At 46.5% G+C, this 121,896-nt stretch overlaps 5 protein-coding genes and 1 long non-coding RNA gene across 13 annotated transcripts; 1 reads left to right on the top strand and 5 right to left on the bottom strand.

Moving 5' to 3' along the window:
- Positions 1-489: 489 nt before the first annotated feature.
- On the bottom strand, positions 490-8,401 carry UPK1A (uroplakin 1A). 7 transcript variants are annotated; one of them, XM_044759453.2, is made up of 8 exons: positions 8,258-8,401; positions 7,705-7,792; positions 6,163-6,363; positions 3,611-3,685; positions 3,381-3,488; positions 2,469-2,648; positions 1,118-1,201; positions 490-1,036 (listed from the first exon to the last, which is right to left on the bottom strand). In XM_044759453.2, the coding sequence occupies exons 1-8, from the start codon at positions 8,278-8,280 to the stop codon at positions 992-994; spliced, it is 804 nt and encodes a 267-aa protein (XP_044615388.2). In that variant the 5' UTR covers positions 8,281-8,401; the 3' UTR covers positions 490-991. The 7 variants fall into 7 exon arrangements, with proteins under 7 accessions (XP_044615388.2, XP_044615392.1, XP_044615391.1 ...); XM_044759457.2 differs by having other exon boundaries at positions 8,070-8,336; XM_044759456.2 differs by having other exon boundaries at positions 7,705-7,789; positions 8,070-8,336.
- An 11,078-nt stretch (positions 8,402-19,479) lies between these two features.
- Positions 19,480-27,034, bottom strand: COX6B1 (cytochrome c oxidase subunit 6B1). Its single transcript, XM_014838261.3, has 4 exons — positions 26,879-27,034; positions 25,360-25,476; positions 24,083-24,183; positions 19,480-19,665 (listed from the first exon to the last, which is right to left on the bottom strand). The coding sequence occupies exons 2-4, from the start codon at positions 25,463-25,465 to the stop codon at positions 19,612-19,614; spliced, it is 261 nt and encodes an 86-aa protein (XP_014693747.1). The 5' UTR covers positions 25,466-25,476; positions 26,879-27,034; the 3' UTR covers positions 19,480-19,611.
- Positions 27,035-29,627: 2,593 nt separating this feature from the next.
- ETV2 (ETS variant transcription factor 2) lies at positions 29,628-32,132 on the bottom strand. Its single transcript, XM_070499299.1, has 6 exons — positions 31,989-32,132; positions 31,808-31,891; positions 31,444-31,524; positions 30,712-31,188; positions 30,069-30,181; positions 29,628-29,860 (listed from the first exon to the last, which is right to left on the bottom strand). The coding sequence occupies exons 1-6, from the start codon at positions 32,056-32,058 to the stop codon at positions 29,660-29,662; spliced, it is 1,026 nt and encodes a 341-aa protein (XP_070355400.1). The 5' UTR covers positions 32,059-32,132; the 3' UTR covers positions 29,628-29,659.
- A 3,454-nt stretch (positions 32,133-35,586) lies between these two features.
- On the bottom strand, positions 35,587-44,096 carry RBM42 (RNA binding motif protein 42). 2 transcript variants are annotated; one of them, XM_014838254.3, is made up of 10 exons: positions 43,264-44,090; positions 42,895-43,030; positions 41,500-41,584; positions 41,320-41,394; positions 39,685-39,750; positions 39,433-39,608; positions 38,316-38,648; positions 37,877-37,994; positions 35,925-36,119; positions 35,587-35,832 (listed from the first exon to the last, which is right to left on the bottom strand). In XM_014838254.3, exons 1-10 carry the CDS (start codon positions 43,389-43,391, stop codon positions 35,720-35,722), a joined length of 1,425 nt encoding a protein of 474 aa, XP_014693740.1. In that variant the 5' UTR covers positions 43,392-44,090; the 3' UTR covers positions 35,587-35,719. The 2 variants fall into 2 exon arrangements, with proteins under 2 accessions (XP_014693740.1, XP_014693741.1); XM_014838255.3 differs by lacking the exon at positions 39,685-39,750 and having other exon boundaries at positions 39,433-39,587; positions 43,264-44,096.
- A 5,683-nt stretch (positions 44,097-49,779) lies between these two features.
- HAUS5 (HAUS augmin like complex subunit 5) lies at positions 49,780-59,095 on the bottom strand. The gene is made up of 19 exons (XM_014838253.3): positions 58,934-59,095; positions 58,153-58,215; positions 58,028-58,060; positions 57,870-57,894; positions 57,166-57,271; positions 56,927-57,086; positions 56,226-56,295; positions 56,052-56,134; positions 55,483-55,540; positions 55,217-55,341; positions 54,950-55,013; positions 54,709-54,839; positions 54,323-54,485; positions 54,013-54,093; positions 53,770-53,915; positions 53,399-53,510; positions 53,189-53,321; positions 51,055-51,187; positions 49,780-50,894 (listed from the first exon to the last, which is right to left on the bottom strand). The coding sequence occupies exons 1-19, from the start codon at positions 59,029-59,031 to the stop codon at positions 50,777-50,779; spliced, it is 1,902 nt and encodes a 633-aa protein (XP_014693739.2). The 5' UTR covers positions 59,032-59,095; the 3' UTR covers positions 49,780-50,776.
- Positions 59,096-59,135: 40 nt separating this feature from the next.
- Positions 59,136-66,932, top strand: LOC123281148 (uncharacterized). Its single transcript, XR_011498669.1, has 5 exons — positions 59,136-59,607; positions 60,831-60,927; positions 61,810-61,871; positions 65,283-65,391; positions 65,766-66,932. It is a non-coding gene; the product is annotated as an uncharacterized lncRNA (long non-coding RNA).
- Positions 66,933-121,896: the final 54,964 nt, after the last annotated feature.

Genomic DNA, 121,896 nt, shown 5'->3' with positions numbered 1-121,896 from the left:
AGCCCCTGGGGGGAGGATGTCTGTGGCCTGTGCGGGCCCAACAGCCTTGCACTCTGATTTTCCTTTGATGAACACTCCCCCCTCATAATACCAGCCCTGGTTGCATCCTTAGCAGGATTATTAATCCTGGTGCCCTCCCTTCCCCCAACCAAAGGATGGGCCTGGAACCTAAACCAAGACAGAGAGATTTAATCCCTGACCTTGCCTAAAGCTCTTGGGAGAGACGCTTTTTCTCGCTGCTGTGTTGCTTAGCTCTGAAGATGCAAGCCTGATGTTACCAGAGAAATCCTGCCTGAGAATGAAGCTGGTTTTCTGGAAACCTAGATTGAACCCCTGGATCCAGATATGCCTGAAGCCAGCCCTATTGACTCAGTTACATGAGCCAATAAATTCCATTTTATGTTTCAGTCAGTGCCATTTGGGTTTCTGCCACTTCCATTGGAAGAGTTCTTGTTCATTCACCTTTGCCCAAGAAGAAAACAAATAATTCATTCAACCAGTATTTATTGAACACCCATGCTTAGCCCTGTGCTGGGTGATGCTGGTAACAATAAAGAGGCCATGACAGAACTTGTCCGTCCCCTCACAGCAATCCCAGTCTACCAGAGCTTAAACAGATAATCGCAAACTCTTCACCAATGATGGCGACCCCCACGATGAAGGAGGAGTTCAGGGAGTGACAAGAGAGGCACCTGTGGATGCGGTGGTGGGATCAGGGAAGGGTCTCCTGAGGACAGGACTTTAAGTTGACACTCAGAGATGGGCCAGGAATCAGCCAAGTGAAATGAGCTTAAGGGCTAAGGGTCCTTGCACATATGTCCAGGGGTTTCAGGGCAGCTCGGTGTCCCAGCAGGGCTCAGAAACCTGGTAAAAGATCTTTGGAGTGGAAGGAGGGGAAGGGTGAGGGAAGTGGGCGGGGCAGAAGTGAGGCAGCCATCCAGGCCCCAGCTGGAGGAAGCAGGAGTAGGAAGTGGCCTTCGCTTCGTGTTCCTCATAAGGTGGTGTAGAAATACATGGCTATCAGCATCACAGGGAGCTGGAGGAGGAGGCAGTCAGGTGAGGGATGCTCCAGCCCCACATCCCCACCCCACCCAGTCCATAGGCCCCCGCTTCTCACCGTCCACATCAGGATGGCAAACCCAAACCACGAGATGCCCCATGTGTAGCTGTCAATGGCATGGCTGATGTGCTCGAAGCAGCCCTGGGCAGGGGGAAAATGGGAATTTGAAAAATGCCCAGGGAGGCTGGCTGCCGAAAGCAAGAGTCACTGGGTGCCCTCGGGAAAGTCCCTTCCTTCCTGGAGCCTTGGTTTTCCCATCTGTCAGTGGGGATGAGGGCAGTGTCCACCTCCCAGGGTAGTTTTGGGGAGCCAGGGATGCAACCCTGTGCAAGTAGGTGCCACCCTGATGGTGGCTGTGACAGTCTGAGAGTGACATTGTTTGGAGACTGCTTTCCATGCTGCCCACGAGTTCCAAGGGTTTGAAATATGCCTTCTGGATCAGTCCGGTTCTGGCCCCTCCTCATACAGAGATGAGGCCGAGTGGAGCCAGAGCCCCACACCAGAGTCACCTTCCTGGTGACCCCTGCCCCAACTCAGAAGCAGCCAAAAGCAAAGGTTCGGGGTGTGTGTCCTGGAGTCAGGTGGACTGAATTGGGGGCCAGCTCTGCCATTTGCTGGCTGCGGGGCCTAGGCATGATTCTGACCCTCTGAGCCTCGGTTTTCCCATCTGTGGAGTGGCAGCGCTGCGCTCCGAAAGCACTCGTGGGGGTTCCACGAGATGATGCCCGGAAGTCAGGGCTCAGGAAACCACTGTCCGACTGATGGAGGTGACGGTTTGCACGGCTCCCTTCTCCGTGACACCTGCTCTAAGCAATGCCGCTGAAGGACCCCCAGGCAGCCCAAAGCAGCCAGAGGGACCCCTGGGACCAGTTCTCCTCTCAGTCTAACCTCCTCTGGTCTCTCTCCACCTCTGCACTCGCATTGCAGTGTGAAAACTGTTAAAGACCTGGTTGGGCCTGACTGCCCACAATCAAACCCCTGCTCCACCCCTCACTGAGCGCCCTCTCAGTTCCACCAGCTGTCAGATGGGACAATCATAATCTGGACCTCAGAAGACCACGGCACTTAGAAGGATGCCTGGTACAAAGAAAGGGCTCCATAAATGTTGGCTGTTATCAGAGCGGTGCTGCTGTCATTCTTACTGTTGCTGTCATTCCCAGAAAAGCTGAGGAAAGCTCAGGTGCCGGGTCTGGATTACACGGAGCCTGTGTGCAGCCCGCTGACTTGCAGAGGGAGGAAGGGACAGATGGAGAGAGAGTTGAGAGAGCCAGAGAGAGGAGGGAAAAGGAGAAAGCCAGAAAGGGCAGGAGGAGATGGCAGACAGGCAGTGGGAGGGAGGAAGAGACAAAAGAACCAGAGAGGGCCAGACAGAGGGTCAGACAGGGGCAGCAGGGGGGAGGGGACACACCTTGGTGAACAGGTAGTCTATGTGGCCCAGACGGCAGCCTTCTTCACTGAGGGGGATGAAGTTGCCAGTCCGGCGACAGCACAGTGGGGGCCAGGGGAACGCCACCTCCGGGGTGGCCGCCCGGAAGGCTGATGTGAAGTTCACCCAGTCCATGGGACCAGATGTGCCACAGCACTCTTGCTGGAGAGAAAGGCAGGGGTCAGGCAGGCTCTGGCTCAGAGAGGACAGCTGCTTGCCTGAGGTCACACAGTGAATGCTAGCCACCAAAAGGCAGATTCCTGGCTTCCTCTGGCCCCTGTGGGTGCTTAATTTGTGGCCCTCGAATGATGAAAACATAGGCTGCTTCAAACAGGGGTTCCAATCCTGGCTAGATGCATGACTTGAGCCAAATTGGGACCTCATTTTCCTTGGGGCCTCAATATTCTTCTCTTGCGCTGCTGGGTCATGTTGAGTTTAATTAAGAATGTGGCTTCTGGAACCTGGTGGCCTGGGTTTGAGTCCTTCTGGTTCTGTGACCTACCAGCCACCCATCAGCTTGGTTTTCTCATCAGCTAAAAGGCCGATCTCCCTTATGAGGTGGTTGTGAGGATTAAATAGGCTTTAAAAGTGCATTGAACACTGCCAAACAAAAGTTAGTGCTCATTAAACATTGGTTATCATCATCATCATCATTATTGAGACAGTATCTGTTAAGGGTTAAGAGCAGGGGCCCTGGATCTTACTAACTGTGTGACCCTGGGCAAGTGCCTTGCCCTTTTCTGGGCCTGTTTACTCATCTGGAAAATGTCAATAACCAGAGCCCCTCCCTCATAAAAACCACAGGAGTAGATACCATCTACCAGGGGGCGTAATGGGAGCCCTATCCAGCTCTGTGATCAGAGCCCCAGGCCCTCCTCGCCCGCCCTCGCCCACCTCAGTCATGATGCGGTCCCAGAGGCGGGTCAGTTCCCGGCCCTGGTCCGTGTCTGCACTGTAGAAGGTCAGCATCTGCTTGGTGATCAGAGATGGGTTGGACACCATCTGCGGAGGGCCGGGAAGATGGTCCAGTGGGGCTGGGTAGGGAGGGACGTGCTCCGCCCCCTGCTCAAGACCATCCCCCTCCCCTCAGAAGTCAGGCCCCTCCCCTGGCCTCTGCTGCTTACGTAGTCTCGGTGGGTGTAGGCCGTGATGCAGGAGGCACACTCAAAGATGTAGACGATGAGCATGAGCACCAGGTACTGGGGAGAGAGGGAGGGAGGGAGGGATGAGGCACGGCCGATTAGGGCGAAGCCTGTGAAGTCACGTCCCTCAAGGGGTGGATCGATGGATAGAAATGCCATTGAAAAAAGCGTAGGACAATGTGAATGGTCATGTCTACGTGGTGGACACACAGGTGTTCGCTGTTCAAGTCTCACACCTTTTCTGTTTGAAATTTTTTATAATACAGTGTTAGGGGAAAATGAAATCAAGAAAGAAGATGTGAAGTATTTCCCGAAGTTAACTACTGGCTTGGGTGCAGTAAAATACATGTCTACTATAGAAAAGTAAAAAAATAAAGACATTCTGGAGAGAACAGAAACATCTGAACACAGGCTGGGCCTTAGAAGGTAGATACAAAGGGACTAGGATGGATTTTGCAGTGCGCCAGTGGCACAGTGGGTGTGCAAAAAAAGAAGAAAAAAGCTCTTTCACTGGTGTTTAACGAAAGCTATCTTGCTGCCCTCACTCCTCCCCTGAATCCTCCGCTGTCCTCACCCCTCATTCTCCCCAGAGCAATGGGGGTGGGGGTGGCTGTGCCAGCTCCACAGCCACGATGCAGAGGCTGTGGCGGAACTCGCCTGGCTGCTTTAAAACAATGTCCTTATCGCTCAGAGTAATGTGCGCTCGAGTATTTACAGGTAAATGACTTGGTGTCTGGAATGTGCTTCCAGATACCCCAGGAAAGAAGAATGTGGGCAGGCAGAGGGTGGAGGAGAGTGGACAAGATGGCCAGGCTGGGGTGGCTATTGCTGAAACCAGGTGATGGGTTCGCAGGGGTCACCAAACCCTTCACTCTACTTCAGTCTATGTTCAAAATTTCCCATAATAATTAAAAAAAAACATTCTGTCATAGTTAATGACAAACTGGGGAGACAGACACAAACACAAATACAAACTTTTCTTTTCCTCTTTTTTACAGGTTGGGTGAACTTTTAGGGCTTTGGCTAAATTGTTATGCCAGAGAATTAAGTGTAGGAAAGAAAGGAAAAAAGAAGAAAAGGAAAAGAAAAGTGCCTTTCCATGGATCCATCTCACTCACAGTAATGCCAAGGTCCTCACCAAGACCTGTAAGGCCCACCGCATAGGCCCGCCTTCCCTTTCTCCCCTCATCCTCCACGCTCACCCCACTGTTCTCCTCCCCTCACCCACCCGCATCTCCTCTTACTCAACTCCTATCCCCACTGGGCTGCCGCCACACTGGACTCCTGGCCCCTCTGGCTTCAGAGCCTTTGCTCCACTATTCCCTCCATCTGGAATGCTCTTCCTGCAGACACACCCCCGGCTCACTCCATCACCTCCCCATGCCTTCCTTTCTCTGGCTGAGAGGCCTCCCCTTCCCCCTCTCCCAGCTCCAGATCTCTTTTCCCTGTTCACTGTCTCTGCTGTCTCTGGCTTAGAGCATCCTCTGCAGGGCAACGGCTTTCATGTTTGCTCACTAGATAGCCCAGTGCCTAGCTAGGGTTTGGCACATGGTTCTTGCTCAGTAAACATTTGTTGATTGAGTCTAAAAGGCCCTCAACTGCAGAGGAAGAGCAGTGTTGGCTCTGCGTCAGTGGGGCCAGGATTGGAATCCCTGCTCTCCCCGTCACCTGGGTTGTTGGCCTCTGAACCTCAGTGTCCTCACCTGGTAAATGGGTAGACAAGTGCTAACTTCAGAGGGCTTCTGGGAGGGTTGAGGGAGCTCACTCCTAACCTGCTTAGCCTAGTGTCAGGTGCATGAGAGGTACCCGGAAGTGTGGGTTATTGTTGTTGTGATTATTATGGTTGGCAGAGATTAAGTTAACACTTAACAGGCTCAAGTGGTGACCTGCTCAGGTTTAAATCCTGGCTCTGTCACTTACTTGCTGTGTGACCCTGGATAAGTGACTTCACTTGTCCAAGCCTCAGTTTCAACTCTGTCAAATGGGCTCACGAGGATGATGGTGGTGATGACGGTGGTAGTGGTGATGACGGTGGTGGTGGTGATGACGATGGTGGTGGTGATGATGGTGGTGGTGGTGGTGGTGGTGATGAGGATGGTGGTGTTGGTATCTCATGGTGGGTGGGGAGGAATAAACGAACTAGTCCATGTGAAGCATTTAGAATGTAGTGAGCATTTATTAAATGGTAGCTGTGCTATTATTATTGTTGTCATTGTTATCAACAGAGCTTGCGAGCACAGACCCTGGAGACCAACTATCCTAGGTTCAAACCCCAGTCCTGCTACTCAAGAGCTGTCTTCCTGTGCAGAGTTTCCTTCCCTCCCTCCCCTGTGGCCCGGTTTTCTTTGTAAAATGAGGAAACAGTGAGCCTAGGTGACTGAGTTATGGGAAGATTAAACAAACTGGCTGCCGTGAGGCCGAGTGGTGTCATGCTGAACACACCTAGCGACTGTGCTGGTAACTGTTATTTTGACATCATCTGTGATGATGATCTTCGTGGCCACCCATCCCCATCCTCCCTCGTGGGGCCTCACCGTGAGCATCATAGACCGGCGGTGGCAGAGCGCAGCACCCACACCAAAGCTGGCCACCACGAAGAAGGAGAAGCCGCAGAAGATGGCGATCCAGGCACCAGCGAAGACGTCATCCTTGCCTGAGACGCCCATCAGTGGATACACGCAGTACTGGTCAGCTGTCACCCATACTGTCTCGGCAAACAGGGCCAGGCCTGACAGCTGGACAGGGCAGCCAGTTAGAAAGGCCTGTTCAGGGGCAGCAGCCCAGCTGCACGAGTCTCCGTGAGCAAGTGCCTTCCCCATTCAGAGCCTCCACTGCCCTCTGGGTAAAGTGGGCATGTAACAAGAGTGGCAAAGACATTGCCTTCCTTGAGCAGGGATGAGCTGGGCAGAGGTCAGGAGGGGAGGGAGGGCCCAGCCAGACCCTTGCCCCACTACAGGCCAGCTGCCAGTTGCTTCAAGAATACAAGGAGACAGCACATCCGCAAAGCTGGAGCGCGTGACTGGCACCGAGGAGATCCTGGGTCATGCCACCTTCCCTTAATAGTGCTGTTATTCCCGGAGCACAGCAATCTGGCCATGGCCAGGACATTACAAATGAGCCTCTGAGGGCTCGTGTGGAGTGGCCTACAGACTGCGAGCAGGAGAAAACAAGAGGCACGGAACAGGATGTGGCATGAGCTACATTTTGGGGAAAGAAAGGGAAAAAACAGGTATATATGTTCCTATTTGCATAAAGAAACGGAGAAACAAGAATCTGGCTACTACGACCAGCAGTCTCACCACAATGGGGAGCAGGAGAGAGGAAGACTTCTTGTGGATCCCTCTGACAACAGCCAACCTAACACCCACAGGGTACTTACCGTGCGCCGGCATTGGTCCCCACAACTGCTTCTGTGTGATAACCACCGCGAGCAGCTGCGGTGTCTAGCGTTGTTACAGCCAACACAACGCCAAACTCCGGTCTAAGCACATTAATCCGTAACTCATCTCATCCTCCTAGCGGTCCTATTTTATCTCCATTTTACAGATGAGAAAACTAAGGGGGTTACATCACTGGCTCCAGTTCCCACGGTAGAAAGCAGCAGAGCTGGGATCTGAACCCAGGCTGTCTGGCTCCAGAGCCATGTATAGGTATCATATATTTTTTAAAAACATTAAACATTTATTAAAGGACACTGTTATTATTCATTACCATGGGCCTTCTGAGTGCCAAGGAGGCACTTTACATCCTTAATCATGTTAATGATGATGGCCAGCATTTGTCAAGCACTTTTTCTGAGCTCAGGGGCACACATGAGTTAATCCTCACAAGAGACCCCACAATGAGAACATAAGCTATAGATGGAGAAACAGGCACAGAGAAGTAAGGTCCCTTGCTCAAGGTCACACAGCTGAGGAGAGGCAGAGCTGGGATTTGAATCCAGGCTTCTCTGGCTTGAGAGCCCATAGCACTGGCCATCTGGGGAGTCTTGGGCCCTCAGCCCCCATGCCCAGGCTCAGGACTGCCCCCTCCTCCCCACTCACCCACTCGGCTCCCAGCACTGGGGGATGTCTCACCAGAATAACGATGTTGCCCACAACCAGCAGTCCCACCACAACTGGAGACCCCTTCTGTGCCTCTTCTGCTGCAGAAGCCATAGTCCTGCTGGAGACAGGTGAGCAGGGAAGAGGCCAGGCAGAGGCCAGGAGGGGAGGGAGGCCCAGCTGGACCCACCACCCCCACTCCACCCCCAGTTCCCAGGAGCTGCTCCCACTCTCTGCTGGGTCCAGGCTGGTACTGAATGTGCCCAGCCTCCCACCACTGCTGTGGTGGGCTATTTTACAGAAGAGGAAACCAAGGCTCTGGTGGGGCCTCCCTGGCCAGAGCTCAGACCTCCCCAGCTCCCTCTGCTGCATCCAGACCCTTAGAGCCCCCTCCTCACCTTCTCTGCCAGAAGCTTCTCTGGCAGGCCCTTCCCACAGTGACTCCCTATATACGCCCAGGCCCATTCTTGGGTCAGTCTCCAAGGAAGTGGGCAGGGTGTCTGGAGGAGGGGACAAGAGACCAAGCAGGCAGACAAGCATGGGAGAACAGCTTTATGAGCCCCCCCAACCCAAGTGATTTATAGACCTGAAATTCCAGATCGTGCTCATGTCTGGCCATACGGGCAGGGTGACACACCCATGTCCTCCAGTTCCCAGGCTGCCGCGGAGGTGGAGGGGGTGGAGTTGGGAGGATGAGTGCACCACCTGATGTCCCTCTCTAAGGCATGGGCCTTCCTGGGAGCAGAGAGAGAGAGAGCCAAGTCGGACCCCAGTGTGAATCTTGAATCCCAGAACTGCCTCCTCTGCTAGAGGCTCCCCCTCTCTGAGGCTGGGAGCCCAGGGGGAGGCCAGGGCAGGGACCCCAGCAGATGAGGACAGGGCTGGACCAGGGCAGAGAGATGGGGATGAGAGGGGGCAGGTGGAAAGATGTTCAGAAGGCTGATGTACCAGCTCTGGGCTGAGGGGAGAGGACGGCAGGAGATGGGTGTTCAATGAGTGTACAACGAGGAGGGAGAGAGGCGTGCTAGAAAAAGGGAAGGGCACACCGAATGGGCTTGGTGGGATAAAAGTATCCTTCCCCCCCCCCCCCCACACACACACACGGACAAATCAGGGTCACAGTGAGGAGCCATGGGTGGAATTGCCTTCAGGGGGCAGAATCAAAGAGACCTAAGTTCAAATCCCAGTTTTGCCTCCTCTGTGCTGCGCGACTTGGCGAGCGCACTTGGCCACCTGCAGAACGGGAATCGTCAGACCACTTTCCCGGGTGTCGGTGGGAACCGAGTGCAGGGACGCCTGCAAAGCGCGTCTTCCGGGCCTGGCGAGCGCCGGCGGCCGCGCCTCCCAGCCGCCCTCGGCGAGCCCCACGTTCTCTCCGATGGCGCCCCCTGGTGGCGCGAGGATGACTCCGCAGGCGAAAATGCGGGCTTGGAACCCCCAGAACTGAACCCCGTGGGCCAGGGCGTTGACTGCGTTTTCTCTCTGAGCCCCGGCTCCCCCAGTGTGCGGGAAATGGGCAAACAAACGGGAACTAAAATTCCACTGTCAGAACACTGGCTTGGTAATAACACCCATGAGATGTTTTCCGACTGAAATGCTTACGTTGGTTTTTAGTCAATCCACTTTACATTTAAAATACTTGTTGGGGCCGCCCTGTGGCGCAGCGGTTAAGTCCACACGTTCTGCTTCTCAGCGGCCCGGGGTTCGCCAGTTCGGATCCGGGTGGGGACAGGGCACCGCTTGGCGGGCCATGCTGTGGCAGGCGTCCCACATATAAAGTAGAGGAAGATAGACATGAATGTTAGCTCAGGGCCAGGCTTTCTGAGCAAAAAGAGGAGGACTGGCAGTAGTTAGCTCAGGGCTAATCTTCCTGTGTGTGTGGGGGGGAATAGTTCTCTGTTGATTTATATTTATATTAAAGACTAACGAGAAAATTTCAGTAATAACGTACATGACCTGTCAAGTACATTTTGTAAGTTTTAGCTAAAACAACTTGCGGGGCTGGGCACGTGGCTGAGTGGTTAAGTTCCTGCGCTCTGCTTCGGCGGCCCCGGGTTTTGCTGGTTCGGACCCTGGGTGCAGACATGGCACCGCTCATCAGGCCATGCTGAGGCAGCATCCCACATAGCACAGCCAGAAGGACCTACAACTAGAATATACAACTATGTATTGGGGGGCTTTGGGGAGAAGAAGGAAAAAAAAAAAGAAGAAGACTGGCAACAGATGTTAGCTCAGGTGCCAATCTTTTAAAAAAATTAATAAATAAAACAAAATAACTTGCAAAATAATAGGGCCACGCTAATAATATGAAATATTTTTATTTTCAAATACTTGGTAACTGTCAGTGGTTGGAAGTTACATAAAATGTCTAGTAAAAGCAAAACGTTGTCATCAATGGGGCCATTAACATGTCACCAGTCATAAGAGGGATCTGTTTTGTTCTGAAACATGAAGCCAGTTTACTTTGATGTCAAATTTGAATTTTCATTATTCTTTTTTACTATTATATGACAGTCTTCAAAACAATACATTTTGAAGTGCTCATTACTTCCTTTAAAAAACCACAATGCTGAGATCTCCTAAAGATGACATACGCCTACCCTATGACCCAGCCACGTGTCCCTGAGAAGTCACCCACTTCTGCCTACCAAACGCTGTGAATGTATTCCTAATAGGCCCACGCAGAAACCACCCAAATGCCCCTCAGCAGTAGAATGGATAAGCACCTTATGGTGCGTGCACACAATGGACACTATTCAGCAACGAAAGGGAACTAGCTACTGATACGCGCAACTGCGGGGGTGACTCTTGAAAGCATTGTGCTAAATGAAAAAAGCCATACTCAAAAGACTACAATTGTATGAGTCTACAAATGAAATTCTAAAGAGGCAAAACCAATCTAGGGTGATCAAAGTCAGGCTGGTGGCTACCCTTGGGGGCACCGTGACTGGAGGGAACAGGAAGGGGGCGTCTCTTTCTTAATTTGAACACTGGTTGCACAGGAGCGTTCAGATTGTGAAGATTCATCAAGCTGTACGCTCGCAATAATGTACTTTTCTGCCTCTTCTTTTTTTATTACAATGCCTTCTAAAGAGGATAGATCCTTTCAAAGAAACATATTCAATGTGTTAAAGAGGTGTTTTCCCAAGGGGGCACATGAGATGATTTTAGGCTGTCCACAACATGAAGTGAAACGGCATGAAATGACACAAAACCCCCATGATGAGAAGCTGACGCAGTTCTCCAGCCCCTCTGATGCTGCCGTGGAAAAAGGCTCAGCTCGATGCTACTGTGTCCCAAACACCCCTCTGACCTTGCTTAGAGCAGGTCTCGAGAGGCCTCAGTGTGTGACCAGAATTTAATAACTTTTCATTGTATTTATTTTTAAGATAAGATGTTTTATTTTCCATGGTCAGTGGCGAGAGGAAAGTTTTCTTCATTTTTTTTCCCCGAAAATTGGCCCTGAGCTAACATCCGTTGTCAATCTTTTTTTGTGTGTTTCTCCTTCTCCCCAAAGCCCCCCACTACATAGTTGTATATTCTAGTTGTCGGTCCTTCTGGTTGAGCTGTGTGGGACGCCGCCTCAGCATGGCCTGATGAGTAGTGCTAGGTCCATGCCCTGGCTTTGAACCAGTGAAGCCCTGGGCCCCCAAAGCAGAGCGCGTGAACTTAACTACTCGGCCCTGAGGCTGGCCCCTTAAATTCTTTTTATTATAAAATATTTCAAGTATACCAGAAAACGTAGAGAATAACATAACAAACACCTATGTCCTCACAACCCAACTTTGTCAAATCTAAGTATTTTTCTATGGTATTCACTGCAGGTTTTTTGGGGTTTTTGTGCGTGTGTGTGAGGAAGATTTCCCTGAGCTAACATCTGTGCCAATTGTCCTCTACGTTGTATGTGGGATGCTGCCACAGTGTGGCTTGATTAGCGGTGTTTAGGTCCGAGCCTATGAACCCCAGGCCTCTGAAGCAGAGCACACGAACTTCTCTACGCCACTGAGCTGGCCCCCAGCAGGTTGTTTTTAAGCAGCCTACACTGCAGTTCGCATCTGAAGCCACCTGATCTCGCCCCAGAGACAACTTCACTATGAAACTGGGGACTCATCATCCTCGACACCCCTTCCCCTGGCTTCTTTTTCAGATCGCAGTTGTCATGGGTTGAGTTGACCCTACACCCTCAGTTTACAGCTCATTATTCCCCACAAGACAGCTCTTCTTCTAAATTTAATTTATTCCCTTATATCCCCATATCGCAGTCTCTTCCAGCGCCCCTACTAGCAAGCATTCTAATATGTCCATATATATCTTTTTTGTTGAGTGTGTTCTTGTGAAATGGGTACCGTTGTTTTCTGTGCATGCATTTTCTAACTTACCCACAATTGTGTTAAACAGCTCATCCAACTCTTACTTTCCTCGCTCAGCAATACAATTTTAAGATCCATCCACATTATTCCGGGCACACTGAATCCACGGCTTCAGATGGTTGCTTGGGTCACTCCTGGTGTGCATCCTCCAGTGTGCCGTCTCCTTCCAGTGAGGACACTCGGGCTACTTCCAACTCCCCCTCCACCACTGCCACTGTGAACACTGCTGCAAGGAGCACCCTCACGCACGGCCCCGTCGAGACTCACGTGTCTCTCTTAGGGAGCAGAATTGCTGGGCCACAGATACGTATGTGCCAGGTCGTTTTCCACAACAGGTGGCCCCTTCCACACCCCAGCCAAGTTTGTGAGTGTTCCCGTATCCTTCCATCGCCACCCACACTTGGCATTATCCAGCTTTCTAGTTTTTGACAGAGTGATTCAGTGTAAGGTGCTACCTGCCATTATTTCAACTCTCACTTCTCTTATTACTAATGATTTTGCGGATCTTCTCAAATGTTCATTAGCTTTTTGGATTTCCACTCCCACGCACGCTTTCATATTTTTAATGTATATGCATATATTCCTCAACAATGTATAGAATAGTTTTAGGTTTTTTGGTAAACTTTAATTGAATTGTATCTTATGGTACATATCCTCATGCAATTGACCTTTTTCCCCTCAGTATTACGTTTTGAGATTTATTCATCAATATGTAGCTCTAGCTCATGCAGTTTTTGCAAGAATACTTCATGGGTCAAAGTTTCCTTTCCAAATGAATTCATTTTAGCAGAGATGTTACAGAAAAATGTCATCAGTGGCAGCACAGAGGTATGCACATTTAGCAACACTCTGAAACCTGAAGTTTGGGCACTAAGTAAAGGCTGAAATCTCAGGTGCTCCTTTGGGTCAGCTGAGCAACAGAGGGCCTGAAATTCATAGGTAGGGGTGGGAGAGGTGACTATCATGCCCAAGAAAGGGAGACTTCAGGGCTGGGTGGGGCCAGCATGAAGTGCAGGATGAGGAGGAGAGAGAAAAGCAGGGAAGGGGGAAAGAGAGAAGTCAGGGGGAGACTAGACGTGGCGTGAGGTGGTAAAGCAAGGAGGAAGGTGTCACCGATTAATTGTCCCAAATAACTGAAGGGAGCACTTAACTGTTTCTCCAAATTGTTTTTTTTGTTATGTTAAGAGATGCAATCACCAACTGCCCTGAACGTGTCCAAACCCCACCCAAGAGTGATGCCTGTCCAGATGGGCGGAGAAGAGCCCAAGAGATGACCTTTGCTTCATTTTAATGCTACGATCTCTGCCACAGGAGGAGCTTAGGCCTTATTACCATAACCTGTAAAGTATGCGGAAGCATGTTTTCCAACTGAGCCTGCGCAAGCGAATGCCCACCTCTCCCTCTTGAATATTCATTTCCCATCTGAAATAAAAGGCCCCTGCGGTCCTGTGCTTGGGGAGCCACGCCTTTGGAAACAATTCCCCATGGTCTCTATTTGCTGCAAATAAATTTTACTTTGTGTGACAACTCCTTCTGGTGAAGGCTTTGATTTCATTTTTTTTTAAGTTGGCACCTGAGCTAACATCTGTTCCCAATCTTCTTTTTTTGTCTTCTTCTTCTCCCCAAAGCCCCCCAGTACATAGTTGTATATTTTAGTTGTAGGTCCTCCTGGTTGTGCTATGTGGGACGCTGCCTCAGCATGGCTTGATGAGCAGTGCCATGTCAGTGCTCAGGATCCGAACTGGTGAAACCCTGGGCTGCCGAAGCGGAGTGCACGAACTTGACCACTCAGCCACAGGGCTGGCCCTCGCTTTGATTTCAACTCACTAAGAAGTGGACCCACTTTGGTTTCATAACAAATGCACTAGGGAGCTGTAGCCAGAGGTCTTTTTATTTTCTTCTCAAACTTATTGAGCACCAAGTATACGCTCAGGCTTGAACTAAGCATTAAGGTCACGGTGCACATAACAAGTTTTCTCATGCCCAGCCCTGTGTGGGGTGATGCTGGGAACACAGCAGTGATCAAGACAGTACTGTCCCTGCCCTCACAGGCTCACAGGAGAATGGGGGAGACAGACCTTCACCAGAGAGCGACAGCCCAGCACGGTCAGAGAGGATGCTAAAGTGACCAAGGCACCAAGAGAGGAAACACAGGCCACAAAGGGGAAAAGAGAGGTGAATGTGTGAGCTCAGAGGAGGTGCTGACCCAGCCAGGGGCACAGAGGAGGGTTTCCTGAAGGAAGGGATGTTGGAGGAGGAGACTGAGGCCGGCAGGTAAAAGGCAGGGAAGAACATTCCTGACAGAGGGAATGTGGCATATACATACAAGGGAATATTATTCAGCCTTAGAAAAGAAGGACATCCTGCCACGTGCAACAACATGGACGAACCTGGAAGAGATGGTGCTAAGTGAAATAAGGCAGTCTCAGAAGGACAAATATTCACGAGTCCACTTCTGTGAGGCATCTAGAATAGTCAAACTGAGCAGAAAGTAGAACAGTGCTTGCCGGGGGCTGGGGGCTGGGGGAAATGGGGAATTGCTAATCAATGGGTATAAAGTTTCAGTTATGCAAGATGAGTAAGTTCTTAAGATCTGCCGTACAACATTGCACCTAGAGTCAACCATACTGTATTGTACACTTAAAAGTCTGTTAAGAGAGTACATCTCATGTTACGTGTTCTTACCACACACACACACACACACACACAAAGACTGCGAGAAGGAAAAGCTTCTTGGTGTGTCCACCAATGTGCCGGGAGCAACTCATATTTAGAGAGCATTTCCAACACACAGGGCACTGCTCCAAGCCCTTTCCGCACGGCATCAGGCACCGTTCTAAGTGCTGTACAGGGAGCAGCTCATTTAATTTGCACAATGACCCTGCGAGGAAGGTGTCATTAACTTCATTTTACAGAAGAGGAAAGCGAGACACGGAGAGGTCAAGTAATTTGCCCATGGTCTCATAGCTGGCAAGTGGTGGAGCCTGAATTTGAACCCAGACCGTCAGCTCCAGTCCTCCCCGCTTAACCACTATCTTCTCCTGCTTCTCTGAGTGTATACTGACTTTGCTGGAGTAGCTTCCTTTTTTTTTTTTTTTTTTAAGCCAGGAGAATATATTCACGTATTACCTATACAACTTGAAGAAATTTAAGAGTATCAGATGGGCAAGCAAGGATCTCCAAGGACTATTGCTAATGGAGAAAAGCAAGGTTCAACACTGGGACCAGCAGGCTACAACGAAGAGATGGCAGGTGGAGGGAGGGTCTGGTTGCAAATGTATAAACTATCTTTGGAAGGACACACAAGAAACCAGCGATGACAGTCACCTCCTTATGGCTAAAGGAGAAGGTGGGGAAGAGACTGATTTTTATTGCATAGTTTTCGTTCCTTTGAGAGGGTCGAGAGAGTGATATTATCAAAATGATGAAAGAGGAGTTGTTCTACTATCTTCCCCGTAAAGAACACTGATTTTGAAAATTACCCACAGATGAGAGTGCGGTCCAGAGCAGAAGTTCCAGCACACCGCTGGGGCAAAAAAAAGATCCGAAACTGGAGGCACTGAAGAGGAATCCTGAGGAGTTCTGCCCAATTAGGGGGCAGGGAGCGGCTGGGAGACGCACAGCCAGGTTCTCAGAAAGCATCAGAGGGACCTGGATCCTACTAACCGTGTCACAGACATCAAGAAGACTGCACGTGGGCCACCGGCGATGCCTGATCTGTGGATCCCCCACCTGGCCCACGGGCACCTCCAGTGCTTTGCACGCCTCACCCCCACCCCTCTACCCCAGGGCAGCTCCCTGTGCGCAACCCTGAGGGCCGCGGGGGTGCGCCTTTGCAGATGCTAGTGAACCCATGCAGAAAGTCAGGCAACTCTGCAGGATTGGGAGAAAGCACACAAACTTAAGCATTCAGCACAGCCCTAGGGAGGAGGATGGGAGGCTGTCAGCATTCGGTCTGGCTTGGCAGGATTGAGAGAAGGCATACAATCTTCAGAACTTCCCCCCAGGAGGGAACAAGCAGTGTGGAGCAGGCGCATCCATAGGGAAGGTCTGAGAAAGCCTCGGAAGCTACCAGGGCTGATGGAGGCATTTCTTGCCCAGAGCCAGTTGGTAAGACTGGAGGAGGTGAGTGAATCTTCAGATGTGAGGCAGCAATGAGGGTTGCAAGAAACATGAGAAATCTAGGAAACATGGCATCACCAGAAGAACACAGTAATTTTCTAGTAACTGAGCCCAAATAAATGGAGATCTGTGATTTGCCTGATAAAGAGCTATATTCAATCCTGTAAAATGTGGGGTCATGTCAAGATGAATACAAGGAAATGAGGGTGTGATATTATATCCAAATTCACATCATCCCATGGTTTTCCTGTATCAAGTTGCTCATATTAAATTCCTGTTTACTCCATAGGCCTCGGGAGGTTTCAGTCTTGTGCTCTGAACCCTCTCCATACAGATACACTAAAAGGAAACCCACAGCCTCATGGACCGGTAGGCGGATGGAAGTGTCAGTTTCCTCTCTTGTAAAAATAGCAGCTCGAGTTGTTGGAAGGCCTGAGGTAAGGCAGGTGAGCTGCTCAGCGCGTAGCTTCAGAGCGGTTCTACAGCCTGCAGCTATACAAGGGCAATGGATGAGAAATGGTCCTCAGCAGTCTCCCACAGGAGAGGGAGGCGATGAGAAACTGCCTCACGGCAGCTCTTGACAAGACTGCTTATCTCCCTTCCTTTCTGGAGGAATCACGGGTGTCCTGCCAAGGTTCGGGTGTGACCACACGTAAGCATTGCCTGTGTGGCTCATGTGGAGATGTGCAAGGTTATTGGGGAGCCACGGCCGAATCATTTCCCATAGTATCACCCTACAGGTCATTTGCCAATGGCAAAAAGGGAGAGCAGATCTTTCCAGAGGACATAGCTAGTGGCCGTCACCTTTCCCAGGGTTTAGACTCTGCCACCACTAACTGGGCAACCTGGCATCAGGTAGCTCCTGATGGGAAGCGGTAAGGAGATACACACAGGAAGGATTCTTGCAAAAAATACTTGATCTGCATCTAATCAAGCCTTTAAAGCTAACTTCTAGTTTAGAAGAACCAAAGAAGATGCTAGAAGAAGCTGAATGACACCACGAGGAAACAATAAGGCAAATCCAGAGTGGGGGACATTCAACAAGACAGCTGGCTTGGTCTCTTAAAACTCCCTCTTAGACCAGCCCCAGTGGCCTAGTGGTTAAGTTCAGTGTGCTCTGCTTCAGAGCCCTGGGTTTGGTTCCTGGGCATGGACCTACATTGCTCTGTTAGCAGCCATACTGTGCTGGTGGCCCACATACTAAAAAATAGAGGAAGATTGGCAGAGATGTTAGCTCAGGCCAAAATCTTCCTCAGCTAAAAAAAAAAAATTCCCTCTTATAAGGGTGGGTGGGGTGGGGTTGGGGGCTATCCTAGAATTTTTAAAAAGACTAGAGACCTAAAAACCAAATGTACAATATGAACTTTGATTAGATTCCGCTACAAAAAACAAACTAAACAACAGCATACAGCTGACTTTTTGGGTTCAATTTGGGAAATTTGAATACGAGACATTAGAGAACTAGCATTAGTTTTTCTTAGGCATGACAATGATATGAAGGAACATGTCACTTTTCAGAGATGCATGCTTAAATATTTAGCAGTGAAGTGTCAAGATGTTGGGAAACTACTTTTAAATGGTTCAGTAAAAAATAACGTGTATACACATACAAAGTGAATATGACACGAAGTTAACAATTGTTAAACCTAGGTGGTGGGTGTAAGGGTAATCATTGTACTAACTGTTCACTTTTTCCATATGCTTGAAAATTTTCATAATAAAGTGTTGAAAATGGGAATAATATACTCTTAAAAAAAATCCCTGTGCTCATGGAAATTATATTCTAGTGGTGGGGGGGGGCCAATTATCAAGGATGAGTAGTAAAATATAAGGGATATTAGTGCTAAGTGTTTGAGAAACAAAAGGACTGACTGAAGGGCCGCAAAGTGTGAGTATGGGAGTTGAAAGGGTAGGTCGAGTGTTCAGGAAGGCCAGGGGTTCTGTTTGAGGCAGACCTGGACACAGGAGTGAGAGCTGTGGCGACAGCTGGTGGAGAGGTGTTCCAGCAGAGCAAACACAAGTGCAAAGGCCTTGGAGTTGGGGCCAGCCTGCGCGGAAACCGCTTATCAGCTCACAGTTCCCATCACCCTGAGAGGCCAGTGTGGCAGGAGCTGCATGAGCGGGGAAGTGGCAGATCAGAGGAGCCAGGAGAGCCCTTTCAAATCTGTATCAAATCAAATACATATATAATACGTATTTATCAGCGCTTCCAGATGTATGGGCTATCTCTGGAGGAACACACAGGAAACTGCTAATGGTGGCAGCCTCTGGGCAGAACTGGGTGACTGGGGTCAGGGGAAGTCCTCCATTGTGACTTTTCAGTGGACTTTCCGTTTCATCTGAAATTCCATCTGAAACTTCAGCGTCTACAGTGCCTCACAGCCCCTCTGTGCACACTAGGGTCTCCTGTTTACAGCCCCTCCTCCTCACAGGCAGCCATTTCCCATTTCCGGAGATCCCTCCCTAGGGCCACCTTCCCTCAACACAAGAATCAGCTCTGCTCCTGTGCATATGCTTCAGATAAGTCTGTTGACAACCATTTGAGCAGCTGAGGAAACAAACACCAATTCAGCCACAACACGGTGCTTTAGCTGGTCAGGAGTTCCCGCTGACAAATTTGGTGACTATTTGGGACTGTTATTGTGTGGTAATTCCTTGGGGTCATCGAGGAAGAACATTTCTTAATTTGGCCTTTAATTTAAATGACTTCCAATCACCATGATCAACATCAATGAGGAGGCCAAGAACAAAGAGAGAAATTTCACATTGTGCAGAACACAGCTTATTAGATGATATTAAGAATTTACTGTTAATTTCTTAGATGTAATAATGGTAGTGTGATTATGTTTAAAATAAATCTGTATCTCTACAAGAGAAACATACACTTACTTATTTCTGGATAAAATATGATCTCCAGGATTGGCTCTAAAATTACCTAGATGGGGAGAGGAGTAGTTAGAGATGAAACTGCCTGGCCATTTGTTGATAACTGTTGAAAATAGGTGATGGGTACATAGGAGTTTTTTATTATACTATTTTCATGTGGTTCAAAAATTACAAAAAATTTAATTTTTTTGTACAAATAATAACGGGAAATATACAGATAAATTTTAGCATATATAGGGGCTTGAGGCTATTTTGCATAATCACTCATTCTATTGTCTGGTACACAGGAGGTGGTCAAAGTTTAATAAAATTAAAAAAAAAAAAAGAAAATAGAAAAAATAATCACCCCAAAGCCCCTTTTACTGGTCAAGGTACTGATGCCACCCCAGCCTCTTGCCCGATCATATACATATTTTACACATAAACAGTCTTACACTTTTCCAACGAGTATTTATTATTAAGCCATGATTCAGGATCCTAGGGTGGGGATCACCATGTCCCTGGGTCCCCCTTCACCACCCTGGGAGAAGCAAAGAGGACAGAGAAGTGGAGTGGAGCCCGTTCAGATCTTCCCAGGAAATGTGCCTTCCGCCCGGCGGTCGTCCCAGGCTGACACCTGTGGAAAGACAGCAGTGTCACTCCTTTCCGCGGGGAAACCAGGTGAGTGGATATCTTTGTCTTCCTCACCTTGTCCACCTGTTCTGCCAGTCAACAGTAACCCCGTACCTGCAATGTGCCAGGACCAGAACTTTTTCAGGAGCTGGGAACCAGCAACGACCCAGAAAGACAAGACTCACGGTCCTGAATGAGCTGACATGGGTTGACCCATTGAGGGGGTGCGGCAAAGGGGGAGGAGTAACAGGTAGAAAAACCCCCGCCTCACTGCAGGGCTGTCCGTGGGGAGATGTGTGACTGTATCGAGCTTTGAGAGTGTGGCTGTGCCCCACTTCAGGAACCCCCCAGTCAACCCCCAGTGATATTTGTCAGAAGAGAGGAAAGAAGGAACACAGGAAGCTGTGGAAAAAACGAGGCTGATCCATGCTCCAGCACGGTTGGATCTCCAAGACATATAGTCAAGTGCAAACAGGGGCCAAACAGAATACAGAGTGGGATCCTACTGCTGATCACGGAGGTATGCGTACACACAAAAAGGATGGAAAGGCCCACAGCAAACTGTTAACACTCCCCAGAAGTAACACTCTGCAACTTGTGGACCTTCCTACGGGCAGCCAGTGTTTGTGTTTTTACACACACACACACACTTACATGCTCTATATTAGAGGCAGTGGGTAAAAGCATGGATAAGGAAGACTGAATCTGAATTCCTGCCCTACCACTTCCCAGCTGTGTGACCTCGGGCAAATTACTCAACCTTTCAAGGCCTCAGTTTCCAATTCTGCAAAATGAGGATACCGATCGTAGTACCTACCTCATCCCGTCTTTCAGCTTGTTTGCCCTTATATGATATAAGGTGCTTACAAAGTAGGTGGCCCACAGTAAGTGTCATGTACGTGTCTATTTTATTTACATACACATATGCCACATCACAAATACTCTTTACTTTAAAAAATATATATACAAACTGGGCCATCCTATAGATTGTTCTGCAACTCGCTGTTTCCACAAGCCTCAAGAGCTCTTTCTGTATTCTGTCACATAGATCAAGACAAATATACCAATATTTACCTAACTTGGGCTGTCTCTGAATGTTCCAAATTATCAACAGCTCTGCAAAGGACATCCTCATACATGAACATTTTTGTAGGATGTCTAGATGTGGAATTGCCAGATTTGGAGTATGATTTTTTTCACTTTGAAAGACCCTGCCAAATTGATCTCAAAAGTGACTGGACCAATTTACGGAACCACCAACACTTAGCACTATCGACCTTTATAACTCTTGCACCAGACTGCAAGCGAAAACAAGCATCTCTCTGTTGTTTTAAGCTGCGTTTCCCTGATGACTTGAGTGGCGATGAACATCTTTTCATGTCCAGGGTTCATCTGGATTCCCTTATACCAGACTTGTGCTGTCTACAGCCCACGGTTCTCTATGTGTGACTTTCTCAGTCACAGGGTTTACCTCCCTCTCCCGCTCTCTCTTTTTAAATTAGGGAACCAGCTGGCCTGGTCCTTTGGCAAATTACTCTTTGCCCAGTAATCCCACTTCATGGAAAGGAAACTAAGGAAACCACTCCAATAGAGGGGAAAACATTTTCTGCAAGGAATTGGACATGGAAGTATCACTTAAAATACGGAAAAAAGACAGTCCAGCTAAAGGGGGAGTATTTTTAACTGTTAAAGATGACGGCTACACAATAATTGAGCAGCCTGTACCGACATGAAAGTAGGTATACAATGCATGTTAAGTAAAAAAAGCGAAGTCAAAACAGTATCTAGTGTATGATCCATATCTGTATTTTATTTTATTTGTTTCAAAGACTGGCACCTGTGCTAACCTGTTGCCAACCTTTTTCTTCCCTTCTTCTCCCCAAAACCCCCCAGTACACAGTTGTATGTTCTAGGTGTGAGTGCCTCTGGTTGTGCTATGTGGGATGCCGCCTCAGCATGACCTGAGGAGCGGTGCCACGTCCGCGACCAGGATCCGAACTGGCGAAACCCTGGGCCACCGAAGCAGAGCGATCGAACTTAACCACTTGGCCATGGCGCAGGCCCCATATCTGTATTTTAAAAGTATATAAACACACTCCTACACATACAGTAGCACACAGAGAAGGAAGGGGAAGACTTACAACAAATGACTAGGGAAAGTTAACTTCAGGGCTCAGAAGGGGACGCCTAGGGAGTTTTCACTTTCTACACTATATAAATCTCTCCTTCTGAAGAGTCTACAAAAAGCCAATGCTATTTTCCAATGGAGAAACTAAAGATTTTTTTAAACCAGAAAATAAAGGATGATTGGAAAATATGTTTTAAATGTTCATATACAAAAAGTGCTCGACTATCACCCCCACTCCTCCCAAAATACACGTTAGGATTAGAGACTAATCAAAAAAAGATACACAGGAAACATCTGGAAGATGCTACAATATTACCTGCAAGGTCAGGAGGATGAGGAACATTTTTTTGCCCCTTCCTCTATTTTTTTTAAGTTTCTGTGAAGTGACTATACGGCTTATAAAAAACAAAAAGATGGGCACGGATGTAGCTCGGGCCTGTCTTCCTCAGCAAAAAGAGGAGGATTGGCAGCAGATGTTAGCTCAGGGCTAATCTTCCACACACACATAAAAAAAAGCAGAAAAACCCCAAAAAGAAACAACAGCAATAACAAAACACTTATTTTTACTTCACCAAGTTTCTGGAATAAAGGAGCCAGGGCCGCTGTGTATAAAGGGGTCTGCACATTTATATCCAGCCCTCACGGGCCAGACACAGCCGGGACCTGAGGTGGGCAGTGACACTGGGACCCTCTCCAGCACGCGCCCAATGCAGGCCCTAAGTCTGGAGGGGGGATGTTATGGGATCAGAACATCATGCTACCCAAGATCACCCAGGGACAAGGAGAAATTTGGGAGGGCACAGGGTCGTCAAAGACACTTGAGACAGTGTGGCCAGAGAGGTGGGAGGAAAACCAAGTGAGCTGAGGAAGAGGGCCATAAAGGCAATCTGTTCTCGAGAAACAAGCCCCAAAGATGCTTAAAATACTGAAAGATTAGAACATAATCTCCATCAAAAGGGGACCAGTTAAATAAAACATCCGTAAGTCATTGAAACAAATTTGGCAGACCTATATGCACTGTCATAAAAAAGGCTCCAAGACACACCAGAAAGTCAAAGCAAGTCACAGGACAGGAGAGAGCATGAACCATCCCTACACAGAAAGGGCCACAGGCTGACGTATGCTAAGTTCACAGAGAAGGGACCAGCTGACAGCAGTCACTGCAGGGGAGGGCACTGTGCAGCGCAGGAGGCCTTCTACTTTTTATCTTACTGCACGGCTCACATTCACTTTGTTTTTTTAAGTGAACACTATTACTTTTACAACAGTATCATATTTTAATTCTAGGACACATGGTTTTTCATTTTAGCATCTCTGAAATTAGCAGGCTTGTTACACTCATTTCCAGCATTTTTTAAAAAAAGATTCAAACATCTCTCTAGGGGCTGGCCTGGTGGCTAGTGGTTAAGTTCACACATTCCGCTTTGATGGCCCAGGGTTCACCGGTTTGGATCCCGGGTGTGAACCTACACACTGCTTGTCAAGCCATGCTGTGGCAGGCATCCCACACATAAAGTAGAGGAAGATGGGCACAGATGTTAGCTCAGGGCCAGTCTTCCTCAGCAAAAAGAGGAGGATTGGTGACAGATGTTAGCTCAAAGCTAATCTTCCTCAAAAAAAAAAAAAAAGAAGAAAAGAAAAAGATTCAAACATCTCTCAATGTTTCCTGGAGTCAATGGGGTCTTTGATGTGATGGAATAGAATATCGTTAAACATCAATTCAGGTCAAGGGAAAAAGGGCTGCCTTACTGTGTCCATATGTTTTAGAGATGCATACTGAAGGAGGTAGGGATGAGGTGACCCTTTTTGGGATTTGCTTCAGAATACTTTAGCAAAGAAAAGAGAAAGAAAAGGGATGGATGAAGGAAATGTGGAAAAATCTCGAAATTATTCAGTTTGGGTAACAGGTAAACTTGGAGTCACTGAATTACTCTACTTTTATGTATATTTGAAAATGTTCATAATAAAAAAAGGACAGGATCACACAAGCTGGTGAGCTCCACAGGGACAGGAAGCTGGCATTGAGTATATCTGTAGAGTGCACGAGGGAGATGGACCTGGCGAGGAGATGGCCCTGGTCACCTGGGCTGAGAATGGTGACTGGTCAAGAATATGGGTGAAAGGAGGAAAGGGAAGGAAAGGGGGGCAATTCCAGGAAAAGGAAAAGGCCACATCCCACGGACAGTGTGATGCCCTGTCCTCCTCTGCCCTCGCAGATGAGCTCCCACCCAGTCACCCCCCTCTGCTAAGACCCCACCCCAGCGCCCCAAGGGCCCCAGGAGGAGGCACGTACCCAGGATAGGGGGCACAGGGACTTGTACACACGCCGGTACCATTCGCACACGGAGACATCACCCCCTTTAGCAGTCATTGCCTTCTCACAGCGGTGGAAGTCTGTGAAGAAAGGGGTCAGGGTCAGCCCAGACTAAGGACTGGAAACACATTTTTGATCAAAACTCAGAGAAATGCTTCTTACTTCAAAACCAGTTATATACACACACGCACACGCACACGCACAAAGTAAGTTTCACAAGGACTGCATACAAGAGTACTAAAAAGGGCTAGACACACCTCACCAAGCTGATTTTGCAACCCCTAGAGAACTACTGTTCAACTGGGAAATTCTGGCGTTGGGAATGATGGGACAAACATGACGGGCATGTGTGGGGATTATGGGGTCCAGAACCAGGGCAACGGAAGAAGGAGGTCTTCATGTCAAGATACTGACATCCTAGAGAGGAACACAGGAGGGGGATCATCTGGTTTTTAAAAGTAGGCAATTAACTAAAAGAGAAAATTACTCCAGGTATTCCACTCCTGGGCACATTCCCTAGAGAGAAAAGTACTCACATGGACATCAAATTACATTTGTAAGAACGTTTACAGTAGCAGCATTCGTAAGAGCCCCAAAGTGGAAATCACGCAAGTGTCCACAGATAAACTGTGGGAAACTGCACAGCAAGGAAAATGAGCACACTCCGTTCCCCGGCATGGACAAATGCTCAAAACCGTCGAACAAAGAAACCCAAACACAAGAGAATATGCACAGTGGTTATAAAGCTCACAAAGGGGCAAACCTAAAAGCAGTGATAAAAGCAAAATGTGACCACCCTAAGTTGGTGGGGTCACATCTCTAGTGGGGAAAGTTGGGAGTTGTGTTCAAGAAAGTGCGGGCAGTGGGCAGGGGAGCTCAGAGTGCCGGCAGCATCTAGTTTTCTATCCAGGTTAGTTACACAGGGCAATCACTTTAGAATTATTCATTTAGCTGCACATTACGTTTTATTTCCTTCTTGTATGTATGTTACATCACACACACACATACATACACAAATAAATCTTTAAAAAAAAAAATCACTGTAGAAGTCAGTTTGTGACCCTAGCCAAGATCTTGAACACAGCTGGTGATGAGGGGCATGGGCCCTGCACGGTAGGATGTCCAGAATAAAAGAGAAGAGGCCTCGGATGCATAGGTCCTCTGGGAGGAGGCAAGAGGTGAGTGACTTGAGGTGTGGGACCAGGGGAAGGTCTGAGGGCCCCCCGCCCCCGACCCGCTGCCCATGTCCTGCTTACCCAGATAGTTCTGCCAGCAGTTCCTGGTCTGGTTCTGGTTGGGGAAGCGGCTGTCAAAAGGGGCAGTCTGGTAGTTCTTGATTTTGCTCTTAATGTCTTCTGCCATGGTGCTGACTCCTAGAGGCAAAGGGAGTGGATATTAAGTGTGGAAGTCACAGCAGGGTTGGCAGTAAAATCAGGCCTTATTTGTCCCCAAATAACATTAGCTAACATTCATGGAGTGCTTATGACAGGCCAGGCACTGAGGTACACACTTTACTCCTATAGTCACTTTAAAAGGTAGGAACTCTCTCTGATTCACAGACAAGGGACAGGGTTTCTAAGTGACTTCCCAAGGTCATATAGCATACGAGTGGGGGCGCCACACTCAATCAGAGACATATCTACACTTTGGAGGTTCTTAATCTCTTTGTACCATGAACGTCTCAGGGGTCTAATGAACCCCTTCTCAGAACGTGTTTAAGTGCATTAAAAAAGTGCATAGGATCGCAAAGAAAACCAGTTACATGTAGCTGAGGATTAACTACCACAATTATGCAGTAACCATCAATGACAATGATACTTTGCGGCATCTGCAACCATAACGTGATAGAAGATGACCTGTGATTTTGGGTGCTGACAAAGTCACAGATGATGCTAATACTACTCAGGTTACTGCCTCCATTCCTAACGGAAGGAAATGCTACATTTCAATTAGAGACTAGTAAAAACACAGATGTAACTTTCCCCCCATTCAGGTACTAGCACCTCTTGAATTTCACCGATTCTGTGGACCCGGGGTTAAAAATCTCTACGATAATCTCTCTTATGAGGCGACACAGTTTTTGCCAGGGAATCTGAGAGAATCTGCCTCTATTCCAGAGAATTTGAGGAGTCGTGGGGTTACAGAGGTGAGCAGGCCAGTGTTAAATTTAAGAGATCCAAAGTAGTGATGGGGCCCCAGGGAAGAGTCTCTCGGACGGCGGGGGCCGTGGGGAGGCGGGACACAGAGCTCCAGCCGCTGGGACACAGGCGCGGTCGGGAGTGGTTCCGGGCGAGATCTCGACCCGCTATCCCGGAGTGAGGGCGGATCGCGAATGACGCTGCGGCCCCTCCAACGTCCCAGGAGGAGGAGGGCCTGAGTCCATGGAGCTGGGCAGGGCCCAGGCAGGCCGTGGGGGCCACACCTGCGGCCCGGTGATGATGAGCACCGAGCCCAAACCCTGGTCGCTGGCTAAGTAGCTTAGTACCTCTGAGTCGCAGATGCCTCACTGTCAGAAAGGGCTAATCACAGGCAGGCCCTACCTCACAGGGCTGGAAGGAGGATTAGATGAATTAATATAGGTCGCCTGGGATGCTAACTGGCATTCGGGAAGAACTAAATAATCATCGGCTACGACTACTCACAGAACAGGACCCCAGTGCCCGGGGAGGCCGGACGCCGCGGGCCGGAAACCCCACCTCGTTCTCGAGGAAGCTAGGGTCCGGCTGCTCTGTCCCCCAGGATGGGGCCCCGGGTACCCGAGCCCTCGACACTCACCTAAAGACGCCCCTGAAGCAGCTTGCTGCTCAATGTGACCCTCAGCAAAGACGCCAGCGTCGGACCGGAAGCGGAATTCGGACCGGTCGGAAGCGGGGCGAGCCGGAGTGCAGGGGAGTCTTACGTGCGGCTAGAGCGCCCACAGGGAGGCGGGCCCCGAAGCCACTTAGGCCACGCCCATCCGTGCGAACTACGGCCTCCTATTGGGCAGGATGCCTGTTCATCATCACTCCTGGCCCAATCGTGAGCTTGAGTGGCACTTTGAAGGGCTCCGACCTAGGGTTTGACTTGAGACGCAGCCGGGTTATAGATTCTCGTCGCTTACCTGTCTTTACCTGGAGACAGGAGTTCTGGGTCCTGGGGCTGGCTGGAGAGTGGGCCTGGGGAAAAGAGCCAAGCGGAAGTGTTCTGTTCATGCAGAACCTATTTATTGAACGCTTACTCTGTGCCAGGTACTTCTGTTCGGGTTGGGGATGCATCTCTGAACCAAACACAAAAATCGCTACCCTCATTATGATTATTACGGGGTCAATTCTTAGGGAACTGAAAATGAACCAGTCTTTCTCTCAGGATCATTTGTCCCGTTATGAGGAGTGCCAGACTCCACTTCCTGCTCATTACCATCTTTCCTTAAACCTCAGAAGACACAAATAAGCAAAGATTTGAGTGGCTGAGGGCTCAGAAATGAAAGTGATGAAAGTCCTTCATCACAGAGAGGAGCCTGTTAAGGGCCTGGCTGAAATTGGTCCATCTCGGAAAATGGCAACTCTATTCTTCTGGTCACAGAGTTTTCCTTGACTCCTGTCTTTCTCTCACATCCCATAGCTGATCTATCAAGAAATCCTGTTGGTTCTGCCTTAAAATATATATCCAGAATCTTCTGCCACATCTGGTTCAAGCCACCAGCACCTCCAGCCTGGACTGAGGAGCCCACTCCCTGGCCTCCTAGCTTCCTTGCTGCCCTCCACAAGCAGTCCACTCAGCCAGAGGGACCCTGTTAACACCTCAGTCAGATTGTTTGCCTTCCTTGGCCTAGAACCCTCCCCTGGTTTCTGGGCTGACTCTTTTAGTCTAAAGTCAAAGTCCTTACAAATGACCTACACAGTTTGGCCCCTTCATACCCTCATCTCTTACCCCTATTCTTACTCCCACTGCTCCAGCCACACTGGCCTCCTCACAGTTCCTTAAACACGCAGGCTGACTGCCCCCTCAGGGCCTTTGCACTTGCTGTCTGCTTGACCTGGAATGCTCTTCTTGCCACTGCCTCCCTCCCTCACCTCCTTCAGGTCTTTGCTCAGATATCATCTTCTTGGTGAGTCTTTCTCAGGCCAAATATTTAAAATTGCCATCTTGTCAGTCTCTATCTCCTTTCCCTAGTTTACTTTTCCGTAGCACTTATTTCTCATATACTATATCCTTCCTTTTATTGTATTTCCTTTTTTTTGTCTCCCTCAATAAAATAGAAGATCGTAAAGGAGGAATTTTTGTCTGTCTTATTTGCCATTGGATGTCCAGCACCTAGAACTGTGCCCAGAACATAGGAGATGCACTATAAATATTTGTTGAATGAGTGAATTTCTTCTGTGAATAAAAGGCCTTCTGAGGACTGGAAGAGGGAGCTGTGGAGGAGACCTTTCATCCCTCCTCTCTGTCTGGCCTCCACAGCTTCCCACATACTATGTTGGGTGCAGTGTTCAGGCTTAACCAGGTCAGGGGCCTCTTACACATTCCATGTTTGTTAGTATTGTAATTGTTTGTGGAACTGCCTGTTTCTATGCCTGCAGTTGACCCCCTTCAATGAGATCTTCCTGAAGCCCAAATCTTTCCCCTGCTTAACCCCTCCATGGCTCCCCTGTGCCCTTGGAACAAAGTCCAGGCTCCTTACCATGGTGCACAGATCCTTCGTGACCTAATCCATGGTCCCCTTTCCCACCACACTGATATTTTAGTTTACTGAACAGTGCTGTCAGATCCACCTCCAGGCCTTTGTTCATGCTGTTTCTTCTGCCTGGAATATTCTTTGCCTACCTGACTTCTCACATCATCTGTTTACTCCTCCAGGAAGCCTTCCCTGACTGCATCTGCCCGGGACTAGGCCAGGTCCTTTCTTTTGAGCCCCCTCAACTGCCCGGAGTTTCCCTATCCCGGCCCTGACCACTCCGGGCTGTCCTTGTCTAGTGATGGGTCTGTCTCCTCACTGGACTGTGAGCTTCCTGAGGGCAGGGTCCAGAGTTTTCTTGTCACTGCTGAATCCCCAGCATCGCCCACAGGAGGCCCACTCAGTAGCCTCTCTTTAGGGGTTCAGTGGTTCCCAGAATGGGGTAGGCTGTCCTGAGTTCTCTGTACTCCAGCTTGGAGTGGGGAAACAGAGTAAGTGGTTTTGGGGGGCAAGCACTAGGTCTAATTCTGTGATGGTCCCTATCACTGGGAGGGCACATAGGAAGCGCTTTTTGGAGCCTGCGTTCTCTCTTCAACGGGGTCACAGTAGGTAAACTCGCAAGTTAGTGATTGGGTGTGATTCCTTTACAAGCCCCAGCACAATGCAGGTACACAGTAGGCCCTACGGGGACTGAGTTTGATTCCTTTACATGTCCCATTACACAGTGAGCACACAGTAGGTCCCCTAAGGGTCTGGGTTTGTCTTGGTCACGAGGCATCGTGGGATCACACAGGCAGAGGGATGTGCGTGTGATGGTGCACACTTAGGATTCCTAACAGGTCTAGTCAGTATCAGTGGGAAGGATGCAGACAGCATGCCAGACGAGGTTTGACGGGATATTTTTATTGGGTCGCTGCTCCCTGTCCGGACCCAGGGCAGTCGAGATAAGCTAGGCCGGGCACGCGGCCCCCGAAGCGGTACGTGTACTTGCGCCCACCGCTCTTGCGCACGATGTCGCGGCGGTAGTAGTAGCGCAGGCCTCGGCTCAGCTTCTCGTAATTCATGCCCGGCTTCCTCTTGCGTTCGCCCCACAGCCGCGCCACCTAAGGCGGAGGGCAGGCTAAGTCCGAGAGGGAGGGAGGGCGGGGCTTGGCAGTGGAGGGGCGGGGCGGGGGACAGGGTTCAGGTTTGGTCTGGAGACCGGTTAGGCCCGGCCGATCCAGGTTGAGATGAGGGAGGGGCTGGGGACCCGGCCAGGTTGAACAAGAGGAGACTGGGGTCGAACTTGGCGGGTTTGGGAAGCTGCCCCACCTCTTTGGGGTCGCACAGCTGGAACTCGCGGCTGTTGCCCGTCCAGCGGATGCAGCTGCTGCGCGCCGCGTCTTGGAGCAGCTCCAGGAGGAACTGCCACAGCTGAATGGGACCTAGAGGGTGGAGGCAGATGAACACTCAGGCTTCCTGGCCCCAGACCATGTCGCTTCGATGATTCCGGGCTCCCTCACATCGAAGGTCCAAGGATCCACGTCTTCCCAACCCAGGACCCAGGAGGCCGCATCCCCTCCTCCTCGGGGACTAACGAATCCAGATCCCTCCATATAAGGGACTCAGGAGTTGGCCTCGGGGCCCCAGGCATCCGGGGGCGCATCTCGGAGATTTAGGAGTTTGGCTGCCCCATCTCGGAGACACAGGCATCCAGACCCTCATCTCTTTCCTCTCATCTAATCCAGGGGCCTAGGTCCTCGTCCCTTGCTCCCTAGAAGACTACCCGAGTCTTAGTTCTCTCCTCACTCAGGACTCAGTTGCGAGGGCCACCGCCCCCTCCTCTCTGGAGAGATTAGGCATCTAAGCCCCGCCCCTCCCCGCCGGTTCCCCGGGTCCGGCCCCTGAGGCTCCCAGGCCCCGCCTCACTAGACTGCGGCCTCCCTCCCTCGGGACCGCCACGCGGACCTCTCACCTCGGTGGTTGGTTTTGGGGTAACGAGCTGAAGTTGCGCGGTCCGACTGCTGGCTGGGTTCGGAGGGAGCGGTGAGATCTGGACTCCGGTACCCCTTCGAGGCGGTGGTGCAGTCCGCGTGCAGCCCCAAGTCCCAGGAGGCGGGGTGGTCCGAGCCCGCAGGCCCGCCCCACGCAGTGGTGTAGTCGGCGCGCGGCTCCCCGCCGGGGCCCTGGCCCCAGTAGGCGGCGCCGTCGGGGCCCGTAGGACAGTCCCAGCTGGCCGAGTCGGCGGCCTGGGCGCGCCACCACGAGCCGGCCCCGCCGGCGGAGGTAGTGCAGGTCTGGCCTGCTGCCCCTTCCAAACCGGCGAAGGGGGTGGGGCCCAGGTCGGCAGGGACGTGGCCCAGGTCCTGGGGGACGCGGCTCCAAGGGTCCGAGCCGGTGCGCGCCAGCTCCGTCCAGTCTCCCGACCACGGAAGAGCCTGAGGGGCGTGCTCTGTGAGGAGGAACGGGCTCCAAGTGAGGGGAGCCCAGGTGTCCCGCTCCCCCGCCCCCTTGGGGGTTCTAGGAGTCTCAGCTCTCAGCTCTAGCGCCTGGGGCCCCGGGCTCCCGGATCTAGGCCATGCCACCTTGAGGACACAGGGGTCCCCCGTCCTAGCCCCGTTCCCCTTCGAAGACCGGGGAGTTTAAACCTCTAGCCACGGGGAGGACCCCAGTCCTCCTGTCCCCTCGCGTCTCCGCAAGCACTCACCCGCCCCCCATGGGGCTTCCGGGTGCGGGAGTGCGGAGCCCCAGTCCAGCTGCGGGAGCCCTGCGAGAGACAAGAACGTAGCTCAGCTTAGGGAAGGGTGTGAGCGATGCTTATAGACCCCCCTCAACTGCTCACCTAGTAGTTTTTATTTGCCCGGGACTGAGAGTTATTACCCCCAGCCCCAACTCAGTCAGACCTAGGACTCAGGATCCCGGCCCCCTCCTCCTCCTCTTCCCTCGGGAGTTCAAGCCTGCAGCCCGGTCCCCCATTCAACCCCAGGAGTCCAGGCACGCCCCCTGCCTCCCTCAGACCTAGGGACCCAGCCCCTCACCTTCTTCCCCAGCGCTCACGGGTCCCAGCGCACAGCCAGCTTTCCAGCGTGTGTCGGCTGTCAGCGTGGCCCCTTGGAGCGCCGGTTCAGGGAAATAGAAGCCGAGCTCAGCTCCTTCTGCAGGGAGTAAGGAAGTGAGGGTCGGGTCAGGGTCAGCGGAGGCCCCTACCTGAGCGCCCTCCCCACTCACATTGTCTCAGCCCCAGCGGCCTACCCAGCCCTGACAGCCTGTTCTCCGGGGGCACTTCCTGTGGTGGTGCTTCATCCCAGTTCCAAGAGTCCATGGATGCTCGTGGTGAACGTTCTGGGTTGGAAGGGCAAAGGGTGAACTGGTGACACTCAGGAGCCCTGAAGTCTGGGCCCCAGCCCTTGCTTCCCTCAGACCCAGGAGTCCAGGCTCCCTCCTTCCCCAGGACCCTGGAATCTCGGCCTCCAGTGTCCTTTTCTCTCAGACCAAGAGGAAGGAACCTCAGCCCTCTCCTCCCTCAGACCCAGGAGTCCAGGTCCCTAGACACCAAGTTCCCCAGTTCATGGCTCACCTCTGGCGGGTCCCTCTGTCCCCAGCCGGGGGTCTCAGCCCCATTTCATACTATGCACCCCCTCCCCCTGGGCAGGGGGAAATTTTCCGAGACGTCAGAGCTGGGGGTCGCGGCTGGGGTCGAGTTGCAGGGGCCGGGGCGGGGCCGAGCCGCGCCCCTATCCAGGGATGGCCGCCGCCTCTCGCCTCTGGGTAGCTGGGGCTGTCCTGCTGCGGGGTGGCTTGGACTTGGGCAGGAGCTTGGGGAACAGCGGACTGGGCGAGACCGGGGGTACAGAGGGGTGTTTACGGCATGATGCGGGCGGGGCTGGGGGCTGGGTGGACAGGTTCTCCGCCTTGGGGGCTTGATCCTGCGACACAGGGGGTGGTGAAGGAGGAGGGTCTGGGGTCAGCTGGGCTGCGCCAGGCTTATCTGCAACAGGAAGGGGGATTTCCGGCCAGACCCCCGGTCGGTCGACGTCACAACCCGCAGGGGGACTCGGGGGGATATGGTGGGGGGGGGAGGCTGACCCGGGGTCCCCGACCAGGTCGCGTTCTCCTCCTTTGGCGGTTCGGGAAGCCGGAGAAGGGCTTTGAGGAGCACGTTCTGGGGCTGCTCCTGAGGAGTGTCCATTATAATAACAATAACACCAACAATATAAACAACAGTGATAATAATAGCTAACATTTACTGAGGGCTCATTGCATACCACCACCTGTGCCACGGGCCTTCATTTAATCCTCTTATGAGGTAGGTACTAGTCTTACTATGAAAGGGGAAATTGAGGCGGCTTCCTCCTGCTTCTCTTCATCTCCAGAGTCCATGCCCTTCCATGCTATAATAGTCTGGGACAAACGGGGAAATTTGAGTATGAACTGAATATGAGCTATAGAATTATTAATTTTCTTAGATGTGATAATGGTATTATATGAAAGATGCTCTATAAGGAAATGAACACTGAGATATTTAGGGGTGAAGTGTTATCATGTCTGTAACTTGCTTCAAATGATTCAGAACCGCCCCCCCATGTATACATACATCATATACATACATATATGCAATATTCGGGACATACTTATACTAAAAAATTATTTGTTGTTTATCTGAAGTTCAAATTTAAGTGGCTATCTTGTTATTTCCTACATCTGACAACCCCAAACCCAGGTAGCTTGGCTTCAGAGCCTTGTACCCATCCTGCTATATTAATAAGTAAATATTTACCCTTAAAAATAACCCCTTTAATCTGGGCATTTTCCAATATTCACCCAGCTTGATCATTAACCACTTGCGATTCTGGGGGTGGGAGGAATAGCGGTGTGGACACGGCTCTTCTGTCCATGTTACAGAAGGGAAACTGGGCCTCAAGAGGTCACACGCTTACTAGGTCACACGGCGGGTGTGTGGGGGATGATGGGATTGAACCAAGCATTGGAGCCACGGAGCCCTGGGGCATCCCTAGTCCCTCCATCCCTCTAACCCAGGGGCCCAAAGCGAGTCCTGACCTGCTGTGCCCCAGCAGGCCTGGGGCCTCCTCTCTCTGAAGCTGGCCTCTGTCTTGTCTCTCTGTCTCTCCATCTCTCTCTGCCCTGGGTTGATGTCCCTGGCTGTGGGTCTCTTTGCACCAGACCTGACTCCAGTGATGTCACATCACGCAGTCCCTCCCCATGTCTCTCCCAGCTCTTTATCTGTCTGTCTCCATCTTTCTCTGGGTTTTCTCCCCATCTTCCTTCCCATTGTACTGTCTCTGATCCATAGTTCTCATCTCTCATCTGTCTACCTCCTTCCCCTTCTCTCCCTCTCTGCTTGCTGTATTTCCTCCATCTCTGTCCATCTGTCTCTCAACCCTGCCATTGAGCTTCCTCTTGATCCTCAGGACGTTAAGGCACACATTTAAAACCCTCCAATCTGGAATCCTTCTCTCTCCCATCTCCTCCTTTGCCTCCATGGTTGCAGTGAGTAGAAGGGAGTTAGGAGTAGGGAAGGCTAGTGATGGGGGGGGTGGGGTTTGAAGGTTCTGGGGCTGGGTGGTCCAGCTCAGGTGGTAGGGGCTGGAGGGCACTTCCTGCCAGGGAGGGAGGCCCTCACCCCTCTCTCCAGACTGGAAAATGTGACGTCAGAGTGGGGGCAGTAAGGGAGGAAGATGGGAACTTAGGAAATTTGACACCTCTCCTGGGTGACCAGCTTCCCAGAGAGGCCTTGGCATTGTTTCCCCCCTCCCCCTCTTACCCCTTCCCAATCCTGGGCTCTGACGGCTGTGCCTTCTCCCCTCCCCATGCAGGAACCATGCGATCTCCCTTTGCCTGGTCCCTGCCTGGGCCTCCTTTCAGCCCTCCAGCCAGAGCGTGGGAGTCTCAGGGCTCTTTCTAAGTGCAGATCTGTGATGCCAGTCCCCTCCTTGAACTTTGTCTCAGCTTCTCAGGGCTTGCAGCTGCCTTCAGGGTAAGTCAAAGCTCTCAGTCTGGCATTCAAGTCCTGCATGGACACTTCTTCAGACAGGCAGAGACAAGCTTGGAGGTGGGAAAAAGAGAATGGGGGAGACTCCCAGATGCAGAGAGAGAATAGAGACTCAGAGAGCTACAGTCACTCAGAAAGAGAGAAGAACCAGAGGGCACTCACAGAGACCCAGACGAAGAGACAGAGCAAGAGAAGTCGGCTGGGTTTTGGCAGAGTGAAGAAAGTGGAAAACATCTGAGAGAGCCAGAGGCTGAGAACTGCAGAGACTGGAAGAGAGAGTGAAATGGTCTCCGAAGTAGCTGGTTCCTTCAGGAAGCCCTCCCTGACTCCCAGGTCAGCACAAAGCCTCCCCATCCCAAGCCTGACCACTCTAGGCTGTCACTGTCTGGCAGCAGACCTATCTTCTGCCACTCAACCCTGAGCTCTGAGGGAACAGGGCCCAGGACTAATGCAGTCGCCACTGTGTCCCCAGCACTGTCCAGGCCCTTGGTGAGAGTTTCCTGAATGGATGAAAGCCTAGAAGGCTGTGAGCCCAGAGGAGCAGGGCCCAGAAGACCCCCTACCCTGGTGCTGAGAAAAAAGCTGGAGTCAGGCGGCCACAGGGCCGAGCCCTGGCTTGGCTTCAGCCCTGCCATAAGCCTCCGCTTCCTCCTCTGTGGAATGAGCTGCACTCAGTGTGCACTTAGGAGGTTTGACAAGATGCAGTGGGCACCCAAGTAGGGACTGAAAAATACCCATGTGCATGTTTGTCTGGGGGAACTTTCAAGGCTCCCCACTATTCCCAGGTGGGGACATGCCAAACCCTACTCCCCATAGAGTGCTTCCAAGCCCGGCCAGGGATGGAAATGAACGTAAATTTATTGAAACTGGTTTTGGGGAGGATGAGTGGGTGGATAGTTAAGGGTTTTCCAAAGAGAAGTGTGGGGAGGAGCCAGCGCCCGGCCGGATGGGAGCGGGTGCCTGGCCACAGACCCTATCTCAGGCCCAGTTTCTTCTTCTCCTTCTGCTTCTTGCGCACCACATCCAGGTTCCGGTCCTTCCACATGCTCTTGCGCAGCTTGATGGGGCGTGAGCCCACATACTTCCCTGTGGGAATGCAGGGTTCAAGGTCAGGCTTGGGGTCAGGCTTAGGCCAGAGACCTGCCATACCCAACGTCCCTAGGGGAGGCCTCACCCACCATTCATCTCACGCATGGCGCGCACATAGTCGCTGGGATCCTTAAAGCTGACGAAGCCATAGCCCTTGGTCTTGCCTGTGCGCTTGTCACGGATCACCTTAGCCTTAAGGAAGGATGGGAAGCGGCTGAAGGCGCGTGCCAAGATGTCATCGTTCACCTCATTGCCCAGATCCCCACAGAAGATCCGGAAGTCATCTGGGGTTGGGAGAGAGGAGGTCAGAGGATGCAGATGCCTGGCGCAGTGTTTACTTTATTGAAATACCCTCCCTTCTCTGGAGGCATGCCCCAAGCCCTTCTCCCTCTGTATCCCCGGCAGTCTCTGCCCGGGGCCTTCTGAGGAATAACAGCCAACACCTGTATGTATTTACCCCATGCTAGGCTTTCTGCTGGGCACTCATGAGGTTTTCACACATCTGGCACTTTTACACCAAGGCACAGAGAGGCCAAGTCACCTGCCCAAAGTGTCTCAACCAGGACGTGGCAAAGCTGGGGCAAGAACTCAGGCATCTGGCTTCAGAGTCCTCACTTTTAACCAACTGCACTGCCCTCCCCTACCCCAGAGCCCTCTCACCCATTCCCATAATGAAGCCCCCAACTCTGTGCCAGCCCTGGCCTCTCCTCTGAGCCGCCAGCATCCCTTGGTCTACTGGACACCTCCCATGGACATCCCCTGGGCCTCTGACACCCACCGGCTCCCACAGTGGCACCTTGGTACCAGAGACTTCATCTTTCCTCAGCTCTGCTTCCTCTGCAAAGCCCAATCTAATTCCCCCTTGAGTCCCTGAAATGGGAACACACTGCCTGACTCTGTTCCAAGGCTGACCTCAGCTGCCATTCCCGGGCTCATCCCCTGGGCCGGGCCTGAGCTTTGACTGAACATGCTCAAGCCCAGAGGAACCCTTCCCCGACGAGGCGCATATTATTATTATCCCCTTGCTGGAGATGAGGGAAATGAGGCTTGAAGGGCTAAGTGACTTGCCCAAGGTCACAGAACTAGGGTCCACAGCCTGCTTTGGCCAAGTATGGGCCGACGGTGCCATGGCCCTGGCCTGGGGAGGGTGGGCAGTCCCTGGAGAAGAGGCAGAAGTCAAGGACTGGGATGGGAGGTTGGTCCATTTCCTTGACTACCACTGTGGTTGCCCCCTGGTTTCTGTGGTGAATAAGGATACTCTTTGAGAACAAGTCAGGCCACCCCAGGAGGAAACAGTCTGACAAACTCAAAGGGTGGGAGCTTCTACAAAACAACTGGTCTGGACACTTCAAAAAAATATTATACACAAGACAAAGCAGTGGGAGAGAGACCACCTCATTAAAAGATAATCTAGTGACACAAAACTGCATGCATCCTGGTTCAGGGGAAAAAAATAGCTATAATAGTTTGGGGACAACTAAGGAAATATGAATATAAACAGACTATGAGCTACCATAGAACCATTGTTCATTTTTTTTAGATGTGTTCACGGTATTATGAGATGAAAGAGAGTATCACTTTTCCTAGGAGATGAAGACTGAGGTATTTAGGAGTGAAGTGATAACTTCATTTATAACTTACTTCAAATGAATGAGCAAAACCCAAAAAACCATACCAATACCCAGAGGGATGAAGTGAACAGAGCAAAATGTTGGCTGCTGCATGGAGGTGGTAGATATAGGGCTGTTCACTGGGCAAGGCAGTGTGCAAGTTTTCATAAAAAGTTGGGAGAGAAAACAATGCCCTTTCACCTTCAGCAAGCCAGGCCCCTCATGCATAAAAGAGGCCAGAAGGTCCCAGGTGCCAATCACTTCTGTCAGGTCTGTTTGGTGGCCAGGGGAGGGCCTGCCCCTCAGAGCCACAGTCTAGCCCTCCATGAGGCGGGCTGACAAGAGCGCCTGCCCTAGAGAGAGGTGTGGAGATCCCTGGGTCACCTTCCCTTGGCTGAGCCATGCATGACCTTGCACTTCAGCCCCCTTACCTGCATCCCACTCCAGCAGGCTAGGGTCCTCCCAGCTGCTCCCAGCTGCTGTGCGAATGCAGCGTTTCAATTTCTCTGGCTTTCCTTTCTTCTTGTCCTCACCCAGGGGCTCTGGGACCTGCAGAGGAAAGGGGAGAGGGTGCAAAGGGCTTGGTGTTGGAGTCTTCTGGACTCACCTGCCCCCTTCGCGCTCTCCTACCTTCCTTTGCCCTACCCACCCCCCCAGCCACCTCCATAGTTAAAGGACTGGATGTGCTTCTGGGTGTGGCATATGTGTTTGCCTCCCTCTCCCTCATGTCCTCCCAGCCCCTCCAATGTCTTGCATCCGTCCTACCTCCATGGATAGAAGACCACATGTGTTTCTGTGTGTGGAAGCCCATGGGCTCCTTTCTGCCCAGCTAGCTCTTTCTGTCCCCCCACTGCTATGCTCCCTGCTTACCTCAAGAGCCATGAGGCCAGGGGGCGGCTCAGGCCGTGGGGGCCGGGGCCGTGGACGCAGGGACAGGAGCTCAGGAATACGCAGTGGGGGCAGTAGGCCTCGCACAACTTCCAGGGGAAGGGGCAGGGGCTCAGGCTCCGGCAAAGGCATGGCTAGTGCCAGTGGGAGGCTGGGCCCAATGACTGCAGGGCCAGCTGGGGCACCTCCTGCCCCCACAGCCACTGCTGCGCTAGCCTCTTCCAGCCCAGCTGCCGCCGCCACCACTGCCTCTTCCTTCTCTTTCAGGCCTAACCCCAGGCCTAGGCCCAGCTCTCGGGGTGTTGCAGGCTCTTCCTGTGGGCAAGGGAAGGGTACGGGGGTGGGGGGTCAGATCACAGGCTCAGACCTTAGTCCCATCCCCATCCTGTACAACAAAGCAAGGGCCTGGGGGCCAGAGAGCAAGCAAGAGATGCCTAGACAGAGAAAGGAGGCTCTAGATAGAGACAGACACAGGGACAGAGAAAGGCAGAGAGATAGACAGACAGACACATACACAGAGACACACACAGGGACAGAGAAAGACAGGCAGAGAGGCAGACATACATACGGAGGCAGACATACACACGGAGACAGACACAGGGACAGAGAAAGACAGGCAGACACATACATATGGAGACAGACACAGGGACAGAGAAAGACAGGAATAGAGATGGACACAGTCAGACAGACACACACACATACACAAACAGGGACAGAGAAAGACAGGCAGAGACAGAAACACAGGGACAGAGAAGACAGGCAGAGAGACAGGCAAACAGACACACACACAGACACAGGGACAGAGAAAGCCATGAAGATAGAAAAACAGAGAAGGACAATCAAAGAAAAAAGAGAGATAAGGAGATAGAAATCCACTCATAGCTTTGTCTGTCTCTATACTTTCCTCCCAGAAAGAAAGAATACCAGAAAGATTCAGCCACAGAGAGAAGTAAGGAAAGAGAGAGACAAAGTTAGAGAGTGAGAGGGCAGAGACAGGAAAAGCCGGGAGAAAGGCAGTCTTAGACACAGCCCATCAGGCCAGGATGGAGGGTCTCCCACCCATGCTACTTCTGACCATTGGCTCCCTGTCCACACTCACCAGGGGAGGCCTCAGAGCAGCCATGGAGCCCAGGGGGGGGCCTGGGGCCCGAGCCATTGGTGGCAGCATCATAGGTGGTCCAGGTGGCCCAGGCAGAGGGGGGCCCACGAGGGCCTGGTGAGGGGGCCGCAGGGCCATAGGGCGGGGACCACCTGCTGCAGAAGAAAGAGCAGAATCTGTCAGGGTGTTAGTGTGGGAGTTGGAAGGCTGGGGGGGAGTTATGTGGCAGGGATGATGACCCTGGCCCCTCACCTGCTCTCTGTAGCACGTGGGGGACGAAGGCTGGACGCAGGATAGGGGCCCTCTGAGGGGCCACAGCTGTGGGAGAGAGAGATGGGGGGGGTGTGTGTCATGGGGGACCAGGGCACTTGGGGCAAGATGTGTGTGTGTGGGTACTCTCAGCATCCAAGAAATCGTGGAGAAGAGTTGGGGGAGCCTTCTGGGAGAAGTAAGGGTCTTTTCATGTGTTCATTTAGCAAAAATTTACGAATGAGGATCTCCTCTGGGTCTGGCCCTGTCCTGGGCAAGGCTAGGGACAGACCAAAAGACTCAGCATCTCAGGGAGCTCTGGTCCAGAGCAGAGAGAGTGACACAGAGAGTCCAAAGAGAGTGACAGCTTGGAATGATCAGGGGCAGGATGGAGGAAAGCCCAGGCAGAGTGATCGGGGCTAGGAAGGGGAAGCCAGGGAGTGCTGGGAGCCCAGAGGAGCCCTCTGACCCAGCCAAGAAGATTAGAGAAGGCTTCCTGGAGAAAGAGGCTTCCTCGAGAAAAGGACCTGTGAGAATGAGACCCAAAGGATCATGAAGAATTGGTCAGGCAAAGGGTGAGTGGCAATATTACTGACAAAGAACATTTATAAACAAAATCTTTTCCCTTTTCAGTTTAGGATAGTCGTAATAGAGGAAGTGGGGAGTTGGAGAGCATCATAGGAGGATGGTAAAGAGGTCAGCAGGCATCCAAGCATAGTCTTGGTGGCTGAACCGCAGGTGTCCCCTCAAGGGCACCAGGAGCCCCAGAAGGGTTGAAAGCTGGGCAGGGTGACTAGGTCAGATTTGCATTTTGATCAAAACCATACTCAAGGGTAAGAGATGTTAAGATTTCTCAGATAACAGATAAAAAAGTGTAAGAGGATTTAAGTAACACACTTAGCAAGTTTGATCTAATAGAGATTATACCACAGCTTTGCAGAACACATATTCTTTCCATACACACAAGGAAGTTATGTCACAAAAACTGTGTATAGAAGCCACTTGAACAACAAAAAGCAAAATGACCTGTGGAGAGGATAGATTTTAGTTAGTTTGATTTTGGTTTGGTTGCCAGGTTTTGGAAGATTATAGTTGGGTGACAGTGAGCAGGGGCGAAAAGGGCCCGCAATAAGAGCATTGCTGGCACACCCCAGCAATGTCGCGGGCGCGTGGGGAGGATGTGGGATCTCTCTCTGCAAGGGGCCAGGCGAGGAGCCTGGCGCTTGTTTGATGGTTTGAGCATCCTATCAACAGAGAGCACAGAGTACTGCTTACTATGTGGCAGATACCAAGACTTCAGCCCCTCATGGAGCTTATGTTTTAGACAAAGCAAAGGATGATAACCATAATAAATAAATAAACTGCACAGCTTGTTATAAGGGATTAAGTGTTACAGAGAAACACAGCAAAGGGTAGGGATTAGGAGGAACAGGAAGGAGGTTGGCCTGCAATGACCAAGTTAAGCCTTACTAAGGCTAAACTGAAGAAGTACATGATGAGCTTTGTGCTTTAGGAAGATAAGATCAGTGTGGGGATGAAATGCAGAGAGTGAGGTACAGCAATGATTTAGGCAAGAGGCTGAAGTAGTCGAGACCAGAGTGCTTGGTTAGATGTGGGGGTCCCTGGCCCCAGACTTACCTGCTCGCCGCAGGAACATGGCTTCTCGAGCCTCTGGACTGTCCAGGTGACTCCGATCACCAGGGCCAAAGCCAACTGTTGGGAGGGGAGAGATGAGGATGGTGGGAGGAGAGTCCTGGGCATCCCTTTTTACCACCCGCCTCATCCCCTGCCTCCCTCACCCTGCCACTCCTTACTTACCTGGACCCACAAAAGGAGGGCCACCCACCATGGGAGGAACCACTGTGGCTGCAGCAGCTGCCCGGGCCTCCAGAGTCTGTTGGACCTGTTGGGGAGGAGGGTGGGTGAGGGGCCTGACTTAGTACCCCCACGCTACCCTGGCTGGCTCATCCTGGGAGGCCAAGAGTTTTCATTCTTTGCACTCTGTGGGGATGGCTAGCTGTCAACCTTTAGGTCTCAGCTAAAATGTCACTTTTCAGGGACGCTTTTGGGATCATACTAGCTAAAGCTGTCCTTTGTCCCTCTCAGTAGCAACTTCTCTCATCATCCTGCTTTATCTCCCCCAAAACACTTAGCACTACCTGAAATTATGTCCAGCCTGTCCTCTCCACTTCCCATGCCACCACCCTGGTCCTAGCCACCATTATTTCTTGCCTAGTTTATTATGGTAGCCTCTTCTTTAGTCTCCTTGGTCTGCCCTTGCCCCCTAAAGTCTGCTCTCCAAACAGAGCCAGAGTGACTCTGTTAACATCTAAGTTGGACCATATCACTCCTCTGCTCAAAATCCTTCAACAGCTTCCCATCTCAGAGCAAAAACTAAGATCCTTGTGGTGGCCCACAAGGCCCTACCAGATCTGGTCTCTATCACTTCTCTGTCCTCACCTCCTCCCACTCCCTGCCTTGCTCACTCCACTCCAGGCATGCTGTTCTCCCTGCTGTTCCTTCAACATGTCAGGGATGCACCTGTCTGTGGTCCTTGTACTGGCAGTTCTCTCTCCTGGGAATGGGCTTCCCCTAGGTAGCTGCATGGTTCCATCATGTCCTTTATATCTGCTTCAATGTCATCTCCTCAGAAAGGACTTTCCCTTTCAGAAAGGACTGATAAACCTCTGCCTTTCTTACTCTACTTTGACCTGTCTCTCCCTAGTAAAATGTAAACTCCAGAAAGATAGTGATTCTTTTTCTCTGTTTTGTTCTCTGCTATATGCCTAATGCCTGGAATAGTCCCTGGTGCACAGAAGGCGTGCAATAATTATTTGTTGACAGAATGAACAAGTTTCATTTACTTGTTTTCTTTTTAGTAGTCTCTTCCTCCACTAATCATATATAGCTAACTATTGAACACTTTAACGTGACTGAGACTGAGGAACTATTTAACTTAAATATAACTTTTAAACAGACACAGAACATTTCCATCGTTGCACAAAGTTCTACTGGACAACATGCTCTAGAATATAAGCTCCGCAGGGGCAGAAACATAGTTTATCAGTCATTATTGCGTCCTCAGTGCCTGGCACATAAAATATTTGTCATGCTAATTAATCAAGCCAACATGTCAACAGCTCTCTGTATACAAACACTTCCTGTGTTCCAGATACTGTGCTCTCTGACTTACATGCCTTAGCTCGGCCGTACCTGCTGGTATGTGTTAGTCGCGATAATTGGGCGGATCACAGGAGCTGCCGGGACCTGCATCGCTTCTACCGTGGGGACCGTGGGCACCGCAGTCGGGATTCCGGTTACTGGAGCCCCCAGAACTTCCTGCTCAAACCTGGGGGAGCAGGAAGGACACCACAGCTCAGGACCTTGCACCAATCCTGGAACGCTAGGTACATCGCGACAGCACCTTCACCCCCGCCAACTTTCACTCCCGCCCCCACAGTCCCGAAGGTCCCATTCCCCCATGATAGAGCCATATGTCGGGCCTATCGAGGCCTGGAGGCTCCAGGGCTCGGCAACTGTAGCTCTAGGACGGCTTTTATCACTCCCTGTCGCGGGCCTTACAGGGCCATCTCCGCCTCCATCTCCTTCAAGCGTTCCTCGCCGCTCTTGCCCGGGATGCCGGCGCCAGGGCCCGGGACCACAGGCCCTCCTGCACCCGGGAGTCCCGGGGCTGGCCCCGCCCCAGCCATCGCTGCTGCCGTCGCTGTCGCCGCTACTACCGCCTGGGCTCAGCAGCCTCCGCCGGTTCCGAGGTCTACTCTCGGGCTTCGTCAGGGTGGGCGCCTGCGGATGACGTATCAGCGAAAGCGACCGACATCGGAGAACGACATCCTACGCCAACGCGGGGGCGTGCCGCTTTTGGAGAGCGGGCCAATGAGAATGTGATCGCACCCGGAGGGCCCGCCCCAAGGAGGAATATAGGCCAACAGAATGCCGGAAAAACGCACCAGCGGAAGAACATGGGTTTAGGAGAGTGTAGCCAAGCGAGACGGCCACGCCTTCATGGAGGAACCTGGGCTAATGAGAGCGCTGTAAAGTCTGTTGGCCCGGTCCCTAAAGTGGAAACTAGACCTTTGAGAGCTTAGGAAAGTTCGGAGGTTGTTGCCGTGCCCCCGCGAGGCCCGTTCCGGGAGTTTTGAAACACACGGAAGTCCCCATCAGCCCAGGGCTGGGCGAGATGGAGACAAATTGGGGCCGAGGGCTCCCCCGTGGGGTAGATGGACGGCTACCTGACTGTAACTCCCAGAAAGACCGGGTACATGGTCTGGGAAGCTCAGAGGAGGCGCCTGATCCAGGCTTCCTGGAGGAGGTGATATCTGAAAACTTGCTGGATGAAAATAGGGAGAGAGATTCTGGCTAGGAGGAATAGTTCATGCAATGGCCGAGAGGCAGTCAAATACGTCAACTCAGAAGGTCACGTGTGTAGGTTTGGTCTCTGCGCCCTTTCTTGGGACACAGCTGACCTCCTTTGTTTTGTAGTTCTCAAAATGTTTTTATTTGAGTACTTTCAAAAATACAATAGCGGAGAGAATAATATAATCAACCTCCATGTACCCTTCAACAATTACTATGTTTTACTTTTTTTTTCTTTAAGATTGGCACCTTAGTTAACATCCGTCGCCAATTGTTTTTTTTCTCCTCCTTCCCAAAGCCTCCCAGTACACAGTTGTATAGTTTAGTTGTGAGTGCCTCTGGTTGTGCTTGTTCTACCCTTCTTGTTTCGTCTATACTTCTGTTTATTTTTTTGCATGAGTATATTAAAGCAAATTCAAGACATCTATCAATTCACCCATAAATGCTTCATAATGTCTCTCAGATAAGGACTTCTTAAAAAAAAAAACCATGGCATTTTCATATCCAAGAATATTAATTTCTTAGTATCATCTAACACTCAGACTGTGTTCCATTTTCCCTGCCTCAAAATGTCTATACAGTAGTACCTGTATTGTAAAGTCAGGATCCAAATAAGATCCACACGTTGCATTTGGTTGCTTAGTCTATTTTTCTGTCAAAACTTAATTTTATTGGCTGACTTGGTTTCTTGAAGTCCCAGTCTGAATCAGCACCAACGAATGCTTGTTAAATACTGGCTTTTGTTTGCTTCCGTGCTAGAGATGTGGTAAGAGAATAGGAAGCCTTCGTCACCCCGCCCCCCGCCCCATTATTTCCTAGTCTATACTTGAGTCAGATTTCCTTCATGCTTGCCTAATCTCTTTTCTGTCCAAGCATTTCATGCCAGATACCATGTTACATTTAGTTGTCATCTTTCCTTAGGCTCCTCTTGCTTGTGACAGTTTTTTACATTTCCTTGTTTTTCATGCATTTGACCGTTTTGAAGATTACTGGTGAGGTATTTTATAGAATATCCCTATTTTGGATCTGCTATTTTTCTTATCATTAGGCTGGGGTTATGGGTATTTTGGGGAGAAGACCACATAGGTAAAGTGCAATTGTCATCATATCCTGTCATATCAAGGGTACATACCATCAACATGACTTAGCACTGATGATGTTGACTTTGCCCTCCTAGCTAAGATAGCGCTTGTCAGGTTTCTCAACTATAAAGTTACCTTCTGTTTGGTTCCCTTTCCATGCTCTTTGGAAGTCATTACTCGCAGCCCACACTCCGCAGGTGGGGAGTTAAGTTCCACCTCGAGAGTGGAGTTATCTACATAAATTATTAGGTGTTCTACACGGGATTTGCCTATTCTGTCCCCTTTATTTAATTATGAAATCGTTTATATCAGTATGGATTCACGGATATTTTATACTTTGGGTTATAAGTCAGCACCATTTTAGTTATTTTGTTGCTCAAATTGTTTCAGCTTTTAAAATCTTAAGTCTTTTTTAGAGCTTCTTCAAGGCAAATGAAAACAGGATTGAAACAAAAAAACAACCCACTAACTGGGAAAAAATATTTGCAAGTCATATATCTGACAAAGGCTTAATATCCATAATATATAAAGAACTCTCACAACTCAACAACAAAAAATCAAACAACCCAATCAAAAAATGGGCTGGAGACATGAACAGACATTTCTCCAAAGAAGATATACGGATGGCCAATAGGCATATGAAAAGATGCTCATCATCGCTGATCATCAGGGAAATGCAAATCAAAACTACACTAAGATATCACCTTACACCCATTAGAATGACAAAAATATCTAAAACTAATAGTAACAAATGTTGGAGAGGTTGTGGAGAAAAAGGAACCCTCACACACCGCTGGTGGGAATGCAAACTGGTGCAGCCACTATGGAAAACAGTATGGAGATTCCTCAAAAAATTAAAAATACAACTGCCATCCCACTACTGAGTATTTATCCAAAGAGTTTGAAGTCAGCAATCCCAAAAGTCCTATGTACCCCAATGTTCATTGCAGCATTATTTACAATAGCCAAGACATGGAAGCAACCTAAGTGCCCATCAACAGACAAATGGATAAAGAAGATGTGGTACATATATACAATGGAATACTACTCAGCTGCAAAACAGAACAAAATCATTCCATTTGCAATAACATGGATGGACCTTGAGGGAATTATGTTAAGTGAAATAAGCCAGATAGAAAAGGACAATCTCTGTATGACTCCACTCATATGAGGAATTTAAAAATGTGGACTAAGAGAATAGTTTAGTGGATACCAGGGGAAAGGTGGGGTGGGGGGTGGGCACAAAGGGTGAAGTGGTGCACCTACAACACGAATGACAAACATTAATGTACAACTGAAATTTCACAAGATTGTAACCTATCACTAACTCAATAAAAAAAATCTTGTCTTTTTTAATCTATGAATTTCTCTTTCCTTGACTTTTTCTTTTTCCCTTCCTCCCTCTTTCTTTCTCCTCCCCTCCCCTTTTTTTGCCTTCTATTTGTTGAAGAAACTGGATCAATTGTCCTATAGGATGTCTCACATTTTGGATTTAGTTACATTGTTTCACTTGTTCCTCACTGGCCCCGCCCCCTTTCTCATATACTGTAGTGACTGTCAGAAGCTTGATTCAATTTAGGTTTAACTTGGTGAAAGGAGGCTTCATAGGTAGCGCTGTTGTAATGTATCCTTTTGTATCCCATGAGGAGCACATGCTGTCTAGCTGTCCTTGGGTGATGCCAAGGTCAGCAGTGTCGTCCTGTTCCATCCACTGTCAGGAGCCCAGTCAACCTTTCCATGAATTGTTTTAGCAGCCCTTGATCATTACCTGTATCCATTACTTCACTAGTGTTTGGAAAACAGTGGTTTTCGAATTTTATCATTTTCTCTGCAATTATTAGTGATTCTTTCATAAATAACTTCCCCTGCATCAGGAATTTGGTTACTTGTTCACATACAGGAAAGACAGAACATGCTTGATTTTTTTTTAATGAAAAAACAGAACAAAACAAAAAACCCACCTTTTCAAAAGTGAATTGCTTCCTAGCATCCTTCAAAGGTGACCAATGAGGTATGTGTGTATAAGTATCACTATACATGTACGTTTTCAAACATATTTGACGTGCCTCAAGTCACTGCAGTCATTCTTACTGCTGCACAAAATGTCCCATCTTTGGCCAGTGGCAAGTCTCTTCAGATTGACTCCTGGGTCCTTTTAACTCAACCTCAGCAGTCTTGGAGGACTTTGTAGCTTTCTGGCACAAGATGCCCCATACTCATTTTGCACAAATCCTGCCCCAGATCTGGAATCAGTTATTTTCCCAAGGATCCTTGGTTCTGTCTAGTCAGAAATAGTAGTTAGAGACCACAATCTGGGCATTAGGGTTGCTCATTTTTACTGGGTTGTCATTATAGCTACTTTTTCCATGGACTTAGCTAGGGAAATATATATTTTTTAGAAAGAGAAAAACCCACGAGTTCATTCTGATATTTCCAATTAAAGTGAAAGATTATAGGGTGTTTACTCTTTGATTTTTGTATCTGTATCTCTTTTCATTTGCATTAAAAATGTTAGTCTCCATTAACATTAGCAAAACCACTTATTTGCTTTAGTCTAACATATAATTTTAAAATACGTAATGTAGGGTCTCAATTTTAAACTACATATTTTTATCAAAATAAAATACCAGTATTATTACAAAGACGACGACTACTGAATGCAGTTTAAGATTTCATTGCAATTCTTTTTCTCTTGGAGGCAATGAATGGAAGAACTGTGTTTTAACACAACCTGAAACAATTCTTATATGAAACAGTTGTGCCAACAACTTGATATAGAGTTAGTTTCATTTGTTTCAGTTTGTTTTGAATTTTTAGGGATTTCTTTCTTTTCCTTATTTTTTTAGATTATGAAAAATTAGACGTTGGGGCTGGCCCTGTGGCCTGGTGTAAGTTTGGCACATTCTGCTTCAGCAGCCCAGGCTTGGTTCCCAGGCATGGACCTATACCACTCGTTGGTGGCCATGCCATGGAGGCGACCCACATACAAAATAGAGGAAGATTGGCACAGATGTTAGCTCAGGCCAAATCTTCCTCAGCAAAAAACAAAACAAAACAAAAAAGGTATTTCCACAGTCAAAAGTATGAAACAATGTACATTCAGAGATGTCCGGCTTCCACCCCTGTCCCTTCTACCTTATTCTCTGTTCTGAACTATTTGAAAGTTGCAGACATCACCCTTAATACTTCAACACATCCTTTAAGAACATCTTCTCCCCTAATCACAATACCATTATCCCATCAAAGAAATTTAACAGATAACAATAATACTCTCCAATATACAAATTTCCCCAGTTGTCCCCAAAATGTACTTTCAAATACTTTTTAAAAAATCTGAGATTCAACCAAGATCCTGCATGGCATTTGGCTGTCGTGTCCCTTTAATCTAAAACAGTCCCCACACCCTCCCTGCATTGACCTTCTGAAGAATATGGTCTAGTTGTTTTGGACAAGGTCCCACAACTTGTATTTCACCCAGTGTGTCTTTGGGACAGATTCCTAAAAGTGGGATTGTTTGGGCAACGAGTCAATGCATTTCTGGTTTGGCTGGAAATGGTCCCACAGGTGTTGTTCCATACCGCATGCCCACTAATGCATCAGAGTGCTCTCTTCCCATAGCCTTGCCAACAGAGTGAGCTGCCCAAATGCTGGGTGTTCTTTTTCCCAGTCTGAGAGGTGAGAAATGTATCCAAATGTGGTTTTAATTTGCTTTTCTCTTAGTATGACTGAGTTTGAGCATATTTCCTGAGAACTGTCCATTCATATATTTTGCCCATTTTTCTATGCACTGGAATTTTCCTTTTCCACTTTGATACTACACATGCATGTGCGCACGCACACACACAACTTTTTATGGTATAAGTTGCAAAAATTTATTCCCAATTTGTTCCTTCCTTTTACTTTGCTCATTTTTTTTTTTTTTTGCCATGCAAAAGTTTGCTTTTATGTTTTTGTCAATATTTCCCCTTATTGCATCTGGATTTTGAATCATATTTGGGAAAGTTTGTCCAACTTCTAGATTATAGAGGAATTCACCTGTTTCAGGAGGACAATAAAAGATAAAGTAAAACACATAGTATGTTAGAAGATCAGACGTGCTATGGAGGAAATTCAAGCAGGGAGGGGGGTGAGGACCTCCACGTTTGGTAGGGGGCTGGGGGCTGGGGACCAAGATGAAGAGAGGAAGAGGAGGAACACCAAGGTGGTGCAGAGCAAAGCAAATGTGTAAGGACTGGGAAAGAGTCACTGGGGCCAGAAGAGAACTGGGAGAGCGAGAGGGCTCTGGAGGCTGAGGGAGCAGCTGTGAAAAGGGAAGTGGAAAGCCAGGTTCAAGATCACAAAGATGTCAAATACCCCTCATTTGTAATCGGACTGCAATCCCAATAAAATTCCCATCCATGTTTGTATTTCTTCTGGAACCAGGGAAGTTGAGTATAAAGTTCATTTCGTTTGGGAGAAAAGATTGAGAGACAGGGAAACCTTGAAAAATAAGAACATGACGGCGACCGGCCATTTCAGGTCCTGAGACACATTACGAAGCCTTTACAATAAAACCCTGCCACGAAGGGTGCCTGAGAGGCGGACGGACAGTGGTCTGGAGAGAACTCACTGCTAGCCCAATTAACCACACAAATTCAGCATATGAAAAGGTGGCATCTCAAATCACCTCAAGTTTTACTTTATAAATTGCAGAGTAATTCATGCAGTGACACACACAGACCTAGGCACAGCTGGGTGAATTCTGACAAATCTACACACCTGTGGCACCCCTGCCACTCTCAACATACAATGCATTCCCAACCCCACAAGTTTCCTTGTCTCCTCCTTGGTTGATCCCTGCCACACAGCCCTCCCTCAGAAGCAACCACTGCTCTGAGAATTTTAATGAGTGCTACCGGGATATACATATAATATAAGACAAAGCTGAATGCATTTGGATAATTTCCAAATGGCTCAGAGATTGAAATGTAAAACAAGAAACTATAAAAACTAGAAGACAATCTCATCTCTCAAACCCCATTCCGCCTGGCTACACTGCCTCCCTCACATCAGCACATTCGAACTCAGGGCCTTTGCACGTGCTGTAGCTGTCACCTGCAAGCCTTCCTCAGATACCCACGTGCCTCCTTCTCACTACCTTTACAGAGTGTGGCCTTGGCTGTGGAGCCCTGTTTTTAAAATTGCACCACCTACAGCCTGCTTTACTTTTCTCCATAGCAGTTATCTCCCAACATACTATATACTTTGCTTACTTGTCTTGTCAGTGGTCTGTTTCCCTGTCCTAGAACGTCAACTCCCTGAAGACTGGGACTTTTGTCTGTTCTGTTTGGTGCTGTTTCCTCAGTGTTTAGAGCAGGTGCTCAGTTACTTTTTGCTGAGGGTGAAAGCGATGACGGGAGTTTCAGAGGTACCTGGGGTTGCGTCCAGAGTACTCCATCCACTTGGCTTTGGTGGGATGAAAGGACAAGGGCAAGGTAGCTGAGAGGAAGAGCAGAGCACCCTGTGAGGCAGATGGCAGGTCTGGGCAGCTGATGGGCTGACACATCCAGGTGATATCTTCTTCCGAAGGTCTTCTTGAGGGAGGGGAGGTGTTGGCGCGAACAAATGTGAAGCTCTCGATTGCTATTTGAGCTCCCTCTTCATCTGCACAGCTGCCGCAGGCTGCCTTGGGCCTGGACCCAGCGAAGCCGCCACTGGGGCAGGGACAGGCCGTGGCAGAGCTCCCCAGAGAGGGCGGCTTGGCCTGGCTGTTCCCACCTGGGGAAGGGGATGGTGTCAGATTAAGGCCTGGACCTTCAGACCCTCGCTGGCCTCCCCGCAACACCATGGCCTGCTTGCCATGCAGCCCCCCAGCCTGAGCTCTGCCTGGTCCACCCAGCTCAGTCTCCTACCTCCCCCCAGTATGTCCCCCTCTCACCAGTCCCCCACAGCCCCCTGCAGTTTGGGGATTCGCTCCAGCGCTTGTTGCATTAGGTTCTCCAGCCTCTTCAGGGCCTGCCCCAGATTCTCTTTCTGCTCCTTTTCCTGGGATGCCCGGATCTGCAGCAGCTCTGCAGGTTAGAAACCCAGGAGGCGGCACTGAGTCCTCTGGCTCCCTGGGGCCTTGCAGCCAGTGGGTCACCAAGTCTCCAGTCACCTAGTGTTGACCTCAGCATCTCTACCAAACCTCTCCCTCCTCTCAGGTCCTGTCTCAGGGGGCAGCCCACCATGGCCCAGGCCTCATCCTGGATGCCTTCTCTGTCCTCCTGACAGTCCCTCAATCTCCATGGCCCATTCCTCAGCTTCCTCTCCTGCCCCCTTCCCTACTTATCCTCCAGCCTCCATCCTAGGCTCCAGGCCTCAGCCTCCCACTCTGGTCCGTCTTCCACGTGGCAGCTAGAGTGATCTTCCTGAACCTAAACTTGATCCCTTCCCTCTCCTGCCTGGAACCCTCCCAGGCTCCCCAGTGCCCCCAAGACAGAGTCCACACTCCTCAGCCTAGAATTTACAGGTTTGTATTTTGTGGCCTCTGCTCACTCCTCCGGGGCAAAAACTCACCTGTCCCCAGGGCCCACTCTAGACACTGTCCTTCCTCCTGGAAGCCCTTCCCAGCATTCCTCAGCCCAAGGCTCCCCTCTGACTGCTGCAGCCCTTCACTCCAGCAGTGTTTCCCCTGGGGACTGTGACGGGCTGAGTCCCTCTCCACAGACCCGGACCAAGCCCAGCTCAGAGCAAGTGCAGGTCAGCAGTGCGGTCAGGTCCTTTGGGCCTTGAATCCTGACTCCATCCCTTCCTTGCCTTGTGACCTTGGGCATGACCCTTGCCCTGCAGTCAGGTGGAATGATGAGCCACAGGCCAGTGGGGCAGGGGACATACTGGGGCAGTCTGGAGTTGGGACCCACAGGGCTTGCTGACAGGTTGAAGGTTGGGGGCTATAGAGCTGGGAGGAATTAAGGATGATGCCTGGCTTTCTGGCTTCAGCACCTGTATGAGGAAGGTGAGGTCATCTCCTGAGGGAAGGAAACCAGGAGGAAGAAAAACAAAACTGCTTTTTGGAGTAGAGGGAACTAAGTTCTGGTACAGACAGGTTGAAGTCCAAGATGCCCGTGAGGTGGGACGATGCTGTGCTGTGTCTTGGGCTGTTCCCGCGGTTCTTGCACAGGGCTCCCTGCCCACACGGAGAGGAGGAAGGCAGGGAGCCCTAAATGCAAAGGCTTGAAAACTGTCTTCCTACTTGGCTCATGGCATCCTGATTCATTTCTCATCAGGTCGCCTCTTCCATCTATTTATCCTGTGATGCTCTGCTCATTGCTTCTACCATCGGGAACCCCCTGGGGCTGGACAGCTCTCGCCTCTCTTCCCATTGAGCTCTTGGGGCCAGCACCTGGCAGATACCCAGTGGGTACTTGCTGAGTGAATCCAGGCACGAACGACTCTTCTGAGTTTCAGTCTCCTCTCTGTAAACTGAGGTCTTAATAATCCCTTCCCGTGTAGTGAGGACTGGAAGAGACTGCACATGTACACACAAAATGCTGGCCATCACGCCAGAGACCCTGAGGCTCACTACGTGCCAGGCGTTGTTCAGTGCCTCGTTTGGATCACCTGACTGAGTCTCCCAGCAAGGCTGTAAGGTACTGTGATTATGCTTACTCTACTGAGGAGGAAACTGAGGCACAGGGAGATCGACAGCCAGGAAGAAACAGGGCTGAGAAGAGAATCCAGGTACTTTAACTCCACAGCCAATGGTATATCACTCAAGTATACTAGTGGATGGTGACGAACAAGTACTTGGCAATTTGATGGGCCATGTTGCCTAGTGGTTAGGAGCACAGACCCAGGTCAGCCTATCTGGATTCAAATTGTAGCTCTGCCTACCAGGCAGCTACCAAGCCCTCTGCATCTCATTCCTTCCCCTGCAAAATGGGGAGAGTGACAGCACCAGCCACGTGTGTGCTTAAGGTCCTCAACATGCAGGAGGCACCATGTAAGCAATGGGAGTTGTGATTTCTCCTGGAGGCTGCTGGTCCTGCAGAGGGGCAGGGATGCTGCATAAGAAAGCAGGGCAGGCCTACCCTGGGTGGATGGTCCCGGCGGCAGGCTGGTCTTCATGTGGAGCAGATCCCAGCACCGGAGACCCCGCTGGTCCTGGAGGAACAGAAGGTCCTGGCGAAGAGAGGCGGCCTTCGGGAGGAGCAGCTCCGGGGCCTGGAGGGAGGGGGAAGGATGGTCACCTTGGGTCGGGGTAGAGGTGTGAAGACAGGTCCTAGGGGACAGGCACTCACCTTCCCTGCGGGCAGTCCTAGTGTCTGGCTCAGCACTATGAGGCTGGAGCTCCTTGGGGACGCAGGATGCAGCTGGTGGATGGATGGCAGGACCGTGGGCAGGGGTTGCAACCTGGGGGAAAGTCCAGGTTGGGTGGGGCACTGAGAGGAAGGCTGCGTTCTAGAGGCTCTGGGGGCTGAGGTGGGCTCAGGAGGCCCAGGAACTTGGAGGTGGGTCTGGGAACTAGGATTCCAGATTAGAGCCAAGGACCTGAGGGTGAGGTCTGGCAGGCAGTCTAGGAACAGTGCAGGTCTAAGATTAATTTTTTGGAGTGGGCCCAGGGAGTGACAGTCACCCAGGGGAGGGGGCGTGGAGGTGGCCGCAGTCTCACCCTCCTGGGCTGTGCCGCAGCAGGGTGCCCAGCAGAAGGTGGGGCAGATGCTGGGCTTCCTCCTCCAGACAGCGAAGCAGCTCCTGGCTCTGTGGTGCCACTGCCTCAGATGCGGGAACCATTTTTTGCTGAACCAGAGCTAGCACCTTTGAAGAAGGAAAGGTGGGGGGCAGCCTGAGGCCACCCAGCCCCATCCCTAGGAGACCCGGCTCTACCCAGACCTCGCCCCAACTCCAATCTCACCTCCCCAGGGCTCCGGCATAGACGCGTCTTGCTGGCTGAGTTGCCCTTGATGAGCAGGCGGACCTGTTCCTGTGTCTCCTCCTGAACAACCAGGAGGCCACTGAGATGGGCGGCTTTTCCTTCCCACCTCCCAGCCTCTTGCCCCACTCATCCTTTTGCACGGGTCCTGCTTCCTCTTGGGAGTCTCACCCTGCACCAACTCCCCCCAACCCCAAACCCCCTGCCAAGCTCTAGTTCTGGATCAGAAGGCTCCCAGCCTCACTCTGGCCCTCCAGCAGGCCCCTCCACTGCTCCTAGTCCTGCCTCTCACCACCAGCCGGCGCCAGTGCAGGATCCGTTGCTGTTTGGCCTGTAGCTCCTGCAGCAGAAGCTGCCGCCGCCCAGCAGCCTCCTCTAGCTCCCGGCTCTGGGCACGCAGGGCCTTGAGCTCTGCGCACAGGCCGCAGCTCCGGAGCCCCAGCACCAATGCCTGCCTGGGGTACAAGCAGAAGAGAGTAAAGGAGGGGAAGGTGACTAAGAGTCACAGTGGAGGAGAGAGATCAGATTTGCAAGGATGTACAGGAGCCACAAACACAGGGAAACAAACAAGGAGAGCAGGGAGGCAGAGATGGGAGCCATAGGGGCAAAGGAGTCCAATATCTCAAGACCCCTGGGAGAGACATGGCCTGGAGGCTTCTGCCCAGGGAGCCCCCTCACCTCTCGCTGGATCCCAGGGTACATGTCTCCACCTCCTCCATCAGGCCCTGGAGGCGCTGGGTCAGGGTCTGATGCTCCCTCAGGAGGGGGCCCCGCTCGCCGACCAGTGCACCCACAGATCGCCAGCCCTCCTGGAGCGAGGTGCAAAGTCAGGGTGAGCATGGTCTCTGGGGGTGAGGGGATTGCGTGGGTCTTGGGGTGGGAAGCGGATGGAGTCCTCGGAAGGATGCCTGGGAGTCACCTGGATGAGATGCACCATGGACGGCAGGGCCTGGCCAGAGTCTGACTGGTCTGGTGCCTGGGACCTGGGGGGTAGGAGTGAAGCTGCTGAGCAAGGAGCACTGTCCCCTTGCCTGGGCCCTTGGGGGTAGCCAATGGCAGCCCATCTGCCAGACTGGTCACTGGGTTTCAGTCCTAGTCCCACCCGCATCAGCAGGTCACTGTGCCTGGTCCTGACCTGTCTCAGCTCACCCGCCCTGCTCTGACTGTGGGGGCATCCACTCCACACCTGGCTGTCTCTGTATCTGGGAGCCCATCCGAACTGCACAGGGACCGGATCTCTGCCTCCCGCTCTGCAGCCAGGTGCTCCAACGCTGCCAGGACGTGGCCAGGAGGGTGGCGTGTCAGCAATGTCTGGTGGGGGAGTGGTGGAGTCAGGGCAGGGTGGAGGCTGGGCTGCAAGCTGGGACCCCATGGAGATGGGGGAGGGATCAAGAGTTCGGTCCTGGCACCCTGAAGTGTGATCATGGGGCAGAGGGTGAGAGCGCCCCTCACCTCCACTGAGCTAAGCCACTGCTGGTAGGAAGTTCCAAAGTGGTCATCTCGAGGGGTTCTGTGGGGTTGGGGAAGGGACAGAGAATGTTACAAGACACAGCAATTCTCCCTCTAATGATCACCACCACGCTGTAAGGTAGGGGCTGTCACTGTCCCCATTTAAGGATGAGGAAACCAAGTCCGTCTATGCCTGCTAGACTTGAGTTCCTCACTTACATTAACTTGCTGGCCTTGGCGCTCTCACAGGTGCTGTTTACCTGGAACACCCTCTCAACCTTTTACTCTCCTCACCAGAGAGCCCATCCTCCTTGCCTCCTTAGGTGGGTAGGGTGTCTCCTCTGGGTACCCAGAGCCTCCCAGGCTTCCCCACCCCCCAACAGCCCTAACCACCTGGGTTGTCACTGTCTGTGATGGGTCTGGTCTCCCCGCTTCCCAGCCTGGGAGCCTTGTCAGGGTAAGGCCCAGGGCTGACATAGCCCAGAGGCTCAGTGTTTGACGAATTAACAGACAAGTAACTCCCCCAAAGCCCAGGTTCTCTGAAGGGTCTTTGGGGGCTGGGGAACACTCACGGGATGCTGTCTTCCGTGGCCTGAGGAGTCAGGAGGTTCTGCAGGAACTGGGTCCGGAGGGTGCAGGCTGTTCGGATATCACTCTGGGAAGAAGAGGATGGGGCATGAGGGAGACCCAAGGGTCCACTTGACCCCAGATTCTCCACCCCTCCCCTCATGGCCCAAGGCTCTTACCAGGACCACAGGCTCTAAGCCCAGGGCTGCTGATGTCAACGGTCCAAAGGTTATATTCACTTTGGCCTTCCTGGAGAGAGGAGTACAGTTGGGGCTGGGGTCCCTGGGAGGAGGGAGCTGGGAGAACAGATGTCTGTGTCCCCTCCTGCTGCCAGCAAAGCTGGTCACAGGGATCACTGAGCCTGGATCTCAGGGGCCACCTCCAAAATTAGGCCACTGTCATGTCCTGGCTGGACAACGGCATTAGCCTCTTCACTGGTCTCTCTGCTCTAACCCCCTGGAGTCTGTTCTCTACCCAATAGTCAATGATCCTGTTAAACCCTCAGACTGATCATGTCACTGTTCTGCTCAAGACCCTCGAAAACAATGTGATATGTTCTCATCACACTAAGAATACCAACACTGGGTGTTAGGAACTCTTCTAAGTGGTCTGGATCATTTAACTCACTTCATTATCATACCTGCCCCCATACCTTCCCCAACAGTGGTGTTCTCTATCATAGTTAACACCATTCTATGCACTGGAAATACAGGTGGCTGAGATGACAAAATTGCCTGGCCTCACAGACTTTAAATCCTAAGGAGTGCAGCTCAGAACTCTGGAACCCAAGAAGGGGTCAAGGCAGAGCAATGGGGTCTCTAAGGAGAATGTCTGTCTGCCCAGCCTGGTGACAGCTTGTCCCTGGGCACCTGAGGCCCACCTCTCTATGTCCTGCAAGCGCCTGAGCTGATTCTGCAGCCGCTGTGTGGGATCCTGGAGCCCACGCTGCTGTCTTCGCATGGCCCCAGCTTGGGCCCGGAGGAGGAGAGCACGACGCTGGGTATCTTGTATGCTCTGCAGGGCCTGCTCCACAGCCATGTCTGTGGGAGAAACAGAGGTGGCCATCAGCATTTCCCCTAGCCCTGTTCTGCTGCCCATCTGCCCAGCCCCATGGGTCACCCTGAGCTTCGGTCTCTCGCTCCATCAGCTCCAGGCTCTGGTCTAACTCCAGGATCTCTGCCCGCAGGCGGGCAACAGCCGTCTCCAGCTCCAACTTCCGATGGGCCTGGTGGGGTCAGATACGAGGTCAGATGCGTGGCCTGGCTGGCTGTCCTTTCTGGCGCACCAGTCACCTCACCTGCCCAGGTGGGTAGCAGAGGGTTTTCCCAAGCAGTTTTCTGTGTCTGAACCTCTAGGCCCAGAAGGGCTCTAGGGTGCTATCCTGGCCTCCTCCCTTCTCCTGGGATTGCCTCACCTACCCTCCCAACCTGTTTCCTGTCTTTGTGCTGATGCCACTCCATTTCTGTCCCGGTCCTCATCTCCCCACTGAGCCCCACACCTCGGAGTCCTGAGGTCTCCTGGAAGCCTCCCCCTAGATGTCACCTGGGCCCCTTGCACACACTGGGTCTCCCACAGGCCTCAGTATCTCTCCAAACCAGTCCCTCCTCCCATCTGCCCTCACCAGCTTGGATGCCTCATATCCATGTCCCCCCAATCCCCAGCTCATGCCTGTCTCCCCCTGGACTGTAAGCCCCGTGAGTGCAGGGATCAGGGCTTGTGACGCAGTGTCCCCAGCATCACCCAGCACAAGGCTCGGTCTAGAGCAGAAGGTCTACAAGTCCTCTTTTTGGATGAAAGAAAATCGTGTAGCACATGCTTCTCACCTCTGGACTGCCCTGGTGGCCATACCTGAGGAAATGAGGTCAGAGTTAGGGGAAGACAGGGAATTCCAAGGGGAGACAGGAGGTTTGAGGCTGTGGGTGGGGACACGGTTGGATCGGACTGCAGAAGACAGGAAGGGATAGCTTTGAGGACGAGTTACCAGAGTAGGTTTCCTCGGATCTTCTTGACACTCCTACAGTGGAAAGGTAGGATGAAGAGGAGTTACTGTGGGACTTGCCTGTGTCCCCTCCCCTGCCACAGCCTCCCTCGCACAGCCAGGCTCACCTCTGGCTGTGCACATGCCGCAAGATGTAGGTCCAGATGTCGGCCCCCTGGCCCAGGCAAAGCCTGTGGGGATGAGGTAAGGGTGTGTCTGGGACATCACATGGCAGGGGGAGGATCACCATTCCCCGAGGGGGGTGGTGGGGAAGTCTTTACTGGAGAATTCTCACTTCTGGGAGGGGGGAGGGCCCATACTTTTTGGGTAGATATTCCCTTCTGGGGAGTTCTTGGTCCCTGAGAGGGTGGGCTTCTCACTGGGCGTGAGGGTATTCTCATTCCCTGGTGGGGTGCTCCCTTTCTCCTGTGAGAGGGTTATTTCCAGTTACTTCCAGAGGTGGGGGTGAGGGTGTGCTGCCTGGAAGGGCTCTCTTCTTACCAGATGTGGCTTATCTCTCCTACAGATTCAGTCTCCAAGGGGGTGGCCTTGGCTGGGCTGGGGGGTCGGTGGTGAGGTGCTGCAGGGACACCCTTACCCTGGAGATGCTATTTCCACACGGGAAGGGGGCTCTATTAACTCACGGAGGATCCTTCCTGGTGCCAGGGACCCCACTCTGGACGGCCTCGCGGGGTAAGGGTGGGAGTGTGGGGGTCACTGCCAGGGCGTCCTCGCTCAAACCTGGGATCCTCTTCTTGGATGTACCACTCCGGGGTAGGAGCGCCCTTATGGGTCATTCTCACCGGGGCAGAGAGGGAGGGGGGATGGGCCTGTCTTCAGTGAAGATGGGGTTCTCACACCCGGAGGTCCACCTCCAGGACCGGCAGTCCTCCCTTCCAGGGTCCTCACCTGCGCAGCGTCGATTCCGGGACCCGGGCCGCCAAGGGCGCCTCCATCTCTTCGGCCACCCAGCAACCCAGTTGCCGCGCTTCCTGAGCCAACGCCATGACAGCGCCGCCACCACCGCCTCCCGCGCTCTCTTCAAGCGCGGCGCCCGCCTCTGACGTCACGAGCGCGCCGGCAGGGACGTCATCCGTTGCCTGGCAGACCCGGGCCTGCAGGGTCTCGGAGCTGTCCGGCGTGGCTCCCTCTTCCAGGATGGGTCCCATTGAGCGAAGATGAAAGGGGGTGGGAGAAATGGGGGCGGGGAGGGGCGCTTGCTTTCCTCGTCCTCCTGCTCACACCGGCTGTTCCCTCACAGGCAAAAGGTCCCTAATGACTTCCTTGATTTTCTTGATAAAACAGGACTTTTATCCTAGAAGGATGAGAATCAGGCGAGGAGATGCCAAACTTACTGCTCTATGATTTCAGAAACAGAGTGTCTCAGGTCTACGTGAGGACAGAGGGCAGATAGCATGATCCTAATATCTCCCTGGCATGCTTTCTTCCAGGTATTGGTTCGTCCTTACCATACTAAAACATTCATGAGCCGACCCTGTGATGGGGACACCGCCAGGGCAGACACAGCCCGTTTGCATGGTATGGAGCTCACGGTTCAGTGGGGGACATAGACGCATCACCAGGTAGGGATGGTTGAAAATAAGCAGGAGGGGTGGGTCAGTTTGGGACACGGGGAGTGTGAGAGGTCTGTGGGGTGCCCCAGAAATATGAGATGCTAGGGCTGGAGTTCTGGAGAGCCCACTCAGCCTCAGACAGGGCCTTGAGAAATGGTAACATTCAGAGACCTTTCATTCAACTTGCTTGCCTAGGTCACCACTCTGTCCTCAGTGTCCGGTACGGAGCCTGTCTCTAAATAGTTGTTGAATAAACAAATGGGAGGAAAGGTAGTGGGGTGAGACTAAAGCTGGGAACCCAGGGAGGAGGGTGGAGCAGGATGAGGAGTAGGAGGCAAGGGCAGTGCTGGACCACAGCAGGGCTGTGGAGCAGAGAGGAGGAGACTGAGTGGATGGGTCATAAGGTTGACTGGTTGTGCGGGGTGTGGATGGACATCTAGGGTGAGGTCCAGGGCTCTGGGCTGGGGATTAGGCTGAGCAGACCTTGAATTGGGGACATGAGAGAAGGGGCAATTTTGGAGAAGCTGCTGATAACAATGTGGGACTCTATGATATGAGGAGCCACGGGGACATCCAAAGGCCAGCTGAGTCTCTGGTCCAGGGACAAGGGAATCATGGGATCACCCCTGAGACAGCAGATTTGGGGGAGAAGCTGAGTCCAGCTTCGAATGCTTCGTAAGAGCCAAGAAGCAGAAAAGGGTGCCAGGGCTGATGTAACTCAGGTGATGCAATCCTGACTTCTCAATAGCTACCGTTTCTCTCAAACATCTCCACCCTTCTGCCCTTTGTGGGGTGTTTTGCTGTTAAAAAAAGAAATCAATTAGACAGTATGTCTGCCATGGATGTATGAGCTTTTCAAGAGGCTTTAAAAAGTATTGGCTGTTAAGAGAATGAGAACACAAATCACAGACTGGGAGAAAATATTTGCAGAACGTATCTGGTGATGAATTTGTATCCCAAACATACAAAGAACTCTTAAAACTCACCCATAAGAAAACAGATAATCCAGTTTAAAAAAGGACAAAACTTATGAACAGATGTCTCACTAAAGAAAATATAAAGATGGCAAATAAGCATATGAAAAATTTCTCAACATCATATGTCATTAAGCAATTGCAGATTTAAACAATAGGATACCTCTACACACCTATTAGAATGTCTAAAATCCCAAACAATGAAATAGCAACTGCTGGTGAGGATGTGGAGCAACAGGAACTCTCATTCATTGCTAGTGGGAATGCAAAATGGTACAGCCACTTTGGAAGACAATCTGAAAAGGCAACTACACGGCATCCTGGAAAAGGCAAAACTGTAGAGATCAGTAAAAAGGTTAGTGGTTGCCAGGGCATCATGGGGTGGGGGGTAGGGATGCAAAGGTGAAGCACAGGGCATTTTTAGGAGGGTGAAACTATTTTGTATGATATTGTAATGGTGGGTGCATCACCTTATGCATTTGTAAAAAGCCAAAGTAATGATGTTTCACTATTGGTCATCAATTGTAGCAAAGGTGCCATACTCCTGCAAGATGGGAATAATAGGGGAAAATGCATGTGGAGGGAGAAGAGGCATATGAGAACTTTCTTTACTTTTTGTGCAATTTTCTGTAAGCATAAAACTGCTCACAAAAAATAAAGTCTATTAAAAAAGTATTGACTGAGAGCTGGAATATTGTTTAATGAAATATCCATAACCTTGATGACAGTTCATCAGATGCACCTTGACTGAAGCTGTATGATTATATATCAATATAAAAGGATTCTGTGTGCTTTGGAAGAAAAGTTAAGGCCAAATAAGAGATAACTACCAGTAGTTTCCCTCCAACTCTGACAAAAGCCACCCAGGCGTTATTAGACACATCTTCTCAAGATACCTAAGAGAGGGCAAAGCTGGTCACGTGGCCATCTTCCCAGCAGCCACTAATCATCTTCAAACCACTCTCCTCCAGTCTCTGTGTGGGGGCTTTGTAATGTGTCAGCTTGACTGGGCTGAATGAACTACATCCTAGAATTACCTTCCCTGTATATATCCGATTAGGATGGGCCAAAAGAGATTTTTGGGCACGATTTGGAGGGCAGAATTGAAGCAGCTGCCATTTTGCAGGTCACGCAGGTTGTCACTGGCTGGCTGCCGGCTCATTGTGTTTGCACAGGGGAGCAGCTGGGGCAGCAGTTGTCCCACCTCTTCCTTTAACTTCTCTAACTCCTTGGCCAGGTGTGTGTCTAGCTCCATGATGAAGAATGCCAGCTTCTCCTGTGGATGCTCATACCATCAAGGTCAGAGGCAAGCTTGTTTCAACTTGTCCCAGCTTTCCCCTACTTTACATCTGTCCTTCCTAACTTCCCGCCCTGTGCACTTCGAGTACCAGCATCAAACGCTAGGACAACAATCTTAGGGACTGCTTAAAAACTCCACCAATTGCATAAGGTCAAATCTCTCTCTCTCTCTATGTATCTATCTATCTACTGTATCTTCCCTAGTGGTTCAGTCTTTCTGATTTGACCCCAGTACTGTCTGTAAGCAGAGACTCTTGCTGTGTGAGAAATCACTGTGACATCAAGCTGTTGTACAGGGAGCTGCAGTGGCTTTCCTCCTCTTCCCCCCCATGAGGGAGTGTTGTCTTCTCCACCCCCCAAAAGGCTGTTGCAAAAAGGTGAGATTGGCACATTACTCACAGGAGAAGAAACATGTCAGGTTTGTACCTGCATTGTGTTCAGTCTATTCAGTACACTTGGCAAAATGAATTTTGTCCCCAACCTGAGATGGGCAACCTGTGTTCCACTCCTGATCCCTGTTTGACAAGCTTCAAGCTTTCACATTAATGTCTGTAATTTGCTACTTACAAAGTGTTCAAGGACCAGCATCCCCAACATCCCGCAGGGGCTTGTTAGAAATGCAGAACCCCTTGCCCCCCAACCTCTGGACTTACAAAACCTGCATTTTGACGAAATCTGTCAGCAATTTGTGTGCATATTGAAGTTTAAATAGTTCAGTCTTGGGGCCAGCCCCGGTGGCTGAGTGGTTAAGTTCGTGTGCTCCACTTCGGGTGGCCCAGGGTTTCACTGGTTCAAATTCAGGGCACAGACACGGCACCGCTCATCGAACCATGCTGAGGTGTCATCCCACGTGCCCCAACTAGAGGGACCCACAACTAAAAATACACAACTATGTACTGGGCGGCTTTGGGGAGAAAATAGGAAAAATAAAATCTTAAAAAAAAAGTACAGTGTATAGGACACTACTTTTGGGGGATGGAACCTTCTTTATTGCCATTAATAACACAGAAATGGATCCTTATCCTTTGCTTCTTGGATATACAGTTTGAAAATTTTGTGATCAATGTCTAGCACATCTTAGACCATCCTGTCTTTAATTTCCTCGTAACAATTGACATTTTTATGATGCTGTGAACTGAAATGTCAACTGGGCCAACTGAGAAACACAGAAGGTGAGGCCTGGCAGGTGAAGAGCTGTTGAGATTTGGCAGAAGTCACTAAGGACTCCTACACATCCAAAACAACAACTCTGCATCATCAAGTGGACTCACACATGTTGAGTAAAAGTGAAAAATACACATCGGATTGATTCACGGCAACATGAGTTCAGTGGTTTCTTCCAGGGGTGGAGGGAGGGAAGAAGGGAACAGAGAGGAAAGGGGCAGGGGCTTAATTTGTGTCTATAATATTTTATTTTTAAAAGGAAGAGATCTGATGCAAACATAGGAAAATGTTCACATCTGTTAAATCTGGTTGGTACATGGAGGTCTGTTAGACTCTTTTTGTGTACAGTCTGTAGATTTGAAATCATTATCTAAAGAAACTGAGAAATCAGAAGTTAAAAAAAATGGGAAAGAGCATTCTTGTTCTTTGGAGGGTGGATCAGAGGAGGAGATTGTGGCCGGGGCAGGGAACCAGGGCAGGCGATGACAGGGCTGAAGCATAGCAGGGGGCTGGTGGGAGTGATGATAGAGCTGAGTGGAGGGAACTTATCTCCAGGTTAAGACCTTTCCAGAGAAGAAAGCAGTGTTCTCACTGAGGCAGCACCTGTCAAGACTCCCTCCCCCAACATCTGGGCTTTTCTTCCTGCTGTGCTCCGTAACTGAATCACCCCTCTTCCTTATCTTCAGTAGCTATCTCCTCATCCTTCAGGTCTTAACTCAGATGTATCCTTCCAGGAAAGCCTTCTCTGACTCCCCAGGTTGGTTGGATAACCTCTTCTGGATTGTCACAGATAAGCCTCTAATTGATAACAAATGTCCAAAAACCCAAGTCAAAGTAATTTTCTTCCCTAGCAAAGCAAGAAATATCTTGGCCACCTGATTAAAAAGTGTGTACTGGTTCATCTTCATTCAGGTGAGGTGTGATCCAGCGGCTCAAACACTGGAAAGCAGTTATTATGGGCAAAGGCTCTGCAGTGTGACTGATTGGAGTTGAATCCTGACTCTACCACTCACAGGCTGGATAATCTTGGGCAAGTCTCTCAATCTCTCTGGCCTCAGTTTCCTCATTTGTGAACTGGGGACAATAATAATACCTGCTTTTCAGTGCTGTTGTGGGGTTTAAATGAGATAATGTGCATGAGTTCCTTGAACAGTGCCTGGCACACAGTTGACTGCTCAGTGACCATGATGATGATGAGGATGGTGATGTCACTGAAGACCATGTTTCCTTCTCCTCCCCTTCCTAGTGCTTGCTTCTTCCTTGGCTCCTCCTTCCTCCTGGCAGCCCCAGGCTCTCCTACATGATTGCATAATGACTTTCCTTGTACTCTCCAAGGTGAGGGAGAGATATAATTTTAGAGGCTAACATGGAAGAGGTGGGCTGTTTCTCTTTCCTGTGAGCTCCAGAAACCATTTATTTAACTCTTGTTGGCTCAGGCAGGGTCCCATGTCCACTGCTGAACTAACTTCTGAGCCAGAATATGGCTCCAAAACCTTATAATGACCACTATACTGTGCCTCCTTAGACTTGTTTCTCTCCTCCTTCCCCAGCTCAGACAAGGGCAGCTCTGTCCTTCTAGTTCCTGAGGCTCCAAATAGCTCTCTTTCTCTTAGACTCATATGATGCAGCAGCAATTCCTGTTTACCTTTAAAATTCATCAAGCCTTCCCCTTTCCACTTTGCCTGCTCTGGTCTGATATTCCATCACTTCTCATCTGGAATATCACAGCAGTCTTCCTGCTGTCGCCTGTCTCCCACAGTCCGCTCCCCGCCAGAGTCATAGAGAGTTAGTTAAGACCTGAGTAAGCACATGTCGCTCATCTGTCAACGTCTGTTCCTGTCACACAGAGTAAAGTAAGCTCTCTTCCATCGGGCTTCCTGTTACCTCTCTGATTGCGTCTCTCACCATTCCCTGCCTTGCTCACTTCACTTCAGCCACACTGGCCTCATTACTACAGCTCAGAAAAAGCAGAGATGCTCCTACCTCAGGGCCTTTGCACTAGCATTTCTATCTGCCTGGGACTCTCTTCCTCCAGATTTTGCCTTATTTTCTCTCTTTAGTCATGCAAGAGTTTGCTCAAAATTAAGATCTTCACTAGGGCATTACCTACTTCCTTATTTAAAACTACAGCCCCTCATCCACCTCCAATACTTCCTATCCCCCTTACCCTGCTTTGTTTTTTCCCACAGTACTCTTAATATTTCACTTATTTATCATGTTTTTCATCTTTCACCCCCACCCCACCAGAATGTGAAATCCATGAGGGTAGCATTTTGTCCTCACAACAACAGATGCACAATAAAAATTTGCTAATTGAAAGAAGAAGTGAAGGAACAACTCGCAGCCCTGTCTGATGGTGAGTCTGCCTTCCCCACTGGACTGTGGATTTCCTGAGAGCAGGGATGGGGTCTGTCCTGGTCATTGCTGTGTCCCCAGCATTACCCAGCACAGAGCCAGGCACGGAGTGGGTTGAGAGGTCCTAGAGGTGGGCAGCTGTCTGTCTACAAAATATTCCTGTGAGCAGATCTCTGTCAGCTGAAAGGTGAAGAAGCAGTGCTGAATTTCCTCTTCAGGAGAGCTGGAGTTAGAGGTCATCTTTGGGACTTTCATAAGCACCTACAAGTGTTGTTACAGAGAGGAGGAGAGAACCCCACCCATTTTGGAGAGTAGGAGATGTGTAACATTACTTATTGCTGCATTGACCTCCTTTTTGTTCTTTGAATTATCAAGCTCATTCCAGCTTCAGGACATTTCTTCTTGCTGTTCCCACTCTGTGGGAACTCTTGGAACAGCTGTCATATTTTGGCTTCCGTGTCTCAGCTTGAAGAACATCGATGAATGGTCTTCTGTGGCACAACCAGCTAGGTGTCTGTTGACTGCCTGTCTGGGACTACATTTCCCAGGGGCCCTTGCATCCACTTGAGGCCATGAGACTAGTTCTGTTCAATGGATTGAGAGCAGAAGTGATGTATGTCACTTTAGGGCCAAAGCTTTATTTAAAAAAAATTTTCCCCTGCTTTATTGAGATATAATTGATAAATAATACTGTAATATATTTATAGTGTACAACATGGTGATCTGGTATATGTATACATTGTGAACTTATTACCACCATCAAGTTAATGAACAGATCCATCACCTCACATAGTTACCTTTGTTTGGTGAGAATGCTTAAGATCTAGTCTCAGCAAATTTTAAGTACACAATACAGTATTGTTAACCACAGTCAGATTATACATTAGATCTCCAGACCTTATTCATCTTATAACTGAAAGGTTATAGGCTTTACCAGCCTGTCCCCAATTCTGCCCTCCACCCCCCACCCCCAGTCCCTGGGAACCACCATTCCACTCTCTGTTTCTATGAGTTTGGCTTTTTAAGATTCCATATATAAGAGAGATACAGTATTTGTCTGTCTCTGACTTATTTCACTTAGCATAATGCCCCTCAAGTTCCATCCATGTTGTTACAAATGGGAAAATTTCATATTGCTCATGGCTTAATAATAATGAACAAGGAGTCCAGATATCTCTTTGAGACAGTGACTTTATTTCCTTTGGATATATATCCAGAAATGGGATTGCTGGATTATATAGTAGTTCTACTTTTAATTTTTTAAGGAGAGTCTATACTGTTTTCCATAGTAGCTGTGCCAATTTACAGTCCCACAGAGAGTATATGAGGGTTCATTTTCGGGCCAAAGATTTTAAAAAGCAAGTGGAGGTTTTCCACTCTCTCATCTTAAGCCTGGATTCAAAGGACTCTGACCCCTTAGGAGACGGTGGAATCACCAAGTGGAAGGAGCCTGGATCCCTGACTTAATATGTGGGCCACAAGAAGTGCCCACATTGGGAGGTTCTGTGAGTGTGAAATAAAATTCTCTTTTTTGAGCTACTGAAATGGTGGGGTTTACTTGTTACAGCTGCTAGCATGACCCTAACAAATACACCTTCTAGACGTCATTGTCTTTTAGTGCAATGCATCTGAAACTATTTGTGGTTATGAAATAGGACCCGTTTTTTCATATTTCCAATCTGTGATGTTCTTATCCTTTTGGTCTATACCCTGTTCAATTACACAAGGCTCCTGATCATATACTTGGATGTCATGAAAATGTCAAGCTGCTGTAAATTTTGAAGCACTTACTGGCAGTTTCTGCATTTATCTGGTTGTAAACCATTAACACTTGGTGGACTAGTACTGGCACTGCTTTAGCTTATTATTCTGTTTTATTTTCTCCATAGCATTTACCATTCCCTGTAATTATCCCATTTGTTTAGAGGTCTATTTGTTTATGGTTTTCTTCCCCACTAGAATGTAAGCTCCATCAGAAAGGGATCTTCTTATCTTGCTCTGTTGCATTCCTAGTTCCTGGTACAGTTCCTGGTACATTGTAGGCGCTCTGAACGTATTTGTTGCATGATTACTAAATGACAAGCATTGGTGGGTGGTCGGAGAGGTGGGAGAGGAGGCAGTCCATACCTGTTCCAGAAGCTCTCTACAGTCATAACCTGATGAGAATTCTAAGCAGTTTGACAGCTGCCTGACTCCCTGGATTTCTGGTAGATCACAAGTTCCCAGGTTAGGTCTGGCCTCTTACAACCCACCTCCCTAGGACTCCCTTGAGACTGGATGACTCTGAACTGTCACTGTTTGATGATGTGTCTGTCTGCCACCTTGGTTTCTAAGTTCTGAGGCAGTGGGGTGGGACCTGAAGTGGTCACTGCTATGTCCCCAGAGTCAGGCAGCATAGTCAAGGCCCTTGGTTGGTATTAATAGATTTATGGCATGAATGTGTGAATGTGGGCAGGAGGGGAGGCTGCCCTGGGGAAACAGTACCCTACCCTCTCTCCCATGGCCCCCATCCCTTGGCAGGGTCCCAGAGTTGTTCTTAAGCTCAGGTCAAATGGGCTGCCTGAGCTATACTTCCTTCCCCCATCAGCAACTCCAAGGTGCTGGCTCAGGCTGGCAACACTTGGCACTCTAGACATTGAGGAACTGTTGTCCCATTTGGCCCAAATGGATACCTAGAGCCAAGGTAAGTAACGTTGTTGTATATATTTGACGGTTCATGAGCTGAGGAGGAGGTTACCGAGAAAATAAGTCCGTCATGATGAAAATCAAGAGGATGAGCATGATGAGGCTTCCCAAAACAATCCCCAAGGCTGCAATGTAGAAGACTTGGTGGGAGGTCTCAGCTGCCAAGGCTCGTTCATTCCATTTGTTGCAGTGCCTTGTCTGATTTGAAGGGAGAGGCAGTACAGAAATAGATGGGCTTAAAAGGATTATTGTATTGGGATAAGCCATGAGACTGTAAGGACCCAGGGTGGGGCCCCGAACCCACACAGGAGGGAAACAAGGAAGAATTTGAATCAGGGTCATGACCAGGATAAGGAGGGAGGGGAGAGAGAAGGGATTGGCACGTCTAGGATTCCCACCTGGACAGAGAAGATCAAGGCTACAATGCCTATCGGAAAACACAGGATGAAGGCCAAAATCGAGAGGCACATGTAGTCTTTGGGGGGCTTGTCATGCAAGATTTCAAATGCCTGGGGGCAGGGAGTGGGTAATGGCTCAGTATGGCTTCTAGACTCTACCAGTCCCTCTGATCTCCTCCCTTTTCATGACACTTGGCTCCTATAAATACTTCATTGACTCCCTTTAAAACTCTCACCAACTCCCTCTAATTCCCACCCTGTCCCCTCTAACCTCTCCTCATCCCCTGTAATACTTCCCTGCCCCCTAGAACTCCCAGTGCCCCTCGTCTGCATGCCCTATAATCCTTCTCTGTTCCCTGTTACTGTTTCCCTGTCTCCTATAACCTCCACCGTCTTCTAAAACTGCCTCGCAGAACCCCACAGCATGTCTCTCTTGCCCCTTCCACTGTCCCCCCAAATCCCTTACTGACTCTGATGACTGTCACTTGGCCTCCCTGAATCCTCAGCTGACTCACTATCACAATTTGTTCCCATAACATCAACATCGTTCCCCAAAGCAGCCTTCTCTTTGCCCCATAAACATCTTAATAAGAAGACTCTCACTCAATACTTTAACACTCTCACTTGTCATTTGTAAAACCTTCATTGTCCCCTTATAGAACCCATACCTTATAAAACCTCTAATGTCTACAATAGCTCTCTGCTTGTCGCTTTTATAATATCCCTCACTTCATCCCTATGAGTCTGTCACGGTCCTGCTCTAACACTTCCCACTCACCTATAAACTCCTCCCTTCCCCTCAACCCCCATAACCTCTCACTGGGCTCCTCTATGATCTTCTTTGAGCATCTATAAACTCTAAATCGTCCTGTGTGCACTCATAGGCTGTTCTCTGTCCCCTTATAAAGGCCTGCCCTGTCTCCCTCTAGCACCATCTCTCTCCCTCTGCAACCAGCTTCCTGACCCTTGAACTCCTCTGTCTACTCATAACAGACTCCCTCTTCTAAACACGTGCTCTGTCTAAATACTTCTCTACTTATAACACCCTCTCCGCCCCCTTATGAAACCTCCTTGCCCCATCATTCCCCCTCTACCCCCTCTTTATCTTTTTCTCCCGCCCTGTCCCCTCATAAATTCCCTCCCTGCCCCCTCAAACACCCCCATTAGGGCATCTGGATCTGGCTACAAGGAGCCTCTCCCTCACGCAAACCCGCTGCGGATTTCCATGGAGACCAGGCAGGCCCCGCCTCCTATCCTGTCCCTCTACTTCTATTGGTTGCTTGGAGGTTGTATGTGTGATGGTGGAAAAGCCAGTACTCGCCTGGCTGCTGATTGGTGTGATGAAATGCCTGTCCTTCCTACTCTCTCAGGTTCATTGATCAAATCCGGAAGTTGTTTTTATTACAGTTTAGTTTTGAGAGTCATTTATATGCTTTGGATATAAGTCCTTTGTCAGATATATGATTTACAGTATTTCTCTGGGTATGTAGTTTATCTTTTCGTTTTCTAAAAGTCCTCATTTGCAGAGCAAAAATTTTTAATTTTGATAGAGTCTAAATTATTTTTTTTCTTTTATGGATATGCTTTTCATATCATGTCTAAGAACTCTTTGCTTAACCCAGTGTCAGGAAGATTTTCTCCTAAATGTTTGATAGATTTACATTATACATTTAGATCTGTGATCTGTACTGAGTTAATATTTGTGTAGGATGAGGTTTTAGTTGAGATTAAGCGTTTTTTTTTTTTTTGGCATATGGCTTTTCAATTACTATAACATGATTAAAAAACTATTCTCTCTTCAATAAATTGCCTTTGGACTTTTTTTGAAAATAAATTGGCCATATTTATGTGGGTCTCTTTCTGCACTCCTTATTGTGTTCTGTTGATCTATGTGTCTATCCGTTTGCCAATCCCACACTGGCTTATTAATGTAGCTTTACAGTGATTCTTAAAATTGGGTAATGTGAGTACTCCAACTTTATTCTCCTTTTTCATAGCTGTTTTGACTATGCTCTTCTAGATTTACAAATCTTGTTGGTCTTTTAATAGGAATTGCGTTAGAATTTCCTACCAATTGTGAAAGATGTTGAGCCTTCCAAGTCACGACCCTGGGAAGGCTCTTCATTTATTTAGGTCTTCTTTTATTTCTTTCATCTGCAGCTATAGTTTAAACAAGCAGCTCATACACATAATATTTCACTTAATTTTTTTATTGAGGTATAATTGACATTCAACATTATATTGGTTTCAGGTGTACAATATAATTATTTAATATTTGTATATATTGCAAAATGATCACCATGGTAAGTCTAGTTAACATCTGTCACCATACATATTTACAGCATTTTTTTTCTTGTGATGAGAACTTTTAAGATTTACTCTATTAGCAACTTCAATTATGCAATACATTGGTACTAACTATTGTAGACATGCTGTACATTACATCCGCGTGACTTATGTATAACTAGTAGTTTGTACCTTTTGATTCCTTTTGCCCATTTCGCCCACCTCCACCCCTGACCTTTGGCAACCACCAATCTCTTCTCTGTGTCCAGGAGATTTTTTTTTTTTAATTGACAAATAAGTGAGATCATGTGGTATTTGTCTTTCTCTGTCTGACTTATTTCACTTAGCATAATGCCCTCAAGGTCCCCATGTTGTCACAAATAGCTGGATTTCATATTTTTCGTGGTTTAATAATATTTTTATGTATACATACCATATCTTCTTTATTCATTTGTCCATTGGTGAACAGTTAGGTTGTTTCCATATCTTGGCTATTGTAAATAATGCTGCAATGAACAAGGAGTCCAGATATGTCTGACAGTGATTTCCTTTGAATATATATCCAGAAGTGTGATGATGGATTATATGGTAGTTCTATTTTTAGTTTTTGAGGACCTCCATAATGTTTTCCATATTGGCTGTTGAAATTTACATTCCCACCAAGAGTGTATAAGGGTTCACTTTCAAGCCAAGCATTTTAAGAAGCAAGTGGGAGTTCTCCACTCTCTCATCTTCTGTCTGGATTCAAAGGACCCTGAGCCTTTAGGAGATGGTGGAATCACCAAGTGGAAGAAGACTGGATCCCTGACTTAATATGTGGGCCAGCAGATGCCCACATTGGGAGGTTCTGTGATCATGAAATCAACTTCTACTTTTGAGCTATAGAAATGTTGGGGTTTATTTGTTACAGCTGCTAGCATGACCCTAACCACTATACCTCCCAGCTGTCATTGCCCACTAGCTCAGTGCATCTGAAACTATTTGTTGTTGTGGAGTAGGACCCGTTTGCTCATATTTCCAATCTGTGATAGACTGATCCTTTTGGTCTATACCCTGTTCAACTACACGAGGCTCCTGATCATATACTTGGATGTCATGAAAATGTCAAGTTGCTGTAAGTTTTGAAGCACTTAATGGCAGTTTCTGCTCTTATCTGGTTGTAAACTATAAACAGTTGGTGGACCAATACTGGCACTGCTTTAGCTTATTTCTCTGTTTTATTTTCCCCATAGCATTTACCATTCCCTGTAATTATCTTGTGTGTTTAGAGGTCTATTTGTTTCTGGTTTTCTTCCCCGCCAGAATGTAAGCTCCATCAGAAAGGGACCTTCTTCTTTTTTTTTTTTTTAAGATTTTATTTTTTTCCTTTTTTATCCCCAAAGCCCCCCAGTACATAGTTGTATATTCTTAGTTGTGGGTCCTTCCAGTTGTGACATGCAGGACACCGCCTCAGCGTGGCCTGGCAAGCGGTGCCATGTCCTCGCCCAGGATTTGAACTGAGGAAACACTGGACCATCTGCAGCAGAGCACGCAAACTTAACCACTCGGCCATGGGGCCAGCCCCAGAAAGGGATCTTATTATCTTGCTCTGTTGCATTCCTAGTTCCTGGTACAGTGTCTGGTACGTTGTAGGCACTCAGAACATAATTGTTGAATGATTACTAAATGACAAGCATTGGTGGGTGGTCGGAGAGGTGGGAGAGGAGGCAGTCCATACCTGTTCCAGAAGCTCTCTACAGTCATAACCTGATGCGAATTCTAAGCAGTTCACCGACAGCTGCCTGACTCCCTGGATTTCTGGGAGATCACAAGTTCCCAGATTAGGTCTGGCCTCTTACAACCCACCTCCCTAGGTTCCCCCTTCGAGACTGGACCACTGTGGACTGTCACCGTCTGGTGATGTGTCTGTCTGCCACCTAGGTTTCTAAGTTCTGAGGGGTGGGATTGGTCCTGAAGTGGTCACTGCTATATCCCCAGAGCAAGGCAGCATGGTCAAGGCCCTTGATCAGCATAAATAGATTTATGGCGTGAATGCATGAATGTGGGCAGGAGGGGAGGGTACCCTGGGGAAACAGTGCCATACCCTACTTCCCATGGTCCCATCCCTTGGCAGGGTCCCAGAGTTGGTCTTGAGCACAGGTCAAATGGGCTGCCTGAGTTACACTTCCTCCTCCCTTCAACAACCTCAATGTGCTGTCTCAGGTTGGCAACACTTGGCACTCCGGACATTGAGGAACCACTGTCCCATCAGGCCCAAATGGAGACTTTGAGCCATGTGAGTAATGCTGTTGTATATATTTGGTGGTTTGTTCACGAATTGGAGAGCAGGTTACCAAGATAACTTGTCCGTTACGAGTACCAACCTGACGACCGTACTGATGCATGCCATAATAATTGATGCAATTGATAATCTGAAGGTCCTCCAGGAGGCCACCAATGCCAAGGCTCGTTTATTCTTATCATTGTAGCGCTTTGTCTGAGTTTGTAGGGAGAGACAGGACAGCAATAGATGGGTTTGAAAGGGTTGTTGGATGGGCTCAAGCTTTGGGACTGTAAGGACCCAGGGTGGGGACCTGAACTCACAGGAGGAAGAACGTGGATGAAGTTGGCTCAGAGTAAGGGCCATGAGGGAGAGGGCGGGGAGGGGAGGATTGACATGATGCAGATTCTCACCTGGTTAGAATAGTACAAAGCTGCAGTGCCTAAGGGACAACACAGGAGGTAGGCCATGAGTGACAGCAGGAAGTGGTCCCTAGGGGGCCTCTCAGAGTCCTGAGGCTCACCACAGTCCTGACACATTTTTCAAGTCCCTGGGGGCAGGGAGTGGGTTATGGCTCAGTATGGCTTCTGGACTCTACCATCCCCTCTGACCTCCTTTCACCTTCTTGTCTCCAATAAATTCTTCACAGACCCCTTTAAAACTCTCACTGACTCCCTCTAACTCCCACCATGTCCCCTCTAACCTCTCCCCATCCCCTTTTGATACCTCTCTGTCCCTGAGAACTCCCAGTACCCCACATCCTCATGCCCTGTAATCCCTCTCTGTTTCCTGTTACCATTTCTCCATCTCCTATAACCTCCACCATCTTCTAAAACTGCCTTGCAGAACCCCATAGCATGTCTCTCTTGCCCCTTCCACTGTCTCCCAAAATCCCTTACTGACTTTGATGACTGTCACTAGGCCTCCCTGAAACCTCTGGTGACCCACTATCACAATTTGTTCACATAACACCCACATCATCCTCCAAAGCAGCCTTCTCTTTGCATCTATAAACACCCTACTAAGAAGACCCTCACTCAACACTTTAACACTCTCGCTTGTCATCTGTAAAACCTTCACTGTCTCAATATAAAACTCTCACCCTATGAAACCTCTAATGTCTCCAATAGCTCTCTGCTTGTTGCTTTTATAATATCCTTCACTTGGTCCCTATGACTTTGCGATGGTCGTGCTCTGACCCTTACTATTCACCCATAAGCTCCTCCCTTCCCGTTCCCCATAACCTCTCACTTGGCTCCTCTAAGACCTTCTTAGAGCACCTAGAACTCTAAGTCCTCTCCCTGTGCACTCATATGTCCCATTACAAGGCCTGTCACCCTCCAGCACCATCTCTGTCCCTCTGTAACCAGCTTCCTGACCCTTTGGACTCCTTCTCTGTCTGCTCATAGCAGCCTCCCTCTTCTCCGAAACACCTCCTCCCTCTACATACTTCTCTACACATAGCACCCCCTTATGACACTCCCTGGACCCCTCATTCCCCATCTACGCACTCTAACTCTCCTCCTCCCACCATGTTCCCCCATGAATTCCCTCCCTATCCCCCTTAAGACATCTGCATCCAGCACTACCAACGCTGCATTGAGCCTGCTCCTCACTTCCACCTGCCAGGGATTACCATGGAGACCAGGCAGGCCCCGCCTCCTATTTTGTCTTGCTACTACTATTGGCTGGCTGGAGGTTGTGTGTGATGGGTGGGGAAGCCAATACCTGGCTGCCTTTTGGTCTAAGGAGTTTTCCTCTTCTCTCAGGTGATTGATCAGTTCTGGGAGTGCCTTGGGGAAAAGCACCACTAGGGGAGAGAGTGATGAGGGCTTAGGAGTCCTGAGTTGCTTCAGGCACCTTAAGTGACCATTGAAATACTTGGAGTCAGGTTCTTCAGCAGTGGAGGGTGATCTTCGTGAGAATTAATATCTTTTCCTGTGCTTGTTTGCCTGCTGTCTACCTCCGGCAAAGTCTCAGTTCACATCTTTTGCCTATTTAAAACATTTGGGTTGTTTTTATTACAGTTAAGTTTGAGAGTTGTTTGTATATCTTAGATACAAGTCCTTTGTCAGACATGTGATTTGCAAATATTTTCTCTGGGTCTGTATCCATCTTTTGATTTTCTAAGAGTGTCATTTTTGCAGATAAAAAGTTTTTAATTTTGAAGGAGTCTAAGTTTTCTTTTATGGACATGCTTTGTTCTCATTTCTAAGAACTCTTTGCATAACCCAGGGTCAGGAAGACTTTCTCCTATGTTTTCTTGTAAAAATTTGATAGATTTACATTTTACCTTTAGATCTATGATCCATTTAAGTTAATATTTGTATAAGATGTGAGGTTTTTTAGTCGAGATCAATTACTTTTTGCATGTGGCGGTCCAATTAATCTGACACCATTACAAACACCTGACTCTTTCTTTGATCTCTTTCTGCACTCCTTATTGCATTCTGCTGATGTCTGTCTATCCGTTTGCCAATACCACACTCTCTTGCTAATGTGGTGTAACCATGGTCCCTCTAGGACCATTTCAACTGACCCCATCTTATCAACAGAGTAATTAAGAGTGGTTTTTCAGGAACTGAGAAACGACCCCTAGTTCAGTTCCAGCAGGTTGAGACCACCAACTCCTCATCTGGGCCTGCACAAACGCCCGATAAGTGAGCTTTTGACGTCAAGAGGCTGAAAACTCCACCCTCAGATCATACTAATAGCACCGTTTTGTGACCATGTGTCCTATGAAGAGCCATGAAGCTGGACTGCACTTGCACAGATCATCAATTACTTCACTTCCGCTTACCTGTAGTCATCTGTCTCCACACTTCAGACTGTCCTGCCCTTCATCCCATAAACTTTGCCCCAAGCCCTCACTGGGGAGATGAATCTGAGAACTGATGCCCCCTGTCTCCTTGCAGATCGATGTTGTAATAAAGTTGTATTCTCTTTTCAAAAGTTGATGCTGTAATAATTGGCTTTTAAGCACATCAGGTAAGGGATCCCAGTTTGGTGTGGTTACATTAGCTTTACAGTGATTCTGAAAATTGGGTAATGTGACTACTCCAACTTTATTCTTCCTTTTCAGAATAGTTATGACTATGCTTTTCTAGATCTATAAGTCTGGTCGGTCTCTTAATAGGAATAGCTTTTGAATTTCATATCATTTTTGGAGAGATGCTGATACTTCCAGTTCACAACCTGGGAAGTCTGTCCATTTATTTAGGTCTTCTTTTATTTCTTTCATCAGCAGCTGTCGTTTGTTTTTTTGAGGAGGATTAACCCTGAGCTAACATCTGCTGCCAATCCTCCTCTTTTTGCTGGAGAAGACTGGCCCTGAGCTAACATTTGTGGCCATCTTCCTCTACTTTACATGTGGGAAGCCTAACACAGCATGGCTTGCCAAACGGTGCCATGTCCGCACCTGGGATCCAAACTGGTGGAACCCCAGGCCACCAAAGTGGAACGTGCGCACTTAACCGCTGCGCCACCAGGCCGGCCCCTGCAGCTGTAGTTTATTCACAGAGCTCGTACACATAATATTTGAGATTTCCATCCAATGATTTTTTTGGGATCTATTGAAAGTGGTATTATTTTAAGAAAATATTAGTTTCTGATCGTGTGTTGCTAGCATATGGAATTACAATAGATTGGTGTGTCACATTGCAACCTGTGATCTTTCTAAACCCATTTTGTCAATTCTAGGAGTGTTTTTGCAGATTCCCTGGGATTTTCTACAAAGACAATCATGCCATCTGCCAATAAGGGTGACTTTCTTTCCTCCTTTGTAATCCATATACCCCTTCTCTCTCTCTCTGACTCCTTGTGCTGATCAGGACTTCCAGGCTGATGCGGAATAGGAGTGGTGAGAATGGACATCCTTGCCTTGTTGCAGATTTCAGGGAGGAAGACTTTCCTCCTTCACCATTACATATGATGTTAACCATGGGTTTTCTGTAGATGCCCTTTATCAGGATGAGGAAGGTCCCTGTTAGTTCTGGTTTGCTGAGTTTTTATTGTGAATGGATGTTGAATTTTCTGAAATGCCTTTTCTGCATGAACTGATCATGTGGTTTTCCTTCTTTGTACGGTTAATAGTGTGGATTACATTGACTAATTTTTTAATATTGAACCAGCTTTCCATCCTTGGGAGAAACCCCAGTTGGTGATGGTGTGTGCTACTTATATACTTCTGTTTCTGGTTTTCTAATATTTCTTTGAGACGTTTTCTGTCTGTATTCATGAGAGATATTGGTCTGTAGTCTTTGTACACTGCCTTTATCTGCTGTTAGTATCGAGGTAATACTGGCCTGATAAGTTGAGTTGGGCAATTGTCCCTCTCTTCTGTTTTCTGGAAGAGATTGTGTGGAAATGATATTACATGTTTGCTGTAATTTACTGGTGAAACTGTCTGGGTCTGGAGATTTCTGTTTCACAAGTGTCTTTTTAAAAAAATGATTGAGGTCGTAATGGTTTATAACATTATGTAATTTCAGCTGTATGTCAGTATTGATCAGTTTCTGTATAGACTGCGTCGTGCTCACCAGCCATAGTCTAATTTTTATCCGTCACCATATATATGTGTCCCTTTACCCCTTTCACTGACCCTCCCACCCTTTTCCCCTCTGGTAACCACTAATCTGTTCTCTTTATCCATGTGTTTATCTTCCACATATGAATGAAATCATCAAAGATGTTTGTCTCTCTTTGTCTGGCTTGTTTTGCTTAACATGATACCCTGAAGGTCCATCAATGTTGTTGCAAATGGGACAATTTTGTTTTCTTATGGTTAGATAGTGTTCCATTGTATATATATACCACATCCTTTTTATCCATTCATCCGTTGATGGGCACTTGGGTTGCTTCCATGTCTTGGTGTTTGTGAATGCTGCTGCAGTGAACATGGAGGCGTCTAAATCTCTTTGAATTGTTGATTTCAAGTTCTTTGCATAAATACCAGTAGGGTGATAGCTGGATTGTATGGTATTTCTATTTTTAATTTTTGAGAAATCTCCATGCTGTTTTCCATAGTGGCTGTACCAGTTTGCCTTCCCACCAGCAGTGTATCAGGGTTCCCTTTTCTGCACATCCTCTCCAACATTTGTTATTTTTTTGTATTGATAATTATGGCCTTTCTGACAGTTGCAAGGTGATATCTCATTGTAATTTTGATTTGCATTTCCCTAATAACTAGTGAAGTTGAACATCTTTTCATGTGCCTGTTGGCCACCTGTATATCTTCTTTGGAAAAATGTTTTTTCATATCCTCTGCTCATTTTTTGATTGGGTTGTTTGTTCTTTTGTTGTTGAGTTGTATGTGTGTTATACATTTTGGAGATTAACCCCTTGTTGGATATATGATTTCCAAATGTTTTCTCCAGGTTGGTGAGTTATGTTGTCATTTTGTTCATGGTTCCCTTTGCCTTGCAGAAGCTCTTTAGTCTGCTGTAGTTCCTTTTGTTTATTTTTTCTTTCTTCCCCATTCCTGAGTAGACATGGTAGTCAAAAAGGTGCTGCTGAGACTGATGTCAAAGAGTGTACTGCCTATATTTTCTTTTAGGAGTTTTATGGTTTCAGGTCTTACCTTCAAGTCTTTAATCCATTTTGAGTTAATTTTTGTGTATGGTGTAAGATAATGGTCTACTTTCATTCTTTTGCATATGGTTGTCCAGTTTTCCCAACACCATTCCTTTTTGTTTTTTTACTTTTTATTAAGATTATGATAATTTACAACCTTGTGAAATTTCAGTTGTACATTATTGTCAGTCATGTTGCAGGTGCACCACCCACCCTTTGTGCCCACCCCTCAACCCCCTTTCCTCTGGTAACCACTAATCTGTTCTCTTTGTCTACATGTTTAATTTCCACCTATGAGCGGAATTGTACACAGTTCGTCTTTCTCTATCTGGCTTATCTCACTTAACATAATACCCTCAAGGTCCATCCACGTTGTTGCGAATGGGACGATTTTATCCTATTTTATGGCTGAGTAGTATTCCATTGTATATATATACACCATATCTTCTTTATCCAATCATCAGTTGATGGGCACTTAGATTGCTTCCACATCTTGGCTATTGTAAATAATGCTGCAATGAACATAGGGGTTAATGGGACTTTTGAAATTGCTGATTTCAAGTTCTTTGGATAGATACCCAGTAGTGGGATGTCTGGGTCATATGGTATTTCTATTTTTAATTTTTTTGAGAAATCTCCATACTGTTTTCCATGGTGGCTGCACCAGTTGCATTCCCACCAACAGCATATGAGGGTTCCTTTTTCTCCACAACCTCTCCAACATTTGTCACTTTTTGTTTTGGTTATTTTTGCCATTCTAACAGGTGTAAGGTGATATCTTAGTGTAGTTTTGATTTGCATTTCCCTGATTATTAGTGATGATGAGCATCTTTTCATGTATTTATTGGCCATCCGTATATCTTCTTTGGAGAAATGTCTGTTCATGTCCTCTGCCCATTTTTTGATCGGGTTGTTTGATTTTTTGTTGTTTAGCTGTGTGAGTTCTTTATATATTATGGAGATTAACCCTTTGTTGGATATATAACTTGTAAATATTTTTTCCCAATTAGTGGGTTGTTTTTTTTTTTGTTTCAATCCTGTTTTCCCTTGCCTTGAAGAAGCTCTTTAGTCTGATGAAGTCCCATTTGTTTATTCTTTCTATTGTTTCCCTTGTCTGAGAAGACATGGTGTCTGAACAGATCCTTTTGATACTGATGTCAAAGAGTGTACTGCCTATATTTTCTTCTAGAAGCCTTATGGTTTCAAGTCTAATCTTTAGGTCTTTGATCCATTTTGAGTTTATTTTTGTGAATGGTGAAAAAGAATGGTAAATTTTCATTCTTTTACATCCAACACCATTTCTTGAAGAGACTTTCCTTTCTCCTTTTTATGTTCTTGGCTCTTTCCTCAAAGATTAGCTGTCCATAGATGTGTGGTTTTATTTCGGGGCTTTCAATTCTATTCTATTGATCTGTGTGTTTGTTTTGTGCTGGTACCATGCTGTGTTGATTACTGTAGGTTTGTAGTATATATATATTTTATTTTTTTTTGAGAAAGATTAGCCCTGAGCTAACATCTGCTGCCAATCCTCCTCTTTTTGCTGACGAAGACTGATCCTGAGCTAATATCCATGCCCATCTTCCTCTACTTTATGTGGGACGCCTGCCACAGCATGACTTGACAAGCGGTGAGTATGTCCGCACCCGGGATCAGAACCGACGAACCCCAGGCAGCTGAAGCGGAACATGCAAACTTAACTGCTGCGCCACTGGGCCAGCCCCTGTAGTATATTTTGAGGTCGGGGATTGTGATGCCTCCAGCTTTGTTCTTTTTTCTCAGCATTGCTTTAGCTATTTTGGGTTTTGTTGTTCCATATAAATTTTAGGATACTTTGTTGTATTTCCACGAATAATGTCTTTGGGATTCTGATTGAGATAGCATGGAATCTGTAGATTGCATTTAACTATGTTTATTCTTCCAATTCATGAACATGGAACATCTTGCCATTTCTTTTTGTCTTCTTCAATTTCTTTCAATAATGTCTTATAGTTTTCAGTGTATAGGTTTTTCCTTGGTTAAATTTATTCCTGGGTATTTTATTCTTTTTGTTGCTATTGTAAATAAGATTCTATTCTTTTTTTGTTTGCTCATTTGTTTTTTTGAGCAAGATTAGCCCTGAGCTAACTACTGCCAATCTTCCTCTTTTTGCTGAGGAAGACTGGCCCTGAGATAACATCCGTGCCCATCTTCCTCTACTTTATGTGTGGGATGCCTACCACAGTATGGCTTTTGCCAAGCAGTGCCATGTCCGCACCTGGGATCTGAACCAGCGGACCCCAGGCCGCTGAGAAGCAGAATGTATGAACTTAATGGCTGCGCCACTGGGCCGGCCCCAAGATTGTATTCTTGAGTTCTGTTTCTGCTAGTTCATTTTTAGTGTATAGAAATTCAACTGATTTTTGGAAGTTGGTTTTGTAGAGTGCAACTTTACTTTAGTTTTGGATTATTTCTAATAGTTTATGGTGTATTCTTAGGGTTTTCTATATATAGGATCACATCGTCTGCAAACAGTGAAAGTTTCCCTTCCTCCTTTCCATTTTGGGTACATTTTATTTCTTTTTCTAGCCTAATTTCCCTGACCAAAACCTCCAGTACTATGTTGGATAGGACTGGTGAGAGTGGGCACTCTTGTCTTGTTCCTATTCTCAGAGGGATGGCTTTCAGTTTTTCACCATTGAGTCTGATGTTGGCTGTGGGTTTGTCATATATAATAACATAATAAAGGTTGTTGTGTTGAGGTACTTTCCTTCTGTACCCATTTCATTGAGAGATTATTATTATTATTATTATTTTGCAGAGGAAGATTCCCCCTGAGCTAATATCTGTTACCAATCTTCCTCTACTTTTTATTGGGTTGCGGCCACAGCACGGCCCCTGATGAGTGGTATAGGTCTGTGCCTGGGATCCCAGTCCTAGCCACCGAAGTGGAGCATGCTGAAGTTAACCACTAGGCCACAGGACCAGCCCCTTATTGAGAGTTTTTTTTTTTTTAATCATAAATGGATGTTGGATCTTGTCAAATGCTTTCTCTGCATCTATTGAGATGACCATGTGGTGTTTGTTCCTCATTTTGTTAATGTGGTGTATCACATTGAGTGATTTGCAGATGTTGAACCATCCCTGCATTCCTGATATAAATCCCACTTGATCATGGTGTATGATCCTTTTAATGTATTGCTATATTTGGTTTGCCAATATTTTGTTGAGGATTTTTGAATTTATGTTCATCAGTGATATTGGCCTGTAATTTTCCTTCATTGTGTTGTCCTCGTCTGGTTTTGGTATCAGGGTGATGTTGGCCTCATAGAATGAGTTGGGAAGCATTTTGTCTTCTTCAAGTTTTTGGAATAGTTTGAGAAGGATAGGTATTAAATCTTCTTTGAATATTCAGTAGAATTCTGCAGAGAAGCCATCTGGTCCTGAAGTTTTGTTGTTTGGGAGGTTTTTGATTACTGTTTCTATCTCTTTACTTGTGATTGGTCTATTCAGATTCCCTGTTCATTCTTGATTCAGTTTTTGGAGGTTGTATGAGTCTAGGAATTCGCCCATTTCTTCTAGGTATTCTAATTTGTTGGCATATAGTTTTTCATAGTATTCTCTTCTAATACTTTGTATTTATTTGGTATCCATTGTAATTTCTCCACTTTCACTTTTAATTTTATTTATTTGTGCCTTCTCTCTTTTTTTTCTTAGTGAATCTGGCTAAGGGTTTGTCAATTTTGTTTATCTTCTCAAAGAACCAACTCTTAGTTTCATTGCTCCTTTCTACTGTTTTTTTTGTTCTCTATTTCCTTTGTGTCTACTCTAATTTTTATTATTCACTTCCTTCTCCCGGGTTTGGACTTTGTTTGTTTTTCTTTTTGTAGTTCTGTTCGGTGCAGTGTAAGATTACTTATTTGAGATTTTTCTTATTTGTTGAGGTAGGCCTGTATTGCTATGAATTTTCCCCTGAAACTGCTTTTGCTGCAACCCATAAGAGTTATTATGATGTATTTTCAGGTATGAGGGCCTTCTTGAGCATTTCTTGTAGAAGGAGTCTTGTGATGATGAACTCCCTTAGCTTTTGTTTATCTCAGAAAGTTTTTATTCTTCCATCAAATCTGAAGGATATTTTTGATGGATAGAGTATTCTTGGCTGAAAGTTTTTGTCTTTCATAATTTTGGATATATCATTCTACTCTCTCCTAGCCTGTAAGCTTTCTGCTGAGAAAACCACTTAAAGCCTAATAGATATTCCTTTGTAAGTTATTTTCTTCTGCCTTTCTGTCCTTAATATATATATATATATATATATATATTTGTCATTTACTGTTGTCAGCTTTATTACAATATACCTTGGAGAAGGTCTTTTCACATTGATATAGTTAGGAGATCTACTGACTTCTTTCACTTGTATTTCCAGCTCCTTCCTTAGGTTTGGGAAGTTCTCAGCTATTTCTTTGAACAAGCTTTCTGCTCCATTCTCCTTTTTTTCTCCCTCTTGAATACCTATAATCCTCATGTTGCATTTCCTAATTGAGTCAGATATTTCTCAGAGAATTTCTTCATTTCTTTTTAGTCTTCATTCTCTCTCCTCCTCAGCCTGAACCCTTTGTTTATTTCTGTTCTCCAGACTGCTGATTCACTCCTCCATAATATCAGCTCTGTTATTCAGGGAGTCCAGATTTTTCTTTATCCCATCCATTGTGTTTTTCATCTCCAGCCTTTCTGATTGGTTTTTCTTTATAGTTTCAATCTCTTTTGTGAAGAAGTTCCTGATTTCATTGAACTGTCTATCTGTACTTTCTTGTAACTCATTGAGTATTTTTATATAGCTATTTTGAATTCTCTGTCATTTATATTATAAATTTCTGTACCTTCAGGATTGATTTTTGAGTGCTTGTCATTTTCCTTCTTGTTTGGAGATTTAATATGCTTTTTCATAGTGTTTTAAGGTGTGGATTTGTCCCTCTGCATAGTGATAGGGTCTGCTCACTCCTTCCACCTGCTGCCACTGGATGGGGGTCAAGAAGTGTGTATTCTGAGCCTGCCATGATCCATGGCTTGCTTGCTCACAGCTGCTACTTTTCTATTAGTGTGTGTGCTCTGGCCAACTGGCTGTGCTGTGGTGCCAGGCAGGAGTAGGGGTGCTCTCTTTTGCCTGTGCAATCTCAGGTGTGTTCTTGCTCTGCCTTTGCTATCTGCTCTCCTTGGGTGCTTGCATGATAAAGACACCCCCACAATTGCTTAGTCACTTCTGTCAGGCTTTCCTATGGGCTATGAGGGAGCTTGGAGAGTGAAAGTGTTCCTGTGGAGCACTGCCCCTCCCCCCTCTCCTCTCAGAGCCATGTGCAGTCCCATGTCCTGGGTTGCTGCTGTTGGGGAAGGAGAGGAGACCCCCTTACCTCCTTCCACTTCCTCTGGTGGGTCCAGCACCTCCACATTCAGATGTATGGCTGCGTGGGCCTCTCAGACGTCTTTTGTGTTGTATGAATGTCTGCTGTTGGTATATGAATGTCCTTTTTGTTGTAACTTAGGGGGAGACTCTAAGGAGAGAGCTCACTCTACCATCATGCTGACATCTCTCCATATGATGTACTTTCATTTTCACTTGTCTCCTGGTATTTCTCGTTTTCTCCTTTGATTACTTCATTGATTCAATGGTGGTTCAGTAGCATGTGGTTTAATCTCCACATATTTGTGACTTTCCCATCTTTTTTTCTTGTAGTTGACTTCCAGTTTCATAGCATTGTGGTTTCAAAAGGTGCTTGATATGATTTGAATCTTCAATTTGTTGAGGCTTGCCTTCTTTCCCAACATGTGGTCTATCATTGAGAATGTTCCATGTACACTTGAGAAGAATGTCTTCTGCTCTTTTTGGATGGAATGTTTTCTATATATCTATTAACTCCATCTGCTGAAGTGTTTCATTTAAATCATCTATTTCCTTGTTGACTTTCTGTCTGGATGATATACCCATCGATGAAAGTGGGTGTTGAGGTCCCCTACCATTATTGTGTTGCCATTAATTTCTCCCTTTAGGTCTGTTAATAGTTCCTTTATATACTCTGGTCCTCCTGTGTTACATGTGTATATATTCTTCAGAAAGTTTTTAGTTACAAAATCAATTTCTTTAATAGACATAACAGAGAATCTCTTCTCCTTGATGACTTTTGGGGGTTTGTTATTGAAAAGCAGGTCAGTTTTCACCAAAGTTGTTGAATTTATGTGTGAAGAGTTGTTTGTAGTAGCTCCTTATTTTCCCTCTGATGTCTCAGGAGTCTGTAGTGATGGTCTCGCCTTCATTTCTGATATTGGTCATTTGTGTCTTTTTTCTTCTTTTGTCCATCTTCTGAGAGCTTTATCAATTATATTGTTCTTTTCAAAGAACCAGCTTTCAGTTTCATTGATATTCTCTTTTGTTTTTCCTTTTTAAATTTCATTGATTTGCAGTCATCTCTTCTTCTTGTCTTTGCTTTGGGTTTGTTTTGATCTTCTTTGTCTAGTTTCTTGAGAAGGAAGCTTAGATTGTTAAATCGAGGCAATTTCCTCTTTTTAATATGAGCATTTGATGTTGTGCATTCCCTTCTAAGAATGCTTTAGCTGCAGCCCACATACCTTAATATGTTACATACTTTATTTTTGATCAGTTAAAACATTTTCTAATTTCCCTTGACCCATGAATTACTTTGACTGGCATGATTTTTTCCCCAAAGTGTGTGGAGATGTTCCTGTTATGTTTCTTTTTTTGATTCCTAGTTTACTTTTAATTGTGATCAGCACATTGTTTTTCTATTTCTATGTAAGAAATCACCACACACTTAGTGGCTTAAAACAGCAGTCATTTCTTGGCTCACACTTGTGTAGGTGAGAAATCCCGGAGCAGTGCGTCTGAGTTTTCTGCACAGGTTCTCATAAGGGTGACATCAATGGGTCTGCTGAACTGCACTCTCGTTGGAGCTCTGGATACTCTTCCAAGCTCATGTGGTTGTGCATAATTCAGTTCCTTGGGGTTTTGGGACTGTAGTCTTCTCTTTCTTTGTGGGTAGCAGCTGGGATAGATTCTCAGATGCTAAAGTCCACCTGCAGTCATTGTTGCATCCTGTCCATCTTCAAAGCTATCATCAGAGAATCTCTCTCCATCATCATCACTCTCACACCTTGAGTCTCTGACTTCCTCTGTCTCTGACCTCTAGACCCTATTTAAAGGCCTCATGTGTTTAGGTTAGGCCCACTCAGATAATCTCCCTTTCTTAACAACTGCTGTAGGTTAACATATAACCTACTCTGATCACAAGAGTGATATCCCATCATATTCGGAATCTCAGAGATTATATAGGATTATACACCAAGGGGCAGGAATTTGAGGGGAGAGCATATTAGAATCCTGCATACCACAGTCCGATAATATGACTTTGTATAATTTTCTTAGTATGATTTCATATGCTTTGTATGATTTCACTTCTTTGAAACTTGTTGAAGTTTATTTTATGACCAAGGACATGGTATATCTTGATGACGTTCCAGGTGTACTTGAACAGAATACGTATCTGCTTTTATAGGGTAGAGTGTTTTATAAATGGCAATTAGTCCAGTTGGTTGATTATGTTCAGTTTTTCTATATCCTTGTTAATTTTCTGTCAACTTGTCCTGTTGGTTATTGAGAGAAGAATGTTGAATTCTTCAACTATAATTGTGGCTTTGTCCATTTCACCTTTTTGTTTTATCAAGTTTTGACTCATGTACTTTGAAGCTCTATGTTACATGCTCATACAATTAGGATTCTTATGTTTTCTTGTGAAATTATTCCCCTTATCATTATTTACTGTCTCTCCTTATCTCTGTTAATTATCCTTGCTCTGACATCTACTTTGTCTGATATTAATATAACCACCCATCTCAGTCTTGTTAGTGTTTTTATTGCATATCTTTTTTCTCTCATAAATTTTCTTTGATCCTACATACATTGTTATAATTAAGGTTATTTTTTGCAGATGTATAGTTGGGTCTTGTTCTTTCATCCCCAAGTGAGATGGGAAACCTGTGTTCTGCTTCTGACCTGTGTTTCACAAGCTGCAGGCTTTCCCATTTTTTTTCTGCTTTATCTTTCCAAACCTCTCCTCCCCGCCCCCCTCCCCCCCCCCCGTACACAGTTGTATATCTTAGTTGCAGGTCCTGCTAATTGTGGGAAGGCTTTCCCATTAATGCCTGTAATTTTGCGCTTGCAAGATGTTCAAGGACCAGCCTCCCCCGCTTCCCCCAGGCACTCGTTAGAAATGGAGAATCCCTTGTTCTTCAACTCCCAGACTCACTGGCTCAAAACCTGCTTCATGACAAAACCTGTCAGTGATTTGTGTACACATGGAAGTTTCAGAAGTACAGTCTATAGGACACTGTAGACTTCTGGGGGATGAAAGGTTCTTTATTAGCACTAGTAGCCAGAGAGGGATCTTAATTATTAGCTTCTTAGATATACAGCTTGAAAATCTGTGATCAATATCTGGCACATCTTAGACCATCCTGTCTCTAATTTATTCATAATAATTGACATTTTTATGACCCTGTGAACTGTACTCATAACCAAATTAAGTATTTTATTTAAAAACCCCCAACTCTTTATTAAGCTTTCTACTTGTGAAGGACAGGTACCCTCCTTTTTCATACACCTTCTGAAATGGCATACTTTGTTGTTTTGTTGATTCAGTCCCAGCCTGTTAGTAAGCTTTGCCACAAATGTAAGGTCAATTTTCCTGATGAACTGTGTTTTTAGTCTACTGGTTGTATTTGTTGTTGTTGGTGGTGCTGTCAAGTGGATTCTGACTCATACTGACTCTGTGCACAGCAGAGCTGAACCCTGCCTGGGCCTTTTGCACCATCCTCTCACCTTTTGGCACTATATCAGAAAATGCTCTGCTGCTGTTCATAGGGTTTCATGGCCACTTTTTTCGGAAGGTGGTGGCCAGGTCCTTCTTCCTACTCTGTCTTAGTAGGGGAGCTGCTGTTCATGGGTGACCCTGCAGGTACTTGAAATATTGGTGGCATAGCTTTCAGCATCACAGCAACATGCAGCCACCACTGCATAACAACCCAGAGATGGGTGGTGTAGTTCCCTGACAGGGGAAATGAACCTGGTCCATGGCATTGGGAGTGCCTATTCTTAACCGCTAGACCAGGAGGATTGGCTACCTGTTATATGCATTACATTTAAAGTGGGTGCATATTAAAATGTTTGACAGGCAGAGAGTGTGATCATGGTGGGCTCTTATTATTCTTGGGTGGCCTAGCCTCTGAGTTCTCTTCCTATGCCTGAGAGGCCTTCACCTCCTAAGATACAGCTCTCCTGAGACTTTTAAGGGAGATGGCTGTTACATACCTCCAAGCCTCCCTTTTAGCCAGGGCCCGAGCCCAGCCTGTCTGTTCTAACCCAGCTGTTCATACATCTGTGTCACTCTTATATCTATTTTGTAATTGCACATGCTTTATAAAAATGTTGAATATCTCCAAAATTAGAAAAATATAATTGCAACCCAGAAAACAATGAAGTTTGGATAATAAACAAGGAGAAAATAAAATTAATGGCCACTTTGATCTCTGGCTAAAGTGTAGTCACATGCCCAGATTAACTCTCATGCCTGAAACAATTTAAAAAATGGGTCAAAATGGGGCTGGCCCCATGGCCGAGTGGTTAAGTTCACGCGCTCCACTGCAGGCGGCCCAGTGTTTTGTTGGTTCGAATCCTGGGCGCGGACATGGCACTGCTCATCAAACCACGCTGAGGCAGTGTCCCACATGCCACAACTAGAAGGACCCACAAGGAAGAATGTACAACTATGTACTGGGGGGCTTTGGGGAGAAAAAGGAAAAAAATAAAATCTTTAAAAAAAAAATGGGTCAAAATGTTTGAAACAATGGCCTGCAAGACATTGGATACCAGGTAACAAAGGATAGTGATTTCTGAGAGAAGGGAAACAAATGAGGTGAACCCTAAAGTTGCTGTCACTCACTGCCTGGAAAGAGCTTCTGGGACCCAGTGCAAGAAGGAGGAACCAGTACAGAGCCCACAGTCTCCCTGAGTTGAAGAGATGGAGCTGGGATAGCAAAGAGGCCAAGGTGGCTATAGTTCACAGGGCAGAGTCCTGGAGCAGAGAGCACTGGACAGGGAGAGAGTCCAGAGATCTGCAGAGGGCCCCTGTCAAGTAATCACTGAGTACTGATAAATGTCTGTGGGTGAGGAGATGACCTGAGGGTGGAGAAAGAACCACCCGAAATATTAGAGAGAATGAGCCTCAGAGCTCTCAGAGGGCTGAGAAAAATGATTGGTTTCACCAGCCAAATTTGAAAATCTCCTAATCCAGTAGGCCTTAGGTAGTTGATCTTGCCTCCATATCCGGGAAAGATTAGCCCTGACTGGCTGCTTTTTGGTGCTAAATACGAAAGCTTAAAAGCAAGATCTGAAAAGAACATTGTATTACTTAATTGTATTCCAAAAGAAAGTTTAAGAATATTTATAGATATTCCCCCCAAATCCAGAACTCAACATGTGGCATCAATAAAGCATTAGTAAGGCAAATAAAGAAATAGGAAAATATGGCTCATAATCATGAGAAAAATCAATCAATTAAAACCAACCCAGAATGTACACAGATCATAGAATTAATAGACATAGATATTAAGATAGATATTATAACTGTAGTTTATATGACTAAAAAGCTAGAGAAGATATTAAATATGTGAAGTAGAGACATGGAATATATAAAAAAGACCCAAATTGAACTTCTGGAGATGAAAACTCAATATCTGTGATTAAAAAAACAGTATGAGATTAGGGGCTGATTAGCTATTGCAGAGGAAAAGTTTACTGAAGTTAAAGTCAAGGTAATAAAATCTATCCAAAATGAAACAAAGATAGAAAAAAGATTGAACAAAAGAAATGTATCAAGTTTCAATAAACTGTGGGGCAACTTTAAGCTGCTTCATATAGCTGCAACTGGAACCCCCAAGAAAAAACTTAGTTGAAGAAAAACTGGCTGAAAATATTGCAAATATGATGAAAACTGCAGACCCACAGGGCCACAAACCCTGATGACCCTGAAGCACAGGAACTGGAAGAAAACTCCACCAAGGCACATCCTGATCAAATTCTCAATAGTCATGGTTATAAGAAAATCTTAAAAGCACCCTGAGAAAAAAGACATGTTACAGCAGAGAAATAAAGCTAAGGATGATATCCAGTGATTCATTGGAACAAGGCAAATAAGAAAACAGTGGAGCAGAATATTTGAAGTACTGAAGGAAAAAAAGTCAACCCAGCAAAATATCTTGGAAAAACAGAGACAAAATAAAGATATTTTCAGATACACGAAAACTGAAAGAATTCATTGTCAGCTGAACTGTACTACAATCAGTGTTAAAGAAAGCCCTTCAGGTAGAAGTCAAATGACATCAGCTGGAAATTTGGATCTACGCAAAGCAATGAAGATCACTAGATATGGTAACGATGTTAATAAATATATTTAATTTTTAAATTATGTAAATCACGTTAAAGGCGAACTGAAAGTTTAAAGAAAAAAAATAATAATATAGTATGACATTTACGATATACCTAGAAGAAAACTATATGAAACAATAGCACCAAAGCTGGGAGCAGAAAAATGGAAGTACCTTTTGTAAGGTTCCTAGACTATATGTCAAGTGTTATAATATCACTTGGGGGTACAGTGTCATAAGTTAAGCAGATATATTGTAACACTAAAGTAACCACTAACATGATAAAATAATACAGATGAATTGTAGCAGATAATTCAACAGAGGAGAAAAAGTGAAATACTGAAACAATATTCAGTTAATCCAAAAGGAGACAGAAGAGGAGAAAAAAGAGGACAAAGGATAAATGAAACAAGGAGAGACTAGTAAGATAACAGATTTAAAATGGAGAATATCATTAAATCACATTAAATATAAGTGGTATAAGCACCTCAGTTAAAAGGCAGAGATTTTCAGATTGAAAAAAATGCAAAAACCTAAATGTATGCTATCTACAAGAAATCCACTTTTCTTTTTTGTTTGTTTGCTTTTTCATGAGGAAGATTCACCCTGCACTAACATCTGTGACAATCGTCCTCTATTTTATATGTGGGAAGCTGCCACAGCAGAGCTGATGAGTGGAGTAGGTTCCCACCTGGGATCAGAGCCTGTGAACCCAGGCTGCTGAAGAAGAGTGTGCTGAATTTTTAACCACTCACTCACTGGGCTGACCCCAAGAAATCCACTTTTAATAAAAACACACAAAGAAGTTGAAAGTAAAAGCATGGAAAAAGGTGTACCGTTCTGGAGTGACTACATTAATATCAGATGAAGTATATTCAGAACAAAGAGCAATACCAGGGATAAAGAAATAAATGTCATGGTAATAAAAGGGTCAATTAATTAGTAGGACATAACAGTTTCAACGCTTACATACATAGTAACAGAATTCCAAAATATATAAAGAAAAAACTGATAGAACTGAAAGGAGAAAAAGACAAATCCACAATTATAGTTGGATAATTCAGCACCTCTCATCACCAATTAATTGAAAAATTTGATAAAGTTAATTTGCGTATGGGGAACCGTGGATGGAGTCTGCTCCAGCGGCCTGGCCCAGTCACAACTCTAAACCTAGGTCAGCCTGCACTTACGGGAAATGCCTCACTGTCAGGGAAAGCTCACATGCACTAATCACTGTCCTCCAACTGAGTGTTAGCTGGCTCACTTTACCCTAGAACAGAACCTGCTAGCCGTGTACGGAAACCCCTGACCTCCTAGGCCATCGTGGCCTGTGTCCTCATGGCCCCTTCCAAGGCTCTGTGCAACTCGGTCTCACCACAAATCCCTCAGCAAGGGCGCTCCACCACCTGTGAGGCACTGGACTTCTCCAACCCATGATTGTTTTCTCTTGAGTAAATTAGGACATCCAATCATGGCTAAACTGTGCTATTTTTGTCATTTGATAAATTAGGCAGAAAATCTGTAGGACATGGAAGACTTGAACAACACTGTTAACCGACTTGACTTATTGGCATTTATAGAGCGTTCCACCCCCAAAGAGCAGGGTGCTCCTTCTCTCCAAGTGCACCCAGATCAGGCGTTGAACTGGATCAGCCTCTAGACTTTGAAACAAGTCTCAACAAATTTGAGAGGATTCAAGTCATACAGTGTTCTCTGCGATCACAATGGATTTAAGTTAGAAATCACAACAGAAATACAACTGGAAAACCCCATATATTTGGAAACTAAGTATTTTAAAATTTCCTATGGCTCAAAGAAGAAATCCAAAGAGAAATAAAAAAAAAATTTTGAAGTGAATGACAATGAAAAGGCAAAATGTCAAAATTGCAAGAGGCTGCCAAAGTAGTACTTAAGGGGAAATTTATAGCAATAACTGCCTATTTTATAAAAGAACAGTGTCTTGGTGCATTCAAGCTGCTATAAGAAAATGCCATAGACTGGGCGGCTTATAAAGAACAGAAACTTATTTGTCACCATTGCAGAGGCTGGCAAGTCCCAAGATTAAGGCACTGGCAGATTCAGTGTCTGGGGAGAGCCACTTCCTGATAGACAGCGGTCTTTTCACTGTGACCTTACATGGTGGAAGTGGCAAGGGATGTCTCTTGGGCCTCTTTTATCAGGTCACTAATCCCATTCATGAGGCCTTTGCCCTCATGATGTAATCCTCTCCCAAAGGCCCCATCTTTATGTACCATTACATTGGGAATTAGGCTTAAAACGTGAATTATAGGGAGACACAGACATTTAATCAATAGCAAACTGTCTCAAATTAATGATGTCAGCTTCCACCTTGAGTTTCTGAAAAAGGAAGAGCAAATTACACTGCAATTAGGCAGAGGAGTCTCTTCAACAAATGGTGTTGGAAAAACTGGATATCCACAAGTCAAAGAATGAAGTTAGGCCGTTACCTTACATTATATACAAAATTTCACTGAAAGTGGATCAAAGGCCTAAAGGTGAAACCTACAACTATAAAATTCTTAGAAGAAAACATCAGGGAAAATCTTTGTGACATTGGATTTGACAATACCTTCTTGGATATGACACCAAAAGCATAGGCAACAAAAGTAAAAATAGGTAAAATGGACCACATCAAAACGAAAAAATTCTGTGCATCAAAGGATATAACAGAGTGAAAAGGCAACATACAGATTGGGAGAAAATATTTGCCAATATATATCTGATAAGTGGTTAATTATCCAGAATATGTAAAGAACTCCTACTCCTCCTCAACAAAAATAACCTGCTTAAAAAATGGGCAAAGTAATAGACATTTCTCCAAAGAAGATATGCAAATGGCCAACAGGCATATGAAATGATGCTCAACATCACTAATCATTAGGGAAATGCAAATTGAAAGCACCATGAGATGTCACCTCACAGCCATCAGGAGGGCTGCTATAAAAACCCCCAGAAAATAACAAGCGTAGACAAGGTAGTGTGGTAATCGGAACCCTTGTGCACTGTTGATAGGAATGCAAGATGGTGCCGCTGCTGTGGAAAACACTATGGTGATTCCTCAAAAATGAAAAATTGAAGGTAAAATTACCATATGATTGAGCAGTTCCTCTTCTGGGCATATAACCAAAAGAATTGAAAATAGGGTCTGTAAGAGATATTTGCAGATCCATGTTCATAACAGTGTTATTCACAATAGCCAAAAGGTGAGAGCAATCCAAGTGGCCACTGATGGGTGAATGGGTAAATAAAATGTAAGATATATATGTATAATTCAGCCTTAAAAGGAAGGAAATTCTGCTATATGTTTCAACATGAATGGACCTTGAGGACATTATGCTAAGTGAAGTAAGTTAGTCAGAAAAAGACAAATACTGTCTGATTCCATTTATATAAGGAATCCAGAGCAGTCGAATTTATAGAGACAGAAGGAAGAATGGTAGTTGTCAGGGGTTGGTGGGGAAGAAGGGAATGAGCAGTTGTGCTTACTGAATTGTAGAGCTGCAGTTTTACAAGATTAAAAGAATTCTGGAGATTGGTTGAACAACAATATCAATTGTGCTTAACGCTACGGAACTGCACACTTTAAAATTTGTAAGATGGTAAATTTTGTCTTGTGTGTATCTACCACAATTATAAAAATGCCGTTTACAATAGTGTCAAAAATGTTAAATACTTTGAGATAAATCTCATAATAGATATGCAAGATTTATACATTGAAACTATAAAACCATCCTGAGAGATTTTACAGAAAACCTAACTATATGGAGAGATATACCATGGTCACTCATTGGAAGACACAAAATACCGTTAAGATGTCAATTCTAACCAAATTGATCTATAGAGTCAATGCAATCCCAATGAAAATACACACAGGCCCTTTTGTCTACCCAGAAATTTAGAAGCTTTTTCACGAATTCATATGGAAATAAAAAAGAACTAGAATAGTCAAAACAACTTTGAACTAAAAGAACAGAGTGGGAGAACTCACACTCTTTGACTCCAAGCCCTGTTATAAGTCACAGAAATCCAGACAGTATGGTGTTAGCCTCCAGATAGACAATTAGATCCCTGGAAGAGTGTCTTTGTCCAGAAATCTGTTCTTCATCCAGAAATAGATCTTAACATATATGGGCATTTGAATTTTAAAACGGTGCAAAGGCAGTTCAGTGGAGGTCAGTCTTTTCAACAGATGGCCCTGGAAGTGTTGGATATTCACATGCAGAAGAATAAACTTAGATCCATACGTTGCACCAAATAAAAAGGAACTTAACATGGACCTTACACCTAAATGCAAAACTACAACCATAAAACTTCTAGAGGTGACCATAAGAGAAACCTTAGGTTAGGCAAATATTTTTTTGATTCAACTACAAAGGCTTGATCAATAAAAACAAATTCACAAATTGTCCTTCATCAAAAGTTAAAACTTGTGCTCTTCAAAAGACACTGTTATAGGAATTAAAAGACAAGTCACAGACTGGAAAATCTGATGAAGAACTTGATTCCAGAATATATCATAAGCTCTCAAAACTGAATAATAAGAAAACAATTCAATAAATAGCGGGAAAAGATTTGAACAAACACTTCAACAAATACCTATAGAGAGGATAAATGAGTACTTGGAAAGGACTCAGTATTATTAGTCATTAGGGAAATGCATATTAAAATCACGATAAGATACCCTACACACCTATCAGAATGGCTAAAATTAAAAAGCCTAACTTGCCAAGTGTTGGCAAAGATGTGGGGCCATTGGAGCTCTCATACATGGCTGATAGGAATGTAAAATGGCACGACCACTTTGGAAAAACACTTTGGCAGTTTCTTGAAAGTTAAACATACATCTACCATATGATCCAGCCATCCGATGCCTGGGTATTTATCTAAAAGGATTGAACGCATGTACTCATAGAAAGACTTGTACTGTGTGTGAATGTTCATAGCAGCTTTATTTGTAATAGGCAGAAACTGGAACCACCCAAATGTCCAAAAAGTGGGGAATGGATAAAAAAATTGTGGTGTATTCTTATAATGAATACCAGTCAGCAATCAAAGGGATGAACTGTTGATACCTGCAAGAACCTGGATGAATCTCAAGATAATTACGCCGAGCGAAAGAAGCCAGACAAAAGAAGGATGGCACGTACTCTGATTTCAGTTACATAAAATCCAGAAACTGCAGACTGACCTGTAGTGACAGGAAACAGATGAGTGGTTCCCTGGGGAGAGGGGGACGGAGGGATGACAAGGTTGCAGGAGAATTATCTTGGGGGTGATGGGTGTGTTCATTACCTTGATTGTGGTAATGGTTTCAAGGGTGCACACATGTGTCTAAACTTATCAAATTGTATACCTGAAATGTCTGTAGTCTTGTCAATTATACCTCAATAGAGGTCTGAAAAAATAAGTTAGTAAAAGAGCCACAGAGTAAATTCTGGAAGCAAGGAGATACTAAAGGTAAGCACTAAACTTTATTCTTTAGGGTTTAAAACACTAAATGCCTGGAAAGTGCACTCTGAAGTTTACAGCTCTGCATTTCCTGGACCCCAGATTGTGAATGACCCATGCTGTATTTAAAGAACACAGAAACTGACTCAGTATTCCACCCCCTTTTTAAGAACAGTGCAGCCTACTTAATCTAGTGACATTAATCTGATGAACCTTCCTTCACACAGAGAAGAGCAATGCCAGCTGCAGTTAGACATGCTAATTGTGTCTGTAATTGTTGGGGAATGTGCCAGAGGGGAGAGAACAACTTTGTCCACCTCGGCTGTTCTGCTTGTTTGTTCATGTAGTAAGACAAATCTTCTCTAACATAACATCACGCCATGGAATGCAGTTGTAGAGACACCACCTGAGCCCAGGAAAAAGCAGACCAGCACACGGTTTGGTTCTCAGTGTGGTAATCGCATACACTTCCATCTCGGCTTTTAATTTGATTGATCGAAAGTTGGTCAGATTCATACCACTGCATGTTCTCCAAGTTTTGAATTGGAATTAATAATGTTTTAGTTCTTTTTTTTACTAGTGATGTGAACAGTCTTTATAACAAAAAATATAACAAGTATATTTGTTACTCTAGACTGGAGTGGCACACATAAGTGATCCTCATTCCTGAAATTCTCATTGTAGCCAGACACTTGGCCACCTGGAGCTACGACTTCAATTTCCAGATTCCCTGGCAGCCTGATGAGGTCATGAGATTAATATCTGGCCAATATGATGGGAGCAGATAGAGGTGTGTGTGTGTGTGTCCTTGTGTGTAACTTCCCAGAAGCGTCCTCAAAGGGAGCAAGCATTCCCTTTTCTTTGCCTTCCTCTGTCCCACTGTCTGGGATGCAGATATGATGCCTCCAGCCGCCATTTTGGGCAACGTGGATGAGTGCCACAGCTTAGGGATGCAGGAGCAGATGGATGGGAGGATCCAGACCCTAAGATTTTCAGGGGCCTCCAGGCCAGGCCTAGATCACCAACTCCCAGAAGTCTGGGTGGGAATAACAATCAAAACACAAAATATCTGTGTTCAGTTTAGGTTTCAGGATATGAAGTCTCATAATAGTTTTATTAAATGAAAAAGCAAAAAGAACAATAAGATTATTTATCTCAACTCCTAGGAATTTTCACCAAGCTTTTTATTCTTCTGAAGACGGTACTCTTAAAGAGAGAAGCTGGGTCCGCTTGAATTCCATCCAGTCATACAACTTCAAATTATCATTGTTTGATATAATATTGAGTTTCAACGAAACAATTCAGTTGTTTGAAAGTGTAGCTCATGGAAGGCAACATGTGACACGTGTCACTTGCACTAGGAGGATGCTAATTTTCTTCTAGAAGAAAGGAATATTGCGTCTAGCACAAGCAAAACCCAGTATAGAGATTTCATTAATTAACAATCTTCTTTCTTTCTTTTTTTATTCTTTCTTTTTTATTGCAGTAACATTGGTTTATAACGTTACATAAATTTCAGTTGTACATCACTATATTTCAATTTCTGTGTACATTACATCATGTCCACCACCCAAAGACTAATTACAATCCATCACCACACACATGTAGCTAATAACCCCTTTCACCGTCTTCCTTCCCCCGTTCCCCTCTGGTAACCACCAATCCAATTTCTTTTTCTATGTGCTTGTTTGCCATTTTTGTCTTTTACTTATGAGTGAGATCACATGGTATTTGACTTTCTCCCTCTGACTTATTTGTCTTAGCATGATACCCTTGAGATCCATCTGGGTTGTCTCAAGTGGCTGGATTTCATCGTTTCTTATGGCTGAGTAGTATTCCATTGTGTACATATGTCACATCTTCTTTATCCATTCGTCCCTTGATGGGCGACTGGGTTGCTTCCAAGTCTTGGCTGTTGTGAATAGTGCTGTGATGAACATAATGGTGTATGTATCTTTATGCATTTGCATTTTCATATATATATACTTTTTATATTTAAAAATTTTTCCTTTTCCTCCCCAAAGCCCCCTGGTACATAGTTGTGTATTTTTAGTTGTGGGTCTCTCCAGCCGTGACATGTGGGACGCCGCCCCAGCATGGCCTGATGAATGGTGCCACGTCCGTGCCCAGCATCCAAACCAGCGAAACCCCCGGCCACTGAAGCAGAGCATACAAACCCAACCACTTGGCCACGGTGCCAGCCCCTGTGTTTCCATATTCTTTGGATAAATACCCAGCAATGGAATAGCAGGTTCGTATGGTAGTTCTATTCTTAATTTTTTGAGGAATCTCCGTACTGATTTCCATAGTGGCTGCACCAGTTTGCACTCCCACCAGCAGTGTATGAGAGTTCCTTTCTCTCCCCATAGCCCTCAACACTTGTTGTTTCCTGTCTTGTTAATTATAACCCTTCTGATGGGAGTGAGGTGATGATTTGCATTTCCCCGATAGTTAATGATGTTGAACATCTTTTCATGTGCCTGTTGCCCATCTGTATATCTTCTTTGGAGAAATGTCTGTTCAGATGCTTTGCCCATTTTTTAATTGGGTTGTTAGTTTTTTGTTGTTGAGATGTATGAGTTCTTTGTATATTTTGGATATTAACCCCTTATCAGATATGTAGTTTGTAAATATCTTCTCCTAAGTGTTAGGTTGTCTTTTTGTTTTGTTGATGGTTTCCTTTGCTGCGCAGAAGCTTTTTAGTTTGATGTCGTCCCATTTGTTTGTTTTTTCTATTGTTCCCCTTGCCCGGTCAGACATGGTACTTGAAAATATGCTGCTAAGATCAATGTCGACGAGCATACTGCCTATGTTTTCTTCTAGAAGTTTACGGTCTTCAGGTCTTACATTCAAGTCTTTAATCCATTTTGAGTTAATTTTTGTGTATGGTGTAAGATAATGGTGTATTTTCATTCTTTTGCATGTGGCTGTCCGGTTTTCCCAACACGGTTTCTTGAAGGGACTTTCCTTTCTGCATTGTATATTCTTGACGCTCTTGGTAAAAATTAGCTGTCCATAGATGCGTGGGTTTTTTTCTGGGCTTTCGATTCAGTTCCATTGATCTGTGTCTGTTTTTGTGCCAGTACCATGCTGTTTTGGTTACTATAGCTTTGTATTATATTTTGAAATCAGAGAGTGTGATACCTCCAGCTTTATTCTTTTTTCTCAGGATTCTTTGACTATTCAGAGCCTTTTGTTGTTCCATATAAATTTTAGGATTCTTTGTTGTATTTCTGTGAAAAATGTTGGAAGTTTGATAAGGATTGCATCGCATATGTAGATTGCTTTAGGAAGTATGGACATTTTAACTATGTTAATTCTTGCAATCCAAGAGCACGGAATATCTTTCCATTTCTTTGTGTCTTCTTCAATTTCTTTCGACAATGTTTTATAGTTTTCCATGTATGGATCTTTCACCTCTTTGGGTGAGTTTATTCCCAGGTATTTTATTCTTTTTGTTGCAATTGTAAATGGGGTTGTATTCTTAATTTCTCTTTCTGCTACTTCATTGTTGGTGTACAGAAACACAACTGATTTTTGTATGTTGATTTTGTATCCTGCAACTTCATTGTATTCATTTATTATTTCTAAAAGATTTTTAGTGGATTCTTTAGGGTTTTCTCTATATACAATCATGTCGTCTGAAAATAGTGACAGTTTCAGTTCTTCCTTTCCAATTTGGATCCATTTTATTTCGTTTGCTTGACTGACTGCTCTGGTTAAGACTTCCAATGCTATGTTAAATAAGAGTGGTGAAAGCGTGCCTCCTTGTCTGCTTCCTGTTTTTAGAGGGATAGCTTTCAGTTTTTGTCCATTGAGACTGATATTAGCTGTGGGTTTGTCATATATAGCCTTTATTATGTTGAAGTACTTTCCTTTGCTACCCATTTTGTTCAGAGTTTTTATCATGAATGGATGCTGTATCTTGTCAAATGCTTCCTCTGCATCTGTTGAGATGATCATGTGATTTTTATTCCTCATTTTGTTAATGTGGTGTATCACGTTGATTGCTTTGTGGCTGTTGAACCATCCCTGCAACCCTGGAATAAATCCCACTTGATCATAGTGTATGATCTTTGTAATGTATTGTTGTCTTTGATTTGCTAGTATTTTGTTGAGGACTTTTGCGTTGATCTTCATCAGTGATATCGTCCTGTAATTTTCTTTTTTTGTGTTATCCCTGCCTGGTTTTGGTATCAAGGTGATGTTGGCTGCTTAGAATGAGTTGGGAAGGTTTCCCTTCTCTTCAATCTTTTGGAAGAGTTTGAAAAGGATAGGTATTAAGTCCTATTTGAATGTTTGGTAGAATTCACCAGAGAAGCCGTCTGGTCCTGGACTTTAGTTTTGGGGAGGTTTTTGATGACTGTTTCACTCTCCCTACTGGTGATTGGTTTATTCAAATTCTCTGTTTCTTCTTGATTTAGTTTTGGGAGGTTGTAGGATTCTAAGAATTTATGCAATTCTTCTAGATTATCCAATTTGTTGGCCTATAGCTTTTTGTAGTATTCTCTTATGATGTTTTGTATTTCTGTGGTGTCCATGGTAATTTCTCCTCTTTTGTCTGATTTTATTTATTTGAACCTTTTCTCTTTTTTTCTTTGTGACTCTAGCTAAAGTTTTGTCACTTTTGTTTATCTTTTCAAAGAACCGGCTCTTGGTTTCATTGATTTTTTCTAGTGTTTTCTTAGTCTCTATTTCATTTGTTTCTGTCATGATTTTTATTATTTCCTTCGTTCTACTGATTTTAGCCCTTGTTTGTTCTTCTTTTTTGAGTTCTTTTAGGTGCACTGTTATATTGTGTATTTGGGACTTTGCTTGTTTGTTGAGGTAGGCCTGAATTGCTATAACTTTCCCTCTTAGAATCGCTTTTGCTGTATGCCATAGATTTTTGTATGGCATATTTTCATTTTCCTTTGTCTCCAGGTCTTTTTTGATTCCTCCTTCAATTTCTTCATTGACCCAGTCGTTGTTCAGTATCACTTTGCTTACTCTCCACACATTTGTGGCTTTTCTGATTTTCTTCCGGTACTTCATTTCTAGTTTCATAGCTTTTTGGTCAGAAAAGATGCTTGGTATTATTTCAATCTTCTTAAATTTATTGAGAGTTGTTTTGTGGCCTATTATGTGAACAATCCTGGAGAATGTTTCATGTGCATTTGAAAAGAATTTGTATTGTATGGTTTTTGGATGGAATGTTCCATATATATCTACTAAATCCCCCTGGTCTAATGTGTCATTTAAGGGCAATGTTTCCTTATTGATCTTCTGTTTGCATGATCTATCCTTTGGTGTAAGTGGAGTGCTAAAGTCCCCTACTGTTATTGTATTACTCTCTATTTCTCCTTTTATGATGTTAATAACTGCTTTATATATTTAGGTGCTCCTATGTTGGGTGCATAGATATTTACAAGTGTTATATCCTCTTGTTGGATTGTGACCTTTATCGTTATGTAGTGTCCTTCTTTGTCTCCTGTTAGAGTTTTTGTTTTAAAGTCTATTTTGTCTGATAAAGTACCGCTACTGCAGCTTTCTTTTCTTTGCCATTTGCAGCAAGTATCTTTTTCCATCCCTTTACTTTCAGTTTGTTAGTGCTTTTAGGTCTGAAGTGTGTCTCTTGTATGCAGCATATATATGGGTCTTGTATTTTTATCCAGTTGGCCACCGTTTGCCTTTTGAGTGGAGGCCTTAGTCCCCTGACATTTAAGTAGCCATTTTTAGCATGTACTTATTGCCATTTTCTTACTTTTTTTTCTGGGTGTTTTAGTAGTTCTTTCCTGTTCCTTTCATTAGGAGGGTGCTAATTTTCTTCTAGAAGTAAGAAATATTGAATCCAGCACAAGCAAAACCCAGTATAAGGATTTCACCAAATAACAGTTTCTTTGATAAGGAAGAGGCACATAAGTAAGATCTTACATATTCCTTGTAAAGCAGGGCTTATAGGTTTTTTTCCATAGATGACTTCAGGGACACTGCCAGGCCTGAGGCTTGTGTCCTCATGACCCCACCACATAAGGCTATGTCCTTCTTTTGGACAGTTAAGAAGGGACACAGGTGTGAGTGGTTAAGTTTCTCATCCCTTGGCATGCCTGCTGCTACATGGTGACGGGAGTGAGTCCATTTGCAGGGAAGGGCTGCATGTCCTAAATGGGAAAAGAGAACAGGGAGTGGCTGCAAATGCCAGGTCAAAGGCCCTTCAGGTTTTGAAGCCCTGCTCATTGGGTTTGGTGCTCTAAACCGTATGCAAGTCACCTCAATGGTGGCCCTGGTTGCCAGGAGAGGAGCTCCAAGTCCAGCCCAGGCATGGTCAGGCAGGTGCAAAGCTGTCCCTGCTGTGGAGGTGTTGGGCATTGCAATGGAGAGGGAATACACTCGGAGACCAGCCTTCACCACCTTTGCTCTGGGGAGGGGCAGCTGTGTCTGTGTCACGTTGCAACCAACCATTTTAACAGGAAGCACTCTCATAGCACTCACAACAGGCCAGGGTCTGTGAACTCCCTGAATCCTCACAACACTCCATGAGAGTCTGTTACTATGCAGGTGAGGAAGCTGAGACACAGTAGCGTTAGTTGGCTTCAGCACAAGGTCCTGACCGGGGACCGGAGCCCAGGCAGGCTGGCTGCAGCACCCATGAGCTGCCCCGTCTGTGGCTTTCGCAGTAAGGGAAAGACCTGTCTAGCTTGGTAGGTCCCATACTATTAGGCTGCTGGAACCTGGCCTAGAGCTGGGGCACTGAAAGTCAGGGAATCTTTCATCCCACTCTCTGCACTTTATTCTCTCCCCAACCCTTCCTCTTCCTAAGACAGAAAATCCTCACTCCAGGACCTTGAAAATTCCATAAATTTTGTTGGATGTAGACGCTGGGCTGGTGGGCCTAAAGGAGTGCTGAGGTCACCATAGGGGTTGTGTTGCTGTCCTCGGGGGAGACCCTGTTCCCCAGCCTCTTGTTTGCATGTCAGGAGAAGGCCTGAGGGCCCATCCCAAGGCAGGGAGGTGGGTGGGAGGCACTGGGGGTCCTTGAATCTGGGGGTCACTGTCCATGAGTGACCTCAGTGGAAGACTATCAAGGACAAGCTGAGGAAAGTGCAGAGGGTAGAAGAGGCCCTGATGTAAAGGGTGTCATGAGAGCTGACCTGGCCTCAGATAATGTCTCCTGGAGGTTGGTTCTCTGGGTCTGTGGGGGTAGAGGCAGACGTGGGGCAGTGACAGTGGTTGGGCATGACTGCCACCTACCACTGTTTAGGTTGTGCACATTGCCCGGGACCAGGCAGGACCTGGGGTGAGTGGGAGCTGCTTCTTTTGCCCAGGGGAATGGGGCACTGCATCTGAATCACCATAGGTTTCCCCAGAGGCCAGTGTTGGCTGTGAATCTGAGCTTCAGTGGGTGGGGTGGGGTGGCTGGGTGCATTTGGAGAGAGCCGAGGCAAGCCAGGATGCCCGTGAGTGGAAAATGACCGAGGTGGCACTGGAGGCTCAGTAATCCTGTGCCAGAGGCTTCCCCGCAGTGTCATCAGGGGGGCAGCCTGTAGCTCCTGGTCTGCTGCTGGCCTCTCGACCCCATGTGTGGCATCCTGCAGTTGGCCCCAATGTCACAGTCTGGGAAGCATCTGTGGCTCTGTCTGAGGGCTTCGTCCCAGAGGCCTGTATGCCCAGTTGAGGCTATGAGACTACTTCTGTCCAATGGACTGAGAGCAGATGTTATGTATGTCGCTTTAGGGCCAAAGACTTGTTTAAAATATTTTTTTCCCCCGCTTTATTGAGGTATAGTTGATTAAGAATACTGTAATATATTTATAGTATACAACATGGTGATTTCGTATATGTGTAGATTGTGAAATAATTACCACCAAGTTAATGAACACATCCATCAACTCATAGTTACATTTTTTGGGTGAGAATGCTTATGCTCTACTCTTAGCCAGTTTTAAGTATAGGAAACAGTATTGTTAACCACAGTCACATTATCCATTAGATCTCCAGACCTTATTCATCTCCTAACTGAAAGTTCGTGCCCTTTACCAGCCTGTCCTCATTTCTCCCACTCCCTAGATCCCTGGGAACCACCATTCTACCTTCTCTTTCTCTGAGCTTGCCTAGTTTGCATTCCATATATAGGTGACATCATATAGGTATTTGTCTTTGAATTCTTTCACTTAGCATGATGCCCTCAAGGTCTATCTATGTTGGCAGAAATGACAGGATTTCATATGATTCACGGCTTACTAATGTTCCTTTGTGCATATATATCCTGCACCTTCTTTCTCTATCTATCTGTTGATGGACACTTAGGTTGTTTCCATATCTCGTCTAATTTGAATAATGCTGCAATGAAGGAGGAGTCCAGACTTCTTGTTGAAACAGTGATTTTAATTCCTTTGGATAAATACCCAGAAGTGGGCTTCTCAATCATATGGGAATTTAATTTTTAGTTTTTTGAGGACCTCCATACCGTTTTCCATAGTGGCTGTTGAACTTGATATTGCCACCAGGAGTGTACAAGGGTTGACTTTCAGGCCAAGCATTTTAAGAAGCAAGTGCGGGTTCTCCAATCTCTCATCATCTGCCTGGGTTCAAAGGACCTTGAGCCCTTCGGAGATGGTGGAACCACCAAGCAGGAGGAGCCTGGATCCCTGACTTAATATGTGGGCCACCACGTGCTCACGTTGGGAGGTTCTGTGAGTGTGCGACAGACTTCTCTTTTTTAGGCTATTGAAATAGTGGGATTTATTTGTTACAGCCACTACCATGACCCTAAGCAATCTACCTCCTAGCTGGCATTGCCCACTAGTGCAGTGCATCAGAAACTATTCATTGTTGTGGAGTAGGACCTGTTTGTTCATATTTCCAATCTGTGATGGACTGTTCCTTTTGGTCTGTACCCTGTTCACCTACACAAGGCTCCTGATCACATACTTGGATGTCATGAAAATGTCAAGTTGCTGTAAGTGTTTTTTAAAGATTTTATTTTTCCTTTTTCTTCCCAAAGCCCTCCGGTACATGGTTGTGCATTTTTAGCTGTGAGCCCTTCCAGTTGTGGCATGTGGGACGACGCCTCAGCTTGGCCTGACGAGCGGTGCCATGTTCGCGCCCAGGATTTGAATCCGCGAAACCCTGTGCCACCGAAATGGAGCGCGTGAACTTAACCACTCAGCCATGGGGCCGGCCTATCAAGTTGCTGTAAGTTTTGAAGCAGTTACTGGCAGTTTCTGCACTCATCTGGTTGTAAACATAAACAGTTGGTGGACCAATACTGGCACTGCTCTAGCTTATTTCTCTGTTTTATTTTCCCCATAGCATTTACCATTCCCTGTAATTACCTTGTGTGTTTAGAGGTCTATTTGTTTCTGGTTTCCTTCCCTGCCAGAATGTAAGCTCCATCAGAAAGAGATCTTCTTATCTTGCTCTGTTGCATTCCTAGTTCCTGGTACAGTGTTTGGTACATTGTAGGCACTCAGAATGTATTTGTTGAATGATTACTAAACGACAAGCATTGGTGGGTGGTGGGAGAGGTGGGAGAGGAGGCAGTCCATATCTGTTACAGAAGCTCTCTACGTCATAACCTGATGCGAATTCTAACCAGTTCACCGACAGCTGCCTGACTCCCTGGATTTCTGGGAGATCACAAGTTCCCGGATTAGGTCTGGCCTCTTACAACCCTCCTCCCTAGGTTCCCCCTTCGAGATTGGACCACTGTGGACTGTCACTGTCTGGTGATGTGTCTGTCTGCCACCTTGGTTTCTAAGTTCTGAAGGGTGGGATTGGACCTGAAGTGGTCACTGCTATGTCCCCAGGGTCACGCGGCATGGTCAAGGCCCCTGGTCAGCATAAATAGGTTTATGGCACAAATGCATGAATGTGGGCAGGAGGGGGGGGTACCCTGGGGAAACAGTGCCGTACCCTACTTCCCATGGTCCCATCCCTTGGCAGGGTCCCAGAGTTGGTCTTGAGCACAGGTCAAATGGGCTGCGTTACACTTCCTCCCCACTTCCACAACCTCAAGGTGCTTGCTCAGGCTGGCAACACTTGGCACTCTAGACATTGAGGAGCTGATGTCCCATTTAGCCCAAATGGATACTTAGAGCCATCTAAGTAATGCTGCTGTATATATTTGGTGATTTGCTCATGAGCTGGAAGGCAGGTTACCGAGAAAGTATGGCCACTGTCAAGAGAATCACGAGGAGTAATATACCGATGCATACCACCAGAATTGCTGCAATCGCAAATATGAAGGCATAGCGGGAAGCCTCGGCTGCCAGGTCTCGTTCATTCTTATAGTTGTGTTTCCTTGTCTGAGTTTCAGAAGAGGCAGAAGAGGAATAGATGGGTTTAAAGGGTTGTTGGTTGGGGGTGAGATTTGGTACTGTAAGGATCCAGGGTGGGGACCTGAACCCACAGGAGCAAGAATGTGGATGAAGTTTGTTGAGGGTAAAGGAAGGATGGGGAGGGAGGGGCGGGGAGGAATGACGTGATGCCGATTCACCTGTTCAGAATAGTACATGGCCACAGCTCCTAAGGGACAGCACACCAAGTAGGCCACGAGCACCAGGATAAAGTGATCTTCAGGTTCCTCATCAGACTCACCATCTGCCTCACACATACTTTCAAGTGACTGAGGGCAGGGTGTGGGTTATGGCTCAGTATGGCTTCTGGACTCTTCCATCCCCTTTGACCTCCTCCCTTTCACCCTTTTGGCTCCCATAAATTCTTCATTGAGCCCCTTTAAAACTTTCACCGAATCCCTCTTACTCCCACCATGTCCCCTCTAACTTCTCCCCATCCCCTTTAATACTTCCCTGTCCCCTAGAGCTCCTGGTACCCCCGGCCCCATGCCCTATAATCCCTCTCTGTTCCCTGTTCCCCTTTCCCAGTCTCCTATAACCTTCCCCCTTCTTCTAAAACAGCCTTGGTGAAACCTGAAGTATGTCTCTCTTGCCCCTTCCACTGTCCCCCCAAATCCCTTACTGACTCTGATGACTGTCACTCAGCCTCCCTGAAACCTCAGCTGACCCACTGTCACACTTTCTTCTTATAACACCCTCGTCGTTCCCCAAAGCAGCCTTCTCTTTGCCCCTATAAATACTCTACAAACCGACCCTCATTCAACACTTTAACACTCTCACTTGTCGTCTGTGAAAGCTTCATTGTGCCCTTACCATATCCTTACTCTATCAAACCTCTAATGTCTGCAATAGCTGTCTGCTTGCCCCATTTCTACTGTCCTTCACTTCATCCCTGTGAGTCTGTCATGGTCCTGCTCTGAAACTTCCCATTCACCCCAAAACTCCTCCCTCCCTCCCGTCTCCCATAACCTCTCCCTCGGCTCCTCTAAGATCTTCTGTGAGCATCTGTCCTCTCCGTGGGCACTCATAGCCTGCTCTCTGTCCCCTTATGAAAGCCCGCCCTGTCTCCCTGTAGCACCATCTCTGTCCCTCTGTAACTAGCTTCCTGACCCTTTGAACTCCTTCTCTGCCTGCCTATACAGCCTTCCTGTTCTCCTAAACACGTGCTCGCTCCAGTTACTTCTCTACCTATAACACCCCCTTATGAAACCTCTTTGCCCCCTCATTGCTCCTCTACCTCTCTTCCTCCCACCCTGTCCCCCCATAAATTCCCTGCCTACCCTCCAAACACTCCCATTAAGACCTCTGGATCCAGCACTACCAAGGCTACATGGAGCCTCCTCCTCACTTCCACCTGCCAGGGATTACCATGGAGACCAGGCAGGCCCCGCCTCCCATTCTGTCTTTCTCCTACTATTGGCTGATTGGAGGTTGTGTGTGTTGGGGTGGGGAAGCCAATACTTGGCTGCTGATGGGTCTGAAAAAGTTCAAGTTTTTCTTACTCTCTCAGGTGATTGATCTATTCTGAGAGTGCCTTGGGGGGAAAAGCACCAGTAGGGGCAAGAGTGACGTGGGCCTAGGAGCCTTGGGTTGTTTCAGGCACCTTGAGCGGTCATTTAAGTACTTGGAGTCAGGTTGTTCAGGAGTGGAGGGTGATCTTTGTGAGAATTAACAGCTTTTCGCGTGCTTATCTGCCAGCTGTCTATCCTCTGGCAAAGTCTCAGCTCAGATCTTTGGCCTATTTAAAAATTTGCATTGTTTTTGTTACAGTTAAGTGTGAGAGTCATTTATATATCTTTGATACAAGTCTTTTATCAGGTATGTGATTTACAAATATTTTTTCTGGGTCTGGAGCTATCTTTTTGTTTTCTAACAGTGTCATTTGCAGAGCAAAAGTCTTTTTTTTTCTTTTGTGGACATGCTTTTGGTGTCATGTCTAAGAACCCTTTTCTTAACCCAGCGTCAGGAAGATTTTCTCCTATGTTTTCCTCTGAAAGTTTGATAGATTTACTTTTTACATTTAGGTCTATGATCCATATTGAGTTAATATCTGTATAAAATGTGAGTTTTGGTACAGATCAGTTTTCTTTGCATATGGCAGTCCAATTAATCTGATACCATTAAAAACATTCGATTCTCTCTTTATCTCTTTCTGCACTCCTCATTGTGTTATGTTGATCTCTGTGTCTATCTGATTGCCAGTACCACAGTGTCTTTAATGTAGCTTCACAGTGATTCTTTTTTAATTTTTTGCAGGGGAGGATTTGCTCTAAGCTAACATCTGTTGTCAATCTTCCTTTCCCCCCCACAAAGCCCCAGTACACGTTGTGTATAGTTGTCAGTTCTTCCGGCTTTTCTCTGTGAACTGCTGCCACAGCAGGGCTACTGACAGATGAGTGGTGTGGTTCCGTGCCCGGGGACCGAAACTGGGCTGCCAGAGCAGAGCGTGCTGAACTTTCACCTGTAGGCCTTCAGGGCTGGCTCTACAGTGATTCTTAAAGTTGAGTGATGTGAGTACTCCAATTTTGTTCTTCTTTTTGAGAATTGTTTTGAGTCTACTTTTCTAGATCTACAAATCCTGTTGGTCTTTTAACAGGAATTGCATATCAATTGGGAGAGATGCTGAGCCTTCCAATTCGTGATTGTGGGAAGGCTCACCATTTGTCTAGGTCTCCTTTTATTTCTTTCATCAGCAGCTGCAGCTTAAACACACAGCTGATACACACAATATTGTAGATTTACATCCAACTACTTGATCGTTTGGGAGCCGTTGAAAAGTGTATTATGATTTTTTGTGGCGAGGTAGATGCACCCTGAGCTAACGTCCAATGCCAACTTTCCTCTTTTGGTTGTTTATTTGGTTGAGGAAGATTAGCCCTGAGCTAACGTCTGTGCCAGTCGTCCATGACTTTATATGTGGGACGCCTTCCCAGCACGGCTGATGAGTGGAGTAGGTCCACACTCAGGAGCTGAACCTATGAACCTGGGCCACCGAAGCAGAGTGCGCTGAACTTTTAACCACTCGGCCGAGGGGTTGGCCTCGAAAATTGTATTATTTTCAAAAGATATTAGTTTCTGATCGTTTACTGTTAGCATATGGACATGCAATCGATTTTGTGTGTTGCTATGTTAATTGGTGATCTTGCTAACCTGATTTTATCAATTCTAGGAGCTTTTGTTTGTAGATTCCTTGGGATTTTCTGCAAAGACAATCATGCCGTCTGCCAATAAGGGTGATTTTCTTTCCTCCTTTGTAATCCATATGCCGTTTCTCTCTCTCTCTGACTTCTTGTGCTGATGAGGACTTCCAGGCTGACGTGTAATAGCAGTGGTGAGAGTGGACATCCTTGCCTTTTTGCAGATTTCAGGGAGGAAGCCTTTCCTCCTTCAGTGTTACATATGACGTTAGCTATGGGTTTTCTGTAGATGCCCTTTATCAGGATGCGGAAGGCCCCTGTTAGTTCTGGTTTGCTGAGTTTTTATTGTGAAAGAAACTTGAGTTTTCTGAAATGCTTTTTCTGCATGACTTGATCGTGTGGTTTTCCTTCTTTATACGGTTAACATCGTGGATTACACTGATTGCTTTTCTAATACTGAACCAGCTTTGCATCCTTGGGAGAAACCCCAGTTGGTGATGGTGTGTGCTACTTATATACTTCTGTTTCTGGTTTTCTAATATGTCATTGAGAAGTTTTGTGTCTGTATTCATGAGAGAGATTGGTCTGAAGTGTTTGTACACTGCCTTTATCTGGTTTTCGTGTCAAGGTAATGCTGGCCTCATAAAATGAGTTGAATGATAGTCCTTCCTCTTCTGTTTTCTGGAGAAGATTGGGTAGAAATGATGTTACTTGTTTGCTGTAATTTACCAGTGAAACCGTCTGGGTCTGGAGATTTCTTTTCCATAAGGTTTTTAGTTACAAAATCAAATTGTTTACTAGATATAAGATGACTGAGATAATCTCTTTCTCCTTGATGAGTTTTGGGAGCTTGTTTTTGAAGAGTGGGCCAGTTTTTTCCTAAGTTTCAGAAATTATGTGTGGGGCTTTGTTTGTAGTAGCCCCTTATTTTCCCTTGAATGTCTCAGGGGTCTGTCGTGAGGGCACCTCCTTCATTTCCAACAGTGGCTACTTGTGTCTTCTCTCTTTTGTCCATCTTACCGGAGGTTTATCAATTTGATTGATAGTTTCAAAGAAACAGCTTTGGTTTCATTGATTTTCTCTACTGTTTTTCCTTTTCCAATTTCATTGGTTTCCACTCATCTCTTCTTTCTTCTCGTTGCTTTCGGTTTATTTTGCTCTTCTTTGTCTAGTTTCTCGTTGGAAGCTTAGATTGCTAATTTGAGACATTTCTTATTTTGTAATATGGGCATTTGAAGTTGTACGTTCCCCTCTAAGCACTGTGTTAGCTGCATCCCACATATTTTGATATGTTACATACTTCATTTTTGATCAGTTAAAAATATTTTCTAATTTCCCTTGACCCATGAATGATTTTGACCTGCGTGGCTTATTTCCCAAGTGTTTGGAGGTTTTCCTGTTGTCTTTCTGTTTGTATCCCAAGTTTACTTTTATTACGGTCAGCACACTAAATTCTATGAGTTCTCATGACAAGGAGAACATTTTTCCTTCCCTGTTTTCTTTCTTTTCTTTTCAGTATATCTATAGGCTAAGACGGATGTTAGTGGAACGTCTTGCAGTAATCACTTCTCAATCTGTAGAAATCAAAGCATCATACTGTACACTGTCAACTTATACAGTGATGCCTGTCAATCATATCTCATCAAGGCTGGAGAAAAAGTATTCTATTTCTATGTAGCAAGGCACCATACACTTAGTAGCTTAAAACAGCAGGTTTTATTAGCTCACAGTTCTGTAGGTGAGAAATCTAGGAATGGTGTGCCTGAGTTCTCTGCTCAGGTTGTCAGAAGGCTGATATCAATGTGCCTGCTGAAATGTGTTCTCATCTGGAACTCCGGATACTCTTCCAAGCTCATGCTTTTGTGCAGAAGTCAGTTCCTCGTGGCTTTGGGACTGCAGTCGTTCTCTTTCTTTGTGGCTACCAGCTGGGATAGATTCTCAGATGCTAAAGTCCACCTGCATTCCTTTCCGTGTGGTCCTGTCCATCTTCAGAGCCATCAATGGAGAATCCCCGTCCATCAAAATCACTCTCACACTGAGTGTCTGAGTTCCTCTGTCTCTGACCTCTAGACCCCTTTTGAAGCCCTTATGTGTTTAGGTCAGGCCCACCCAGATAATCTCCATTTCTAAAAGTACACCGTAGCATATAACCTACCCTAATCACAGGAGTGATATCCCGTCATAGTCACAGTCTCAGAGATTATATAGGATTATACACCTGGGGGCAGAAATTTTTTTGGGGGGTGGGTGCATTATGGAATCTTGTGTGCCACAGTAAGATAATATGACTTTATATGCTTTGTTTAGTATGATTTCATATGGTTTGTGTGACTTGAATTGTTTGAAATTTGTTAAAGTTTGTTTTATAATCGAGGATATGGCCTATGTTGATGAAGTTCTATGTGCACTTGAAAAAAATGTGCGTCTGCTTTCAGTGGGTGCTATGTTCAGTAAACGGCAGCCAGATCCACTTGGTTGATGATGTTCAGTTTTTGTATACCCTTGCTAATTTTCTGTTGACTTGTCCTATCGGTTATTGAGAGAGGAATGTTGAATTGTTCAGCTAAAATTGCAGATTTGTCCATTTCACCTTTTGGTTTTATCCGGTTTTGACTCATGTGCTTTGAAGCTCTGTGTTACGTGCTCATACAATTAGGATTCTTTAGTCTTCCTGTGGAATTGTTCTTTTTATCATTATTTAATGCCCCTCTTTATGCCTGTTAATTATCCTCGCTCTGATGTGTGCTTTGTCTCATATTAATATAACCACTCATCTTAGTGTTGTTAGTGTCTTTATTGCATATCTTTTCTCTCTCGTAAATTTTCTTTGATCCTACATACATCATTATAATTAACGTGAGTTTCTTGTAGCCATGTATAGTTGGGTCTTGTATTACATCCCCGAGTGAGATGGGCAATCTGCGTTCTGCTTCTGACCCCTGTTTCACAAGCTGCAGGTTTTTCCATTAGTGCCTGTAAGTTTGAGCTTGCAAGATGTTCAAGGACCAGCCTCCCCAGCGTCCCCTAGGGGCTCGTTAGACATGGAGAATCCCTTGTTCTACTCCCAGACTCACTGAATGAAAACCTGCTTGATGACAATACCTTCCAGTGATTTGTGTGCACATGGAAGTATCAAAAGTATAGTCTATAGGACACTGTAGACTTATGAGGGATGAAACTTTCTTTATTAGCATTAATAGCCAGAGAGGGATCTTTGTGATTAGCTTCTTAGATATACAGGTTTAAAATCTGTGGTTAGTACCTGGCATATCTCAGACCATCCTGTCTCTAATTTCCTCATCGCAAATGGCATTTTTATGACCCTGTGAAGTAAAACCGCACTTCTAACCCAACTTACTAGTTCATTTTATAACAACCCAGCTCTTTATGTAGTCTTATTTGTTTTGAAGGATATGAGCCCTCCTTTTTGGTACACTGTCTGAACTGGCATTACTTGGTTGATTCAGTCCTAGCATGTTCGTAAACATTGCCACAAGCATAAGGTCACTTTCCTGAGAAACCTTTCCTTCCTTCAGGGCCTCTTCTACCCTCCGCACTTTCCTCAGCTTATTCTTGATGGTCTTCCACTGCTGTCAGACATGGATGGTGACCACCAGATTCAAGGATCCCCAGTGCCTCCCACCCCCCTCCCTGACCTTGGCAAGGGCCCTCAGCCCTTCTCCTGACCCACAAACAAGAGGGTGGGGCACAGGGCCTCCCCTGAAGACAGACCCCCCGCCAATGTCAAGCTTCCAGACTCAGACAGACGGGGAAGAAGGACCTGGCCAGCCACTTCTGAAAAACTTGGCCGTGAAAACCGTGAATAGCAGCAAAGCGTTGTCTGATATAGCGCCAGGAGGTGAGAGGATGGTGCCACAAGCCTAGGCAGGGTTCGGCTGTGCTGTACACAGGGTCAGTATGTGTCACAACCCACTTGACAGCAACACCACCAACAACAAATACAACCAGGAGTTTAAAAACACAGTTTCCCAGGAAAGTGAGCTTGCGGCTCCTTGTCTGCCACTGGCTTCTCTGCCCCCATCTGTGGCATCCTGCGTTTGGGCCCCATCTCAGAGTCTGGGAAGGGTCTGTGGCTCCGTGTGGGGGCCTCATCCTAGAGGCCCCTACGCCCAGTTGAGGCCATGAGACTCATTCTGTCCAACGGATTGAGAGCAGGAGTGATGTATGTTGCTTTAGGGCCAAAGACTTATTTAAAATAAATTTTCCCTTGCTTTATTGAGGTATAGTTGACAAATAATATTGTAGTATAGTTAAAGTGTACAACGTGATGAATTGATATATGTATACATTGTGAAATTATTGCCACACTCAAGTTAATGAACACATCCATCACCTCACATAGTTACCTTATTTGGTGAGAAGGCGTATGATTGACGCTTAGCAAATTTAAGTATAGGAAACAATATTGTTAACGACAGTGACATCATCCATTAGGTCTCCAGACCTTATTCCTCTTAGAACTGAAAGTTTGTACCCTTACCAGCCTGTCTCCTTTCCTCTCACCCCCAGAGCCCTGGAAACCACCATTCTTCTACTCTGTTCCTATGAGTCTTCCTTCCTTCTTTCCTCCCTTCCTCCCTTCCTTCTTTCCTCCGTCCACTCTCTCTTTGATGTATTTATTCATTGTGTTGAGGAAGACTATCCCTGTGGTAACATCTGTGCAAATCTTCCTCTATTTTATTGTGGTGTCTAGGTTCATGCCTGGATCCGAAAAGGAGAAACCTGGGCTCCAACCCAGCCAAGCAGGGCGGGCGACCTTAGCACACTGACCACTGTGCTCCAGGGCTGGCCCCTCAGCTTGGCTTTTTTAGATTTCATAAAAAATGATATCATATAGTTATCTGTCTTTCTCTGACTTATTTCACTTAGCATAATGCCCTCAAGGTTCATCTATATTGGCAAAAATGGCAGGATTTCATAAAATTCATGGCTTAATAATATACCTTTGTGTACATATATCCCACATCTTCTCTCTCCATCCATCTGTTGATGGACACTTCTGTTGTTTCCATATCTTGGCTAATGTGAATAATGCTGCAATGAAGGAGGAGTCCAGAGATCTTGTTGAAACAGTGATTTTAATTCCTTTGGACATATACCCAGAAGTGGGTTGCTTGAGCATTTGGTGGTTCTATTTTTAATTTTTTGAGGACCTCCATACTGTTATCCATCATGGCTATTGAAATTGACATTCCCACCAAGAGTGTCCAAGGTTCACGTTCAGGCCAAGCATTTTAAGAAGCAAGCAGGGGTTCTCCACTCTCTTGTCTTCTGCCTGGATTCAAAGGACCCTGAGCCTTTAGGAGATGGTGGAATCACCGAATGGAAAAAGACTCGATCCCTGACACAATATTTGAGCCAGCTGATGCCCACATTGGGAGGTTCTGTGATTGTGAAATAAACTTCTCCTATTGAGCTTTGACATGGTGGGGTTTATGTGTTACAGCTGCGAGGATGATCCTAACCACTATGCCTTCTAGATGTCATTGCCCACTAGCGCAGTGCTTCTGAAACTATTGTCGTTGTGGAGTAGAAACTGTTTTTCAGATTTTCAATCTGTGATGGACTGACCCTTTTGGTCTATACTGTGTGCAACTAGAAAGGGCTCCTGATCGTATACTTGAATGTCACGAAAATGTCAAGTTGCTGTAGGTTTGGAAGCACTTACTGGCAATTTCTGCACTTATCGAGTTGCAAACTGTTAACGGTTGGTGGACCTGTACTGGCACTGCTTAAGCTTATTATCCTGTTTTATTTGCTCCATAGCATTTACCATTCCCTGTAATTATCTTGTGTGTTTGAGGTCTATTTGTTTCTGGTTTTATTCTCTGCAAGAATGTAAGCTCCATCAGAAAGAGATCTTCTTATCTTGCTCTGTTGCATTCCCAGTTCCTGGTACAGTGTCTGGTACATTGTAGGTGCAGAACGTATTTGTTGAGTGATTAGTAAATGACAAGCTTTGGTGGGAGAGGTGGGAGAGGAGGCAATCCATACCTGTTAGAGAAGTCTCTACAGTCATAACCTGATGCCAATTCTAACCAGTTCACCAACAGCTGCCTGACTCCCTGGATTTGTGTTAGATCTGAGTTCCCCAGATCAGGTCTGGCCTCTTACAACCCACCCCCCTAAGTTTCCCCTTAGAGATTGGACCACTCTGAACTGTCACTATTTGATGATGTGTCTATCTGCAAACCTGGTTGGTGAGTTGTGAGGGGATGGGGTTGGATCTGACGTGGTCACTGCTATGTCCCCAGAGTCAGGAAGCATGTTCAAGGCCCTTTGTGGTTGGCATAAATAGATACATGGCATGAATGCGTGAATGTGGGTAGGAGGGGAGGCTTCCCTGGGGAAACAGTGCCCTACCCTCTCCCCTATGGCCCCCATCCCTTGCCAGGTCCCAGGGTTCGTCTTGAGCTCAGGTCAAATAGGTGGCCATAGCTACACTTCCTTCCCACCTCAACAACCTCAAGGAGATGGCCCAGGCTGGCAACACTTGGCGGTCTAGACATTGAGGACCTGCGGTCCCACTGGGTCCAGATGGAGACTTTGAGCCATGTAAGTAATGCCGTTGTATATATTTGGTGGTTTGTTCATGATCTGGAGAGCAGGTTACCGAGTTACCTTGTCCACTATGAATATCAGGAAGCTGATGAGAGTACTGATGGCACAGATAATAAGTGATGCAATTGATAATCTGAAGGCCCTCTGGGACGCCACCACTGCCAAGGCTCGTTCATTCCTATCGTTGTAGCGCTGGGTCTGAGTTTGTGGGGAGAGACAGAACAGCAATAGATGGGTTTGAAAGGGTTGTTGGATGGGCTTGAGCTATGGGACTGTAAGGACCCAGGATGGGGACCTGAACTGACAGGAGGAAGAACGTGGATGAAGTTGGTTCAGGGTAAGGGCCATGATGGAGAGGCAAGGGAGGGAGGATTGACATGATGCAGATTCTCACCTGGTTAGAATAGTACAAAGCTGCAGTCCCTAAGGGGCAACACAGGAGGTAGGCCACGAGTGACAGTATGAAGTGGTCGCTAGGGGGCCTCTCCGAGTCTTGAGGCTCACCACAGTCCTGACACATTTTTTCAAGTGCCTGTGAGCAGGGAACGGGTATGGCTCAGTACGGCTTCTGGACTCTACCATCCCCTCTGACCTCCTCCTTTTCACCTTCTTCTCTCCAATAAATTCTTCACTGACCCCTTTGAAATTCTCACTGACTCCCTCTAACTCCCACCATGTCCCCTCTAACCTCTCCCCATCCCCTTTTGATACCTCTCTGTCCCTGAGAACTCCCAGTACCCCACATCCTCATGCCCTGTAATCCCTCTCTTTTCCCTGTTACCATTAACCTATAACCTCCTATAACCTCCACCATCTTCTAACTGCCTCGCAGAACTCCATAGCTTGTCTCTCTTGCCCCTTCCACTGTCTCCCAAAAATCCCTTACTGACTATGGTGGCTGTCATGAGGCCTCCCTGAAGCCCCAGCTGACCCACTATCACAATTTGTTCCCATAACACCCTCATCATTCCCCAAAGCAGCCTTGTCTTTGCCCCTATAAACACCCCACAAGAAGACCTTCACTCAACACTTTAACACTCTCGCTTGTCAGCTGTAAAACCTTCACTGTCTCAATATAAAACTCTCACCCTATGAAACCTCTAATGTCTACAATAGCTCTCTGCTTGTCGCTTTTATAATATCCCTCACTTGGTCCCTATGACTTTGTGAGGTCATGCTCTGACCCTTACTATTCACCCATAAGCTCCTCCCTTCCCCCATCCCCCATAACCTCTCACTTGGCTCCTCTAAGTCCTTCTTTGAGCACCTAGAACTCTAAGTCCTCTCCCTGTGCACTCATATGTCCCATTACAACGGCCTGCCCTGTCTCCCTCTAGCACATTTTCCCTCCCTCTGTAACCAGCTTCTTGAAACTTTGAACTCCTGTGTGTGCTCATAACGGCTTCCCTCTTCTCCAAAACACGTCCTCCCTCTACATACTTCTGTACACATTACACCCCCTTATGACACTCCCTTGCTCCCTCATTCCCCCTCTATGCACTCTAACTCTCCTCCTCCCACCATGTTCCCCATGAATTCCCTCCCTACCGTTCAATACCCCCATTAAGACATCTGCATCCAGCACTACCAAGGCTGCATTGAGCCTCCTCCTCACTTCCACCTGCCAGGGATTACCATGGAGACCAGGCAGGCCCCGCCTCCTATTCTGTCTTGCTACTACTATTGGCTGGCTGGAGGTTGTGTGTGATGGGTGGGGAAGCCAATACCTGGCTGCCTTTTGGTCTAAAGAGTTTTCCTCTTCTCTCAGGTGATTGATCAGTTCTGGGGGTGCCTTGGGGAAAAGCACCACAAGGGGAGAGAGTGATGAGGGCTTAGGAGTCCTGAGTTGCTTCAGGCACCTTAAGTGGCCATTGAAATACTTGGAGTCAGGTTCTTCAGCAGTGGAGGGTGATCTTCGTGAGAATTAATATCTTTTCCTGTGCTTGTTTGCCTGCTGTCTACCTCCGGCAGAGTCTCAGTTCACATCTTTTGCCTATTTAAAACATTTGGGTTGTTTTTATTACAGTTAAGTTTGAGAGTTGTTTGTATATCTTAGGTACAATTCCTTTGTCAGATATGTGATTTGCAGATATTTTCTCTGAGTCTGTATCTATCATTTGATTTTCTAAGAGTGTCATTTGCAGAACAAAAGTTCTTAATTTTGATGGTGTCTGAGTTTCCTTTAATGGGCATGCTTTTGATATCATTTCTAAGAACTCTTTGCATAACCCAGGGTCAGGAAGAATTTCTCTTATGTTTTCTTGTAAAAGTTTGATAGATTTACATTTTACCTTTAGCTCTATGATCCATTTAAGTTAATATTTGTATAAGATGTGATCTTTTAGTTGAGATCAATTACTTTTTGCATGTGGCGGTCCAATTAATCTGACACCATTACAAACACCTGATTCTTTCTTTAATCTCTTTCTGCACTCATTGCATTCTGCTGATCTCTGTCTACCCGTTTGCCAATACCACACTCTCTTGATAATGTGCTGTAATCATGGGCCCTCTAGGACCATTTCAACTGACCCCATCGTATCAACAGAATAATTAAGAGTGGTTTTTCAGAAACTGAGAAACGACCCCTAGTCCAGTTCCAGTCGGTTGAGACCACCAACTCCTCTTCTGGGCCTGCACAAATGCCCGATAAGTGAGCTTTTGACGTCAAGAGGCTGAATACTTCACCCTCAGATCATACTAATAGCACTGTTTTGTGACCATGTGTCCTATGAAGAGCCATGAAGCTGGACTGCACTTGCACAGATCATCAATTACTTCACTTCTGCTTACCTGCAATCATCTGTCTCCACACTCCAGACTGTCCTGCCCTTCATCCCATAAACTTTGCCCCAAGCCCTCAGTGGGGAGACGGATCTGAGACACGTTACAGCAGAGGAATACAGCTACGGATGACATCCAATGATTCATTGGAACAAGGCAAACATAAAATGGGAGAGGAGTCCTTGAAGTGCTGAAAGAAAAAAAGAGTCAATCCAGTAAGATATCTTAGAAAGGCTGAGACAAATAAGGGCATTTTCAGAACTTGAAAAGCTGAAAGGATTCATCATCAGACAAACTGTGCTACAAAAAATTGTTAAAGAAAGCCGTTCAGGTAGAAGTCAAATGACACCAGCTGGAAATTTGGATCTGTGCAAAGCGATGAAGATCACTAGACATGGTAACTATGTTGATAAATATATTTAATTGTTAAATTATGTAAATCATGTTAAAGGTGAGCTGAGAGTTTAAAGCAAAAATAATAACAATATAGTGCGACATGCACAATATGGCTAGAAGAAAACTATACGAAACAATAGCACCAAAGCTGGGAGCAGAAATAATGGAAGTACATTTTGTAAGGTTCCCAGACTATATGTGAAGTGTTATATCACTTGAGGGTAGAGTGTAATAAGTTCAACTGATCTATTGTAACCCAAATGTAACCACTAAAATGATAAAATGATGAAAATGACTTGCAGCTAATAATCCAAGAGAAGAGAAAAAGTGGAATACTGAAACAGTATTCAGTTAATTCAAAAGGAGATGGAAGAGGAGAAAAAAGAGGACAAAGAATAGATGAAACAAGTAGAAACTAGGAAGATCATAGATTTAAAATGGAGACTACCATTAAATCACATTAAATATAAGTGGCATAAGCACCTCAGCTAAAAGGCAGAGATGTTCACATTGAAGAAAACAGCAAGAACCCAAGTGTATGTTATCTACAAGAAATCCACTTTTGTTTGGTTTGTTTGCTTTTTGATGAGGAAGATTAGCCCTGAGCCAACATCCCGTGCCAATCCTTCTATCTTTTTGCTTGAGGAAGGTTAGCCCTGAGCTAACATCCTTGCCAATTGTCCTCTATTTCATATCTGGGAAGCCACAACAGCATAGCTGATGAATGGAGTAGCCCCACACCTGGGATCTGAACTCGTGAACATGGACCACCGAAACAGAGCGTGCTGAACTTTGAACCACTTGGCGAAGGGACTAGCCCCAAGAAATCCACTTAAAAAATCTTTTTTTTTTTGAGGAAGATTAGCTCTGAGCTGACTATTGCCAATCTTCCTCTTTTTGCTGAGGAAGGCTGGCCCTGACCTAACATCCGTGCCCATCTTCCTCTCCTTGTTTTTGTATATGTGGGATGCCTACCAAGCATGGCGTGCCAAGCGGTGCCATGTCCGCAACCAGGATCTCAATCGGTGCACCCCGGGCTGCCGAAATGCAGAACGTGCACACTTAACCACTGTGCCCCTGGGCCGGCCCCATGAAATCCACTTTTAATATAAAGACACAAAGAGGTTGAAAGTGAAAGCATGGAACAAGTTGTACCGTCCTGCAGTGACTACATTAATATAGGATGAAGTATATTCAGAGCCAAGAGCAACACCAGGGAAAAGTAGTTCAAGTAGAAACCAGCAAAATCTCCGGCCACTGAGCAGAGCGTACAAACCCAACCACTTGGCCACGGTGTCAGCCCCTGTGTTTCCATATTCTTTGGATAAATATCCAGCAATGGAATAGCAGGTTCGTATGGTAGTTCTATTCTTAATTTTTTGAGGAATCTCTGTACTGTTTTCCATAGTGGCTGCACCAGTTTGCACTCCCATCAGCAGTGTGTGAGAGTTCCCTTCTCTCCCCATAGCCCTCAACACTTGTTGTTTCCTGTCTTGTTAATTATAACCCTTCTGATGGGAGTAAGGTGATATCTCATTGTCGTTTTGATTTGCATTTCCCCGATAGTTAATGATGTTGAACACCTTTTCATGTGCCTGTTGCCCATCTGTATATCTTCTTTGGAGAAATGTCTGTTCAGATGCTTTGCCCATTTTTAAATTCGATTGTTAGTTTTTTGTTGTTGAGATATTTGAGTTCTTTGTATATTTTGGATATTAACCCCTTATCACATGTGGTTTGTAAATATCTTCTCCTAAGTGTTAGGTTGTCTTTTTGTTTTGTTGATGGTTTCCTTTGCTGCGCAGAAACTTTTCAGTTTGATGCCATCCCATTTGTTTGTTTTTTCTATTTTTTCCCTTGCCTGGTCAGACATTGAACTTGAAAATATGCTGCTAAGATCGATGTCGAAGAGCATACTGCCTATGTTTTCTTCTAGAAGTTTACGGTCTGCAGGTCTTGCATTCAAGTCTTTAATCCAATTTGAGTTAATTTTTGTGTATGGTGTAAGATAATGGTGTACTTTCATTCTTTTGCATGTGGCTGTCTGGTTTTCCCAACACGGTTTCTTGAAGGGGCTTTCCTTTCTGCATTGTATATTCTTGGCTCTCTTGGTAAAAATTAGCTGTCCATAGATGCGTGGGTTTTTTTCTGGGCTTTCGATTCAGTTCCATTGATCTGTGTCTGTTTTTGTGCCAGTACCATGCTGTTTTGGTTACTATAGCTTTGTAGTGTATTTTGAAATCAGAGCGTGTGATACCTCCAGCTTCATTCTTTTTTCTCAGGATTCCTTTGACTATTCGGGGCCTTTTGTTGTTCCATATAAATTTTAGGATTCTTTGTTGTATTTCTGTGAAAAATGTTGGAACTTTGATAAGGATTGCATTGCGTGTGTAGATTGCTTTAGGAAGTATGGACATTTTAACTATGTTAATTCTTGCAATCCAAGAGCACGGAATATCTTTCCATTTCTTTGTGTCTTCTTCAATTTCTTTCGACAATATTTTATAGTTTTCCACGTATGGATCTTTCACCTCTTTGGGTGAGTTTATTCCCAAGTATTTTATCATTTTGTTGCAATTGTAAATGGGGTTGTATTCTTAATTTCTCTTTCTGCTACTTCATTGTTGGTGTACAGAAACACAACTGATTTTTGTATGTTGATTTTGTATCCTGCAACTTCATTGTATTCATTTATTATTTCTAAAAGTTTTTTAGTGGGTTCTTTAGGGTTTTCTCTATATACAATCATGTCATCTGAAAATAGTGACAGTTTCAGTTCTTCCTTTCCAATTTGGATCCATTTTATTTCGTTTGCTTGACTGACTGCTCTGGTTAAGACTTCCAATGCTATGTTAAATAAGAGTGGTGAAAGCATGCCTCCTTGTCTGCTTCCTGTTTTTAGAGGGATAGCTTTCAGTTTTTGTCCATTGAGACTGATAGTAGCTGTGGGTTTGTCATATATAGCCTTTATTATGTTGAAGTACTTTCCTTTGCTACTCATTTTGTTCAGAATTTTTATCATGAATGGATGCTGTATCTTGTCAAATGCTTCCTCTGCATCTGTTGAGATGATCATGTGATTTTTATTCCTCATTTTGTTAATGTGGTGTATCACGTTGATTGCTTTGAGGCTGT

Source organism: Equus asinus, chromosome 26 (genome assembly GCF_041296235.1).
Source record: "Equus asinus isolate D_3611 breed Donkey chromosome 26, EquAss-T2T_v2, whole genome shotgun sequence".
In the NCBI taxonomy this organism is placed as follows: domain Eukaryota; kingdom Metazoa; phylum Chordata; class Mammalia; order Perissodactyla; family Equidae; genus Equus; species Equus asinus.
This window is presented reverse-complemented; position numbering and strand designations above follow the sequence as displayed.

Coding starts and splice junctions, on each gene's coding strand:
- RBM42 (XM_014838254.3), bottom strand. CDS start 43,391: ATGGCTGGGGCGGGGCCAGCCCCGGGACTCCCGGGTGCAGGAGGGCCT. Junction 39,751..41,319: donor CATGTTCCTGCGGCGAGCAG/GTAAGTCTGGGG, acceptor TCTCTCCCACAG/CTGTGGCCCCTCAGAGGGCC. Junction 36,120..37,876: donor CCTGCTGGAGTGGGATGCAG/GTAAGGGGGCTG, acceptor TCCCAACCCCAG/ATGACTTCCGGATCTTCTGT.
- COX6B1 (XM_014838261.3), bottom strand. CDS start 25,465: ATGGCAGAAGACATTAAGAGCAAAATCAAGAACTACCAGACTGCCCCT. Junction 24,184..25,359: donor CTGCTGGCAGAACTATCTGG/GTAAGCAGGACA, acceptor CTTTCTTCACAG/ACTTCCACCGCTGTGAGAAG. Junction 19,666..24,082: donor CCCTGTGCCCCCTATCCTGG/GTACGTGCCTCC, acceptor GTCTTTCCACAG/GTGTCAGCCTGGGACGACCG.
- HAUS5 (XM_014838253.3), bottom strand. CDS start 59,031: ATGGCGTTGGCTCAGGAAGCGCGGCAACTGGGTTGCTGGGTGGCCGAA. Junction 57,272..57,869: donor GCCACCAGGGCAGTCCAGAG/GTGAGAAGCATG, acceptor TGACCCCACCAG/GCCCATCGGAAGTTGGAGCT. Junction 57,087..57,165: donor GCGAGAGACCGAAGCTCAGG/GTGACCCATGGG, acceptor TTTCTCCCACAG/ACATGGCTGTGGAGCAGGCC.
- UPK1A (XM_044759451.2), bottom strand. CDS start 8,211: ATGCTTGTCTGCCTGCTTGGTCTCTTGTCCCCTCCTCCAGACACCCTG. Junction 6,364..7,704: donor TGGGCAACATCGTTATTCTG/GTGAGACATCCC, acceptor TGCCCTGTCCAG/CTGTCAGGCCTGGCCCTGTT. Junction 3,489..3,610: donor CCTACACCCACCGAGACTAC/GTAAGCAGCAGA, acceptor GGCCCTCCGCAG/ATGGTGTCCAACCCATCTCT.
- ETV2 (XM_070499299.1), bottom strand. CDS start 32,058: ATGGACTCTTGGAACTGGGATGAAGCACCACCACAGGAAGTGCCCCCG. Junction 31,892..31,988: donor GAACAGGCTGTCAGGGCTGG/GTAGGCCGCTGG, acceptor TACTCCCTGCAG/AAGGAGCTGAGCTCGGCTTC. Junction 29,861..30,068: donor AGCTGTGCGACCCCAAAGAG/GTGGGGCAGCTT, acceptor CCTCCGCCTTAG/GTGGCGCGGCTGTGGGGCGA.